The sequence below is a fragment of the Dama dama genome, chromosome 25 (genome assembly GCF_033118175.1).
Source record: "Dama dama isolate Ldn47 chromosome 25, ASM3311817v1, whole genome shotgun sequence".
NCBI classification, from domain to species: domain Eukaryota; kingdom Metazoa; phylum Chordata; class Mammalia; order Artiodactyla; family Cervidae; genus Dama; species Dama dama.
Window position 1 is genome coordinate 6,060,514 of NC_083705.1, and position 142,385 is coordinate 6,202,898.

The window sequence follows — 142,385 nt, forward strand, 5'->3', positions numbered from 1 at the left end:
TTCAAAGGATGTGAGGCCTATGTTCGCGATGAGGTGGAGAACTCGGTCTTTTTCTGTGGTCTCCACAGGGGATTCAGACATCCCTTCTTCTTGGGAGATGCAAGACGAGCCTGCATTCAATTCACTGCAGGTATATCTGGCCTGACTTCGAGTCAGAGCATCTCGGTGTCCATTACACTTGAGGCCATAAACTCAGGGTCCCTCTCACATACCTGTAGTTGAGAGAAGCCTCCTCTTGAGGTGTTTGTGGAAAGTTGGTATTCCTCTTGAGTTCAAGCCAGGGACTAAGCTTTCATCTCGAGTTGATTTGGGGTCCACGGAGCCCTTTCCTGTTGGTCCAGTGACCTCAGGATCCCTCTAGACTTGAGACAGTGATCTTGGGTTTTCACTGGAGTGCCATCAAGGAAATCAAGGCTCCTTTCACGTTTGATGTGGAACACGGAATTGCTCTGCATGCAGTGCAGGGGAATCGGGCCTCAACTCGCGGCGAGGGGGAAATCTCATGGTTTTTCTCGAGTTGCGGCCGGAACCTGGGGTATATTCTCGAGTTACGACGGCGAGGGCCCTTCCAGACACGTGTTTGTTCAGCGACGTCAGGACTCCTGCCTAGGTGCGAGGGACACCTCGGGATTCTCCTCGAGTCTTGGCATGGCAATTGGGACGCGTCTCCACGTGAGGCGGGAGACCCAGGGTCCCTTTCCACGTGCCACAGGGATCCTGGGACTCCTATCCATTTTCAAGAGGAGTCAGGCATCGTCTCCTTTGGAAGCATTGATCTCCCCTTACCTCTCGAGTTTTCAAAGGATGTGAGGCCTCCGGTCTCGATGAGGCGGTGAACGAGGTCTTTCTCTGTGGTCTCCACAGGGGATTCAGACATCCCTTCTTCTTGGGAGATGCAAGACGAGCCAGCATTCAATTCACTGCAGGGATATCCGGCCTTACTTCGAGTCAGAGCATCTCGGTGTCCATTCCACTTGAGGCCACAAACTCAGGGGCCCTCTCACATACCTGTAGCTGAGAGAAGCCTCCTCTTGAGGTGCTTGTGGAAAGTTGGTATTCCTCTTGAGTCGAAGCCAGGGACTAAGCTCTCATCTCGAGTTGATTTGGGGTCCACGGAGCCCTTTCCTGTTGCTCCAGTGACCTCAGGATCCCTCTAGACTTGAGACAGAGATCTTGGGTTTTCTCTAGTGCCATCAAGGAAATCAAGGCTCCTTTCACGTTTGATGTGGAACACGGAATTGCTCTGCACGCATTGCAGGGGAATCGAGCCTCATCTCGCGGCGAGGGAGAAATCTCATGGTTTTTCTCGAGTTGCGGCCGGAACCTGGGGTATATTCTCGAGTTACGATGGGGAGGGCCCTTCCAAACACGTGTTTGTTCAGCGACGTCAGGACTCCTGCCTAGGTGCGAGAGACACCTCAGCATTCTCCTCGAGTCTTGGCATGGCAATTGGGATGCGTCTCCACGTGAGGCGGGAGACCCAGGGTCCCTTTCCACGTACCACAGGGATCCTGGGACTCCTATCCATTTTCAAGAGGAGTCAGGCATCGTCTCCTTTGGAAGCATTGATCTCCGCGGACCTCTCGAGTTTTCAAAGGATGTGAGGCCTCCGGTCTCGATGAGGCGGAGAACGAGGTCTTTCTCTTTGGTCTCCACAGGGGATTCAGACAACACTTCGTCTTGGGAGATGCAAGACGAGCCTGCATTCAATTCACTGCAGGGATATCCGGCCTTACTTCGAGTCAGAGCATCTCGATGTCCATTCCACTTGAGGCCACAAACTCAGGGTCCCTCTCACATAACTGTAGCTGAGAGAAGCCTCCTCTTGAGGTGCTTGTGGAAAGTTGGTATTCCTCTTGAGTCCAAGCCAGGGACTAAGCTCACATCTCGAGTTGATTTGGGGTCCCCGGAGCCCTTTCTTGTTGCTCCAATGACCTCAGGATCCCTCTAGACTTGAGACAGTGTTCTTGGGTTTTCTCTGGAGTGCCATCAAGGAAATCAAGGCTCCTTTCACGTTTGATGTGGAACACGGAATTGCTCTGCATGCAGTGCAGGGGAATCGGGCCTCAACTCGCGGCGAGGGGGAAGTCTCATGGTTTTTCTCGAGTTGCGGCCGGAACCTGGGGTATATTCTCGAGTTACGACGGGGAGGACCCTTCCAGACACGTGTTTGTTCAGCGACGTCAGGACACCTGCCTAGGTGCGATGGACACCTCGGGATTCTCCTCGAGTCTTGGCATGGCAATTGGGACGCGACTCCATGTCAGGCGGGAGACCCAGTGTCCCTTTCCACGTGCCACAGGGATACTGGGACTCCTATCCATTTTCAAGAGGAGTCGGGCATCGGCTCCTTTGGAAGCATTGATCTCTGCAGACCTCTCGAATTTGCAAAGGATGTGAGGCCTCTGGTCGCGATGAGGCGGAGGACTAAGTCTTTCTCTGTGGTCTCCACATGGGATTCAGACATCCCTTCGTCTTGGGAGATGCAAGACGAGCCTGCATTCAATTCACTGCAGGGATATCCGGCCTTACTTCGAGTCAGAGCACCTCGGTGTCCTTTCCACTTGAGGCCACAAACTCGGGGTCCCTCAAATATACCTGTAGCTGAGAGAAGCCTCCTCTTGAGGTGCTTGTGGAAAGTTGGTATTCCCATTGAGTCAAAGCCAGGGACTAAGCTCTCATCTCGAGTTGAATTGGGGTCCACGGAGCCCTTTCATGTTGCTCCAGTGACCTCAGGATCCCTCTAGACTTGAGACAGTGAACTTGGGTTTTCTCTGGAGTGCCATCAAGGAAATCAAGGCTCCTTTCACGTTTGATGTGGAAAACGGAATTGCTCTGCAGGCAGTGCAGGGGAATCGGGCCTCATCTCGCGGCGAGGGGGAAGTCTCAGGGTTTTTCTCGAGTTGCGGCCGGAACCTTGGGTATATTCTCGAGTTACGATGGAGAGGACCCTTCCAGACACGTGTGTGTTCAGCGACGTCAGGACTCATGCCTAGGTGCGAGGGACACCTCGGGATTCTCCTCGAGTCTTGGCATGGCAATTGGGACGCGTCTCCACGTGAGGCGGGAGACCCAGGGTCCCTTTCCACGTGCCACAGGGATCCTGGGACTCCTATCCATTTTCAAGAGGAGTCAGGCATCGTCTCCTTTGGAAGCATTGATCTCCCCTTACCTCTCGAGTTTTCAAAGGATGTGAGGCCTCCGGTCGCCATGAGGCGGAGAACTCGGTCTTTCTCTGTGGTCTCCACAGGGGATTCAGACATCCCTTCGTCTTGGGAGATGCAAGACGAGCCTGCATTCAATTCACTGCAGGGATATCCGGCCTTACTTTGAGTCAGAGCACCTCGGTGTCCTTTCCACTTGAGGCCACAAACTCAGGGGCCCTCTCACATACCTGTAGCTGAGAGAAGCCTCCTCTTGAGGTGCTTGTGAAAAGTTGGTATTCCTCTTGAGTCGAAGCCAGGGACTAAGCTCTCATCTCGAGTTGATTTGGGGTCCACGGAGCCCTTTCGTGTTGCTACAGTGACCTCTGGATCCCTCTAGACTAGAGACAGTGATCTTCGGTTTCTCTGTAATGCCATCAAGGAAATCAAGGCTCCTTTCACGTTTGATGTGGAACACGGAATTGCTCTGCACGCAGTGCAGGGGAATCGGGCCTCATTTCGCGGCGAGGGGGAAGTCTCATGGTTTTTCTCGAGTTGCGGCCGGAACCTGGGGTATATTCTCGAGTTACGATGGGGAGGGCCCTTCCAGACACGTGTTTGTTCAGCGACCTCAGGACTCCTGCCTAGGTGCGAGGGACACCTCGGGATTCTCCTGGAGTCTTGGCATGGCAATCGGGACGCGTCTCCACGTGAGGCGGGAGACCCAGGGTCCCTTTCCACGTGCCACACGGATCCTGGGACTCCTATCCATTTTCAAGAGGAGTCAGGCATCGTCTCCTTTGGAAGCATTGATCTCCGTGGACCTCTCGAATTTTCAAAGGATGTGAGGCCTCCGGTCGCGATGAGGCGGAGGACTAGGTCTTTCTCTGTGGTCTCCACAGGGGATTCAGACATCCCTTCGTCTTGGGAGATGCAAGACGAGCCTGCATTCAATTCACTGCAGGGATATCCGGCCTTACTTCGAGTCAGAGCATCTCGGTGTCCATTCCACTTGAGGCCACAAACTCAGGGTCCCTCTCACATACCTGTAGATGAGAGAAGCCTCCTCTTGAGGTGCTTGTGGAAAGTTGGTATTCCTCTTGAATCGAAGCCAGGGACTAAGCTCTCATCTCGAGTTGATTTGAGGTCCACGGAGCCTTTTCGTGTTGCTACAGTGACCTCAGGATCCCTCTAGACTTGAGACAGTGATCTTGGGTTTTCTCTGGAGTGCCATCAAGGAAATCAAGGCTCCTTTCAAGTTTGATGTGGAACACGGAATTGCTCTGCACGCATTGCAGGGGAATCGGGCCTCATCTCACGGCGAGGGGGAAGTCTCATGGTTTTTCTCGAGTTGTGGCAGGAACCTTGGGTATATTCTCGAGTTACAACGGGGAGGGCCCTTCCAGACACGTGTTTGTTCAGCGACGTCAGGTCTCCTGCCTAGGTGCGAGGGAAACCTCGTGATTCTCTTCGAGTCTTGGCATGGCAATTTGGACGCGTCTCCACGTGAGACGGGGGACCCAGCGTCCCTCTCCCCGTGCCACAGGGATCCTGGGACTCCTATCCATTTTCAAGAGGAATCAGGCATCGTCTCCTTTGGAAGCATTGATCTCCGAGGACCTCTCGAGTTTTCAAAGGATGTGAGGCCTCCGGTCGCGATGAGTGGGAGGACTAGGTCTTTCTCTGTGGTCTCCACAGGGGATTCCGACATCCCTTCATCTTGGGATATGCAAGACGAGCCTGCATTCAATTCATTGCAGGGATATCCGGCCTTACTTCGAGTCAGAGCACCTCGGTGTCCATTCCACTTGAGGCCACAAACTCAGGGGCCCTCTCACATACCTGTAGCTGAGAGAAGCCTCCTCTTGAGGTGCTTGTGGAAAGTTGGTATTCCTCTTGAGTCGAAGCCAGGGACTAAGCTCTCATCTCGAGTTGATTTGCGTTCCACGGAGCCCTTTCGTGTTGCTACAGTGACCTCAGGATCCCTCTAGACTTGAGACAGTGATCTTGGGTTTTCTCTGGAGTGCCATCAAGGAAATCAAGGCTCCTTTCATGTTTGATGTGGAACACGGAATTGCTCTGCACGCAGTGCAGGGGAATCGGGCCTCATCTCACGGCGAGGGGGAAGTCTCATGGTTTTTCTCGAGTTGCGACCGGAACCTGGTGTATATTCTCGAGTTACGACGGGGAAGGCCCTTCCAGACACGTGTTTGTTCAGCAACGTCAGGACTCCTCCTATGTGCGAGGGACACCTCGGGATTCTCCTCGAGTCTTGGCATGGCAATTGGGACGCGTCTCCACGTGAGGTGGGAGACCCAGAGTCCCAATTCACGTGCCATAGGGATGCTGGGACTCCTATCCATTTTCAAGAGGAATCAGACATCGTCTCCTTTGGAAGCATTGATCTCCGCGGACCTCTCGAGTTTTCAAAGGATGTGAGGAATCAGGTCGCAATGAGGCGGAGGACTAGGTCTTTCTCTGTGGTCTCCACAGGGGATTAAGACATCCCTTCGTCTTGGGAGATGCAAGAGGAGCCTGCATTCAAATCACTGGAGTCATATCCGGCCTTACTTCGAGTCAGAGCATCTCGGTGTCCATTCCACTTTAGGCCACAAACTCAGGGGCCCTCTCACATACCTTAGCTGAGAAAAGCCTCCTCTTGAGGTGCTTGTGGAAACTTGGTATTCCTCTTGAGTCGAAGCCAGGGACTAAGCTCTCATCTCGAGTTGATTTGGGGTCCACGGAGCCCTTTCGTGTTGCTCCAGTGACCTCAGGATCCCTCTAGACTTGAGACAGTGATCTTGGGTTTTCTCTGGAGTGCCATCAAGGAAATCAAGGCTCCTTTCACGTTTGATGTGGAACACGGAATGGCTCTGCACGCAGTGCAGGGGAATTGGGGCTCATCTCGCGTCGAGGGAGAAGTCTCATGTTTTTTTTCGAGTTGCGGTCGGAACCTGGGGTATATTCTCGAGTTACAACGGGGAGGGCCCTTCCAGACACGTGTTTGTTCAGAGACGTCAGGACTCCTGCCTAGGTGCGAGGGACAACTCGGGATTCTCCTCGAGTCTTGGCATGGCAATTGGGATGCGTCTCCATGTGAGGCGGGAGACCCAGCGTCCCTTTCCACGTGCCACAGGGATCCTGGGACTCCTATCCATTTTCAAGAGGAGTCAGGCATTGTCTCCTTTGGAAGCATTGTTCTCGCGGACCTCTCGAGTTTTCAAAGGATGTGAGGCCTCCGCTCTCGATGATGCGGAGAACTCGGTCTTTCTCTGTCGTCTCCACAGGGGATTCAGACATCCCTTCATCTCGGGAGATGCAAGACGAGCCTGCATTCAATTCACTGCAGGGATATCCGGCCTTACTTCGAGTCAGAGCATCTCGGTGTCCATTCCACTTGAGGCCACAAACTCAGGGTCCCTCTCACATACCTGTAGCTGAGAGAAGCCTCCTCTTGAGGTGCTTGTGGAAAGTTGGTATTCCTCTTGAGTCGAAGCCAGGGACTAAGCTCTCATCTCGAGTTGATTTGGGGTCAACGGAGCCCTTTCGTGTTGCTCCAGTGACCTCAGGATCCCTCTAGACTTGAGACAGTGAACTTGGGTTTTCTCTGGAGTGCCATCAAAGAAATCAAGACTCCTTTCACGTTTGATGTGGAACACGGAATTGCTCTGCACCCAGTGCAGGGGAATCGGGCCTCATCTCGCGGCGAGGGGGAAGTCTCATGGTTTTTCTTGAGTTGCGGCCGGAACCTGGGGTATATTCTCGAGTTACGACGGGGAGGGCCCTTCCAGACACGTGTTTGTTCAGCGACGTCAGGACTCCTGCCTAGGTGCGAGGGACACCTCGGGATTCTCCTGGAGTCTTGGCATGGCAATTTGGACGTGTCTCCAGGTGAGGCGGGAGACCCAGGGTCCCTTTCCACGTGCCACAGGGATCCTGGGACTCCTATCCATTTTCAAGAGGAGTCAGGCATCGTCTCCTTTGGAAGCATTGATCTCCGCATACCTCTCGAATTTTCAAAGAATGTGAGGTCTCCGGTCGCGATGAGGCGGAGGACTAGGTCTTTCTCTGTGGTCTCCACAGCGGATTCAGACATCCCTTCGTCTTGGGAGATGCAAGACGAGCCTGCATTCAATTCACTGCAGAGTTCTCCGGCCTTACTTCGAGTCAGAGCATCTCGGAGTCCATTCCATTTGAGGCCACAAACTCAGGGTCCCTCTCACATACCTGTAGTTGAGAGAAGCCTCCTCTTGAGGTGCTTGTGGAAAGTTGGTATTCCTCTTGATTCGAAGCCAGGGACTAAGCTCTCATCTCGAGTTGATTTGGGGTCCCTGGAGCCCTTTCGTGTTGCTCCAGTGACCTCAGGATCCCTCTAGACTTGAGACAGTGATCTTGGGTTTTCTCTGGAGTGCCATCAAGGAAATCAAGGCTCCTTTCACGTTTGATGTGGAACACGGAATTGCTCTGCACGCAGTGCAGGGGAATCGGGTCTCATATCGCGGCGAGGGGGAACTCTCATGGTTTTTCTCGAGTTGCGGCCAGAACCTGGGGTATATTTTCGTTTTACGACGGGGAGGGCCCTTCCGGACACGTGTTTGTTCAGCGAAGTAAGGACTCCTGCCTAGGTGCGAAGGACACCTCGGGATTCTCCTCGAGTCTTGGCATGGCAATTGGGACGCGTCTCCACGTGAGGCGGGAGACCCAGGTTTCCATTCCACGTGCCACAGGGATCGTGGGACTCCTATCCATTTTCAAGAAGAGTCAGGCATCGTCTCCTTTGGAAGCATTGATCTCCGCGGACCTCTCGAGTTTTCAAAGGATATGAGGCCTCCGGTCGTGATGAGGCGGAGGACTAGGTCTTTCTCTGTGGTCTCCACAGGGGATTCAGACATCCCTTCGTCTTGGGAGATGCAAGACGAGCCTGCATTCAATTCACTGCAGGGATATCCGGCCTTACTTCGAGTCAGAGCATCTCGGTGTCCATTCCACTTGAGGCCACAAAATCAGGGTCCCTCTCACATACATGTAGCTGAGAGAAGCCTCCTCTTGAGGTGCTTGTGGAAAGTTGGTATTCCTCTTGAGTCGAAGCCAGGGACTAAGCTCTCATCTCGAGTTGATTTGGGGTCCACGGAGCCCTTTCGTCTTGCTCCAGTGACCTCAGGATCCCTCTAGACTTGAGACAGTGATCTTGGGTTTTCTCTGGAGTGACATCAAGGAAATCAAGGCTCCTTTCAAGTTTGATGTGGAACACGGAATTGCTCTGCACGCAGTTCAGGGGAATCGGGCCTCATCTCGCGGCGAGGGGGAACTCTCATGGTTTTTCTCGAGTTCCGGCCGGAACTTGGGGTATATTCTCGAGTTAAGACGGGGAGGGCCCTTCCAGACACGTGTTTGTTCAGCGACGTCAGGACTCCTGCCTAGGTGCGAGGGACACCTCGGGATTCTCCTCGAGTCTTGGCATGGCAATTGGGATGCGTCTCCACGTGAGGCGGGAGACCCAGGGTCCCTTTCCACGAGCCACAGGGATCCTGGGACTCCTATCCATTTTCAAGAGGAGTCAGACATCGTCTCCTTCGGAAGTATTGATCTCCGCGGTCGTCTCGAGTTTTCAAAGGATATGAGACCTCCGGTTGCGTTGAGGTGGAGGTCTAGGTCTTTCTCTGTGGTCTCCACAGGGGATTCAGACAACCCTTCGTCTTGGGAGATGCAAGACGAGCCTGCATTCAATTCACTGCAGGGATATCCGGCCTTACTTCGAGTCAGAGCATCTCGCTGTCCTTTCCACTTAAGGCCACAAACTCGGGGTCCCTCTCACATTCCTGTAGCTGAGAGAAGCCTCCTCTTGAGCTGCTTGTGGAAAGTTGGTATTCCTCTTGAGTCTAAGGCAGGGACTAAGCTCTCATCTCGAGTTGATTTGGGGTACACGGAACACTTTCCTGTTTTACAGTGACCTCAGGATCCCTCTAGACTTGAGACAGTGATCTTGGGTTTTCTCTGGAGTGCCATCAAGGAAATCAAGCCTCCTTTCACGTTTGATGTGGAACACGGATTTGCTCTGCATGCAGTGCAGGGGAATCGGACCTCAACTCGCGGCGAGGGGGAAATCTCATGGTTTTTCTCGAGTTGCGGCCCGAACCTGGGGTATATTCTCGAGTTACGACGGGAAGGGCCCTTCCAGAAACGTGTTTGTTCAGCGACGTCAGGACTCCTGCCTAGGTGCGATGGACACCTCGGGATTCTCCTCGAGTCTTGGCATGGCAATTTGGACGCGTCTCCACGTGAGGCAGGAGACCCAGGGTCCCTTTCCACGTGCCACAGGGATCTTGGGACTCCTATCCATTTTCAAGAGGAATCAGGCATCGTCTCCTTTGGAAGCATTGATCTCCGCGGACCTCTCGAGTTTTCAAAGGATGTGAGGCCTCCGGTCGCGATGAGCCGGAGAACTCGGTCTTTCTCTGAAGTCTCCACAGGGGATTCAGACATCCCTTCGTCTTGGGAGATGCAAGACGAGCCTTCATTCAATTCACTGCAGGGTTCTCCGGCCTTACTTCGAGTCAGAGCATCTCGCTGTCCATTCCAATTTGGCCACAAACTCAGGGTCCCTCTCACATACCTGTAGCTGAGAGAAGCCTCCTCTTGAGGGGCCTGTGGAAAGTTCGTATTCCTCTTGGGTCGAAGCCAGGGACTAAGCTCTCTTCTCGAGTTGATTTGGGGTCCACGGAACCCTTTCGTGTTGCTCCAGTGACCTCAGGATCCCTCTAGACTTGAGACAGTGATCTTGGGTTTTCTCTGGAGTGTCATCAAGGAAATCAAGGCTCCTTTCATTTTTGATGTGGAATACGGAATTGCTCTGCACGCAGGGCAGGGGAATCCGGCCTCATATCGCGGCGAGGGGGAAGTCTCATGGTTTTTCTCGAGTTGTGGCCGGAACCTGGGGTATATTCTCGAGTTACGACGGGGAGGGCCCTTCCAGACACGTGTTTGTTCAGCGAGGTCAGGACTCCTGCCTAGGTGCGAGGGACACCTCGGGATTCTCCTCGAGTCTTGGCATGGCAATTGGGACGCGTCTCCACGTGAGGCGGGAGACCCAGGGTCCCTTTCCACGTGCCACAGGGATCCTGGGACTCCTATCCATTTTCTGGAGGTGTCAGGCATCGTCTCCTTTGGAAGCATTGATCTCCGCAGACTTCTCGAGTTTTCAAAGGATTTGAGGCCTCCGGACGCGATGAGGCGGAGGAGTACTTCTTTCTCTGTGGTCTCCACAGGGGATTCAGACATCCCTTCGTCTTGGGAGATGCAAGACGAGCCTGCATTCAATTCACTGCAGGGATATCCGGCCTTACTTCGAGTCAGAGCATCTCGGTGTCCATTCCATTTGAAGCCACAAACTCAGGGTCCCTCTCACATACCTGTAGCTGAGAGAAGCCTCCTCTTGAGGTGCTTGTGGAAAGTTTGTATTCCACTTGATTCGAAGCCAGGGACTAAGCTCTCATCACGAGTTGATTTGGGGTCCACGGAGCCTTTTGGTGTTGCTCCAGTGACCTCAGGATCCCTCTAGACTTGAGACAGTGATCTTGGGTTTTCTCTGGAGTGCCATCAAGGAAATCAAGTCTCCTTTCACGTTTAGTGTGGAACACGGAATTGTTCTGCACGCAGTGCAGGGGAATCGGGCCTCATCTCGCGGCGAAGGGGAAGTCTCATGGTGTTTCTCGAGTTGTGGCCGGAACCTGGGGTATATTCTCGAGTTACGACGGGGAGGGCCCTTCCAGACACGTGTTTGTTCAGCGACGTCAGGACTCCTGCCTAGGTGCGAGGGACACCTCGGGATACTCCTCGAGTCTTGGCATGGCAATTGGGACGCGTATCCAGGTGAGGGGGGAGACCCAGGCTCCCTTTCCACGTGCCACAGGGATCCTGGGACCCCTATCCATTTTCAAGAGGAGTCAGGCATCGTCTCCTTTGGAAGCATTGATCTCCTCAGACATCTCGAGTTTTCAAAGGATGTGAGGCCTCCGGTCGCGTTGAGGCGGAGGACTAGGACATTCTCTGTGATCTCCACAGGGGATTCAGACATCCCTTCGTCTTGGGAGATGCAAGACGAGCCTGCATTCAATTCACTGCAGGGATATCCAGCCTTACTTCGAGTCGAGCATCTCGGTGTCCCTTCCACTTAAGGCCACAAACTCAGGGTCCCTCTCACATACCTGTAGCTGAGAGAAGCCTCCTCTTGAGGTGCTTGTGGAAAGTTGGTATTCCTCTTGAGTCGAAGCCAGGGACTAAGCTCACATCTCTAGCTGATTTGGGGTCCACGGAGCCCTTTCTTGTTGCTCCAGTGACCTCAGGATCCCTCTAGACTTGAGACAGTGATCTTGGGTTTTCTCTGGAGTGCCATCAAGGAAATCAAGGCCCCTTTCATTTTTGATGTGGAATACGGAATTGCTCTGCACGCAGGGCAGGGGAATCGGGCCTCATATCGCGGCGAGGGGGAAGTCATGGTTTTTCTCGAGTTGTGGCCGGAACCTGGGGTATATTCTCGAGTTACGACGGGGAGGGCCCTTCCAGACACGTGTTTGTTCAGCGACGTCAGGACTCCTGCCTAGGTGCGAGGGACACCTCGGGATTCTCCTCGAGTCTTGGCATGGCAATTGGGACGTGTCTCCACGTGAGGCGGGAGACCCAGGGTCCCTTTCCACGTGCCACACGGATCCTGGGACTCCTATCCATTTTCTGGAGGTGTCAGGCATCGTCTCCTTTGGAAGCATTGATCTCCGCAGACCTCTCGAGTTTTCAAAGGATTTGAGGCCTCCGGACGCAATGAGGCGGAGGAGTACTTCTTTCTCTGTGGTCTCCACAGGGGATTCAGACATCCCTTCGTCTTGGGAGATGCAAGACGAGCCTGCATTCAATTCACTGCAGGGATATCCAGCCTTACTTCGAGTCGAGCATCTCGGTGTCCTTTCCACTTGAGGCCACAAACTCAGGGTCCCTCTCACATACCTGTAGCTGAGAGAAGCCTCCTCTTGAGGTGCTTGTGGAAACTTGGTATTCCTCTTGAATCGAAGCCAGGGAATAAGCTCTCATCTCGAGTTGATTTGGGGTCCCCGGAGCCCTTTCATGTTGCTCCAGTGACCTCAGGTTCCCTCTAGACTTGAGACAGTGATCTTGGGTTTTCCTTGGAGTGCCATCAAGGAAATTAAGGCTCCTTTCACGTTTGATGTGGAACACGGAATTGCTCTGCATGCAGTGCAGGGGAATCAGGCCTCATCTCGCGGCGAGGGGGAAATCTCATGGTTTTTCTCGAGTTGCGGCCTGAACATGGGGTATATTCTCGAGTTACGACGGGAAGGGCCTTCCAGACACGTGTTTGTTGAGCTACGTCAGGACTCCAGCCTAGGTGCGAGGGACACCTCGGGATTCTCCTCGAGTCTTGGCATGGCAATTTGGACGCGTCTCCACGTGAGGCGGGAGACCCAGGTTCCCTTTCCACGTGCCACAGGGATCCTGGGACTCCTATCCATTTTCAAGAGGAGTCAGGCATCGTCTCCTTTGGAAGCATTGATCTCCGCGGACCTCTCGAGTTTTCAAAGGATGTGAGGCCTCCAGTCGCGATGAGGCGGAGAACTCGGTCTTTCTCTGCGGTCTCCACAGGGGATTCAGACATCCCTTCGTCTTGGGAGATGCAAGACGAGCCTGCATTCAATTCACTGCAGGGATATCCGGCCTTACTTCGAATCAGAGCATCTCGGTGTCCATTCCACTTGAGGCCACAAACTCAGGGTCCGTCTCACATACCTGTAGCTGAGAGAAGCCTCCTCTTGAGGTGCTTGTGGAAAGTTGGTATTCCTCTTGATTCGAAGCCGGGGACTAAGCTCTCATCTCGAGTTGATTTGGGGTCCACGGAGCCCTTTCCTGTTGGTCCAGTGACCTCAGGATCCCTCTAGACTTGAGACAGTGATCTTGGGTTTTCTCTGGAGTGCCATCAAGGAAATCAAGGCTCCTTTCACGTTTGATGTGGAACACGGAATTGCTCTGCATGCAGTGCAGGGGAATCTGGCCTCATCTCGCGGCAAGGAGGATGTCTCATGGTTTTTCTAAGTAGCGGCCGGAACCTGGGGTATATTCTGAGTTACGACGCGGAGGGCCCTTCCAGACACGTGTTTGTTCAGCGACGTCAGGACTCATGCCTAGGTGCGAGGGACACCTCGGGATTCTCCGCGAGTCTTGGCATGGCAATTGGGACGCGTCTCCACGTGAGGCGGGAGACCTTGGGTCCCTTTCCACGTGCCACAGGGATCCTGGGGCTCCTATCCATTTTCAAGAAGAGTCAGGCATCTTCTCCTTTGGAAGCATTGATCTCCGCGGACCTCTCGAATTTTCAAAGGATGTGAGGCCTCCGGTCGCGATGAGGCGGAGAACTAGGTCTTTCTCTGTGGTCTCCACAGGGGATTCAGACAACCCTTCGTCTTGGGAGATGCAAGACGAGCCTGCATTCAATTCACTGCAGGCATATCCGGCCTTACTTCGAGTCAGAGCATCTCGCTGTCCATTCCACTTTGGCCAAAAACTCAGGGTCCCTCTCACATACCTGTAGCTGAGAGAAGCCTCCTCTTGAGTGGCCTGTGGAAAGTTCGTTTTCCTCTTGAGTGGAAGCCAGGGACTAAGCTCTCATCTCGTGTTGATTTGGGGTCCCCGGAGCCCTTTAATGTTGCTCCAGTGACCTCAGGATCCCTCTAGACTTGAGACAGTGATCTTGGGTTTTCTCTGGAGTTCCATCAAGGAAATCAAGTCTCCTATCATATTTGATGTGGAACACGGAATTCCTCTGCACGCAGTGCAGGGGAATCGGGCCTCATCTCGCGGCGAGGGGGAAGTCTCATGGTTTTTCTCGAGTTGCGGCCGGAACTTGGGGTATATTCTCGAGTTACGACGGGGAGGGCCCTTCCAGACACGTGTTTGTTCAGCGCCGTCAGGACTCCTGCCTAGGTGTGAGGGACAACTCGGGATTTTCCTCGAGTCGTGGAATGGCAATTGGGACGCGTCTCCACGTGAGGCGCGAGACCCAGGGTCCCTTTCCACGTGCCACAGGGATCCTGGGACTCCTATCCATTTTCAAGAGGAGTCAGGCATCGTCTCCTTTGGAAGCATTGATCTCCTCGGATCCCTCGAGTTTTCAAAGGATGTGAGGCCTCCGGTCGCGATGAGGAGGAGAACTAGGTCTTTCTCTGTGGTCTGCACAGGGTACTCAGACATCCTTTCGCCTTGGGAGATGCAAGACGAGCCTGCATTCAATTCACTGCAGGGACATTCGGCCTTACTTCGAGTCAGAGTATCTCGGTGTCCACTCCACTTGAGGCCACAAATTCGGGGTCCCTCTCACATACCTGTAGCCGAGAGAAGCCTCCCCTTGAGGTGCTTGTGGAAAGTTGGTATTCGTCTTGAGTCGAAGCCAGGGACTACGCTCTCATCTCAAGTTAATTTGGGGTCCATGGAGCACTTTCGTGTTGCTCCAGTGACCTCAGGATCCCTCTAGTCCTGAGACAGTGATCTTGGGTTTTCACTGGAGTGCGATCAAGGAAATCAAGGCTCCTTTCAAGTTTGATGTGGAACACGGAATTGCTCTGCACGCAGTGCAGGGGAATCGGGCCTCATCTCACGGCGAGGGGGAAATCTCATGGTTTTCTCGAGTTGCGGCCGGAACCTGGTGTATATTCTCGAGTTACGACGGGGAGGGCCATTCCAGACACGTGTTTGTTCAGCGACGTCAGGACTCCTGCCTAAGTGCGAGGGACATGTCTAGATTCCCCTCGAGTCTTGGCATGGCAATTGGGACGCATCTCCACGTGAGGCGGGAGACCCAGTGTCCCTTTCCACGTGCCACAGGGATCCTGGGACTCCTATCCATTTTCAAGAGGAGTCAGGCTTCGTCTCCTTTGGAAGCATTGATCTCCGCGGACCTCTCGAGTTTTCAAAGGATGTGAGGCCTCTGGTCGCGTTGAGTCGGAGAATTAGGTCTTTCTCTGTGGTCTCCACAGGGGATTCAGACATCCCTTCGTCTTGGGAGATGCCAGACGAGCCTGCATTCAATTCACTGCAGGGATATCCGGCCTTACTTCGAGTCAGAGCATCTCGGTGTCCATTCCACTTGAGGCGACAAAATCAGGGTCCCTCTCACATACCTGTAGCTGAGAGAAGCCTCCTCTTGAGGAGCTTGTGGAAAGTTGGTATTCCTCTTGAGTCGAAGCCAGGGACTAAGCTCTCATCTCAAGTTAATTTGGGGTCCATGGAGCCCTTTCGTGTTGCTCCATTGACCTCAGGATCCCTCTAGACTTGAGACAGTGATCTTGGGTATTCTCTGGAGTGCCATCAAGGAAATCAAGGCTCCTTTCACTTTTGATGTGGAACACGGAATTGCTCTGCACGCAGTGCAGGGGAATCGGGCCTCATCTCGCGGCGAGGGGGAAGTCTCATGGTTTGTCTCGAGATGCGGCCGGAACTTGGGGTATATTCTCGAGTTATGACGGGGAGGGCCCTTCCAGACACGTGTTTGTTCAGCGACGTCTGGACTCCTGCCTAGGTGCTAGGTACACCTCGGGATTCTCCTCGAGTCTTCGCGGCAATTGGGACGCGTCTCCACGTGAGGCGGGAGACCCAGGGTCCGTTTTCACGTGCCACAGGGATCCTGGGACTCTTATCTATTTTCAAGAGGAGTCAGGCATCGTCTACTTTGGAAGCATTGATCTCCGCGGACCTCTTGAGTTTTCAAAGGATGTGAGGCCTCCGGTCGCGATGAGGCGGAGAAGTAGTTCTTTCTCTGTGGTCTCCACAGGGGATTCAGACATCCCGTCGTCTTGGGAGATGCAAGACGAGCCTGCATTCAATTCACTGCAGGCATATCCGGCTTTACTTCGAGTCAGAGCATCTCGGTGTCCATTCTACTTGAGGCCACAAATTCCAGGTGCCTCTCACATACCTGTAGCTGAGAGAAGCCTCCTCTTGAGGTGCTTGTGGAAAGTTGGTATTCCTCTTGAGTCGAAGCCAGGGACTAAGCTCTCATCTCGAGTTGATGTGGGGACCACGGAGCCCTTTCGTATTGCTCCAGTGACCTCAGGATTCCTCTAGACTTGAGACAGTGATCTTGGGTTTTCTCTGGAGTGCCATCAAGGAAATCAAGGCTCCTTTCACTTTTGATGTGGAACACGGAATTGCTCTGCACGCAGTGCAGGGGAATCGGGCCTCATCTCGCGGCGAGGGTGAAGTCTCATTGTTTTTCTCGAGTTCCGTCCGGAACATGGGGTATATTCTCGACTTACAATGGGGAGGGCCCTTCCAGACACGTGTTTGTTCAGCGACGTCAGGACTCCTGCCTAGGTGGGAGGGACTCCCGGGATTCTCCTGGAGTCTCGGCATGCCAATTGGGACGCGTCTCCACGTGAGGCGGCAGACCCAGGGTCCCTTTCCACGTGCCACAGGGAACCTGCGTCTCCTATCCATTTTCAAGAGGAGTCAGGCATCGTTTCCTTTGGAGGCATTGATCTCCGCGGACCTCTCGAGTTTTCAAAGGATGTGAGGCCTCCGGTCGCGAAGAGGCGGAGAACTAGGTCTTTCTCTGTGGTCTCCACAGGGGATTCAGACATCCCTTCGTATTGGGAGATGCAAGACGAGCCTGCATTCAATTCACTGCAGGGATATCCAGCGTTACTTCGTGTCAGAGCATCTCGGTGTCCATTCCACTTGAGGCCACAAACTCAGGGTCCCTATCACATACCAGTAGCTGAGAGAAGCCTCCTCTTGAGGTACTTGTGGAAATTTGGTATTCCCCTTGAGTCGAAGCCAGGGACTAAGCTCTCATCTCAACTTGATTTGGGGTCCACGGAAACCTTTCATGTTGCTACAGTGACCTCTGGATCCCTCTAGACATGAGACAGTGATCTTGGGTCTCCTCTGGAGTGCCATCAAGGAAATCAAGGCTCCTTTCATGTTTGTTGTGGAACACGGAATTGCTCTGCACGCAGTGCAGGGGAATCGGGCCTCATCTCGCGGCGAGGGGGAAGTCTCATGGTTTTTCTTGAGTTGCGGCCGGAACCTGGGGTATATTCTCGAGTTACGACGGGGAGGGCCCTTCCAGACACGGGTTTATTCAGCGACGTCAGGACTCCTGCCTAGGTGCGAGGGACACCTCGGGATTCAGCTCGAGTCTAGGCAAGGAAATTGGGATGCCTCTCCACGTGAGGCGTGAGAACCAGTGTCCCTTTCCACGTGCCACAGGGATCCTGGGACTCCTATCCATTTTCAAGAGGAGTCAGGCATCGTCTCCTTTGGAAGCATTGATCTCCACGGACCTCTCGAGTTTTCAAAGGATGTGAGGCCTCTGGTCGCGATGAGGCGGAGAACTAAGTCTTTCTCTGTGGTCTCCACAGGGGATTCAGACATCCCTTCGTCTTGGGAGATGCAAGACGAGCCTGCATTCAATTCACTGCAGGGATATCCGGCCTTACTTCGAGTCAGAGCATCTCGGTGTCCATTCCACTTGAGGCCACAAAGTCAGGGTCCCTCTCACATACCTGTAGCTGAGAGAAGCCTCCTCTTGAGGTGCTTGTGGAAAGTTGGTATTCCTCTTGAGTCGAAGCCAGGGACTAAGCTCACATCTCGAGTTGATTTGGGGTCCCCGGAGCCCTTTCTTGTTGCTCCAATGACCTCAGGATCCCTCTAGACTTGAGACAGTGATCTTGGGTTTTCTCTGGAGTGCCATCAAGGAAATCAAGGCTCCTTTCACGTTTGATGTGGAACACGGAATTGCTCTGCATGCAGTGCAGGGGAATCGGGCCACATCTCGCGGCGAGGTGGAAGTCTCATTGTTTTTCTCGAGTTGCGGCCGGAACCTGGGGTATATTCTCGAGTTACGATGGGGAGGGCCCTTCCAGACACGGGTTTATTCAGCGACGTCCTGACTCCTGCCTAGGTGCGAGGGACACCTCGGGATTCTCCTCGAGTCTTGGCAAGGAAATTGGGATGCCTCTCCACGTGAGGCGGGAGACCCAGGGTCCCTTTCCACGTGCCACAGGGATCCTGGGACTCCTATCCATTTTCAAGAGGAGTCAGGCATCGTCTCCTTTGGAAGCATTGATCTCCACGGACCTCTCGAGTTTTCAAAGGATGTGAGGCCTCTGGTCGCGATGAGGCGGAGAACTAGGTCTTTCTCTGTGGTCTCCACAGGGGATTCAGATATCCCTTCGTTTTGGGAGATGCAAGACGAGCCTGCATTCAATTCACTGCAGGGATATGCGGCCTTACTTCGAGTCAGCGCATCTCGGTGTCCATTCCACTTGAGGCCACAAACTCAGGGTACCTCTCACATACCTGTAGCTGTGAGAAGCCTCCTCTTGAGGTGCTTGTGGAAAGTTGGTATTCCTCTTGAGTCGAAGCCAGGGACTAAGCTCACATCTCTAGCTGATTTGGGGTCCACGGAGCCCTTTCTTGTTGCTCCAGTGACCTCAGGATCCCTCTAGACTTGAGACAGTGATCTTGGGTTTTCTCTGGAGTGCCATCAAGGAAATCAAGGCTCCTTTCACGTTTGATGTGGAACACGGAATTGCTCTGCACGCATTGCAGGGGAATCGGGCCTCATCTCGCGGCGAGTGTGAAGTCTCATTGTTTTTCTCGAGTTGCGGCCGGAACCTGGGGTATATCCTCGAGTTACGACGGGGAGGGCCTTTCCAGACACGTGTTTGTTCAGCGACATCAGGACTCCTGCCTAGGTGCGAGGGACACCTCGGGATTATCCTCGAGTCTTGGCATGGCAATTGGGACGCGTCTCCACGTGAGGCGGGAGACCCAGGGTCCCTTTCCACGTGCCACAGTGATCCTGGGACTCCTATCCATTTTCAAGAGGAGTCAGGCATCGTCTCCTTTGGAAGCGTTGATTGCCGCGGACCTCTCGAGTTTTCAAAGGATGTGAGGCCTCCGGTCGCAATCAGGCGGAAAACTAGGTCTTTCTCTGTGGTCTGCACAGGGTACTCAGACATCCTTTCGCCTTGGGAGACGCAAGACGAGCCTGCATTCAATTCACTGCAGGGATATCCGGCCTTACTTCGAGTCAGAGCATCTCGGTGTCCATTCCACTTGAGGCCACAAACTCAGGGTCCCTCTCACATACCAGTAGCTGAGAGAAGCCTCCTCTTGAGGTGCTTGTCGAAAGTTGGTATTCCTCTTGAGTCCAAGCCAGGGACTAAGCTTTCATCTCTAGTTGATTTGGGGTCCACGGAGTCCTTTCGTGTTGCTCCAGTGACCTCAGGATCCCTCTAGACTTGAGACAGTGATCTTGGGTTTTGTCTGGAGTGCCATCAAGGAAATCAAGGCTCCTTTCACGTTTGATGTGGAACACCGAATTGCTCTGCACCCAGTGCAGGGGAATCGGGCCTCATCTCGCGGAGAAAGGGAAGTCTCATGGTTTTTCTCGAGTTGAGGCCGGAACCTGGGGTATATTCTCGAGTTACGACTGGGAGGGCCCTTCCAGACACGTGTTTGTTCAGCGACGTCAGGACTCCTGCCTAGGTGCGAGGGACAACTCGGGATTCTCCTCGAGTCTTGGCAAGGAAATTGGGATGCCTCTCAACGTGAGGTGGGAGACCCAGGGTCCCTTTCCACGTGCCAGAGGGATCCTGGGACTCCTATCCATTTTCAAGAGGAGTCAGGCATCGTCTCCTTTGGAAGCATTGATCTCCGCGAACCTCTCGAGGTTTCAAAGGATGTGAGGCCTCTGGTCGCGATGAGGCGGAGAACTAGTTCTTTCTCTGTGGTCTGCACAGGGTATTCATACATCCCTTCGCCTTGGGAGATGCAAGACGAGCCTGCATTCAATTCACTGCAGGGATATCCGGCCTTACTTCGAGTCAGAGCATCTCGGTGTCCATTCCACTTGAGGCCACAAACTCAGGGTCCCTCTCACATACCTGTAGCTGAGAGAAGCCTCCTCTTGAGGTGCTTGTGGAAAGTTGGTATTCCTCTTGAGTCGAAGCCAGTGACTAAGCTCACATCTCGAGTTGATTTGGGGTCCACGGAGCCCTTTCGTGTTGCTCCATTGACCTCAGGATCCCTCTAGACTTGAGACAGTGATCTTGGGTTTTCTCTGGAGTGCCATCAAGGAAATCAAGGCTCCTTTCACGCTTGATGTGGAACACGGAATTTCTCTGCATGCAGTGCAAGGGGAATCGGGCCTCATCTCGCGGAGAGGGGGAATTCTCATGGTTTTTCTCGAGGTGCGGCCGGAACCTGGGGTATATTCTCGAGTTACGACGGGGAGGGCCCTTCCAGACACGTGTTTGTTCAGCGCCGTCAGGACTCCTGCTAGGTGTGAGGGACACCTCGGGATTTTCCTCGAGTCGTGGAATGGCAATTGGGACGCGTCTCAACGTGAGGCGGGAGACCCAGGGTCCCTTTCCACGTGCCACAGGGATCCTGGGACTCCTATCCATTTTCAAGAGGAGTCAGGCATCGTCTCCTTTGGAAGCATTGATCTCCTCGGATCCCTCGAGTTTTCAAAGGATGTGAGGCCTCCGGTCGCGATGAGGAGGAGAACTAGGTCTTTCTCTGTGGTCTGCACAGGGTACTCAGACATCCTTTCGCCTTGGGAGATGCAAGACGAGCCTGCATTCAATTCACTGCAGGGACATTCGGCCTTACTTCGAGTCAGAGTATCTCGGTGTCCATTCCACTTGAGGCCACAAATTCGGGGTCCCTCTCACATACCTGTAGCCGAGAGAAGCCTCCCCTTGAGGTGCTTGTGGAAAGTTGGTATTCCTCTTGAGTCGAAGCCAGGGACTACGCTCTCATCTCAAGTTAATTTGGGGTCCATGGAGCACTTTCGTTTTGCTCCAGTGACCTCAGGATCCCTCTAGTCTTGAGACAGTCATCTTGGGTTTTCTCTGGAGTGCGATCAAGGAAATCAAGGCTCCTTTCAAGTTTGATGTGGAACACGGAATTGCTCTGCACGCAGTGCAGGGGAACCGAGCCTCATCTCGCGGCGAGGGGGAAATCTCATGGTTTTCTCGAGTTGCGGCCGGAACCTGGTGTATATTCTCGAGTTACGACGGGGAGGGCCATTCCAGACACGTGTTTGTTCAGCGACGTCAGGACTCCTGCCTAAGTGGGAGGGACTCCCGGGATTCTCCTCGAGTCTCGGCATGCCAATTGGGACGCGTCTCCACGTGAGGCGGCAGACCCAGGGTCCCTTTCCACGTGCCACAGGGAACCTGCGACTCCTATCCATTTTCAAGAGGAGTCAGGCATCGTCTCCTTTCGAAGCATTGATCTCCGCGGACCTCTCGAGTTTTCAAAGGATGTGAGGCCTCCGGTCGCGAAGAGGTGGAGAACTAGGTCTTTCTCTGTGGTCTCCACAGGGGATTCAGACATCCCTTGGTATTGGGAGATGCAAGACGAGCCTGCATTCAATTCACTGCAGGGATATCCAGCCTTACTTCGAGTCAGAGCATCTCGGTGTCCATTCCACTTGAGGCCACAAACTCAGGGTCCCTATCACATACCAGTAGCTGAGAGAAGCCTCCTCTTGAGGTACTTGTGGAAATTTGGTATTCCCCTTGAGTCGAAGCCAGGGACTAAGCTCTCAGCTCAACTTGATTTGGGGTCCACGGAAACCTTTCATGTTGCTACAGTGACCCCTGGATCCCTCTAGACATGAGACAGTGATCTTAGGTCTCCTCTGGAGTGCCATCAAGGAAATCAAGGTTCCTTTCATGTTTGTTGTGGAACACGGAATTGCTCTGCACGCAGTGCAGGGGAATCGGGCCTCATCTCGTGGCGAGGGGGAAGTCTCATGGTTTTTCTCGAGTTGCGGCCAGAACCTGGGGTATATTCTCGAGTTACGATGGGGAGGGCCCTTCCAGACACGTGTTTGTTCAGCAACGTCAGAACTCCTGCCTAGGTTCGATGGACACCTCGGTATTCTCCCGAAGCCTTGGCATGGCAATTGGGACGCGTCTCCACGTGAAGTGGGAGACTCACGGTCCCTTTCCACCTGCCACAGGGATCCTGGGACTCCTATCCATTTTCAAGAGGAGTCAGGCATCGTCTCCTTTGGAAGCATTGATCTCCGCGAACCTCTCGAATTTTCAAAGGATGTGAGGCCTCCGGTCGCGATGAGGCGGAGAACTAGTTCTTTCTCTGTGGTCTCCACAGGGGATTCAGACATCCCGTCGTCTTGGGAGATGCAAGACGAGCCTGCATTCAATTCACTGCAGGGATATCCGGCCTTACTTTGAGTCAGAGCATCTCGGTGTCCATTCCACCTGAGGCCACAAATTCAGGGTCTTTCTCACATACCTGTAGCTGAGAGAAGCCTCCTCTTGAGGTGCTTGTGGAAAGTTGGTATTCCTCTTGAGTCGAAGCCAGGGACTAAGCTCTCATCTCGCGATAATTTGGGGTCCACGGAGACATTTCGTGTTGCTCCAGTGACCTCAGGATCTCTCTAGCCTTGAGACAGTGATCTTGGGTTTTCTCTGGAGTGCCATCAAGGAAATCAAGGCTCCTTTCACGTTTGATGTGGAACACGGAATTGCTCTGCACACAGTGCAGGGGAATCGGGCCTCATCTCTCGGCTAGGGGGAAGTCTCTTGGTTTTTCTCGAGTTGCAGCCAGAACCTGGGGTATATTCTTGAGTAACGAAAGGGAGGGCCCTTCCAGACACGTGTTTGTTCAGCGACATCAGGACTCCTGCCTAGGGAGGGACTCCTCGGGATTCTCCTCGAGTCTTGGCATGGCAATTGGGACGCGTCTCCACGTGAGGCACGAGACCCAGGGTCCCTTTCCATGTGCCACAGGGATCCTGGGACTCCTATCCATTTTCGAGAGGAGTCAGGCATCGTCGCCTTTGGAAGCATTGATCTCCACGGAACTCTCGAGTTTTCAAAGGATGTGAGGCCTCCGGTCGCGATGAGGCGGAGGACTAGGACTTTCTCTGTGGTCTCCACAGGGGATTCAGACATCCCTTCGTCTTGGGAGATGCAAGACGAGCCTGCATTCATTCTCTGCAGGGATATCCGGCCTTACTTCGAGTCAGAGCATCTCGGTGTCCATTCCACTTGAGGCCACAAACTCAGGGTCCCTATCACATACCAGTAGCTGAGAGAAGCCTCCTCTTGAGGTACTTGTGGAAATTTGGTATTCCCCTTGAGTCGAAGCCAGGGACTAAGCTCTCATCTCAACTTGATTTGGGGTCCACGGAAACCTTTCATGTTGCTACAGTGACCTCTGGATCCCTCTAGACATGAGACAGTGATCTTGGGTCTCCTCTGGAGTGCCATCAAGGAAATCAAGGCTCCTTTCATGTTTGTTGTGGAACACGGAATTGCTCTGCACGCAGTGCAGGGGAATCGGGCCTCATCTCGCGGCGAGGGGGAAGTCTCATGGTTTTTCTTGAGTTGCGGCCGGAACCTGGGGTATATTCTCGAGTTACGACGGGGAGGGCCCTTCCAGACACGGGTTTATTCAGCGACGTCAGGACTCCTGCCTAGGTGCGAGGGACACCTCGGGATTCAGCTCGAGTCTAGGCAAGGAAATTGGGATGCCTCTCCACGTGAGGCGTGAGAACCAGTGTCCCTTTCCACGTGCCACAGGGATCCTGGGACTCCTATCCATTTTCAAGAGGAGTCAGGCATCGTCTCCTTTGGAAGCATTGATCTCCACGGACCTCTCGAGTTTTCAAAGGATGTGAGGCCTCTGGTCGCGATGAGGCGGAGAACTAAGTCTTTCTCTGTGGTCTCCACAGGGGATTCAGACATCCCTTCGTCTTGGGAGATGCAAGACGAGCCTGCATTCAATTCACTGCAGGGATATCCGGCCTTACTTCGAGTCAGAGCATCTCGGTGTCCATTCCACTTGAGGCCACAAACTCAGGGTCCCTCTCACATACCTGTAGCTGAGAGAAGCCTCCTCTTGAGGTGCTTGTGGAAAGTTGGTATTCCTCTTGAGTCGAAGCCAGGGACTAAGCTCACATCTCGAGTTGATTTGGGGTCCCCGGAGCCCTTTCTTGTTGCTCCAATGACCTCAGGATCCCTCTAGACTTGAGACAGTGATCTTGGGTTTTCTCTGGAGTGCCATCAAGGAAATCAAGGCTCCTTTCACGTTTGATGTGGAACACGGAATTGCTCTGCATGCAGTGCAGGGGAATCGGGCCACATCTCGCGGCGAGGTGGAAGTCTCATTGTTTTTCTCGAGTTGCGGCCGGAACCTGGGGTATATTCTCGAGTTACGATGGGGAGGGCCCTTCCAGACACGGGTTTATTCAGCGACGTCCTGACTCCTGCCTAGGTGCGAGGGACACCTCGGGATTCTCCTCGAGTCTTGGCAAGGAAATTGGGATGCCTCTCCACGTGAGGCGGGAGACCCAGGGTCCCTTTCCACGTGCCACAGGGATCCTGGGACTCCTATCCATTTTCAAGAGGAGTCAGGCATCGTCTCCTTTGGAAGCATTGATCTCCACGGACCTCTCGAGTTTTCAAAGGATGTGAGGCCTCTGGTCGCGATGAGGCGGAGAACTAGGTCTTTCTCTGTGGTCTCCACAGGGGATTCAGATATCCCTTCGTTTTGGGAGATGCAAGACGAGCCTGCATTCAATTCACTGCAGGGATATCCGGCCTTACTTCGAGTCAGCGCATCTCGGTGTCCATTCCACTTGAGGCCACAAACTCAGGGTACCTCTCACATACCTGTAGCTGTGAGAAGCCTCCTCTTGAGGTGCTTGTGGAAAGTTGGTATTCCTCTTGAGTCGAAGCCAGGGACTAAGCTCACATCTCTAGCTGATTTGGGGTCCACGGAGCCCTTTCTTGTTGCTCCAGTGACCTCAGGATCCCTCTAGACTTGAGACAGTGATCTTGGGTTTTCTCTGGAGTGCCATCAAGGAAATCAAGGCTCCTTTCACGTTTGATGTGGAACACGGAATTGCTCTGCACGCATTGCAGGGGAATCGGGCCTCATCTCGCGGCGAGGGTGAAGTCTCATTGTTTTTCTCGAGTTGCGGCCGGAACCTGGGGTATATTCTCGAGTTACGACGGGGAGGGCCTTTCCAGACACGTGTTTGTTCAGCGACATCAGGACTCCTGCCTAGGTGCGAGGGACACCTCGGGATTATCCTCGAGTCTTGGCATGGCAATTGGGACGCGTCTCCACGTGAGGCGGGAGACCCAGGGTCCCTTTCCACGTGCCACAGTGATCCTGGGACTCCTATCCATTTTCAAGAGGAGTCAGGCATCGTCTCCTTTGGAAGCGTTGATTGCCGCGGACCTCTCGAGTTTTCAAAGGATGTGAGGCCTCCGGTCGCAATCAGGCGGAAAACTAGGTCTTTCTCTGTGGTCTGCACAGGGTACTCAGACATCCTTTCGCCTTGGGAGACGCAAGACGAGCCTGCATTCAATTCACTGCAGGGATATCCGGCCTTACTTCGAGTCAGAGCATCTCGGTGTCCATTCCACTTGAGGCCACAAACTCAGGGTCCCTCTCACATACCAGTAGCTGAGAGAAGCCTCCTCTTGAGGTGCTTGTCGAAAGTTGGTATTCCTCTTGAGTCCAAGCCAGGGACTAAGCTTTCATCTCTAGTTGATTTGGGGTCCACGGAGTCCTTTCGTGTTGCTCCAGTGACCTCAGGATCCCTCTAGACTTGAGACAGTGATCTTGGGTTTTGTCTGGAGTGCCATCAAGGAAATCAAGGCTCCTTTCACGTTTGATGTGGAACACCGAATTGCTCTGCACCCAGTGCAGGGGAATCGGGCCTCATCTCGCGGAGAAATGGAAGTCTCATGGTTTTTCTCGAGTTGAGGCCGGAACCTGGGGTATATTCTCGAGTTACGACTGGGAGGGCCCTTCCAGACACGTGTTTGTTCAGCGACGTCAGGACTCCTGCCTAGGTGCGAGGGACAACTCGGGATTCTCCTCGAGTCTTGGCAAGGAAATTGGGATGCCTCTCAACGTGAGGTGGGAGACCCAGGGTCCCTTTCCACGTGCCAGAGGGATCCTGGGACTCCTATCCATTTTCAAGAGGAGTCAGGCATCGTCTCCTTTGGAAGCATTGATCTCCGCGAACCTCTCGAGGTTTCAAAGGATGTGAGGCCTCTGGTCGCGATGAGGCGGAGAACTAGTTCTTTCTCTGTGGTCTGCACAGGGTATTCATACATCCCTTCGCCTTGGGAGATGCAAGACGAGCCTGCATTCAATTCACTGCAGGGATATCCGGCCTTACTTCGAGTCAGAGCATCTCGGTGTCCATTCCACTTGAGGCCACAAACTCAGGGTCCCTCTCACATACCTGTAGCTGAGAGAAGCCTCCTCTTGAGGTGCTTGTGGAAAGTTGGTATTCCTCTTGAGTCGAAGCCAGTGACTAAGCTCACATCTCGAGTTGATTTGGGGTCCACGGAGCCCTTTCGTGTTGCTCCATTGACCTCAGGATCCCTCTAGACTTGAGACAGTGATCTTGGGTTTTCTCTGGAGTGCCATCAAGGAAATCAAGGCTCCTTTCACGCTTGATGTGGAACACGGAATTTCTCTGCATGCAGTGCAAGGGGAATCGGGCCTCATCTCGCGGAGAGGGGGAATTCTCATGGTTTTTCTCGAGGTGCGGCCGGAACCTGGGGTATATTCTCGAGTTACGACGGGGAGGGCCCTTCCAGACACGTGTTTGTTCAGCGCCGTCAGGACTCCTGCTAGGTGTGAGGGACACCTCGGGATTTTCCTCGAGTCGTGGAATGGCAATTGGGACGCGTCTCAACGTGAGGCGGGAGACCCAGGGTCCCTTTCCACGTGCCACAGGGATCCTGGGATTCCTATCCATTTTCAAGAGGAGTCAGGCATCGTCTCCTTTGGAAGCATTGATCTCCTCGGATCCCTCGAGTTTTCAAAGGATGTGAGGCCTCCGGTCGCGATGAGGAGGAGAACTAGGTCTTTCTCTGTGGTCTGCACAGGGTACTCAGACATCCTTTCGCCTTGGGAGATGCAAGACGAGCCTGCATTCAATTCACTGCAGGGACATTCGGCCTTACTTCGAGTCAGAGTATCTCGGTGTCCATTCCACTTGAGGCCACAAATTCGGGGTCCCTCTCACATACCTGTAGCCGAGAGAAGCCTCCCCTTGAGGTGCTTGTGGAAAGTTGGTATTCCTCTTGAGTCGAAGCCAGGGACTACGCTCTCATCTCAAGTTAATTTGGGGTCCATGGAGCACTTTCGTTTTGCTCCAGTGACCTCAGGATCCCTCTAGTCTTGAGACAGTCATCTTGGGTTTTCTCTGGAGTGCGATCAAGGAAATCAAGGCTCCTTTCAAGTTTGATGTGGAACACGGAATTGCTCTGCACGCAGTGCAGGGGAACCGAGCCTCATCTCGCGGCGAGGGGGAAATCTCATGGTTTTCTCGAGTTGCGGCCGGAACCTGGTGTATATTCTCGAGTTACGACGGGGAGGGCCATTCCAGACACGTGTTTGTTCAGCGACGTCAGGACTCCTGCCTAAGTGGGAGGGACTCCCGGGATTCTCCTCGAGTCTCGGCATGCCAATTGGGACGCGTCTCCACGTGAGGCGGCAGACCCAGGGTCCCTTTCCACGTGCCACAGGGAACCTGCGACTCCTATCCATTTTCAAGAGGAGTCAGGCATCGTCTCCTTTCGAAGCATTGATCTCCGCGGACCTCTCGAGTTTTCAAAGGATGTGAGGCCTCCGGTCGCGAAGAGGTGGAGAACTAGGTCTTTCTCTGTGGTCTCCACAGGGGATTCAGACATCCCTTGGTATTGGGAGATGCAAGACGAGCCTGCATTCAATTCACTGCAGGGATATCCAGCCTTACTTCGAGTCAGAGCATCTCGGTGTCCATTCCACTTGAGGCCACAAACTCAGGGTCCCTATCACATACCAGTAGCTGAGAGAAGCCTCCTCTTGAGGTACTTGTGGAAATTTGGTATTCCCCTTGAGTCGAAGCCAGGGACTAAGCTCTCAGCTCAACTTGATTTGGGGTCCACGGAAACCTTTCATGTTGCTACAGTGACCCCTGGATCCCTCTAGACATGAGACAGTGATCTTAGGTCTCCTCTGGAGTGCCATCAAGGAAATCAAGGTTCCTTTCATGTTTGTTGTGGAACACGGAATTGCTCTGCACGCAGTGCAGGGGAATCGGGCCTCATCTCGTGGCGAGGGGGAAGTCTCATGGTTTTTCTCGAGTTGCGGCCAGAACCTGGGGTATATTCTCGAGTTACGATGGGGAGGGCCCTTCCAGACACGTGTTTGTTCAGCAACGTCAGAACTCCTGCCTAGGTTCGATGGACACCTCGGTATTCTCCCGAAGCCTTGGCATGGCAATTGGGACGCGTCTCCACGTGAAGTGGGAGACTCACGGTCCCTTTCCACCTGCCACAGGGATCCTGGGACTCCTATCCATTTTCAAGAGGAGTCAGGCATCGTCTCCTTTGGAAGCATTGATCTCCGCGAACCTCTCGAATTTTCAAAGGATGTGAGGCCTCCGGTCGCGATGAGGCGGAGAACTAGTTCTTTCTCTGTGGTCTCCACAGGGGATTCAGACATCCCGTCGTCTTGGGAGATTCAAGACGAGCCTGCATTCAATTCACTGCAGGGATATCCGGCCTTACTTTGAGTCAGAGCATCTCGGTGTCCATTCCACCTGAGGCCACAAATTCAGGGTCTTTCTCACATACCTGTAGCTGAGAGAAGCCTCCTCTTGAGGTCCTTTTGGAAAGTTGGTATTCCTCTTGAGTCTAAGCCAGGGTCTAAGCTCTCATCTCGAGTTGATTTGGGGTCCACGAAGCCCTTTCCTATTGGTCCAGTGACTTCAGGATCCCTCTAGACTTGAGACAGTGATCTTGGGTTTTCTCTGGAGTGCCATCAAGGAAATCAAGGCTCCTTTCACGTTTGATGAGGAACACGGAATTGCTCTGCACGCAGTGCAGGGGAATCGGGCCTCAACTCGCGGCGAGGGGTAAATCTCATGGTTTTTCTCGAGTTGCGGCCGGAACCTGGGGTATATTCTCGAGTTACGACGGGGAGGGCCCTTCCAGACACGTGTTTGTTCAGCAACGGCAGGACTCCTGCCTAGGTGCGAGGGACACCTCGGGATTCTCCTCGAGTCTTGGCATGGCAATTTGGACGCGTCTCCACGTGAGGCGGGAGACCCAGGGTCCCTTTCCACGTGCGACAGGGATCCTGGGACTCCTATCCATTTTCGAGAGGAGTCAGGCATCGTCTCCTTTGGAAGCATTGATCTCAGCAGACCTCTGGAGTTTTCAAAGGATGTGAGGCCTCCGGTCGCGATGAGGCGGAGAATTAGGTCTTTCTCAGTTGTCTCCACAGGGGATTCAGACATCCCTTCGTATTGGGAGATGCAAGACGAGCCTGCATTCAATTCACTGCAGGGATATCCGGGCTTACTTCGATTCAGACCATCTCGGTGTCCATTCCACTTGAGGCCAGCAACTCAGGGTCCCTCTCACATACCTGTAGCTGAGAGAAGCCTCCTCTTGAGGTGCTTGTGGAAAGTTGGTATTCCTCTTGACTCGAAGCCAGGGACTAAGCTCTCATCTCGAGTTGATTTGGGGTGCACGGAGCCCTTTCGTTTTGCTCCAGTGACCTCAGGATCCCTCTAGACTTGAGACAGTGATCTTCGGTTTTCTCTGGAGTGCCATCAAGGAAATCAAGGCTCCTTTCACGATTGATGTGGAACACGGAATTGCTCTGCACGCAGTGCACGGATATCGGGTCTCATCTCGCGGCGAGGGGGAAGTCTCATGGTTTTTCTCGAGTTGCGGCCGGAACCTGGGGTATATTCTCGAGTTACGACGGGGAGGGCCCTTCCAGACACGTGTTTGTTCAGCGACGTCAGGACTCCTGCCTAGGTGCGAGGACACCTCGGGATTCTCCTCGAGTCTTGGCATGGCAATTGGGACGCGTCCCCACGGGAGCCGGGAGACCCAGTGTCCCATTCCACGTGCCACAGGGATCCTGGGACTCCTATCCATTTTCAAGAGGAGTCAGGCATCGTCTCCTTTGGAACCATTGATCTCCGCGGACCTTTTGAGTTTTCAAAGGATGTGAGGCCTCCGGTCGCGATGAGGCGGAGAACTAGGTGTTTCTCTGTGGTCTCCACAGGGGATTCAGACATCCCTTCGTCTTGGGAGATGCAAGACGAGCCTGCATTCAATTCACTGCAGGGATATCCGGGCTTACTTCGATTCAGACCATCTCGGTGTCCATTCCACTTGAGGCCAGCAACTCAGGGTCCCTCTCACATACCTGTAGCTGAGAGAAGCCTCCTCTTGAGGTGCTTGTGGAAAGTTGGTATTCCTCTTGAGACGAAGCCAGGGACTAAGCTCTCATCTCGAGTTGATTTGGGGTGCACGGAGCCCTTTCGTGTTGCTCCAGTGACCTGAGGATCCCTCTAGACTTGAGACAGTGATCTTGGGTTTTCTCTGGAGTGCCATCAAGGAAATCAAGGCTCCTTTCACGTTTGATGTGGAACACGGAATTGCTCTGCATGCAGTGCAGGGGAATCGGGCCTCATCTCGCGGCGAGGGGGAAGTCTCCTGGTTTTTCTCGAGTTGCGGCCGGAACCTGGGGTATATTCTCGAGTTACGACGGGGAGGGCCCTTCCAGACACGTGTTTGTTCAGCGACGTCAGGACTCCTGCCTAGGTGCGAGGGACACCTCGGGATTCTCCTCGAGTCTTGGCATGGCAATGGGGAAGCGTCTCCACGTGTGGCGGGAGACCCAGGGTCCCTTTCTACGTGCCACAGGGATCCTGGGACTCCTATCCATTTTCAAGAGGAGTCAGGCATCGTCTCCTTTGGAAGCATTGATCTCCGCGGACCTCTCGAATTTTCAAAGGATGTGAGGCCCCCGGTCGCTATGAGGCGGAGAATTAGGTCTTTCTCTGTGGTCTCCACAGGGGATTCAGACATCCCTTCGTCTTGGGAGATGCAAGACGAGCCTGCATTCAATTCACTGCAGGGATATCCGGCCTTACTTCGAGTCAGAGCATCTCGCTATCCATTCCACTTGACCACAAACTCAGGGTCCCTCAAATATACCTGTAGCTGAGAGAAGCCTCCTCTTGAGGTCCTTGTGGAAAGTTGGTATTCCTCTTGAGTCTAAGCCAGGGTCTAAGCTCTCATCTCGAGTTGATTTGGGGTCCACGAAGCCCTTTCCTGTTGGTCCAGTGACTTCAGGATCCCTCTAGACTTGAGACAGTGATCTTGGGTTTTCTCTGGAGTGCCATCAAGTAAATCAAGGCTCCTTTCACGTTTGATGAGGAACACGGAATTGCTCTGCACGCAGTGCAGGGGAATCGGGCCTCAACTCGCGGCGAGGTGTAAATCTCATGGTTTTTCTCGAGTTGCGGCCGGAACCTGGGGTATATTCTCGAGTTACGACGGGGAGGGCCCTTCCAGACACGTGTTTGTTCAGCAACGGCAGGACTCCTGCCTAGGTGCGAGGGACACCTCGGGATTCTCCTCGAGTCTTGGCATGGCAATTTGGACGCGTCTCCACGTGAGGCGGGAGACCCAGGGTCCCTTTCCACGTGCGACAGGGATCCTGGTACTCCTATCCATTTTCAAGAGGAGTCAGGCATCGTCTCCTTTGGAAGCATTGATCTCAGCAGACCTCTGGAGTTTTCAAAGGATGTGAGGCCTCCGGTCGCGATGAGGCGGAGAATTAGGTCTTTCTCAGTTGTCTCCACAGGGGATTCAGACATCCCTTCGTATTGGGAGATGCAAGACGAGCCTGCATTCAATTCACTGCAGGGATATCCGGGCTTACTTCGATTCAGACCATCTCGGTGTCCATTCCACTTGAGGCCAGCAACTCAGGGTCCCTCTCACATACCTGTAGCTGAGAGAAGCCTCCTCTTGAGGTGCTTGTGGAAAGTTGGTATTCCTCTTGACTCGAAGCCAGGGACTAAGCTCTCATCTCGAGTTGATTTGGGGTGCACGGAGCCCTTTCGTTTTGCTCCAGTGACCTCAGGATCCCTCTAGACTTGAGACAGTGATCTTCGGTTTTCTCTGGAGTGCCATCAAGGAAATCAAGGCTCCTTTCACGTTTGATGTGGAACACGGAATTGCTCTGCACGCAGTGCACGGATATCGGGTCTCATCTCGCGGCGAGGGGGAAGTCTCATGGTTTTTCTCGAGTTGCGGCCGGAACCTGGGGTATATTCTCGAGTTACGACGGGGAGGGCCCTTCCAGACACGTGTTTGTTCAGCGACGTCAGGACTCCTGCCTAGGTGCGAGGACACCTCGGGATTCTCCTCGAGTCTTGGCATGGCAATTGGGACGCGTCCCCACGGGAGCCGGGAGACCCAGTGTCCCATTCCACGTGCCACAGGGATCCTGGGACTCCTATCCATTTTCAAGAGGAGTCAGGCATCGTCTCCTTTGGAACCATTGATCTCCGCGGACCTTTTGAGTTTTCAAAGGATGTGAGGCCTCCGGTCGCGATGAGGCGGAGAACTAGGTCTTTCTCTGTGGTCTCCACAGGGGATTCAGACATCCCTTCGTATTGGGAGATGCAAGACGAGCCTGCATTCAATTCACTGCAGGGATATCCGGGCTTACTTCGATTCAGACCATCTCGGTGTCCATTCCACTTGAGGCCAGCAACTCAGGGTCCCTCTCACATACCAGTAGCTGAGAGAAGCCTCCTCTTGAGGTGCTTGTAGAAAGTTGGTATTCCTCTTGACTCGAAGCCAGGGACTAAGCTCTCATCTCGAGTTGATTTGGGGTGCACGGAGCCCTTTCGTTTTGCTCCAGTGACCTCAGGATCCCTCTAGACTTGAGACAGTGATCTTGGGTTTTCTCTGGAGTGCCATCAAGGAAATCAAGGCTCCTTTCACGTTTGATGTGGAACACAAAATTGCTCTGCACGCAGTGCACGGATATCGGGTCTCATCTCGCGGCGAGGGGGAAGTCTCATGGTTTTTATCGAGTTGCGGCCGGAACCTGGGGTATATTATCGAGTTACGACGGGGCGGGCCCTTCCAGACAAGTGTTTGTTCAGCGACGTCTGGACTCCTGCCTAGGTGTGAGGGACACCTCGGGATTCTCCTCGAGTCTTGGCATGGCAATTGGGACGCGTCTCCACGTGAGGCAGGAGATCCAGGGTCCCTTTCCACGTGCCACAGGGATCCTGGGACTCCTATCCATTTTCAGGAGGAGTCAGGCATCGTCTCCTTTGGAAGCATTGATCTCCGCGGGCCTCTCGCGTTTTCAAAGGATGTGAGGCCTCCGGTCGCGATGAGGCAGAGAACTAGGTCTTTCTCTGTGGTCTCAACAGGGGATTCAGACATCCCTTCGTCTTGGGAGATGCAAAACGAGCCTGCATTCAATTCACTGCAGGGATATACGGCCTTACTTCGAGTCAGAGCATCTCGGTGTCCATTCCACTTGAGGCCACAAACTCAGGGTCCCTCTCACATACCTGTAGCTGAGAGAATCCACCTCTTGACGTGCTTGTGGAAAGTTGGTATTCCTCTTGAGTCGAAGCCAGGGACTAAGCTCTCATCTCGAGTTGATTTGCGGTCCATGGAGCCCTTTCGTGTTGCTCCAGTGACCTCAGGATCCCTCTAGACTTGAGACAGTGATCTTGGGTTTTCTCTGGAGTGCCATCAAGGAAATCAAGGCTCCTTTCACGTTTGATGTGGAACTCGGAATTGCTCTGCACGCAGTGCAGGGGAATCTGGCCTCATATCGCGGCGAGGGGGAAGTCTCATTGTTTTTCTCGAGTTCCGGCCGGAACCTGGGGTATATTCTCGAGTTACGACGGGGAGGGCCCTTCCAGACACGTGTTTGTTCAGCGACGTCAGGACACCTGCCTAGGTGCGAGGGACACCTCGGGATTCTCCTCGAGTCTTGGCATGGAAATTGGGACGCGTCTCCACGTGAGGCGGGAGACCCAGGGTCCCTTTCCACGTGCCACAGTGATCCTGGGACTCCTATCCATTTTCAAGAGGAGTCAGGCATGGTCTCCTTTGGAAGCATTGATCTCCGCAGACCTCTCGAGTTTTCAAAGGATGTGAGGCCTCCGGTCGCGATGAGGCGGAGAACTAGGTCTTTCTCTGTGGTCTGCACAGGGTATTCAGACATCCCTTCGCCTTGGGAGACGCAAGACGAGCCTGCATTCAATTCACTGCAGGGACATCCGGCCTTACTTCGAGTCAGAGCATCTCGGTGTCCATTCCGCTTGAGGCCACAAACTCTGGGTCCCTCTCACATACCTGTAGCTGAGAGAAGCCTCCTCTTGAGGTGCTTGTGGAAAGTTGGTATTCCTCTTGAGTGGAAACCAGGGACTAAGCTCTAATCTCGAGTTGATTTGGGGTCCACGGAGCCCTTTCGTGTTGCTCCAGTGACCTCAGGATCCATCTAGACTTGAGATAGAGATCTTGGGTTTTCTCTGGAGTGCCATCAAGGAAATCAAGGCTCCTTTCACGTTTGATGTGGAACTCGGAATTGCTCTGCACGCAGTGCAGGGGAATTGGGCCTCATCTCGTTGCGAGGGGGAAGTCTCATGGTTTTTCTCGAGTTGCGGCCGGAACCTGGGGTATATTCTCGAGTTACGACGGGGAGGGCCCTTCCAGACACGTGTTTGTTCAGCGACGTCAGGACTCCTGCCTAGGTGTGAGGGACTCCTCAGGATTCTCCTTGAGTCTTGGCATGGCCATTGGGACACGTCTCCACATGAGGCGGGAGACCCAGGGTCCCTTTCCACGTGCCACAGGGATCCTGGGACTCCTATCCATTTTCAAGAGGAGTCAGGCATCGTCTCCTTTAGAAGCATTGATCTCTGCGGACCTCACGAGTTTTCAAAGGATGTGAGGCCTCCGGTCGCGATGAGGCCGAGAACTCCGTCTTTCTCTGTGATCTCCACAGGGGATTCAGACATCCCTTCGCTTGGGAGATGCAAGACGAGCCTGCATTCACTTCACTGCAGGGATATCCGGCCTTACTTCGAGTCAGAACATCTCGGTGTCCATTCCACTTGAGGCCACAAACTCAGGGTCCGTCTCACATACCTGTAGCTGAGACAAGCCTCCTCTTGAGGTGCTTGTGGAAAGTTGGTATTCCTCTTGAGTGGAAGCCTGGGACTGAGCTCTCATCTCGAGTTGATTTGGGGTCCACGGAGCCCTTTCGTGTTGCTCCAGTGACCTCAGGATCCGTCTAGACTTGAGACAGTGATCTTGGGTTTTCTCTGGAGTGCAATTAAGGAAATCAAGGCTCCGTTCACGTTTGATGCGGAACACGGAACTGCTCTGCACGCAGTGCAGGGGAATCGGGCCTCATCCCGCGGCGAGGGGGAAGACTCATGGTTTTTCTCAGGTTGTGGCCCGAACCTGTGGTATATTCTGGAGTTACGAAGGGGAGGGCCCTTCCAGACACGTGCTTGTTCAGCGACGTCAGGACTCCTGCCTAGGTGCGAGGGACACCTCTGGATTCTCCTCAAGTCTTGGCATGGCTGTTGGGACGCGTCTCCACGTGAGGCGCGAGTCCCAGGGTCCCTTTCCACGTGCCACAGGGATCCTGGGTCTCCTATGCATTTTCGAGAGGAGTCAGGAATCGTCTCCTTTGGAAGCATTGATCTCCGCGGACCTCTCGAATTTTCAAAGGATGTGAGACCTCCGGTCGCGATGAGGCTGAGAACTAAGGCTTTCTCTGTGGTCTCCACATTGGATTCAGAAATCCCTTCGCTTGGGAGATGCAAGACGAGCCTGCATTCAATTCACTGCAGGTATATCCGGCGTTCCTTCGAGTCAGAGCATCTCGGTGTCCATTCCACTTGAGGCCACAAACTCAGGGTCCCTCTCACATACCTTTAGCTGAGAGAAGCCTCCTCTTGAGGTGCTTGTGAAAAGTTGGTATTCCTCTTGAGTCGAAGCTAGGGACTAAGCTCTCATCTTGAGTTGATTTATCGTCCACGGAGCCCTTTTGTGTTGCTCCAGTGACCTCAGGATCCCTCAAGACTGGAGACAGTGATCTTGGGTTTCCTCTGGAGTGCCATCAAGGAAATCATGGCTCCTTTCATGTTTGATGTGGAACACGAAATTGGTCTGCAAGCAGTGCTGGGGAATCGGCCTTAATCTCGCCGGGCGAGGGGGAAGTCTCATGGTGTTTCTCGAGTTGCGGCCGAAACCTGGGGTATATTCTCGAGTTACGACGGGGAGGGCCCTTCCAGACCCGTGTTTGTTCAGCGACGTCAGGACTTCTGCCTACGTGCGAGGGACACCTCGGTATTATCCTCGAGTCTTGGCATGGCAATTGGGACGCGTCTCCTCGTGAGGCACGAGACCCAGTGTCCCTTTCCACGTCCCACAGGGATGCTGGGACTCCTATCCATTTTCAAGAGGAGTCAGGCATCGTCTCCTTTGTAAGCATTGATCTCGGCAGACCTCTCGAGATTTCAAAGGATTTGAGGCCTCCGGTCGCGATGAGGCGGAGAACTAGGTCTTTCTCTGTGGTCTCCACGGGAGATTCAGACATCCCTTCGTCTTGGGAGATGCAAGACGATTCTGCATTCAAATCACTGCAGGGATATCCGGTTTACTTCGAGTCAGAGCATCTTGGTGTCCATTCCACTTGAGGCCACAAACTCAGGGTCCCTCTCACATACCTGTTGCTTAGAGAATCCTCCACTTGAGGTGCTTCTGAATAGTTGGTATTCCTCTGGAGTCGAAGCCAGGGATTAAGCTCTCATCTTGAGTTGATTTGGGGTCCACGGAGCCCTTTCGTGTTGCTACAGTGACCTCAGGATCCCTCTAGACTTGAGACAGTGATCTTGGGTTTTCTCTGGAGTGCCATCAAGGAAATCAAGGCTCCTTTCACTTTTGATTTGTCACACGGAATTGCTCTGCACGCAATGCAGGGGAATCGGGCCTCATCTCGCAGAGAGGGGGAAGTCTCATGGTTGTTCTCGAGTTGCGGCTGGAACCCGGGGTATATTCTCGAGTTACAACGGGGAGGCCGCTTCCACACACGTGTTTGTTCAGCGACGTCAGGACTCTTGCCTAGGTGTGAGGGACACCTCGGGATTCTCCTCGAGGCTTGGCATGGCAATTGGGACGCGTCTCCACGTGAGGCGGGAGACCCAGGGTCCCTTTCCACGTGCCAAAGGGATCCTGGGAATCCTATCCATTTTCAAGAGGAGTCAGGCATCGTCTCCTTTGGAAGCATTGATCTCCGCAGTCCTCTCGAGTTTTCAAAGGATGCGTGGCCTCCGGTCACGATGAGGCGGAAAACTAGGTCTTTCTCTGTGGTCTCCACAGGGGATTCAGACATCCCTTCTTCTTGGGAGATGCAAGACGAGCCTGCATTCAATTCACTGCAGGGATATCCGGCCTTACTTCGAGTCAGAGCATCTCGGTGTCCATTCCACTTGAGGCCACAAACTCAGGGTCCCTCTCACATACATGTAGCTGAGAGAAGCCTCCTCTTGAGGTGCTTGTGGAAAGTTGGTATTTCTCTTGAGTCGAAGCCAGGGACTAAGCTCTCATCTCCAGTTGATTTGGGGTCCACGGAACACTTTCCTGTTGCTACAGTGACCTCATGATCCCTCTAGACTGGAGACAGTGATCTTGGGTTTTCTCTGGAGTGCCATCAAGGAAATCAAGGCTCCTTTCATGTTAGATGTGGAACAGCGAATTGCTCTGCACGCAGTGCAGGGGAATAGGGCCTCATCTCGCGGCGAGGGGGAAGTCTCATGGTTTTTCTCGAGTTGCGGCCCGAACCTGGGGTATATTATCGAGTTACGACTGGGCGGGCCCTTCCAGACAAGTGTTTGTTCAGCGACGTCTGGACTCCTGCCTATGTGTGAGGGACACCTCGGGATTCTCCTCGAGTCTTGGCATGGCAATTGGGACGCGTCTCCACGTGAGGCAGGAGACCCAGGGTCCCTTTCCACGTGCCACAGGGATCCTGGGACTCCTATCCATTTTCAAGAGGAGTCAGGCATCGTTTCCTTTGGAAGCATTGATCTCCGCAGACCTCTCGAGTTTTCAAAGGATGTGAGGCCTCCGGTCGCGATGAGGCAGAGAACTAGGTCTTTCTCTGTGGTCTCCACAGGGGATTCAGACATCCCTTCGTCTTGGGAGATGCAAGACGAGCCTGCATTCAATTCACTGCAGGGATATCCGGCCTTACTTTGAGTCAGAGCATCTCGGTGTCCATTCCACTTGAGGCCACAATCTCAGGGTCCCTCTCACACACCTGTAGCTGAGAGAAGCCTCCTCTTGAGGTGCTTATGGAAAGTTGGTATTCCTCTTGAGTCGAAGCCAGGGACTAAGCTCCCATCTCGAGTTGATTTGGGTTCCAAGTGGAAATTTCGTGTTGCTCCAGTGACTTCAGGATCCCTCTAGACTTGAGACAGTGATCTTGGGTTTTCTCTGGAGTGCCATCAAGGAAATCAAGGCTCCTTTCACGTTTGATGTGGAACACGGAATTGCTCTGCAGGCAGTGCAGGGGAAACGGGCCTCAACTCGCGGCGAGGGGGAAATCTCATGGTTTTTCTCGAGTTGCGGCCGGAACCTGGGGTATATTCTCGAGTTAAGATGGGGAGGGCCCTTCCAGACACGTGTTTGTTCAGCGACGTCAGGACTCCTGCCTAGGTGCGAGGGACACCTCGGGATTCTCCTCGAGTCTTGGCATGGCAATGGGGAAGCGTCTCCACGTGAGGCGGGAGACCCAGGGTCCCTTTCCACGTGCCACAGGGATCCTGGGACTCCTATCCATTTTCAAGAGGAGTCAGGCATCGTCTCCTTTGGAAGCATTGATCTCCGCGGACCTCTCGAATTTTCAAAGGATGTGAGGCCCCCGGTCGCTATGAGGCGGAGAATTAGGTCTTTCTCTGTGGTCTCCACAGGGGATTCAGACATCCCTTCGTCTTGGGAGATGCAAGACGAGCCTGCATTCAATTCACTGCAGGGATATCCGGCCTTACTTCGAGTCAGAGCATCTCGCTATCCATTCCACTTGAGGCCACAAACTCAGGGTCCCTCAAATATACCTGTAGCTGAGAGAAGCCTCCTCTTGAGGTCCTTGTGGAAAGTTGGTATTCCTCTTGCGTCTAAGCCAGGGTCTAAGCTCTCATCTCGAGTTGATTTGGGGTCCACGAAGCCCTTTCCTGTTGGTCCAGTGACTTCAGGATCCCTCTAGACTTGAGACAGTGATCTTGGGTTTTCTCTGGAGTGCCATCAAGGAAATCAAGGCTCCTTTCACGTTTGATGAGGAACACGGAATTGCTCTGCACGCAGTGCAGGGGAATCGGGCCTCAACTCGCGGCGAGGGGTAAATCTCATGGTTTTTCTCGAGTTGCGGCCGGAACCTGGGGTATATTCTCGAGTTACGACGGGGAGGGCCCTTCCAGACACGTGTTTGTTCAGCAACGGCAGGACTCCTGCCTAGGTGCGAGGGACACCTCGGGATTCTCCTCGAGTCTTGGCATGGCAATTTGGACGCGTCTCCACGTGAGGCGGGAGACCCAGGGTCCCTTTCCACGTGCGACAGGGATCCTGGGACTCCTATCCATTTTCAAGAGGAGTCAGGCATCGTCTCCTTTGGAAGCATTGATCTCAGCAGACCTCTGGAGTTTTCAAAGGATGTGAGGCCTCCGGTCGCGATGAGGCGGAGAATTAGGTCTTTCTCAGTTGTCTCCACAGGGGATTCAGACATCCCTTCGTATTGGGAGATGCAAGACGAGCCTGCATTCAATTCACTGCAGGGATATCCGGGCTTACTTCGATTCAGACCATCTCGGTGTCCATTCCACTTGAGGCCAGCAACTCAGGGTCCCTCTCACATACCTGTAGCTGAGAGAAGCCTCCTCTTGAGGGGCTTGTGGAAAATTCGTATTCCTCTTGAGTCGAAGCCAAGGACTAAGCACTCATCTCTCTAAGCACTCAGTGCAGGGGAATCGGGCCTCATCTTGCGGCCAGGGGGAAGTCTGATGGTTTTTCTCGAGTTGCGGCCGGATCCTGGGGTATATTCTCGAGTTAAGACGGGGAGATCCCTTCCAGACACGTGTTTGTTCAGCGATGTCAGGACTCCAGCCTAGGTGCGAGGGACACCTCGTGATTCTCCTCGAGTCTTGCCATGGCAATTCGGATGCCTCTCCACGTGAGGCGGGAGACCCAGGGTCCCTTTCCACGTGGCACAGTGATCCTGGGACTCCTTTCCATTTTCAAGAGGCATCGTCTCCTTTGGAAGCATTGATCTCCGGGGACCTCTCGAGTTTTCAAAGGATGTGAGGCCTCCGTTCGCGATGAGGTGGAGAACTAGGTCTTTCTCTTTGGTCTCCAAAGGGTATTCAGACATCCATTCGTCTTGGGAGATGCAAGTCGAGCCTGCATCCAATTCACTGCAGGGATATCCGGCCTTACTTCGAGTCAGAGCATCTCGGTGTCCATTCCACTTGAGGCCACAAACTCAGGGTTAGTCTCACATACCTGTAACTGAGAGAAGCCTCCTCTTGAGGTGCTTGTGGAAAGTTGGTATTCCTCTTGAGTCAAAGTCAGGGATTAAGCTCTCATCTCGAGTTGATTTGCGGTCCAAGGAGTCTTTTAGTGTTGCTCCAGTGACCTCAGGATCCCTCTAGACTTGAGAAAGTGATCTTGGGTTTTCTCCGGAGTTCCATCAAGGAAATCAAGGCTCCTTTCACGTTTGATGTGGAACACGGAATTGCTCTGCACGCAGTGCAGGGGAATCGGGCCTCATCTTGCGGCCAGGGGGAAGTCTGATGGTTTTTCTCGAGTTGCGGCCGGATCCTGGGGTATATTCTCGAGTTAAGACGGGGAGATCCCTTCCAGACACGTGTTTGTTCAGCGACGTCAGGACTCCAGCCTAGGTGCGAGGGACACCTCGGGATTCCCCTCGAGTCTTGGCATGGCAATTCGGATGCCTCTCAACGTGAGGCGGGAGACCCAGGGTCCCTTTCCACGTGCCACAGGGACCCTGGGACTCCTTTCCATTTTCAAGAGGAGTCAGGCATCGTCTCCTTTGGAACCATTGATCTCCACGGACCTCTCCAGTTTTCAAAGGATGTGAGGCCTCCGGTCGCGATCAGGCGGAGAAATAGATCTTTCTCTGTGGTCTCCACCGGGGATTCAGACATCCCTTCGTCTTGGGAGATGCAAGACGAGCCTTCATTCAATTCACTGCAGGGATATCCGGCCTTACTTCTAGTCAGAGCATCTCGGTGTCCATTCCACTTGAGGCCACAAACTCAGGGTCCCTCTCACATACCTGTAGCTGAGAGAATCCACCTCTTGACGTGCTTGTGGAAAGTTGGTATTCCTGTTGAGTCGAAGCCAGGGACTAAGCTCTCATCTCGAGTTGATTTGCGGTCCACGGAGCCCTTTCGTGTTGCTCCAGTGACCTCAGGATCTCTCTAGACTTGAGACAGTGATCTTGGGTTTTCTCTGGAGTGCCATCAAGGAAATCAAGGCTCCTTTCACGTTTGATCTGGAACTCGGAATTGCTCTGCACGCAGTGCAGGGGAATCTGGCCTCATGTCGCGGCGAGGGGGAAGTCTCATTGTTTTTCTCGAGTTCCGGCCGGAACCTGGGGTATATTCTCGAGTTACGACGGGGAGGGCCCTTCCAGACACGTGTTTGTTCAGCGACGTCAGGACTCCTGCCTAGGTGCGAGGGACACCTCGGGATTCTCCTCGAGTCTTGGCATGGCAATTGGGACGCGTCTCCACGTGAGGCGGGAGACCCAGTGTCCCTTTCCACGTGCCACAGGGATCCTGGGACTCCTATCCATTTTCAAGAGGAGTCAGGCATCGTCTCCTTTGGAAGCATTGATATCCGCGGACCTCTCTAATTTTCAAAGGATGTGAGGCCCCCGGTCGCTATGAGGCGGAGAATTAGGTCTTTCTCTGTGGTCTCCACAGGGGATTCAGACATCCCTTCGTCTTGGGAGATGCAAGACGAGCCTGCATTCAATTCACTGCAGGGATATCCGGCCTTACTTCGAGTCAGAGCATCTCGGTGTCCATTCCACTTGAGGCCACAAACTCAGGGTCCCTCAAATATACGTGTAGCTGAGAGAAACCTCCTCTTGAAGTCCTTGTGGAAAGTTGGTATTCTTCTTGAGTCTAAGCCAGGGTCTAAGCTCTCATCTCGAGTTGATTTGGGGTCCACAAAGCCCTTTCCTGTTGGTCCAGTGACTTCAGGATCCCTCTAGACTTGAGACAGTGATCTTGGGTTTTCTCTGGAGTGCCATCAAGGAAATCAAGGCTCCTTTCACGTTTGATGTGGAACACGGAATTGCTCTGCACGCAGTCCAGGGGAATCGGGCCTCAACTCGCGGCGAGGGGGAAGTCTCATGGTTTTTCTCCAGTTGCGGACGGAACCTGGGGTATATTCTCGAGTTACGACGGGGAGGGCCCTTCCAGACACGTGTTTCTTCAGCGACGTCAGGACTCCTGCCTAGGGGCGAGGGAAAACTCGGGATTCTCCTCGAGTCTTGGCATGGCAATTGGGACGCGTCTCCACGTGAGGCCGGAGACCCAGGGTCCCTTTCTACGTGCCACAGGGATCCTGGGACTCCTATCCATTTTCAAGAGGAGTCAGGCATCGTCTCCTTTGGAAGCATTGATCTCTGGAGACCTCTCTAGTTTTCAAAGGATGTGAGGCCTCCGGTCGCTATGAGGCGGAGAATTAGGTCTTTCTCTGTGGTCTCCACAGGGGATTCAGACATCCCTTCGTCTTGGGAGATGCAAGACGAGCCTGCATTCAATTCACTGCAGGGATATCCGGCCTTACTTCGAGTCAGAGCATCTCGGTGTCCATTCCACTTGAGGCCATAAACTCAGGGTCCCTCTCACATACCTGTAGCTGAGAGAAGCCTCCTCTTGAGGTGCTTGTGGAAAGTTGGTATTCCTCTTGAGTCGAAGCCAGGGACTAAGCTCTCATCTAGAGTTGATTTGGGGTCCACGGAGCTCTTTCGTGTTGCTCCAGTGACCTCAGGATCGCTCTAGACTTGAGACAGTGATCTTGGGTTTTCTCTGGAGTGTCATCAAGGAAATCAAGGCTCCTTTCACGTTTGATGTGGAACACGGAATTGCTCTGCAGGCAGTGCAGGGGAATCGGGCCTCATCTCGCGGCGAGGGGGAAGTCTCATGGTTTTTCTCGAGTTGCGGCCGGAACCTCGGGTATATTCTCGAGTTACGACGAGGAGGGCCCTTCCAGACACGTGTTTGTTCAGCGATGTCAGGACTCCGGCCTAGGTGCGAGGGACACCTCGGGATTCTCCTCGAGTCTTGGCATGGCAATGGGGACTTGTCTCCATGGGAGCCGGGAGACCCAGGCTCCCTTTCAACGTGCCACACGGATCGTGGGACTCCTATCCATTTTCAAGAAGAGTCAGGCATCGTCTCCTTTGGAAGCATTGATCTCCGCAGACCTCTCGAGTTTTCAAAGGATGTGAGGCCTCCGGTCGCGTTGAGGCGGAGGACTAGGTCTTTCTCTGTGGTCTCCACAGGGGATTCAGACAACCCTTCGTCTTGGGAGATGCAAGACGAGCCTGCATTCAATTCACTGCAGGGATATCCGGCCTTATTTCGAGTCAGAGCATCTCGGTGTCCATTCCACTTGAGGCCACAAACTCAGGGTCCCTCAAATATACCTGTAGCTGAGAGAAGCCTCCTCTTCAGGTCCTTGTGGAAAGTTGGTATTACTCTTGAGTCTAAGCCAGGGTCTAATCTCTCATCTCGAGTTGATTTGGGGTCCACGAAGCCCTTTCCTGGTGGTCCAGTGACCTCAGGATCCCTCTAGACTTGAGACAGTGATCTTGGGTTTTCTCTGGAGTGCCATCAAGGAAATCAAGGCTCCTTTCACGTTTGATGTGGAACACGGAATTGCTCTGCATTCAGTGCAGGGGAATCGGGCCTCAACTCGCGGCGAGGGGGAAATCTCATGGTTTTTCTCGAGTTGCGGCCGGAACCTGGGGTATATTCTCTAGTTACGACGGGGATTGCCCTTCCAGACACGTGTTTGTTCAGCGACGTCAGGACTCCTGCCTAGGTGCGAGAGACACCTCGGGATTCTCCTCGAGTCTTGGCATGGCAATTTGGACGCGTCTCCACGTGAGGCGCGAGACCCAGGGTCCCTTTCCACGTGCCACAGGGATCCTGGGACTCCTATCCATTTTCAAGAGGAGTCAGGCATCGTCTCCTTTGGAAGCATTGATCTCCGCGGACCTCTCGAGTTTTCAAAGGATGTGATGCCTCTGGTCGCGATGAGGCGGAGAAGTCGGTCTTTCTCTGAGGACTCCACAAGGGATTCAGACATCCCTTCGTCTTGGGAGATGCAAGACGAGCCTGCATTCAATTCACTGCAGGGATATCCGGCCTTACTTCGAGTCAGAGCATCTCGGTGTCCATTCCACCTGAGGCCACAAATTCAGGGTCCCTCTCACATACTTGTAGATGAGAGAAGCCTCCGCTTGAGGTGCTTGTGGAAAGTTGGTAGTCCTCTTGAGTAGAAGCCAGGTACTAAGCTCTCATCTCGAGTTGATTTGGGGTCCACGGAGCCCTTTCGTGTTGCTCCAGTGACCTTAGGATCCCTCTAGACTTGAGACAGTGATCTTGGGTTTTCTCTGGAGTGCCATCAAGGAAATCAAGGCTCCTTTCACGTTTGATGTGGAACACGGAATTGCTCTACACGCAGTGCAGGGGAATCGGGCCTCATCTCGCGGCGAGGGGGAAGTCTCATGGTTTTTCTCGAGTTGCGGCCGGAACCTGGGGTATATTCTCGAGTTACGACGGGGAGGGCCCTTCCAGACACGTGTTTGTTCAGCGACGTCGAACTCCTGCCTAGGTGCGAAGGTCACCTCGGGATTCTCCTCGAGTCTTGTCATGGCAATTGGGACGCGTCTCCACGGGAGCCGGGAGACCCAGGGTCCCTTTCAACGTGCCACAGGGATCGTGGGACTCCTATCCATTTTCAAGAAGAGTCAGGCATCGTCTCCTTTGGAAGCATTGATCTCCGCAGACCTCTCGAGTTTTCAAAGGATGTGAGGCCTCCGGTCTTGATGAGGCGGAGGACTAGGTCTTTCTCTCTGGTCTCCACAGGGGATTCAGACATCCCTTCGTCTTGGGAGATGCAAGACGAGCCTGCATTCAATTCACTGCCGGGATATCCAGCCTTACTTCGAGTCAGAGCATCTCGGTGTCCATTCCACTTGAGGCCACACACTCAGGGTCCCTCTCACATACCTGTAGCTGAGAGAAGCCTCCTCTTGAGGTGCTTATGGAAAATTGGTATTCCTCTTGACTCGAAGCCAGGGACTAAGCTCTCATCTCGAGTTGATTTGGGGTCCAAGGGGAAATTTCGTGTTGCTCCAGTGACCTCAGCATCCCTCTAGAGCTGAGACAGTGATCTTGGGTTTCCTCTGGAGTGCCTTCAAGGATATCAAGGCTCCTTTCACGTTTGATGTGGAACACGGAATTGCTCTGCACGCAGTCCAGGGGAATCGGGCCTCAACTCGCGGCGACGGGGAAATCTCATGGTTTTTCTCGAGTTGCGGACGGAACCTGGGGTATATTCTCGAGTTACGACGGGGAGGGCCCTTACAGACACGTGTTTGTTCAGCGACGTCAGGACTCTTGCCTAGGTGCGAGGGACACCTCGGGATTCTCCTCGAGTCTTGGCATGGCAATTGGGACGCGTCTCCACGTGAGGCCGGAGACCCAGGGTCCCTTTCCACGTGCCACAGGGATCCTGGGACTCCTATCCATTTTCAAGAGGAGTCAGGCATCGTCTCCTTTGGAAGCATTGATCTCCGCGGACCTCTCGAGTTTTCAAAGGATGTGAGGCCCCCGGTCGCTATGAGGCGGAGAATTAGGTCTTTCTCTGTGGTCTCCACAGGGGATTCAGACATCCCTTCGTCTTGGGAGATGCAAGACGAGCCTGCATTCAATTCACTGCAAGGATATCCGGCCTTATTTCGAGTCAGAGCATTTCGGTGTCCATTCCACTTGAGGCCACAAACTCAGGGTCCCTCAAATATACCTGTAGCTGAGAGAAGCCTCCTCTTCAGGTCCTTGTGGAAAGTTGGTATTCCTCTTGAGTCTAAGCCAGGGTCTAAGCTCTCATCTCGAGTTGATTTGGGGTCCACGAAGCCCTTTCCTGGTGGTCCAGTGACCTCAGGATCCCTCTAGACTTGAGACAGTGATCTTGGGTTTTCTCTGGAGTGCCATCAAGGAAATCAAGGCTCCTTTCACGTTTGATGTGGAACACGGAATTGCTCTGCATTCAGTGCAGAGGAATCGGGCCTCACCTCGCGGCGAGGGGGAAATCTCATGGTTTTTCTCGAGTTGCGGCCGGAACCTGGGGTATATTTTCGAGTTACGACGGGGAGGGCCCTTCCAGACACGTGTTTGTTCAGCGACGTCAGGACTCCTGCCTAGGTGCGAGGGACACCTCGGGATTCTCCTCGAGTCTTGGCATGGCAATTTGGACGCGTCTCCACGTGAGGCGGGAGACCCAGGGTCCCTTTCCACGTGCCACAGGGATCCTGGGACTCCTATCCATTTTCAAGAGGAGTCAGGCATCGTCTCCTTTGGAAGCATTGATCTCCGCAGACCTCTCGAGTTTTCAAAGGATGTGAGGCCTCCGGTCGCGATGAGGCGGAGAAGTCGGTCTTTCTCTGAGGTCTCCACAGGGGATTCAGACATCCCTTCGTCTTGGGAGATGCAAGACGAGCCTGCATTCAATTCACTGCAGGGATATCCGGACTTACTTCGAGTCAGAGCATCTCAGTGGCCATTCCACTTGAGGCCACAAACTCAGGGTCCCTCTCACACACCTGTAGCTGAGAGAATCCTCCTCTTGAGGTGCTTATGGAAAATTGGTATTTCTCTTGAGTCGAATCCAGGGACTAAGCTCTCATCTCGAGTTGATTTGGGGTCAAAGGGGAAATTTCGTGTTGCTCCAGTGACCTCAGGATCCCTCTAGACTTGAGAGAGTGATCTTGGGTTTTCTCTGGAGTGCCATCAAGGAAATCAAGGGTCCTTTCACGTTTGATGTGGAACACGGAATTGCTCTGCATGCAGTGCAGGGGAATCGGGCCTCAACTCGCGGCGAGAGGGAAATCTCATGGTTTTTCTCGAGTTGCGGCCGGAACCTGGGGTATATTTTCGAGTTACGACGGGCAGGGCCCTTCCAGACACGTGTTTGTTCAGCGACGTCAGTACTCCTACCTAGGTGCGAGGGACACCTCGGGATTCACCTCGAGTCTTGGAATGGCAATTGGGACGCGTCTCCACGTGAGCCGGGAGAGCCAGTGTCCCTTTCCACGTGCCACAGGGATCCTGGGACTCCTATCCATTTTCAAGAGGAGTCAGGCATCGTCTCCTTTGGAAGCATTGATCTCCACGGACCTCTCGAGTTTTCAAAGGATGTGAGGCCTCCGGTCGCGTTGAGGCAGAGGACTAGGTATTTCTCTGTGGTCTCCACAGGGGATTCAGACAACCTTCGTCTTGGGAGATGCAAGACGAGCCTGCATTCAATTCACTGCAGGGATATCCGGCCTTACTTCGAGTCAGAGCATCTCGGTGTCCATTCCACTTGAGGCCACAAACTCATGGTCCCTCTCACATACCTGTAGCTGAGAGAAGCCTCCTCTTGAGGTGCTTGTGGAAAGTGGGTATTCCTCTTGAGTAGAAGCCAGCGTCTAAGCTCTCATCTCGAGTTGATTTGGGGTCCACGGAGCCCTTTTGTGTCGCTCCAGTGACCTCAGGATCCCTCTAGACTTGAGACAGTGATCTTGGGTTTTCTCTGGAGTGCCATCAAGGAAATCAAGGCTCCTTTCACGTTTGATGTGGAACACGGAATTGCTCTGCACGCAGTGCAGGGGAATCAGACCTCATCTCGCGGCGAGGGGGAAGTCTCATGGTTTTTCTCGAGTTGCGGCCGGAACCTGGGGTATATTCTCGAGTTACGAGGGGGAGGGCCCTTCCAGACACGTGTTTGTTCAGTGACGTCAGGACTCCTGGCTAGGTGCAAGGGACACCTCGGGATTCTCCTCGAGTCTTGGCATGGCAATGGGGACGCGTCTCCACGTGAGGCGGGAGACCCAGGGTCCCTTTCCACGTGCCACAGTGATCCTGGGACTCCTATCCATTTTCAAGAGGAGTCAGGCATCGTCTCCTTTTGAAGCATTGATCTCCACGGACCTCTCGAGTTTTCAAAGGATGTGAGGCCCCCGGTCGCTATGAGGCGGAGAATTAGGTCTTTCTCTGTGGTCTCCACAGGGGATTCAGACATCCCTTCGTCTTGGGAGATGCAAGACGAGCCTGCATTCAATTCATGCAGGGATATCCGTCCTTACTTCGAGTCAGAGCATCTCGGTGTCCATTCCACTTGAGGCCACAAACTCAGGGTCCCACAAATATACCTGTAGCTGAGAGAATCCACCTCTTGAGGTCCTTGTGGAAAGTTGGTATTCCTCTTGAGTATAAGCCAGGGTCTAAGCTCTCATCTCGAGTTGATTTGGGGTCCACAAAGCCCTTTCCTGTTGGTCCAGTGACCTCAGGATCCCTCTAGACTTGAGACAGTGATCTTGGGTTTTCTCTGGAGTGCCATCAAGGAAATCAAGGCTCCTTTCACGTTTGATGTGGAACACGGAATTGCTCTGCATTCACTGCAGGGGAATCGGGCCTCAACTCGCGGCGAGGGGAAAATCTCATGGTTTTTCTCGAGTTGCGGCCGAAACCTGGGGTATATTCTCGAGTTACGACGGGGAGGGCCCTTCCAGACACGTGTTTGTTCAGCGACGTCGAACTCCTGCCTAGGTGCGAGGGTCACTTCGGGATTCTCCTCGAGTCTTGTCATGGCAATTGGGACGCGTCTCCACGGGAGACGGGAGACCCAGGGTCCCTTTCAACGTGCCACAGGGATCGTGGGACTCCTATCCATTTTCAAGAAGAGTCAGGCATCGTCTCCTTTGGAAGCATTGATCTCCGCAGACCTCTCGAGTTTTCAAAGTATGTGAGGCCTCCGGTCTTGATGAGGCGGAGGACTAGGTCTTTCTCTGAGGTCTCCACAGGGGATTCAGACATCCCTTCGTCTTGGGAGATGCAAGACGAGCCTGCATTCAATTCACTGCAGGGATATCCGGGCTTACTTTGAGTCAGAGCATCTCAGTGGCCATTCCACTTGAGGCCACAAACTCAGGGTCCCTCTCACACACCTGTAGCTGAGAGAATCCTCCTCTTGAGGTGCTTATGGAAAGTTGGTATTTCTCTTGGTTCGAATCCAGGGACTAAGCTCTCATCTCGAGTTGTATTGGGGTCAAAGGGGAAATTTCGTGTTGCTCCAGTGACCTCAGGATCCCTCTAGACTTGAGAGAGTGATCTTGGGTTTTCTCTAGAGTGCCATCAAGGAAATCAAGGCTCCTTTCACGTTTGATGTGGAACACGGAATTGCTCTGCATGCAGTGCAGGGGAATCGGGCCTCAACTCGCGGCGAGAGGGAAATCTCATGGTTTTTCTCGAGTTGCGGCCGGAACCTGGGGTATATTTTCGAGTTACAACGGGCAGGGCCCTTCCAGACACGTGTTTGTTCAGCGACGTCAGGACTCCTACCTAGGTGGGAGGGACACCTCGGGATTCACCTCGAGTCTTGGCATGGCAATTGGGACGCGTCTCCACGTGAGGCGGGAGAGCCAGTGTCCCTTTCCACGTGCCACAGGGATCCTGGGACTCCTATCCATTTTCAAGAGGAGTCAGGCATCGTCTCCTTTGGAAGCATTGATCTACGCGGACCTCTCTAGTTTTCAAAGGATGTGAGGCCTCCGGTCGCGTTGAGGCGGAGGACTAGGTCTTTCTCTGTGGTCTCCACAGGGGATTCAGACAACCCTTCGTCTTGGGAGATGCAAGACGAGCCTGCATTCAATTCACTGCAGGGATATCCGGCCTTACTTCGAGTCAGAGAATCTCGGTGTCCATTCCACTTGAGGCCACAAACTCAGGGTCCCTCTCACATACCTGTAGCTGAGAGAAGCCTCCTCTTGAGGTGCTTGTGGAAAGTGGGTATTCCTCTTGAGTAGAAGCCAGCGTCTAAGCTCTCATCTCGAGTTGATTTGGGGTCCACGGAGCCCTTTTGTGTTGCTCCAGTGACCTCAGGATCCCTCTAGACTTGAGACAGTGATCTTGGGTTTTCTCTGGAGTGCCATCAAGGAAATTAAGGCTCCTTTCACGTTTGATGTGGAACACGGAATTGCTCTGCACGCAGTGCATGGGAATCTGGCCTCATCTCGCGGCGAGGGGGAAGACTCATGGTTTTTCTCGAGTTGCGGCCCGAACCTATGGTATATTCTCGAGTTACGACGGGGAGGGCCCTTCCAGACACGTGTTTGTTCAGCGACGTCAGGACTCCTGCCTAGGTATGAGGGACTCCTCAGGATTCTCCTTGAGTCTTGGCATGGCAATTGGGACTCTCTCCACATGAGGCGGGAGACCCAGGGTCCCTTTCCACGTGCCAAAGGGATCCTGGGACTCCTATCCATTTTCAAGAGGAGTCAGGCATCGTCTCCTTTAGAAGCATTGATCTCTGCGGACCTCACGAGTTTTCAAAGGATGTGAGGCCTCCGGTCGCGATGAGGCGGAGAACTCGGTCTTTCTCTGTGATCTCCACAGGGGATTCAGACATCCCTTCGCTTGGGAGATGCAAGACGAGCCTGCATTCACTTCACTGCAGGGATATCCGGCCTTACTTCCAGTCAGAGCATCTCGGTGTCCATTCCACTTGAGGCCACAAACTCAGGGTCCGTCTCACATACCTGTAGCTGAGACATGCCTCCTCTTGAGGTGCTTGTGGAAAGTTGGTATTCCTCTTGAGTGGAAGCCCGGGACTGAGCTCTCATGTCGAGTTGATTTGGGGTCCACGGAGCCCTTTCGTGTTGCTCCAGTGACCTCAGGATCCCTCTAGACTTGAGACAGTGACTTTGGGTTTTCTCTGGAGTGCCATCAAGGAAATCAAGGCTCCTTTCACGTTTGATGTGGAACACGGAACTGCTCTGCACGCAGTGCAGGGGAATCGGGCCTCATCTCGCGGCGAGGGGGAAGTCTCATGGTTTTTCTCGAGTTGCGGCCGGAACCTGGGCTATATTCTCGAGTTACAACGGGGAGGGCCCTTCCAGACATTTGTTTGTTCAGCGACGTCAGGACTCCTGCCTAGGTGCGAGGGACACCTCGGGATTCTCCTCGAGTCTTGGCATGGATATTGGGACGCGTCTCCACGTGAGGCGCGAGTCCCAGGGTCCTTTTCCACGTGCCACAGGGATCCTGGGACTCCTATCCATTTTCGAGAGGAGTCAGGCATCGTCTCCTTTGGAAGCATTGATCTCCGCGGACCTCTCGAGTTTTCAAAGGATGTGAGACCTCCGGTCGCGATGAGGCGGAGAACTAAGGCTTTCTCTGTGGTCTCCACATTGGATTCAGACATCCCTTCGCTTGGGAGATGCAATTCAATTCAACGAGCCTGCATTCAATTCACTGCAGGGATATCCGGCCTTCCTTCGAGTCAGAGCATCTCGGTGTCCATTCCACTTGAGGCCACAAACTCAGGGTCCCTCTCACATAGCTTTAGCTGAGAGAAGCCTCCTCTTGAGGTGCTTATGAAAAGTTGGTATTCCTCTTGAGTCGAAGCCAGGGACTAAGCTCTCATCTCGAGTTGATTTATAGTCCACGGAGCCCTTTTGTGTTGCTCCAGTGAGCTCAGGATCCCTCTAGACTTGAGACAGTGATCTTGGGTTTTCTCTGCAGTGCCATCAAGGAAATAAAGGCTCCTTTCATGTTTGATGTGGAACACGGAATTGCTCTGCACGCAGTGCATGGGAATCTGGCCTCATCTCGCGGCGAGGGGGAAGACTCATGGTTTTTCTCGAGTTGCGGCCCGAACCTGTGGTATATTCTGGAGTTACGAAGGGGAGGGCCCTTCCAGACACGTGCTTGTTCAGCGACGTCAGGACTCCTGCCTAGGTGCGAGGGACACCTCGGGATTCTCCTCGAGTCTTGGCATGGCAATTGGGACGCCTCTCTATGTGAGGCGGGAGCCCCAGGTTCCCTTTCCACGTGCCACAGGAATCCTGGGACTCCTATCCATTCTCAAGAAAAGTCAGGCATCGTCTCCTTTGGAAGCATTTATCTCCGCGGACCTCTCGAGTTTTCAAAGGATGTGAGGCCTCCGGTCGCGATGAGGAGGAGAACTAGGTCTTTCTCTGTGGTCTCCACAGGGGATTCAGACATCCCTTCGTCTTGGGAGATGCAAGACGAGCCTGCATTCAATTCACTGCAGGGATATCCAGCCTTACTTCGAGTCAGAGCACCTCGGTGTCCATTCCACTTGAGGCCACAAACTCAGGGTCCCTCTCACATACCTGTAGCTGAGAGAAGCCTCCTCTTGAGGTGTTTCTGGAAAGTTGGTATTCCTCTTGAGTGGAAGCAGGGACTAAGCTCTCATCTCGAGTTGATTTGGGGTCCACGGAGCCCTTTCATGTTGCTACAGTGTCCTCAGGATCCCTCTAGACTTGAGACATTGATCTTGGGTTTTCTCTGGAGTGCCATCAAGGAAATCAAGGCTCCTTTCACGTTTGAGGAGGATCATGGAATTGCTCTGCACGCAGTGCAGGGGAATCGGGCATCATCTCTCGGCGAGGGAGAAGTCTCATGGTTTTTCTCGAGTTGCGGTTGGAACCTGGGGTATATTCTCGAGTTACGACGGGGAGGGCCCTTCCAAACACATGTTTGTTCAGCGACGTCAGGACTCCTGCCTAGGTGGGAGGGACACCTCGGGATTCTCCTCGAGTCTTGGCATGGCAATTGGGACGCGTCTCCACGTGAGGGGGGAGACCCAGGGTCCCTTTCCACGTGCCACAGGGATCCTGGGACTCCTATCCATTTTCAAGAGGAGTCAGGCATCGTCTCCTTTGGAAGCATTGATCTCCGCAGACCTCTCGAGTTTTCAAAGGATGTGAGGCCTCCGGTCGCGATGAGGAGGAGAAGTCGGTCTTTCTCTGAGGTCTCCACAGGGGATTCAGACATCCCTTCGTCTTGGGAGATGCAAGACGAGCCTGCATTCAATTCACTGCAGGGATATCCGGACTTACTTCGAGTCAGAGCATCTCAGTGGCCATTCCACTTGAGGCCACAAACTCAGGGTCCCTCTCACACACCTGTAGCTGAGAGAATCCTCCTCTTGAGGTGCTTATGGAAAGTTGGTATTTCTCTTGAGTCGAATCCAGGGACTAAGCTCTCATCTCGAGTTGATTTGGGGTCAAAGGGGAAATTTCGTGTTGCTCCAGTGACCTCAGGATCCCTCTAGACTTGAGAGAGTGATCTTGGGTTTTCTCTGGAGTGCCATCAAGGAAATCAAGGGTCCTTTCACGTTTGATGTGGAACACGGAATTGCTCTGCATGCAGTGCAGGGGAATCGGGCCTCAACTCGCGGCGAGAGGGAAATCTCATGGTTTTTCTCGAGTTGCGGCCGGAACCTGGGGTATATTTTCGAGTTACGACGGGCAGGGCCCTTCCAGACACGTGTTTGTTCAGCGACGTCAGGACTCCTACCTAGGTGGGAGGGACACCTCGGGATTCACCTCGAGTCTTGGAATGGCAATTGGGACGCGTCTCCACGTGAGCCGGGAGAGCCAGTGTCCCTTTCCACGTGCCACAGGGATCCTGGGACTCCTATCCATTTTCAAGAGGAGTCAGGCATCGTCTCCTTTGGAAGCATTGATCTCCACGGACCTCTCGAGTTTTCAAAGGATGTGAGGCCTCCGGTCGCGTTGAGGCGGAGGACTAGGTATTTCTCTGTGGTCTCCACATGGGATTCAGACAACCCTTCGTCTTGGGAGATGCAAGACGAGCCTGCATTCAATTCACTGCAGGGATATCCGGCCTTACTTCGAGTCAGAGCATCTCGGTGTCCATTCCACTTGAGGCCACAAACTCATGGTCCCTCTCACATACCTGTAGCTGAGAGAAGCCTCCTCTTGAGGTGCTTGTGGAAAGTGGGTATTCCTCTTGAGTAGAAGCCAGCGTCTAAGCTCTCATCTCGAGTTGATTTGGGGTCCCCGGAGCCCTTTTGTGTCGCTCCAGTGACCTCAGGATCCCTCTAGACTTGAGACAGTGATCTTGGGTTTTCTCTGGAGTGCCATCAAGGAAATCAAGGCTCCTTTCACGTTTGATGTGGAACACGGAATTGCTCTGCACGCATTGCAGGGGAATCAGACCTCATCTCGCGGCGAGGGGGAAGTCTCATGGTTTTTCTCGAGTTGCGGCCGGAACCTGGGGTATATTCTCGAGTTACGAGGGGGAGGGCCCTTCCAGACACGTGTTTGTTCAGTGACGTCAGGACTCCTGGCTAGGTGCAAGGGACACCTCGGGATTCTCCTCGAGTCTTGGCATGGCAATGGGGACGCGTCTCCACGTGAGGCGGGAGACCCAGGGTCCCTTTCCACGTGCCACAGTGATCCTGGGACTCCTATCCATTTTCAAGAGGAGTCAGGCATCGTCTCCTTTTGAAGCATTGATCTCCACGGACCTCTCGAGTTTTCAAAGGATGTGAGGCCCCCGGTTGCGATGAGGCGGAGAATTAGGTCTTTCTCTGTGGTCTCCACAGGGGATTCAGACATCCCTTCGTCTTGGGAGATGCAAGACGAGCCTGCATTCAATTCATGCAGGGATATCCGGCCTTACTTCGAGTCAGAGCATCTCGGTGTCCATTCCACTTGAGGCCACAAACTCAGGGTCCCACAAATATACCTGTAGCTGAGAGAATCCACCTCTTGAGGTCCTTGTGGAAAGTTGGTATTCCTCTGGAGTCGAAGCCAGGGATTAAGCTCTCATCTCGAGTTGATTTGGGGTCCAAGGAGCCCTTTCGTGTTGCTACAGTGACCTCAGGATCCCTCTAGACTTGAGACAGTGATCTTGGGTTTTCTCTGGAGTGCCATCAAGGAAATCAAGGCTCCTTTCACGTTTGATGAGGAACACGGAATTGCTTTGCATGCAGTGCAGGGGAATCGGGCCTCATCTCTCGGCGAGGGGGAAGTCTCATGGTTTTTCTCGAGCTGTGGCCGGAACCTGGGGTATATTCTCGAGGTACGACGGGGAGTGCCTTTCCAGACATGTGTTTGTTCAGCGACGTCAGGACTCCTGCCTAGGTGCGAGGGACACCTCGGGATTCTCCTCGAGTCTTGGCATGGCAATTGGGACGCGTCTCCACGTGAGACGGGAGACCCAGGGTCCCTTTCCACGTGCCACAGGGATCCTGGGACTCCTATCCATTTTCCGGGGGTGTCAGGCATCGTCTCCTTTGGAAGCATTGATCTCTGCAGACCTCTCGAGTTTTCAAAGAATGTGAGGCCTCCGGACGCGATGAGGCAGAGGACTAGGTCTTTCTCTGTGGTCTCCACAGGGGATTCAGACATCCCTTCGTCTTGGGAGATGCAAGACGAGCCTGCATTCAATTCACTGCAGGGATATCCGGCCTTACTTCGAGTCAGAGCATCTCGGTGTCCATTCCACTTGAGGCCACAAAATCAGCGTCCCTCTCACATACATGTAGCTGAGAGAAGCCTCTTCTTGAGGTGCTTGTGGAAAGTTGGTATTCCTCTTGAGTCGAAGCCAGGGACTAAGCTCTCATATCGAGTTGATTTGGGGTCCACGGAGCCCTTTCGTGGTGCTCCAGTGACCTCAGGATCCCTCTAGACTTGAGACAGTGATCTTGGGTTTCTCTGGAGTGCCATCAAGAAATCAAGGCTCCTTTCAAGTTTGATGTGGAACACGGAATTGTTCTGCACGCAGTGCAGGGGAATCGGGCCTCATCTCAGGGCGAGGGGGATGTCTCATGGTGTTTCTCGAGTTGCGGCCGGAACCTGGGGTATATTCTCGAGTTATGACTGGGAGGGCCCTTCCAGACACGTGTTTGTTCAGCGACGTCAGGACTTCTGACTAGGGGCGAGGGACACCTCGGGATTCTCCTCGAGTATTGGCATGGCAATTGGAACGCGTCTCCAAGTGAGGGGGGAGACCCAGGGTCCCTTTCTACGTGCCACAGTGATCCTGGGACTCCTATCCATTTTCAAGAGGAGTCAGGCTTCGTCTCCTTTGGAAGCATTGATCTCCACGGACCTCTCGAGTTTTCAAAGGATGTGAGGCCTCCGGTGGCGATGAGGCGGAGGACTAGGTCATTCTCTGTGGCCTCCACAGTGGATTCAGACATCCCTTCGTCTTGGGAGATGCAAGACGAGCCTGCATTCAATTCACTGCAGGGATATCCGGCCTTACTTCGAGTCAGAGCATCTCGCTGTCCATTCCACTTGAGGCCACAAACTCAGGGTCCCTCTCACATACCTGTAGCTGAGACAGTTCTCCTCTTGTGGTGCTTGTGGAAAGTTTGTGTTCCTCTTGAGTCGAATCCAGGGACTAAGCTCTCATCTCGAGTTGATTTGGGGTCCACGGAGCCCTTTCGTGTTGCTCCAGTGACCTCAGGATCCCTCTAGACTTGAGACAGTGATCTTGGGTTTTCTCTGGAGTGCCATCAAGGAAATCAAGGCTCCTTTCACGTTTGATGTGGAACACGGAATTGCTCTGCACAAAGTGCAGGGGAATCGGGCCTCATCCAGCGGCGAGGGGGAAGTCTCATGGTGTTTCTCGAGTTGCGGCCGGAACCTGGGGTATATTCTCGAGTTACGACGGGTAGGGCCTTTCCAGACACGTGTTTGTTCAGTGACGTCAGGACTCCTACCTAGGTGCTAGGGACACCTCGGGATTCTCCTCGAGTCTTCCATGGCAATTGGGACAAATCTCCACGTGAGGCGGGAGACCCAGGGTCCCTTTCCACGTGCCACAGGGATCCTGGGACTCCTATCCATTTTCAAGAGGAGTCAGGCATCGTCTCCTTTGGAAGCATTGATCTCCGCGGTCCTCTCTAGTTTTCAAAGGATGTGAGGCCTCCGGTCGCGTTGAGGCGGAGAACTAGGTCTTTCTCTGTGGTCTCCACAGGGGATTCAGACAACCCTTCGTCTTGGGAGATGAAAGACGAGCCTGCATTCAATTCACTGCAGGGATATCCGGCCTTACTTCGAGTCAGAGCATCTCGGTGTCCATTCCACTTGAGGCCACAAACTCAGGGTCCCTCTCACATACCTGTAGCTGAGAGAAGCCTCCTCTTGAGGTGCTTGCGGAAAGTTGGTATTCCTCTTGAGTCAAAGCCAGGGACTAAGCTCTCATCTCGAGTTGATTTGGGGTCCACGGAGCCCTTTCGTGTTGCTCCAGTGACCTCAGGATCCCTCTAGACTTGAGACAGTGATCTTGGGTTTTCTCTGGAGTGCCATCAAGGAAATCAAGGCTCCTTTCACGTTTGATGTGGAACACGGAATTGCTCTGCACGCAGTGCAGGGGAATCAGGCCTCATCCAGCGGCGAGGGGGAAGTCTCATGGTGTTTCTCGAGTTGCGGCCGGATCCTGGGGTATATTCTCGAGTTACGACGGGGAGGGCCCTTCCAGACACCTGTTTGTTCAGCGACGTCAGGACTCCTGCCTAGGGGCGAGGGACACCTCGGGATTCTCCTCGAGTCTTGGCATGGCAATTGGGACGCGTATCCACGTGAGGCGGGAGACCCAGGGTCCCTTTCCGCGTGCCACAGGGATCCTGGGACTCCTATCCTTTTTCAAGAGGAGTCAGGCATCCTCTCCTTTGGAAGCATTGATCTCCGCGGACCTTTCGAGTTTTCAAAGGATGTGAGGCCTCCGGTCGCGATGAGGCGGAGGACTAGGTCTTTCTCTGTGGTCTCCACAGGGGATTCAGACATCCCTTCGTCTTGGGAGATGCAAGACGAGCCTGCATTCAATTCACTGCAGGGATATCCGGCCTTACTTCGAGTCAGAGCATCTCGGTGTCCATTCCACTTGAGGCGACAAACTCAGGGTCCCTCTCACATACCATTAGGTTAGAGTAGCCTCCTCTTGAGGGGCTTCTGTAAAGTTGGTATTCCTCTTGAGTCGAAGCCAGGGACTAAGCTCTCATCTCGAGTTGATTTGGGGTCCACGGAGCCCTTTCGCGTTGCTCCAGTGACCTTAGGATCCCTCTAGACTTGAGACAGTGATCTTGGGTTTTCTCTGGAGTGCCATCAAGGAAATCAAGGCTCCTTTCACGTTTGATGTCGGACACGGAATTGCTCTGCAAGCAGTGCAGGGGAATCGGGCCTCATCTCGCGGCGAGGGGGAAGTTTCATGGTTTTTCTCGAGTTGCGGCCGGAAGCTGGGGTATATTCTCGAGTTACGACGGGGAGGGCGTTCCAGACACGTGTTTGTTCAGCGACGTCAGCACTCCTTCCTAGGTGCGAGGGACACCTCGGGATTCTCCTCGAGTCTTGGCATGGAAATTGGGACGCGTCTCCACGTGAGGCGGGAGACCCAGGGTCCATTTCCACGTGCCACAGGGATCCTGGGACTCCTATCCATTTTCAAGAGGAGTCAGGCATCGGCTCCTTTGGTAGCATTGATCCCTGCGGACCTCTCGAGTTTCCAAAGGATGTGAGGCCTCCTGTCGCGTTGAGGCGGAGGACTTGGTCTTTCTCTGTGGTCTCCACAGGTGATTCAGACATCCCTTCGTCTTGGGAGAGGCAAGACGAGCCTGCATTCAATTCACTGCAGGGATATCCGGCCTTACTTCGAGTCAGAGAATCTCGGTGTCCATTCCACTTGAGGCCACAAACTCAGGGGCCCTCTCACATACCTGTAGCTGAGAGAGTTCTCCTCTTGTGGTGCTTGTGGAAAGTTTGTGTTCCTCTTGAGTCGAATCCAGGGCCTAAGCTCTCATCTCGAGTTGATTTGGGGTCCACGGAGCCCTTTCGTGTTGCTCCAGTGACCTCAGGATCCCTCTAGACTTGAGACAGTGATCTTGGGTTTTCTCTGGAGTGCCATCAAGGAAATCAAGGCTCCTTTCACGTTTGATGTGGAACACGGAATTGTTCTGCACGCAGTGCAGGGGAATCGGGCCTCATCCAGCGGCGAGGGGGAAGTCTCATGGTTTTTATCGAGTTGCGGCCGGAACCTGCGGTATATTCTCGAGTTACGACCGGGAGGGCCCTTCCAGACACGTGTTTGTTCAGTGACGTCAGGACTCCTGCCTAGGTGCGAGGGACACCTCGGGATTCTCCTCGAGTCTTGGCATGGCAATTGGGACGCGTCTCCACGTAAGTCGGGAGACCCAGGGTCCCTTTCCACGTGCCACACGGATCCTGGGACTCCTATCCATTTTCAAGAGGAGTCAGGCATCGTCTCCTTTGGAAGCATTGATCTCCGCGGACCGCTCGAGTTTTCAAAGGATGTGAGGCCTCCGGTCGCGTTGAGGCGGAGAACTAGGTCTTTCTCTGTGCTCTCCACAGGGGATTCAGACATCCCTTCGTCTTGGGAGATGCAAGACGAGCCTGCATTCAATTCACTGCAGGGATATCTGGCCTTACTTCGAGTCAGAGCATCTCGGTGTCCATTCCACTTGAGGCCACAAAGTCAGGGTCCCTCTCACATACCATTAGCTGAGAGTAGCCTCCTCTTGAGGTGCTTGTGGAAAGTTGGTATTCCTCTCGATTTGAAGGCAGGGAATAAGCTCTCATCTCGAGTTGATTTGGGGTCCACGGAGCCCTTTCGTGTTGCTCCAGTGACCTCAGGATCCCTCTAGACTTGAGACAGTGATCTTGGGTTTTCTCTGGAGTGTCATCAAGGAAATCACGGCTCCTTTCATTTTTGATGTGGAAACGGAATTGCTCTGCACGCAGGGCAGGGGAATCGGGCCTCATCTCGCGTCGATGGGGAAGTCTCATGGTTTTTCTCGAGTTGCGGCCGGAACCTGGGGTATATTCTCGAGTTACGACGGGGAGGGCCCTTCCAGACACTTGTTTGTTCAGCGACGTCAGGACTCCGGCCTAGGTGCGAGGGACACCTCAGGATTCTCCTCGAGTCTTGGCATGGTAATTGGGGCGCGTCTCCACGTGAGGCGGTAGACCCAGTGTCCCTTTCCACGTGCCACAGTGATCCTGGGACTCCTATCCATTTTCAAGAGGAGTCAGGCATCGTCTCCTTTGGAAGCATTGATCTCCGCGGACCTCTCGAGTTTTCAAAGGATGTGAGGCCTCCGGTCGCGATGAGGCAGAGGACTAGGTCTTTCTCTGTGGTCTCCACAGGGGATTCAGACATCCCTTCGTCTTGGGAGATGAAAGACGAGCCTGCATTCAATTCACTGCAGGGATATCCGGCCTTACTTCGAGTCAGAGCATCTCGGTGTCCATTCCACTTGAGGCCACAAACTCAGGGTCCCTCTCACATACCTGTAGCTGAGAGAAGCCTCCTCTTGAGGTGCTTGCGGAAAGTTGGTATTCCTCTTGAGTCAAAGCCAGGGACTAAGCTCTCATCTCGAGTTGATTTGGGGTCCACGGAGCCCTTTCGTGTTGCTCCAGTGACCTCAGGATCCCTCTAGACTTGAGACAGTGATCTTGGGTTTTCTCTGGAGTGCCATCAAGGAAATCAAGGCTCCTTTCACGTTTGATGAGGAACACGGAATTGCTCTGCACGCAGTGCAGGGGAATCAGGCCTCATCCAGCGGCGAGGGGGAAGTCTCATGGTGTTTCTCGAGTTGCGGCCGGATCCTGGGGTATATTCTCGAGTTACGACGGGGAGGGCCCTTCCAGACACCTGTTTGTTCAGCGACGTCAGGACTCCTGCCTAGGGGCGAGGGACACCTCGGGATTCTCCTCGAGTCTTGGCATGGCAATTGGGACGCGTATCCACGTGAGGCGGGAGACCCAGGGTCCCTTTCCACGTGCCACAGGGATCCTGGGACTCCTATCCTTTTTCAAGAGGAGTCAGGCATCCTCTCCTTTGGAAGCATTGATCTCCGCGGACCTTTCGAGTTTTCAAAGGATGTGAGGCCTCCGGTCGCGATGAGGCGGAGGACTAGGTCTTTCTCTGTGGTCTCCACAGGGGATTCAGACATCCCTTCGTCTTGGGAGATGCAAGACGAGCCTGCATTCAATTCACTGCAGGGATATCCGGCCTTACTTCGAGTCAGAGCATCTCGGTGTCCATTCCACTTGAGGCGACAAACTCAGGGTCCCTCTCACATACCATTAGGTGAGAGTAGCCTCCTCTTGAGGGGCTTCTGTAAAGTTTGTATTCCTCTTGAGTCGAAGCCAGGGACTAAGCTCTCATCTCGAGTTGATTTGGGGTCCACGGAGCCCTTTCGCGTTGCTCCAGTGACCTTAGGATCCCTCTAGACTTGAGACAGTGATCTTGGGTTTTCTCTGGAGTGCCATCAAGGAAATCAAGGCTCCTTTCACGTTTGATGTCGGACACGGAATTGCTCTGCAAGCAGTGCAGGGGAATCGGGCCTCATCTCGCGGCGAGGGGGAAGTTTCATGGTTTTTCTCGAGTTGTGGCCGGAAGCTGGGGTATATTCTCGAGTTACGACGGGGAGGGCGTTCCAGACACGTGTTTGTTCAGCGACGTCAGCACTGCTTCCTAGGTGCGAGGGACACCTCGGGATTCTCCTGGAGTCTTGGCATGGAAATTGGGACGCGTCTCCACGTGAGGCGGGAGACCCAGGGTCCATTTCCACGTGCCACAGGGATCCTGGGACTCCTATCCATTTTCAAGAGGAGTCAGGCATCGGCTCCTTTGGTAGCATTGATCTCTGCGGACCTCTCGAGTTTCCAAAGGATGTGAGGCCTCCTGTCGCGTTGAGGCAGAGGACTTGGTCTTTCTCTGTGGTCTCCACAGGTGATTCAGACATCCCTTCGTCTTGGGAGAGGCAAGACGAGCCTGCATTCAATTCACTGCAGGGATATCCGGCCTTACTTCGAGTCAGAGAATCTCGGTGTCCATTCCACTTGAGGCCACAAACTCAGGGGCCCTCTCACATACCTGTAGCTGAGAGAGTTCTCCTCTTGTGGTGCTTGTGGAAAGTTTGTGTTCCTCTTGAGTCGAATCCAGGGACTAAGCTCTCATCTCGAGTTGATTTGGGGTCCACGGAGCTCTTTCGTGTTGCTCCAGTGACCTCAGGATCCCTCTAGACTTGAGACAGTGATCTTGGGTTTTCTCTGGAGTGCCATCAAGGAAATCAAGGCTCCTTTCACGTTTGATGTGGAACACGGAATTGTTCTGCACGCAGTGCAGGGGAATCGGGCCTCATCCAGCGGCGAGGGGGAAGTCTCATGGTTTTTATCGAGTTGCGGCCGGAACCTGCGGTATATTCTCGAGTTACGACCGGGAGGGCCCTTCCAGACACGTGTTTGTTCAGTGACGTCAGGACTCCTGCCTAGGTGCGAGGGACACCTCGGGATTCTCCTCGAGTCTTGGCATGGCAATTGGGACGCGTCTCCACGTAAGTCGGGAGACCCAGGGTCCCTTTCCACGTGCCACACGGATCCTGGGACTCCTATCCATTTTCAAGAGGAGTCAGGCATCGTCTCCTTTGGAAGCATTGATCTCCGCGGACCGCTCGAGTTTTCAAAGGATGTGAGGCCTCCGGTCGCGTTGAGGCGGAGAACTAGGTCTTTCTCTGTGCTCTCCACAGGGGATTCAGACATCCCTTCGTCTTGGGAGATGCAAGACGAGCCTGCATTCAATTCACTGCAGGGATATCTGGCCTTACTTCGAGTCAGAGCATCTCGGTGTCCATTCCACTTGAGGCCACAAAGTCAGGGTCCCTCTCACATACCATTAGCTGAGAGTAGCCCCCTCTTGAGGTGCTTGTGGAAAGTTGGTATTCCTCTCGATTTGAAGGCAGGGAATAAGCTCTCATCTCGAGTTGATTTGGGGTCCACGGAGCCCTTTCGTGTTGCTCCAGTGACCTCAGGATCCCTCTAGACTTGAGACAGTGATCTTGGGTTTTCTCTGGAGTGTCATCAAGGAAATCACGGCTCCTTTCATTTTTGATGTGGAAACGGAATTGCTCTGCACGCAGGGCAGGGGAATCGGGCCTCATCTCGCGTCGATGGGGAAGTCTCATGGTTTTTCTCGAGTTGCGGCCGGAACCTGGGGTATATTCTCGAGTTACGACGGGGAGGGCCCTTCCAGACACTTGTTTGTTCAGCGACGTCAGGACTCCGGCCTAGGTGCGAGGGACACCTCAGGATTCTCCTCGAGTCTTGGCATGGTAATTGGGGCGCGTCTCCACGTGAGGCGGTAGACCCAGTGTCCCTTTCCACGTGCCACAGTGATCCTGGGACTCCTATCCATTTTCAAGAGGAGTCAGGCATCGTCTCCTTTGGAAGCATTGATCTCCGGGGACCTCTCGAGTTTTCAAAGGATGTGAGGCCTCCGGTCGCGATGAGGCAGAGGACTAGGTCTTTCTCTGTGGTCTCCACAGGGGATTCAGACATCCCTTCGTCTTGGGAGATGCAAGACGAGCCTGCATTCAATTCGCTGCAGGGATATCTGGCCTTACTTCGAGTCAGAGAATCTCGGTGTCCATTCCACTTGAGGCCACAAACTCAGGGTCCCTCTCACATACCTGTAGCTGAGAGAAGCCTCCTCTTGAGGTGCTTGTGGAAAGTTTGTATTCCTCTTGAGTCAAAGCCAGGGACTAAGCTCTCATCTCAGGTTGATTTGGGGTCCACGGAGCCCTTTCGTGTTGCTCCAGTGACCTCAGGATCCCTCTAGACTTGAGACAGTGATCTTGGGTTTTCTCTGGAGTGCCATCAAGGAAATCAAGGCTCCTTTCACGTTTGATGTGGAACACGGAATTGCTCTGCACAAAGTGCAGGGGAATCGGGCCTCATCCAGCGGCGAGGGGGAAGTCTCATGGTGTTTCTCGAGTTGCGGCCGGAACCTGGGGTATATTCTCGAGTTACGACGGGTAGGGCCTTTCCAGACACGTGTTTGTTCAGTGACGTCAGGACTCCTACCTAGGTGCTAGGGACACCTCGGGATTCTCCTCGAGTCTTCCATGGCAATTGGGACAAATCTCCACGTGAGGCGGGAGACCCAGGGTCCCTTTCCACGTGCCACAGGGATCCTGGGACTCTTATCCATTTTCAAGAGGAGTCAGGCATCGTCTCCTTTGGAAGCATTGATCTCCGCGGTCCTCTCTAGTTTTCAAAGGATGTGAGGCCTCCGGTCGCGTTGAGGCGGAGAACTAGGTCTTTCTCTGTGGTCTCCACAGGGGATTCAGACAACCCTTCGTCTTGGGAGATGAAAGACGAGCCTGCATTCAATTCACTGCAGGGATATCCGGCCTTACTTCGAGTCAGAGCATCTCGGTGTCCATTCCACTTGAGGCCACAAACTCAGGGTCCCTCTCACATACCTGTAGCTGAGAGAAGCCTCCTCTTGAGGTGCTTGCGGAAAGTTGGTATTCCTCTTGAGTCAAAGCCAGGGACTAAGCTCTCATCTCGAGTTGATTTGGGGTCCACGGAGCCCTTTCGTGTTGCTCCACTGACCTCAGGATCCCTCTAGACTTGAGACAGTGATCTTGGGTTTTCTCTGGAGTGCCATCAAGGAAATCAAGGCTCCTTTCACGTTTGATGTGGAACACGGAATTGCTCTGCACGCAGTGCAGGGGAATCAGGCCTCATCCAGCGGCGAGGGGGAAGTCTCATGGTGTTTCTCGAGTTGCGGCCGGATCCTGGGGTATATTCTCGAGTTACGACGGGGAGGGCCCTTCCAGACACCTGTTTGTTCAGCGACGTCAGGACTCCTGCCTAGGTGCGAGGGACACCTCGGGATTCTCCTCGAGTCTTGGCATGGCAATTGGGACGCGTATCCACGTGAGGCGGGAGACCCAGGGTCCCTTTCCACGTGCCACAGGGATCCTGGGACTCCTATCCTTTTTCAAGAGGAGTCAGGCATCCTCTCCTTTGGAAGCATTGATCTCCGCGGACCTTTCGAGTTTTCAAAGGATGTGAGGCCTCCGGTCGCGATGAGGCGGAGGACTAGGTCTTTCTCTGTGGTCTCCACAGGGGATTCAGACATCCCTTCGTCTTGGGAGATGCAAGACGAGCCTGCATTCAATTCACTGCAGGGATATCCGGCCTTACTTCGAGTCAGAGCATCTCGGTGTCCATTCCACTTGAGGCGACAAACTCAGGGTCCCTCTCACATACCATTAGGTGAGAGTAGCCTCCTCTTGAGGGGCTTCTGTAAAGTTGGTATTCCTCTTGAGTCGAAGCCAGGGACTAAGCTCTCATCTCGAGTTGATTTGGGGTCCACGGAGCCCTTTCGCGTTGCTCCAGTGACCTTAGGATCCCTCTAGACTTGAGACAGTGATCTTGGGTTTTCTCTGGAGTGCCATCAAGGAAATCAAGGCTCCTTTCACGTTTGATGTCGGACACGGAATTGCTCTGCAAGCAGTGCAGGGGAATCGGGCCTCATCTCGCGGCGAGGGGGAAGTTTCATGGTTTTTCTCGAGTTGCGGCCGGAAGCTGGGGTATATTCTCGAGTTACGACGGGGAGGGCGTTCCAGACACGTGTTTGTTCAGCGACGTCAGCACTCCTTCCTAGGTGCGAGGGACACCTCGGGATTCTCCTCGAGTCTTGGCATGGAAATTGGGACGCGTCTCCACGTGAGGCGGGAGACCCAGGGTCCATTTCCACGTGCCACAGGGATCCTGGGACTCCTATCCATTTTCAAGAGGAGTCAGGCATCGGCTCCTTTGGTAGCATTGATCTCTGCGGACCTCTCGAGTTTCCAAAGGATGTGAGGCCTCCTGTCGCGTTGAGGCGGAGGACTTGGTCTTTCTCTGTGGTCTCCACAGGTGATTCAGACATCCCTTCGTCTTGGGAGAGGCAAGACGAGCCTGCATTCAATTCACTGCAGGGATATCCGGCCTTACTTCGAGTCAGAGAATCTCGGTGTGCATTCCACTTGAGGCCACAAACTCAGGGGCCCTCTCACATACATGTAGCTGAGAGAGTTCTCCTCTTGTGGTGCTTGTGGAAAGTTTGTGTTCCTCTTGAGTCGAATCCAGGGACTAAGCTCTCATCTCGAGTTGATTTGGGGTCCATGGAGCCCTTTCGTGTTGCTCCAGTGACCTCAGGATCCCTCTAGACTTGAGACAGTGATCTTGGGTTTTCTCTGGAGTGCCATCAAGGAAATCAAGGCTCCTTTCACGTTTGATGTGGAACACGGAATTGTTCTGCACGCAGTGCAGGGGAATCGGGCCTCATCCAGCGGCGAGGGGGAAGTCTCATGGTTTTTCTCGAGTTGTAGCCAGAACGTGGGTTATATTCTCGAGTTACGACGGGGAGGGCTCTTCCAGACACGTGTTTTGTTCAGCGACGTCAGGACTCCTGCCTAGGTGCGAGGGACACCTCGGGATTCTCCTGGAGTCTTGGCATGGCAATTGGGACGCGTCTCCACGTGAGGCGGGAGACCCAGGGTCCCTTTCCACGTGCCACAGGGATCCTGGGACTCCTATCCATTTTCAAGAAGAGTCAGGCATCTTCTCCTTTGGAAGCATTGATCTCCGCGGACCTCTCGAGTTTTCAAAGGATGTGAGGCCTCCGGTCGTGATGAGGCGGAGAACTAGGTCTTTCTCTGTTGTCTCCACAGGGGATTCAGACATCCCTTCGTCTTGGGAGATGCAAGGCGAGCTTGCATTCAATTCACTGCAGCGATATCCGGCCTTAATTCGAGTCAGAGCATCTCGGTGTCCATTCCACTTGAGGCCACAAACTCAGGGTATCTCTCACATACACATAGCTGAGAGAAGCCGCCTCTTGAGGTGCTTGTGGAAACTTGGTATTATTCCTCTTGAGTCGAAGCCAGGGACTAAGCTCTCATCTCGAGTTGATTTGGGGTCCACGGAGCCCTTTCGTGTTGCTCCAGTGACCTCAGGATCCCTCTAGACTTGAGACAGTGATCTTGGGTTTTCTCTGGAGTGGCATCAAGGAAATCAAGGCTCCTTTCAAGTTTGATGTGGAATACGGAATTGCTCTGCACTCAATGCAGGGGAATCGGGCCTCATCTCGCGGCGAGGGGGAAGTCTCATTGTTTTTCTCGAGTTGCGCCGGAACCTGGGGTATATTCTCGAGTTACGACGGGGAGGGTCCTTCCAGACACGTGTTTGTTCAGCGACGTCAGGACTCCTGCCTAGGTGGGAGGGACACCTCGGGATTCTCCTCGAGTCTTGGCATGGCAATTGGGACGCGTCTCCACGTGAGGCGGGAGACCCAGGGTCCCTTTCCACGTGCCACAGGGATCCTGGGAATCCTATCCATTTTCAAGAGGAGTCAGGCATCGTCTCCTTTGGAAGCATTGATCTCCGCGGACCCCTTGAGTTTTCAAAGGATGTGAGGTCTGCCGTCGCGTTGAGGCAGAGGACTAGGTCTTTCTCTGCGGTCTCCACAGGGAATTCAGACAACCCTTCGTCTTGGGAGATGCAAGACGAGCCTGCATTCAATTCACTGCAGGGATATCCGGCCTTACTTCGAGTCAGAGCATCTCGGTGTCTATTCAACTTGAGGCCGCAAACTCAGGGTCCCTCTCACATACCTGTAGCTGAGAGAAGCCTCCACTTGAGGTGCTTTTGGAAAGTTGGTTTTCCTCTTAAGTCGAAGCCAGGGACTAAGCTCTCATCTCGAGTTGATTTGGGTTCCACGGAGCCCTTTCGTGTTGCTCCAGTGGCCTCAGGATCCCTCTAGACTTGAGACAGTGACTTTGGGTTTTCTCTGGAGTGCCATCATGGAAATCAAGGCTCCTTTCACGTTTGATGTGGAACACGGAATTGCTCTGCACGCAGTGCAGGGGAATCGGGCCTGATCTCGCGGCGAGGGGGAAGTCTCATGGTTTTTCTCGAGTTGCGGCCGGAACCTGGGGTATATTCTCGAGTTATGACAGGGAAGGCCCTTCCAGACACGTGTTTGTTCAGCGACGTCAGGACTCCTGCCTAGGTGCGAGGGACACCTCGGGATTCTCCTCGAGTCTTGGCATGGCAATTGGGACGCGTCTCCACGTGAAGTGGAAGACCGAGGGTCCCTTTCCACGTGCCACAGGGATCCTGGGAATCCTATCCATTTTCAAGAGGAGTCAGGCATCGTCTCCTTTGGAAGCATTGATCTCCGCGGACCTCTCGAGTTTTCAAAGGATGTGCGGCCTCCGGTCGCGATGAGGCGGAGGACTAGATCTTTCTCTGTGGTCTGCACAGGGAACTCAGACATCCCTTCGTCTTGGGAGATGCAAGACGAGCCTGCATTCAATTCACTGCAGGGATATCCAGGCTTACTTCGAGTCAGAGCATCTCGGTGTCCATTCCACTTGAGGCCACAAACTCAGGGTCCCTCTCACATACCTGTAGCTGAGAGAAGCCTCCTCTTGAGGTGCTTGTGGAAAGTTGGTATTCCTCTTGAGTCGAATCCAAGGACTAAGCTCTCATCTCGAGTTGATTTGGGGTCCACGGAACCCTTTCGTGTTGCTCCAGGGACCTCAGGATCCCTCTAGACTTGAGACAGTGATCTTGGGTTTTCTCTGGAGTGCCATTAAGGAAATCAAGGCTCCTTTCACTTTTCATGTGGAACACGGAATTGCTCTGCACGCAGTGCAGGGGAATCGGGCCTCATATCGCGGCGAGGGGGAAGTCTCATGGTTTTTCTCGAGTTCCAGCCGGAACCTGAGGTATATTCTCGAGTTACGACGGGGAGGGCCCTTCCAGACACGTGTTTGTTCAGCGACGTCAGGACTCCAGCCTAGGTGCGAGGGACAACTCGGGATTCTCCTCGAGTCTTGGCATGGCAATTGGGACGCGTCTCCACATGAGGCGGTAGACCCAGGGTCCCTTTCCACGTGCCACAGTGATCCTGGGACTCCTATCCATTTTCAAGAGGAGTCAGGCATCGTCTCCTTTGGAAGCATTGATCTCCGCGGACCTCTCGAGTTTTCAAAGGATGTGAGGCCTCAGGTCGCAATGAGGCGGAGGACTAGGTCTTTCTCTGTGGTCTCCACAGGGGATTCAGACATCCCTTCGTCTTGGCAGATGCAAGACGAGCCTGCATTCAAATCACTGCAGTCATATCGGCCTTACTTCGAGTAAGAGCATCTCGGTGTCCATTCCACTTTAGGCCACAAACTCAGGGGCCCTCTCACATACCTGTAGCTGAGAAAAGCCTCCTCTTGAGTTGCTTGTGGAAACTTGGTATTCCTCTTGAGTCGAAGCCAGGGACTAAGCTCTCATCTCGAGTTGATTTGGGGTCCACGGAGCCCTTTCGTCTTGCTCCAGTGACCTCAGGATCCCTCTAGACTTGAGACAGTGATCTTGGGTTTTCTCTGGAGTGCCATCAAGGAAATCAAGGCTCCTTTCACGTTTGATGTGGAACACGGAATGGCTCTGCCCGCAATGCAGGGGAATTGGGGCTCATCTCGCGTCGAGGGGGAAGTCTCATGTTTTTTTTCGAGTTGCGGTCGGAACCTGGGGTATATTCTCGAGTTACGATGGGGAGGGCCCTTCCAGACACGTGTTTGTTCAGAGACGTCAGGACTCCTGACTAGGTGCGAGGGACACCTCGGGATTCTCCTCGAGTCTTGGCATGGCAATTGGGATGCGTCTCCATGTGAGGCGGGAGACCCAGTGTCCCTTTCCACGTGCCACAGGGATCCTGAGACTCCTATCCATTTTTAAGAGGAGTCAGGCATTGTCTCCTTTGGAAGCATTGTTCTCGCGGACCTCTCGAGTTTTCAAAGGATGTGAGGCCTCCGCTCTCGATGATGCGGAGAACTCGGTCTTTCTCTGTCGTCTCCACAGGGGATTCAGACATCCCTTCGTCTCGGGAGATGCAAGACGAGCCTGCATTCAATTCACTGCAGGGATATGCGGCCTTACTTCGAGTCAGAGCATCTCGGTGTCCATTCCACTTGAGGCCACAAACTCAGGGTCCCTCTCACATACCTGTAGCTGAGAGAAGCCTCCTCTTGAGGTGCTTGTGGAAAGTTGGTATTCCTCTTGAGTCGAAGCCAGGAACTAAGCTCTCATCTCGAGTTGATTTGGGGTCAACGGAGCGCTTTCGTGTTGCTCCAGTGACCTCAGGATCCCTCTAGACTTGAGACAGTGAACTTGGGTTTTCTCTGGAGTGCCATCAAAGAAATCAAGACTCCTTTCACGTTTGATGTGGAACACGGAATTGCTCTGCACCCAGTGCAGGGGAATCCGGCCTCATCTCGCGGCGAGGGGGAAGTCTCATGGTTTTTCTCGAGTTGCGGCCGGAACCTGGGGTATATTCTCGAGTTACGACGGGGAGGGCCCTTCCAGACACGTGTTTGTTCAGCGACGTCAGGACCCCTGCCTAGGTGCGAGGGACAACTCGGGATTCTCCTCGAGTCTTGGAATGGCAATTGGGACGCGTATCCACGTGAGGCGGGAGACCCAGGGTCCCTTTCCACGTGCCACAGCGATCCTGGGACTCCTATCCATTTTCAAGAGGAGTCAGGTATCGACTCCTTCGGAAGTATTGATATCCGAGGACCTCTCGAGTTTTCAAAGGAGATGAGGCCTCCGGTTGCTTTGAGGTGGAGGAATAGGTCTTTCTCTGAGGTCTCCACAGGGGATTCAGACATCCCTTCGTCTTGGGAGATGCAAGACGAGCCTGCATTCAATTCACTGCAGGGATATCCGGCCTTACTTCGAGTCAGAGCATCTCGGTGTCCATTCCACTTGAGGCCACAAACTCAGGGTCCCTCTCACATACCTGTAGCTGAGAGAAGCCTCCTCTTGAGGTGCTTATGGAAAGTTGGTATTCCTCTTGAGTCGAAGCCAGGGACTAAGCTCTCATCTCGAGTTGATTTGGGGTCCACGGAGCCCTTTCGTGTTGCTACAGTGACCTCAGGATCCCTCTAGACTTGAGACAGTGATCTTGGGTTTTCTCTGGAGTGTCATCAAGGAAATCAAGGCTCCTTTCACGTTTGATGTGGAACACGGAATTGCTCTGCACGCAGTGCAGGGGAATCGGGCCTCATCTCGCGGCGAGGGGGAAGTCTCATGGGTTTTCTCGAGTTGCGGCCCGAACCTGGGGTATATTCTCGAGTTACGACGGGGAGGGCCCTTCCAGACACGTGTTTGTTCAGCGACATCAGGACTCCTGCCTTGGTGCGAGGGACACCTTGGGAGTCTTGGCATGGGAATTTGGACGCGTCTCCACGTGAGGCGGGAGACCCAGGGTCCCTTTCCACGTGCCACAGGGATCCTGGGACTCCTATCCATTTTCAAGAGGAGTCAGGCATCGTCTCCTTTGGAAGCATTGATCTCCGCATACCTCTCGAATTTTCAAAGAATGTGAGGTCTCCGGTCGCGATGAGGCGGAGGACTAGGTCTTTCTCTGTGGTCTCCACAGCGGATTCAGACATCCCTTCGTCTTGGGAGATGCAAGACGAGCCTGCATTCAATTCACTGCAGGGTTCTCCAGCCTTACTTCGAGTCAGAGCATCTCGGAGTCCATTCCATTTGAGGCCACAAACTCAGGGTCCCTCTCACATACCTGTAGTTGAGAGAAGCCTTCTCTTGAGGTGCTTGTGGAAAGTTGGTATTCCTCTTGATTCGAAGCCAGGGACTAAGCTCTCATCTCGAGTTGATTTGGGGTCCCCGGAGCCCTTTCGTGTTGCTCCAGTGACCTCAGGATCCCTCTAGACTTGAGACAGTGATCTTGGGTTTTCTCTGGAGTGCCATCAAGGAAATCAAGGCTCCTTTCACGTTTGATGTGGAACACGGAATTGCTCTGCACGCAGTGCAGGGGAATCGGGTCTCATCTCGCGGTGAGGGGGAAGTCTCATGGTTTTTCTCGAGTTGCGGCCAGAACCTGGGGTATATTTTCGTTTTACGAAGGGGAGGGCCCTTCCAGACACGTGTTTGTTCAGCGACGTCAGGACTCCTGCCTAGGTGCGAGGGACACCTCGGGATTCTCCTCGAGTCTTGGCATGGCAATTGGGACGCGTCTCCACGTGAGGCGGGAGACCCAGGGTCCCTTTTCACGTGCCACAGGGATCGTGGGACTCCTATCCATTTTCAAGAAGAGTCAGGCATCGTCTCCTTTGGAAGCATTGATCTCCGCGGACCTCTCGAGTTTTCAAAGGATATGAGGCCTCCGGTCGTGATGAGGCGGAGGACTAGGTCTTTCTCTGTGGTCTCCACAGGGGATTCAGACATCCCTTCGTCTTGGGAGATGCAAGACGAGCCTGCATTCAATTCACTGCAGGGATATCCGGCCTTACTTCGAGTCAGAGCATCTCGGTGTCCATTCCACTTGAGGCCACAAAATCAGGGTCCCTCTCACATACATGTAGCTGAGAGACGCCTCCTCTTGAGGTGCTTGTGGAAAGTTGGTATTCCTCTTGAGTCGAAGCCAGGGACTAAGCTCTCATCTCGAGTTGATTTGGGGTCCACGGAGCCCTTTCGTCTTGCTCCAGTGACCTCAGGATCCCTCTAGACTTGAGACAGTGATCTTGGGTTTTCTCTGGAGTGCCATCAAGGAAATCAAGGCTCCTTTCAAGTTTGATTTTGAAACACAGAATTGCTCTGCACGCAGTTCAGGGGAATCGGGCCTCATCTCGCGGCAAGGGGGATGTCTCATGGTTTTTCTCGACTTGGGGCCGGAACCTGGGGTATATTCTCGAGTTACGACGGGGAGGGCCCTTTCAGACACGTGTTTGTTCAGCGACGTCAGGACTCCTGCCTAGGTGCGAGGGACACCTCGGGATTCTCCTCGAGTCTTGGCATGGCAATTGGGATGCGTCTCCACGTGAGGCGGGAGACGCAGGTTCCCTTTCCCCGTGCCACAAGGATCCTCGGACTCCTATCCATTTTCAAGAAGAGTCAGGCATCGTCTCCTTTGGAAGCATTTATCTCCGCGGACCTCTCGAGTTTTCAAAGGATGTGAGGCCTCCGGTCTCGATGAGGCGGTGAACTAGTTCTTTCTCTGTGGTCTCCACAGGGGATTCAGACATCCCTTCGTCTTGGGAGATGCAAGACGAGCCTGCATTCAGTTCACTGCAGGGATATCCGGCCTTACTTCGAGTCAGAGCATCTCGGTGTCCATTCCACTTAAGGCCACAAACTCGGGGTCCCTCTCAAATACCTGTAGCTGAGAGAAGCCTCCTCTTGAGGTCCTTGTGTAAAGTTGGTATTCCTCTTGAGTCTAAGCCAGGGACTAAGCTCTCATCTCGAGTTGATTTGGGGTCCACGGAGCCCTTTCCTGTTGGTCCAGTGACCTCAGGATCCCTCTAGACTAGAGACAGTGATCTTGGGTTTTCTCTGGAGTGCCATCATGGAAATCAAGGCTCCTTTCACGTTTGATGTGGAACACGGAATTGCTCTGCATGCAGTGCAGGGGAATCAGGCCTCATCTCGCGGCGAGGGGGAAATCTCATGGTTTTTCTCGAGTTGCGGCCTGAACCTGGGGTATATTCTCGAGTTACGACGGGAAGGGCCTTCCAGACACGTGTTTGTTGAGCGACGTCAGGACTGCTGCCTAGGTGCGAGGGACACCTCGGGATTCTCCTCGAGTCTTGGCATGGCAATTTGGACGCGTCTCCACGTGAGGCGGGAGACCCAGGTTCCCTTTCCACGTGCCACAGGGATCCTGGGACTCCTATCCATTTTCAAGAGGAGTCAGGCATCGTCTCCTTTGGAAGCATTGATCTCCGCGGACCTCTCGAGTTTTCAAAGTATGTGAGGCCTCCGGTCGCGATGAGGCGGAGAACTCGGTCTTTCTCTGCGGTCTCCACAGGGGATTCAGACATCCCTTCGTCTTGGGAGATGCAAGACGAGCCTGCATTCAATTCACTGCAGGGATATTCGGCCTTACTTCGAATCAGAGCATCTCGGTGTTCATTCCACTTGAGGCCACAAACACAGGGTCCGTCTCATATACCTGTAGCTGAGAGAAGCCTCCTCTTGACGTGCTTGTGGAAAGTTGGTATTCCTCTTGATTCAAAGCCGGGGACTAAGCTCTCATCTCGAGTTGATTTGGGGTCCACGGAGCCCTTTCCTGTTGGTCCAGTGACCTCAGGATCCCTCTAGACTTGAGACAGTGATCTTGGGTTTTCTCTGGAGTGCCATCAAGGAAATCAAGGCTCCTTTCACGTTTGATGTGGAACACGGAATTGCTCTGCATGCAGTGCAGGGGAATCTGGCCTCATCTCGCGGCAAGGAGGATGTCTCATGGTTTTTCTAAGTAGCGGCCGGAACCTGGGGTATATTCTGAGTTACGACGCGGAGGGCCCTTCCAGACACGTGTTTGTTCAGCGACGTCAGGACTCATGCCTAGGTGCGAGGGACACCTCGGGATTCTCCACGAGTCTTGGCATGGCAATTGGGACGCGTCTCCACGTGAGGCGGGAGACCTTGGGTCCCTTTCCACGTGCCACAGGGATCCTGGGACTCCTATCCATTTTCAAGAAGAGTCAGGCATCTCCTCCTTTGGAAGCATTGATCTCCGCGGACCTCTCGAATTTTCAAAGGATGTGAGGCCTCCGGTCGCGATGAGGCGGAGAACTAGGTCTTTCTCTGTGGTCTCCACAGGGGATTCAGACAACCCTTCGTCTTGGGAGATGCAAGACGAGCCTGCATTCAATTCACTGCAGGCATATCCGGCCTTACTTCGAGTCAGAGCATCTCGCTGTCCATTCCACTTTGGCCAAAAACTCAGGGTCCCTCTCACATACCTGTAGCTGAGAGAAGCCTCCTCTTGAGTGGCCTGTGGAAAGTTCGTATTCCTCTTGAGTCGAAGCCAGGGACTAAGCTCTCATCTCGTGTTGATTTGGGGTCCCCGGAGCCCTTTATGTTGCTCCAGTGACCTCAGGATCCCTCTAGACTTGAGACAGTGATCTTGGGTTTTCTCTGGAGTGCCATCAAGGAAATCAAGGCTCCTATCATATTTGATGTGGAACACGGAATTGCTCTGCACGCAGTGCAGGGGAATCGGGCCTCATCTCGCGGCGAGGGGGAAGTCTCATGGTTTTTCTCGAGTTGCGGCCGGAACTTGGGGTATATTCTCGAGTTACGACGGGGAGGGCCCTTCCAGACACTTGTTTGTTCAGCGACGTCAGGACTCCTGCCTAGGTGCGAGGGACACCTCGGGATTCTCCTCGAGTCTTGGCATGGAAATTGGGACGCGCCTCCATGTGAGGCGGGAGACCCAGGGTCGCTTTCCACGTGCCACAGGGTTCCTGGGACTCCTATCCATTTTCAAGAGGAGTCAGGCATCGTCTCCTTTGGAAGCATTGATCTCCGCCCACCTCTCGAGTTTTCAAAGGATGTGAGGCCTCCGGTCACGAGAAGGCGGAGAACTAGGTTTTTCTCTGTGGTCTCCACGGGGGATTCAGACATCCCTTCGTCTTGGGAGATGCAAGACGAGTCTGCATTCAAATCACTGCAGGGATATCCGGTTTACTTCGAGTCAGAGCATCTTGGTGTCCATTCCACTTGAGGCCACAAACTCAGGGTCCCTCTCACATACCTGTTGCTTAGAGAATCCTCCTCTTGAGGTGCTTGTGAAAAGTTGGTATTCCTCTGGAGTCGAAGCCAGGGATTAAGCTCTCATTTCGAGTTGATTTGGGGTCCACGGAGCCCTTTCGTGTTGCTCCAGTGACCTCAGGATCCCTCTAGACTTGAGACAGTGATCTTGGGTTTTCTCTGGAGTGCCATCAAGGAAATCAAGGCTCCTTTCACGTTTGATGAGGAACACGGAATTGCTTTGCCTGCAGTGCAGGGGAATCGGGCCTCATCTCGCGGCGAGGGGGAAGTCTCATGGTTTTTCTCGAGTTGTGGCCGGAACCTGGGGTATATTCTCGAGGTACGACGGGGAGGGCCCTTCCAGACATGTGTTTGTTCAGCGACGGCAGGACTCCTGCCTAGGTGCGAGGGACACCTCGGGATTCTCCTCGAGTCTTGCCATGGCAATTGGGACGCGTCTCCACGTGAGGCGGGAGACCCAGGGTCCCTTTCCACGTGCCACAGGGATCCTGGGACTCCTATCCATTTTCAAGAGGAGTCAGGCATCGTCTCCTTTTGAAGCATTGATCTCCGCGGACCTCTCGAGTTTTCAAAGGATGTGAGGCCTCCAGTCGCGATGAGTCGGAGAACCAGGTCATTCTCTCTGGTCTCCACAGGGGATTCATAAATCTCTTCGTCTTGGGAGATGCAAGACGAGCCTGCATTCAATTCACTGTTGGGATATCCGGCCTTACTTCGAGTCAGAGCATCAAGGTGTCCATTCCACTTGAGGCCACAAAATCAGGGTAACTCTCATATACTTGTAGCTGAGAGAAGCCTCCTCTTGAGGTGCTTGTGGAAAGTTGGTATTCCTCTTGAGTCGAAGCCAGGGACTAAGCTCTCATCTCGAGTTGATTTGGGGTCCACGGAGCCCTTTCCTGTTGGTCCAGTGACCTCAGGATCCCTCTAGACTTGAGACAGTGATCTTGGGTTTTCTCTGGAGTGCCATCAAGGAAATCAAGGCTCCTTTCACGTTTCATGTGGAACACGGAATTGCTCTGCATGCAGTGCAGGGGAATCAGGCCTCATCTCGCGGCGAGGGGGAAATCTCATGGTTTTTCTCGAGTTGCGGCCTGAACCTGGGGTATATTCTCGAGTTACGACGGGAAGGGCCTTCCAGACACGTGTTTGTTGAGCGACCTCAGGACTGCTGCCTAGGTGCGAGGGACACCTCGGGATTCTCCTCGAGTCTTGGCATGGCAATTTGGACGCGTCTCCACGTGAGGCGGGAGACCCAGGTTCCCTTTCCACGTGCCACAGGGATCCTGGGACTCCTATCCATTTTCAAGAGGAGTCAGGCATCGTCTCCTTTGGAAGCATTGATCTCCGCGGACCTCTCGAGTTTTCAAAGGATGTGAGGCCTCCGGTCGCGATGAGGCGGAGAACTCGGTCTTTCTCTGCGGTCTCCACAGGGGATTCAGACATCCCTTCGTCTTGGGAGATGCAAGACGAGCCTGCTTTCAATTCACTGCAGGGATATCCGGCCTTACTTCGAATCAGAGCATCTCGGTGTCCATTCCACTTGAGGCCACAAACTCAGGGTCCGTCTCACATACCTGTAGCTGAGAGAAGCCTCCTCTTGAGGTGCTTGTGGAAAGTTGGTATTCCTCTTGATTCGAAGCCGGGGACTAAGCTCTCATCTCGAGTTGATTTGGGGTCCACGGAGCCCTTTCCTGTTGGTCCAGTGACCTCAGGATCCCTCTAGACTTGAGACAGTGATCTTGGGTTTTCTCTGGAGTGCCATCAAGGAAATCAAGGCTCCTTTCACGTTTGATGTGGAACACGGAATTGCTCTGCATGCAGTGCAGGGGAATCTGGCCTCATCTCGCGGCAAGGAGGATGTCTCATGGTTTTTCTAAGTAGCGGCCGGAACCTGGGGTATATTCTGAGTTACGACGCGGAGGGCCCTTCCAGACACGTGTTTGTTCAGCGACGTCAGGACTCATGCCTAGGTGCGAGGGACACCTCGGGATTCTCCGCGAGTCTTGGCATGGCAATTGGGACGCGTCTCCACGTGAGGCGGGAGACCTTGGGTCCCTTTCCACGTGCCACAGGGATCCTGGGACTCCTATCCATTTTCAAGAAGAGTCAGGCATCTTCTCCTTTGGAAGCATTGATCTCCGCGGACCTCTCGAATTTTCAAAGGATGTGAGGCCTCCGGTCGCGATGAGGCGGAGAACTAGGTCTTTCTCTGTGGTCTCCACAGGGGATTCAGACAACCCTTCGTCTTGGGAGATGCAAGACGAGCCTGCATTCAATTCACTGCAGGCATATCCGGCCTTAGTTCGAGTCAGAGCATCTCGCTGTCCATTCCACTTTGGCCAAAAACTCAGGGTCCCTCTCACATACCTGTAGCTGAGAGAAGCCTCCTCTTGAGTGGCCTGTGGAAAGTTCGTATTCCTCTTGAGTCGAAACCAGGGACTAAGCTCTCATCTCGTGTTGATTTGGGGTCCCCGGAGCCCTTTAATGTTGCTCCAGTGACCTCAGGATCCCTCTAGACTTGAGACAGTGATCTTGGGTTTTCTCTGGAGTGCTATCAAGGAAATCAAGGCTCCTATCATATTTGATGTGGAACACGGAATTGCTCTGCACGCAGTGCAGGGGAATCGGGCCTCATCTCGCGGCGAGGGGGAAGTCTCATGGTTTTTCTCGAGTTGCGGCCGGAACTTGGGGTATATTCTCGAGTTACGACGGGGAGGGCCCTTCCAGACACGTGTTTGTTCAGCGACGTCAGGACTCCTGCCTAGGTGCGAGGGACACCTCGGGATTCTCCTCGAGTCTTGGCATGGCAATTGGGACGCGCCTCCATGTGAGGCGGAAGACCCAGGGTCGCTTTCCACGTGCCACAGGGTTCCTGGGACTCCTATCCATTTTCAAGAGGAGTCAGGCATCGTCTCCTTTGGAAGCATTGATCTCTGCAGACCTCTCGAGTTTTCAAAGGATGTGAGGCCTCCGGTCACGAGAAGGCGGAGAACTAGGTTTTTCTCTGTGGTCTCCACGGGGGATTCAGACATCCCTTCGTCTTGGGAGATGCAAGACGAGTCTGCATTCAAATCACTGCAGGGATATCCGGTTTACTTCGAGTCAGAGCATCTTGGTGTCCATTCCACTTTAGGCCACAAAATCAGGGTAACTCTCATATACTTGTAGCTGAGAGAAGCCTCCTCTTGAGGTGCTTGTGGAAAGTTGGTATTCCTCTTGAGTCGAAGCCAGGGACTAAGCTCTCATCTCGAGTTGATTTGGGGTCCACGGAGCCCTTTCCTGTTGGTCCAGTGACCTCAGGATCCCCCTAGACTTGAGACAGTGATCTTGGCTTTTCTCTGGGGTGCCATCAAGGAAATCAAGGCTCCTTTCACGTTTCATGTGGAACACGGAATTGCTCTGCACGGAGTGCAGGGGAATCGGGCCTCATCTCGCGGCGAGGGGGAAGTCTCATGGTTTTTCTCGAGGTGCGGCCGGATCCTGGGGTATATTCTCGAGTTACGACGGGGAGGGCCCTTCCACAAACGAGTTTGTTCAGCGACGACAGGACTCCTGCCTAAGTGCGAGGAACATCTCGGGATTCTCCTCGAGTCTTGGCATGGCAATTGGGACGCGTCTCCACGTGAGGCGGGAGACCCAGGGTCCCTTTCCACGTGCCACAGGGATCCTGGGACTCCTATCCATTTTCAAGAGGAGTCAGGCATCGTCTCCTTTGGAAGCATTGATCTCTGAAGATCTCTCGAGTTTTCAAAGGATGTGAGGCCTGTGGTCTCGATGAGGCGGTGAACTAGTTCTTTCTCTGTGGTCTCCACTGGGGATTCACACATCCCTTCGTCTTGGGAGATGCAAGACGAGCCTGCATTCAGTTCACTGCAGGGATATCCGGCCTTACTTCGAGTCAGAGCATCTCGGTGTCCATTCCACTTAAGGCCACAAACTCGGGGTCCCTCTCAAATACCTGTAGCTGAGAGAAGCCTCCTCTTGAGGTGCTTGTGGAAAGTTGGTATTCCTCTTGAGTCTAAGCCAGGGACTAAGCTCTCATCTCGAGTTGATTTGGGGTCCACGGAGCCCTTTCCTGTTGGTCCAGTGACCTCAGGATCCCTCTAGACTTGAGACAGTGATCTTGGGTTTTCTCTGGAGTGCCATCAAGGAAATCAAGGCTCCTTTCACGTTTGATGTGGAACACGGAATTGCTCTGCATGCAGTGCAGGGGAATCAGGCCTCATCTCGCGGCGAGGGGGAAATCTCATGGTTTTTCTCGAGTTGCGGCCTGAACCTGGGGTATATTCTCGAGTTACGACGGGAAGGGCCTTCCAGACACGTGTTTGTTGAGCGACCTCAGGACTGCTGCCTAGGTGCGAGGGACACCTCGGGATTCTCCTCGAGTCGTGGCATGGCAATTTGGACGCGTCTCCACGTGAGGCGGGAGACCCAGGTTCCCTTTCCACGTGCCACAGGGATCCTGGGACTCCTATCCATTTTCAAGAGGAGTCAGGCATCGTCTCCTTTGGAAGCATTGATCTCCGCGGACCTCTCGAGTTTTCAAAGGATGTGAGGCCTCCGGTCGCGATGAGGCGGAGAACTCGGTCTTTCTCTGCGGTCTCCACAGGGGATTCAGACATCCCTTCGTCTTGGGAGATGCAAGACGAGCCTGCATTCAATTCACTGCAGGGATATCCGGCCTTACTTCGAATCAGAGCATCTCGGTGTCCATTCCACTTGAGGCCACAAACTCAGGGTCCGTCTCACATACCTGTAGCTGAGAGAAGCCTCCTCTTGAGGTGCTTGTGGAAAGTTGGTATTCCTCTTGATTCGAAGCCGGGGACTAAGCTCTCATCTCGAGTTGATTTGGGGTCCACGGAGCCCTTTCCTGTTGGTCCAGTGACCTCAGGATCCCTCTAGACTTGAGACAGTGATCTTGGGTTTTCTCTGGAGTGCCATCAAGGAAATCAAGGCTCCTTTCACGTTTGATGTGGAACACGGAATTGCTCTGCATGCAGTGCAGGGGAATCTGGCCTCATCTCGCGGCAAGGAGGATGTCTCATGGTTTTTCTAAGTAGCGGCCGGAACCTGGGGTATATTCTGAGTTACGACGCGGAGGGCCCTTCCAGACACGTGTTTGTTCAGCGACGTCAGGACTCATGCCTAGGTGCGAGGGACACCTCGGGATTCTCCGCGAGTCTTGGCATGGCAATTGGGACGCGTCTCCACGTGAGGCGGGAGACCTTGGGTCCCTTTCCACGTGCCACAGGGATCCTGGGACTCCTATCCATTTTCAAGAAGAGTCAGGCATCTTCTCCTTTGGAAGCATTGATCTCCGCGGACCTCTCGAATTTTCAAAGGATGTGAGGCCTCCGGTCGCGATGAGGCGGAGAACTAGGTCTTTCTCTGTGGTCTCCACAGGGGATTCAGACAACCCTTCGTCTTGGGAGATGCAAGACGAGCCTGCATTCAATTCACTGCAGGCATATCCGGCCTTACTTCGAGTCAGAGCATCTCGCTGTCCATTCCACTTTGGCCAAAAACTCAGGGTCCCTCTCACATACCTGTAGCTGAGAGAAGCCTCCTCTTGAGTGGCCTGTGGAAAGTTCGTATTCCTCTTGAGTCGAAGCCAGGGACTAAGCTCTCATCTCGTGTTGATTTGGGGTCCCCGGAGCCCTTTAATGTTGCTCCAGTGACCTCAGGATCCCTCTAGACTTGAGACAGTGATCTTGGGTTTTCTCTGGAGTGCCATCAAGGAAATCAAGGCTCCTATCATATTTGATGTGGAACACGGAATTGCTCTGCATGCAGTGCAGGGGAATCGGGCCTCATCTCGCGGCGAGGGGGAAGTCTCATGGTTTTTCTCGAGTTGCGGCCAGAACTTGGGGTATATTCTCGAGTTACGACGGGGAGGGCCCTTCCAGACACGTGTTTGTTCAGCGACGTCAGGACTCCTGTCTAGGTGCGAGGGACACCTCGGGATTCTCCTCGAGTCTTGGCATGGCAATTGGGACGCGCCTCCATGTGAGGCGGGAGACCCAGGGTCGCTTTCCACGTGCCACAGGGTTCCTGGGACTCCTATCCATTTTCAAGAGGAGTCAGGCATCGTCTCCTTTGGAAGCATTGATCTACGCCCACCTCTCGAGTTTTCAAAGGATGTGAGGCCTCCGGTCTCGAGAAGGCGGAGAACTAGGTTTTTCTCTGTGGTCTCCACGGGGGATTCAGACATCCCTTCGTCTTGGGAGATGCAAGACGAGTCTGCATTCAAATCACTGCAGGGATATCCGGCCTTACTTCGAGTCAGAGCATCTCGGTGTCCATTCCACTTGAGGCCACAAAATCAGGGTCCCTCTCACATACATGTAGCTGAGAGAAGCCTCCTCTTGAGGTGCTTGTGGAAAGTTGGTATTCCTCTTGATTCGAATGCAGGGACTAAGCTCTCATCTCGAGTTGATTTGGGGTCCACGGAGCCCTTTCGTCTTGCTCCAGTGACCTCAGGATCCCTCTAGACTTCAGACAGTGATCTTGGGTTTTCTCTGGAGTGCCATCAAGGAAATCAAGGCTCCTTTCAAGTTTGATGTGGAACACGGAATTGCTCTGCACGCAGTTCAGGGGAATCGGGCCTCATCTCGCGGCAAGGGGGATGTCTCATGGTTTTTCTCGACTTGGGGCCGGAACCTGGGGTATATTCTCGAGTTACGACGGGGAGGGCCCTTCCAGACACGGGTTTGTTCAGCGACGTCAGGACTCCTGCCTAGGTGCGAGGGACACCTCGGGATTCTCCTCGAGTCTTGGCATGGCAATTGGGATGCGTCTCCACATGAGGCGGGAGAACCAGGGTCCCTTTCCCCGTGCCACAAGGATCCTCGGACTCCTATCCATTTTCAAGAAGAGTCAGGCATCGTCTCCTTTGGAAGCATTTATCTCCGCGGACCTCTCGAGTTTTCAAAGGATGTGAGGCCTCCGGTCTCGATGAGGCGGTGAACTAGTTCTTTCTCTGTGGTCTCCACTGGGGATTCAGACATCCCTTCGTCTTGGGAGATGCAAGACGAGCCTGCATTCAGTTCACTGCAGGGATATCCGGCCTTACTTCGAGTCAGAGCATCTCGGTGTCCATTCCACTTAAAGCCACAAACTCGGGGTCCCTCTCAAATACCTGTAGCTGAGAGAAGCCTCCTCTTGAGGTCCTTGTGTAAAGTTGGTATTCCTCTTGAGTCTAAGCCAGGGACTAAGCTCTCATCTCGAGTTGATTTGGGGTCCACAAAGCCCTTTCCTGTTGGTCCAGTGACCTCAGGATCCCTCTAGACTTGAGACAGTGATCTTGGGTTTTCTCTGGAGTGCCATCATGGAAATCAAGGCTCCTTTCACGTTTGATGTGGAACACGGAATTGCTCTGCATGCAGTGCAGGGGAATCGGGCCTCATCTCGCGGCGAGGGGGAAGTCTCATGGTTTTTCTCAAGTTGTGGCCGGAACCTGGGGTATATTCTCGAGGTACGACGGGGAGGGCCCTTCCAGACATGTGTTTGTTCAGCGACGGCAGGACTCCTGCCTAGGTGCGAGGGACACCTCGGGATTCTCCTCGAGTCTTGCCATGGCAATTGGGACGCGTCTCCACGTGAGGCGGGAGACCCAGGGTCCCTTTCCACGTGCCACAGGGATCCTGGGACTCCTATCCATTTTCAAGAGGAGTCAGGCATCGTCTCCTTTGGAAGCATTGATCTCCGCGGGCCTCTCGCGTTTTCAAAGGATGTGAGGCCTCCGGTCGCGATGAAGCAGAGAACTAGGTCTTTCTCTGTGGTCTCCACAGGGGATTCAGACATCCCTTCTTCTTGGGAGATGCAAGACGAGCCTGCATTCAATTCACTGCAGGGATATCAGGCCTTACTTCGAGTCAGAGCATCTCGGTGTCCATTCCACTTGAGGCCACAAACTCAGGGTCCCTCTCACATACATGTAGCTGAGAAAAGCCTCCTCTTGAGGTGCTTGTGGAAAGTTGGTATTCCTCTTGAGTCGAAGCCAGGGACTAAGCTCTCATCTCCAGTTGATTTGGGGTCCACGGAACACTTTCCTGTTGCTACAGTGACCTCAGGATCCCTCTAGACTGGAGACAGTGATCTTGGGTTTTCTCTGGAGTGCCATCAAGGAAATCAAGGCTCCTTTCATGTTAGATGTGGAACAGCGAATTGCTCTTCACGCAGTGCAGGGGAATAGGGCCTCATCTCGCGGCCAGGGGGAAGTCTCATGGTTGTTCTCGAGTTGCGGCCGGAACCTGGGGTATATTCTCGAGTTACGACGGGGCGGGCCCTTCCAGACAAGTGTTTGTTCAGCGACGTCTGGACTCCTGCCTAGGTGTGAGGGACACCTCGGGATTCTCCTCGAGTCTTGGCATGGCAATTGGGACGCGTCTCCACGTGAGGCAGGAGACCCAGTGTCCCTTTCCACGTGCCACAGGGATCCTGGGACTCCTATCCATTTTCAAGAGGAGTCAGGCATCGTCTCCTTTGGAAGCATTGATCTCCGTGGGCCTCTCGCGTTTTCAAAGGATGTGAGGCCTCCGGTCGCGAAGAAGCAGAGAACTAGGTCTTTCTCTGTGGTCTCCACAGGGGATTCAGACATCCCTTCTTCTTGGGAGATGCAAGACGAGGCTGCATTCAATTCACTGCAGGGATATCCGGCCTTACTTCGAGTCAGAGCATCTCGGTGTCCATTCCACTTGAGGCCACAAACTCAGGGTCCCTCTCACATACATGTAGCTGAGAGAAGCCTCCTCTTGAGGTGCTTGTGGAAAGTTGGTATTCCTCTTGAGTCGAAGCCAGGGACTAAGCTCTCATCTCGAGTTGATTTGGGGTCCACGGAGCCCTTTCGTGTTGCTCCAGTGACCTCAGTATCCCTCTAGACTTGAGACAGTGATCTTGGGTTTTCTCTGGACTGCCATCAAGGAAATCAAGGCTCCTTTCACGTTTCATGTGGAACACGGAATTGCTCTGCACGGAGTGCAGGTGAATCGGGCCTCATCTCGCGGCGAGGGGGAAGTCTCATGGTTTTTCTCGAGGTGCGGCCGGATCCTGGGGTATATTCTCGAGTTACGAGGGGAGGGCCTTTCCAGACACGTGTTTGTTCAGCGATATCAGGACTCCTGCCTAGGTGCGAGGGACACCTCGGGATTCTCCTCGAGTCTTGGCATGGCAATTGGGACGCGTCTCCACGTGAGGCGGGAGACCCAGGGTCCCTTTCCACGTGCCACAGGGATCCTGGGACTCCTATCCATTTTCAAGAGGAGTCAGGCATCGTCTCCTTTGGAAGCGTTGATTGCCACGGACCTCTCGAGTTTTCAAAGGATGTGAGGCCTCCGGTCGCAATCAGGCGGAAAACTAGGTCTTTCTCTGTGGTTTGCACAGGGTACTCAGACATCCTTTCGCCTTGGGAGACGCAAGACGAGCCTGCATTCAATTCACTGCAGGGATGTACGGCCTTACTTCGAGTCAGAACATCTCGGTGTCCATTCCACTTGAGGCCACAAACTCAGGGTCCCTCTCACATACCAGTAGCTGAGAGAAGCCTCCTCTTGAGGTGCTTGTCGAAAGTTGGTATTCCTCTTGAGTCCAAGCCAGGGACTAAGCTTTCATCTCGAGTTGATTTGGGGTCCACGGAGTCCTTTCGTGTCGCTCCAGTGACCTCAGGATCCCTCTAGACTTGAGACAGTGATCTTGGGTTTTGTCTGGAGTGCCATCAAGGAAATCAAGGCTCCTTTCACGTTTGATGTGGAACACCGAATTGCTCTGCACCCAGTGCAGGGGAATCGGGCCTCATCGCGCGGAGAAAGGGAAGTCTCATGGTTTTTCACGAGTTGCGGCCGGAACATGGGGTATATTCTCGACTTACAATGGGGAGGGCCCTTCCAGACACGTGTTTGTTCAGCGACGTCAGGACTCCTGCCTAAGTGGGAGGGACTCCAGGGATTCTCCTCGAGTCTCCGCATGCCAATTGGGACGCGTCTCCACGTGAGGCGGCAGACCCAGGGTCCCTTTCCACGTGCCACAGGGAACCTGCGACTCCTATCCATTTTCAAGAGGAGTCAGGCATCGTCTCCTTTCGAAGCATTGATCTCCGCGGACCTCTCGAGTTTTCAAAGGATGTGAGGCCTCCGGTCGCGAAGAGGCGGAGAACTAGGTCTTTCTCTGTGGTCTCCACAGGGGATTCAGACATCCCTTGGTATTGGGAGATGCAAGACGAGCCTGCATTCAATTCACTGCAGGGATATCCAGCCTTACTTCGAGTCAGAGCATCTCGGTGTCCATTCCACTTGAGGCCACAAACTCAGGGTCCCTATCACATACCAGTAGCTGAGAGAAGCCTCCTCTTGAGGTACTTGTGGAAATTTGGTATTCCCCTTGAGTCGAAGCCAGGGACTAAGCTCTCATCTCAACTTGATTTGGGGTCCACGGAAACCTTTCATGTTGCTACAGTGACCTCTGGATCCCTCTAGACATGAGACAGTGATCTTAGGTCTGCTCTGGAGTGCCATCACGGAAATCAAGGTTCCTTTCATGTTTGTTGTGGAACACGGAATTGCTCTGCACGCAGTGTAGGGGAATCGGGCCTCATCTCGTGGCGAGGGGGAAGTCTCATGGTTTTTCTCGAGTTGCGGCCAGAACCTGGGGTATATTCTCGAGTTACGATGGGGAGGGCCCTTCCAGACACGTGTTTGTTCAGCAACGTCAGAACTCCTGCCTAGGTTCGATGGACACCTCGGTATTCTCCCGAAGTCTTGGCATGGCAATTGGGACGCGTCTCCACGTGAAGCGGGAGACTCACGGTCCCTTTCCACCTGCCACAGGGATCATGGGACTCCTATCCATTTTCAAGAGGAGTCAGGCATCGTCTCCTTTGGAAGCATTGATCTCCGCGAACCTCTCGAATTTTCAAAGGATGTGAGGCCTCCGGTCGCGATGAGGCGGAGAACTAGTTCTTTCTCTGTGGTCTCCACAGGGGATTCAGACATCCCGTCGTCTTGGGAGATGCAAGACGAGCCTGCATTCAATTCACTGCAGGGATATCCGGCCTTACTTCGAGTCAGAGCATCTCGGTGTCCATTGCACCTGAGGCCACAAATTCAGGGTCTTTCTCACATACCTGTAGCTGAGAGAAGCATCCTCTTGAGGTGGTTGTGGAAAGTTGGTATTCCTCTTGAGTCGAAGCCAGGGACTAAGCTCTCATCTCGATTTGATTTGGGGTCCACGGAGCCCTTTCTTTTTGCTCCAGTGTCCTCAGGATCCCTCTAGACTTGGGACAGTGATCTTGGGTTTTCTCTGGAGTGCAATCAAGGAAATCAAGTCTCCATTCTCGTTTCATGTGGAACATGGAATTGCTCTGCACGCAGTGTAGGGGAATCGGGCCTCATCTCGCAGAGAGGCGGAAGTCTCACGGTTTTTCTCGAGTCTCGGCCGGAACCTGGGGTATATTCTCGAGTTACGACGGGGAGTGCCCTTCCAGACACGTGTTTGTTCAGCGACGTCAGGCCTCCTGCCTAGGTGCGAGGGACACCTCGGGATTCTCCTCGAGTCTTGGCATGGCAATTGGGTCGTGTCTCCACGTGAGGCGGGAGACCCAGTGTCCCGTTCCACGTGCCACAGGGATCCTGGGACTCCTATCCATTTTCAAGAGGAGTCAGGCATCCTCTTCTTTGGAAGCATTGATCTCCGCGGACCTCTCGAGTTTTCAAAGGATGTGAGGCCTCCGTCGCGATGAGGCGGAGAACTAGGTCTTTCTCTGTGGTCTCCACAATGGATTCAGACATCCCCTCGTCTTGGGAGATGCAAGACGAGCCTGCATTCAATTCACTGCAGGGATATCCGGCCTTACTTCGAGTCAGAGCATCTCGGTGTCCATTGACCTTGAGGCCACAAACTCAGGGTCCCTCTCACATACCTGTAGCTGAGAGAAGCTTCCTCTTGAGGTGCTTGTGGAAAGTTGGTATTCCTCTTGAGTGGAAGCCAGGGACTAAGCTCTCATCTCGAGTTGATTGTGGTCCACGGAGCCCTTTCGTGTTGCTCCTGTGACCTCAGGATCCCTCTAGACTTGAGACAGTGATCTTGGGTTTTCTCTGGACTGCCATCAAGAAAATCAAGGCTCCTTTCAGGTTTGATGTGGAACACGGAATTGCTCTGCACGGAGTGCAGGGGAATCGGGCCTCATCTTTCGGCGAGGGGAAGTATCATGGTTTTTCTCGAGGTGCGGCCGGATCCTGGGGTATATTCTCGAGTTACGACGGGGAGGGCCCTTCCACACACGAGTTTGTTCAGCGACGTCAGGACTCCTGCCTAGGTGCGAGGGACACCACGGGATTCTCCTCGAGTCTTGGCATGTCAATTGGGATGCCTCTCCACATGAGGCGGGAGACCCAGGGTCCCCTTCCACGTGCCACAGGGATCCTGGGACTCCTATCCATTTTCAAGAGGAGTCAGGCATCATCTCCTTTGGAAGCATTGATCTCCGCGGACCTCTCGAGTTTTCAAAGGATGTGAGGCCTCCGGTCGCGATGAGGCGGAGAACCAGGTCTTTCTCTGTGGTCTCCACAGGAGATTCAGACATCCCTTCGTCTTGGGAGATGCAAGACGAGAATGCATTTAATTCACTGGAGGGATATCCGGCCTTACTTCGAGTCAGAGCATCTCGGTGTCCATTCCACTTGAGGCCACAAACTCAGGGTTCCTCTCACATACCTGTAGCTGAGAGAAGCCTCCTCTTGAGGTGCTTGTGGAAAGTTGGTATTCCCCTTGAGTCCAAGCCAGGGACTAAGCTCTCATCTCGAGTTGATTGGGGGTCCACGGAGCCCTTTCCTGTTGCTCCAGGGACCTCAGGATCCCTCTAGACTTGAGACAGTGATCTTGGGTATTCTCTGGAGTGCCATCAAGGAAATCAAGGCTCCTTTCATGTTTGATGTGGAACACGGAATTGCTCTGCACGCAGTGCAGGGGAATCTGGTCTCATCTCGCGGCGAGGGGGAAGACTCATGGTTTTTCTCGAGTTGCGGCCCGAACCTGTGGTATATTCTGGAGTTACGACGGGGAGGGCCCTTCCAGACACGTGCTTGTTCAGCGACGTCAGGACTCCTGCCTAGGTGCGAGGGACACCTCGGGATTCTCCTCGAGTCTTGGCATGGCAATTGGGACGCCTCTCTATGTGAGGCGGGAGCCCCAGGTTCCCTTTCCAGGTGCCACAGGAATCCTGGGACTCCTATCCATTCTCAAGAGGAGTCAGGCATCGTCTCCTTTGGAAGCATTGATCTCCGTGGACCTCTAGAGTTTTCAAAGGATGTGAGGCCTCCGGTCGCGATGAGGCGGAGAACTAGGTCTTTCTCTGTGGTCTCCACAGGGGATTCAGACATCCCTTCGTCTTGGGAGATGCAAGACGAGCCTGCATTCAATTCACTGCAGGGATATCCGGCCTTACTTCGAGTCAGAGCATCAAGGTGTCCATTCCACTTGAGGCCACAAAATCAGGGTAACTCTCATATACTTGTACCTGAGAGAAGCCTCCTCTTGAGGTGCTTGTGGAAAGTTGGTATTCCTCTTGAGTCGAAGCCAGGGACTAAGCTCTCATCTCGAGTTGATCTGGGGTCCCCGGAGCCCTTTCCTGTAGCTACAGTGACCTCAGGGTCCCTCTAGACTTGAGACAGTGATCTTGGGTTTTCTCTGGAGTGCCATCAAGGAAATCAAGGCTCCTTTCACGTTTGATGTGGAAAACGGAATTGCTCTGCACGCAGTGCAGGGGAATCGGGCCTCATCTCGCGACGAGGGGGAAGTCTCATGGTTTTTCTCGAGTTGCGGCCGGAACCTGGGGTATATTCTCGAGTTACGACGGGGAGGGCCCTTCCAGACACGTGTTTGTTCAGCGACATAAGGACTCCTGCCTAGGTGGGAGGGACACCTCGGGATTCTCCTCGAGTCTTGGCATGGCAATTGGGACGCGTCTCCACGTGAGGCGGGAGACCCAGGGTCCCTTTTGACATGCCACAGGGATCCTGGGACTCCTATCCACTTTCAGGAGGAGTCAGGCATCGTCTCCTTGGGAAGCATTGATCTCCTCGGACCTCTAGAGTTTTCAAAGGATGTGAGGCCTCCGTTCGCGTTGAGGCGGACGACTAGGTCTTTCTCTGTGGTCTCCACAGGGGATTCAGACATCCCTTCGTCTTGGGAGATGCAAGAAGAGCCTGCATTCAATTCACTGCAGGGATATCCGGCCTTATTTCGAGTCAGAGCATCTCGGTGTCCCTCCCACTTGAGGCCACAATCTCAGGGTCCCTCTCACATACCTGTAGCTGAGAGAAGCCTCCTCTTGAGGTGCTCTTGGAAATTTGGTATTCCTCTTGAGTCGAAGCCAGGGACTAAGCTCTCATCTCGAGTTGATTTGGGGTCCACGGGGCCCTTTCGTATTGCTCCAGTGACTTCAGGATCCCTCTAGACTTGAAACAGTGTTCTTGGGTTTTCTCTGGAGTGCCATCAAGGAAATCAAGGCTCCTTTCACGTTTGATGTGGAACACGGTATTGCTCTGCACGCAGTGCAGGGGAATCGGGCCTCATCTCGCGGCGAGGGGGAAGTCTCATTGTTTTTCTCGAGTTGCGGCCGGAACCTGGGGTATATTCTCGAGTTACGACGGGGAGGGCCCTTCCAGACACGTGTTTGTTCAGCGACGTCAGGACTCCTGCCTAGGTGCGAGGGACACCTCGGGATTCTCCTCGAGTCTTGGCATGGCAATTGGGACGCGTCTCCACGTGAGGCGGTTGACCCAGTGTCCCTTTCCACGAGCCACAGTGATCCTGGGACTCCTATGCATTTTCAAGAGGAGTCAGGCATCGTCTCCTTTGGAAGCATTGATCTCTGCAGACCTCTCGAGTTTTCAAAGGATGTGAGGCCTCCGGTCACGATGAGGCGGAGGATTAGGTCTTTCTCTGTGGTCTCCAGAGGGGATTCAGACATCCCTTCGTCTTGGGAGATGCAAGACGAGCCTTCATTCAATTCACTGCAGGGATATCCGGCCTTACTTCGTGTCAGAGCATCTCGGTGACCATTCCACTTGAGGCCACAAACTCAGGGTCCCTCTCACATAACTGTAGCTGAGAGAAGCTTCCTCTTGAGGTGCTTGTGGAAAGTTGGTATTCCTCTTGAGTCGAAGCCAGGAACTAAGCTCTCATCTCGAGTTGATTTGGGGTCCACGGAGCCCTTTTGTGTAGCTCCAGTGACCTCAGGATCCCTCTAGACTTGAGACAGTGATCTTGGGTTTTCTCTGGAGTGCCAGCAAGGAAATCAAGGCTCCCTTCACGTTTGATGTGGAACACGGAATTGCTCTGCACGCAGTGCAGGGGAATCGGGCCTCATCTCGTGGCAAGGGGGATGTCTCATGGTTTTTCAAGTTGCGGCCGGAACCTGGGGTATATTCTCGAGTTACGACGGGGAGGGCCCTTCCAGACACGTGTTTGTTCAGCGACGTCAAGACTCCTGCCTAGGTGCGAGGGACACCTCGGGATTCTCCTCGAGTCTTGGCATGGCAATTGGGACGCGTCTCCATGTGAGGCGGGAGACTCAGGGTCCCTTTCCACGTGCCACAGGTATCCTGGGTCTCCTATCCATTTTCAAGAAGAGTCAGGCATCGTCTCCTTTGGAAGCATTGATCTCCGCGGACTTCTCGAGTTTTCAAAGGATGTGAGGCCTCCGGTCGCGTTCAGGCGGAGGACTAGGTCTTTCTCTGTGGTCTCCACAGGGGATTCAGACAACCCTTCGTCTTGGGAGATGCAAGACGAGCCTGCATCCAATTCACTGCAGGGATATCCGGCCTTACTTCGAGTCAGAGCATCTCGGTGTCCATTCCACTTGAGGCCACAAACTCGGGGTCCCTCAAATATACCTGAAGCTGAGAGAAGCCTCCTCTTGAGGTGCTTGTGGAAAGTTGGGATTCCTCTTGATTCGAATCCAGGGACTAAGCTCTCATCACGAGTTGATTTGGGGTCCATGGAGCCTTTTGGTGTTGCTCCAGTGACCTCAGGATCCCTCTAGACTTGAGACAGTGATCTTGGGTGATCTCTGGAGTGCCATCAAGGAAATCAAGTCTCCTTTCACGTTTAGTGTGGAACACGGAATTGTTCTGCACGCAGTGCAAGGGAATCGGACCTCATCTCGCGGCGAAGGGGAAGTCTCATGGTGTTTCTCGAGTTGTGGCCGGAACCTGGGGTATATTCTCGAGTTACGACGGGGAGGGCCCTTCCAGACACGTGTTTGTTCAGCGACGTCAGGACTCCTGCCTAGGTGCGAGGGACACCTCGGGATACTCCTCGAGTCTTGGCATGGCAATTGGGACGCGTATCCACGTGAGGGGGGAGACCCAGGCTCCCTATCCACGTGCCACAGGGATCCTGGGACTCCTATCCATTTTCAAGAGAAGTCAGGCATCGTCCCCTTTGGAAGCATTGATCTCCTCAGACATCTCGAGTTTTCAAAGGATGTGAGGCCTCCGGTCGCGTTGAGGCGGAGGACTAGGACATTCTCTGTGATCTCCACAGGGGATTCAGACATCCCTTCGTCTTGGGAGATGCAAGACGAGCCTGCATTCAATTCACTGCAGGGATATCCAGCCTTACTTCGAGTCGAGCATCTCGGTGTCCATTCCACTTAAGGCCACAAACTCGGGGTCCCTCTCACATACCTGTAGCTGAGAGAAGCCTCCTCTTGAGGTGCTTGTGGAAAGTTGGTATTCCTCTTGAGTCGAAGCCAGGGACTAAGCTCACATCTCTAGCTGATTTGGGGTCCACGGAGCCCTTTCTTGTTGCTCCAGTGACCTCAGGATCCCTCTAGACTTGAGACAGTGATCTTGGGTTTTCTCTGGAGTGCCATCAAGGAAATCAAGGCTCCTTTCATTTTTGATGTGGAATACGGAATTGCTCTGCACGCAGGGCAGGGGAATCGGGCCTCATATCGCGGCGAGGGGGAAGTCTCATGGTTTTTCTCGAGTTGTGGCCGGAACATGGGTATATTCTCGAGTTACGACGGGGAGGGCCCTTCCAGACACGTGTTTGTTCAGCGAGGTCAGGACTCCTGCCTAGGTGCGAGGGACACCTCGGGATTCTCCTCGAGTCTTGGCATGGCAATTGGGACGCGTCTCCACGTGAGGCGGGAGACCCAGTGTCCCTTTCCACGTGCCACAGGGATCCTGGGAATCCTGTCCATTTTCTGGAGGTGTCAGGCATCGTCTCCTTTGGAAGCATTGATCTCCGCAGACCTCTCGAGTTTTCAAAGGATGTGAGGCCTCCGGTCTCGTTGAGGCGGAGGACTAGGACATTCTCTGTGATCTCCACAGGGGATTCAGACATCCCTTCGTCTTGGGAGATGCAAGACGAGCCTGCATTCAATTCACTGCAGGGATATCCAGCCTTACTTCGAGTCGAGCATCTCGGTGTCCTTTCCACTTGAGGCCACAAAATCAGGGTCCCTCTCACATACCTGTAGCTGAGAGAAGCCTCCTCTTGAGGTGCTTGTGGAAACTTGGTATTCCTCTTGAATCGAAGCCAGGGAATAAGCTCTCATCTCGAGTTGATTTGGGGTCCCCGGAGCCCTTTCATGTTGCTCCAGTGACCTCAGGATCCCTCTAGACTTGAGACAGTGATCTTGGGTTTTCCCTGGAGTGCCATCAAGGAAATCAAGGCTCCTATCATGTTTGATGTGGAACACGGAATTGCTCTGCACGCAGTGCAGGGGAATCGGGCCTCACCTCGCGGCGAGGGGGATGTCTCATGGTTTTTCTCGAGTTGCGGCCAGAACTTGGGATATATTCTCGAGTTACGGACGGGGAGGGCCCTTCCAGACACGTGTTTGTTCAGCGACGTCAGGACTCCTGCCTAGGTGCGAGGGACACCTCGGGATTCTCCTCGAGTCTTGGCATGGCAATTGGGATGCGTCTCCACGTGAGGCGGGAGACCCAGGGTCCCTTTCCACGTGCCACAGGGATCCTGGGACTCCTATCCATTTTCAAGAGGAGTCAGACATCGTCTCCTTCGGAAGTATTGATCTCCGCGGTCCTCTCGAGTTTTCAAAGGATATGAGGCCTCCGGATGCGTTGAGGTGGAGGACTAGGTCTTTCTCTGTGGTCTCCACAGGGGATTCAGACAACCCTTCGTCTTGGGAGATGCAAGACGAGCCTGCATTCAATTCACTGCAGGGATATCCGGCCTTACTTCGAGTCAGAGCATCACGGTGTCCATTCCACTTGAGGCCACAAACTCGGGGTCCGTCTCAAATACCTGTAGCTGAGAGAAGCCTCCTCTTGAGGTGCTTGTGGAAAGTTGGTATTCTTCTTGAGTCTACGCCAGGGACTAAGCTCTCATCTCGAGTTGATTTGGGGTCCACGGAGCCCTTTCCTGTTGGTCCAGTGACCTCAGGATCCCTCTAGACTTGAGACAGTGATCTTGGGTTTTCTCTGGAGTGCCATCAAGGAAATCAAGGCTCCTTTCACGTTTGATGTGGAACACGGAATTGCTCTGCATGCAATGCAGGGGAATCAGGCCTCATCTCGCGGCGAGGGGGAAGTCTCATGGTTTTTCTCGAGTTGCGGCCGGAACCTGGGGTATATTCTCGAGTTACGACGGGGAGGGCCCTTCCAGACACGTGTTTGTTCAGCGACGTCAGGACTCCTGCCTAGGTGCGAGGGACAACTCGGGATTCTCCTCGAGTCTTGGCATGGCAATTGGGACGCGTATCCACGTGAGGCGGGAGACCCAGGGTCCCTTTCCACGTGCCACAGCGATCCTGGGACTCCTATCCATTTTCAAGAGGAGTCAGGTATCGACTCCTTCGGAAGTATTGATATCCGAGGACCTCTCGAGTTTTCAAAGGATATGAGGCCTCCGGTTGCTTTGAGGTGGAGGAATAGGTCTTTCTCTGAGGTCTCCACAGGGGATTCAGACATCCCTTCGTCTTGGGAGATGCAAGACGAGCCTGCATTCAATTCACTGCAGGGATATCCGGCCTTACTTCGAGTCAGAGCATCTCGGTGTCCATTCCACTTGAGGCCACAAACTCAGGGTCCCTCTCACATACCTGTAGCTGAGAGAAGCCTCCTCTTGAGGTGCTTGTGGAAAGTTGGTATTCCTCTTGAGTCGAAGCCAGGGACTAAGCTCTCATCTCGAGTTGATTTGGGGTCCACGGAGCCCTTTCGTGTTGCTACAGTGACCTCAGGATCCCTCTAGACTTGAGACAGTGATCTTGGGTTTTCTCTGGAGTGTCATCAAGGAAATCAAGGCTCCTTTCACGTTTGATGTGGAACACGGAATTGCTCTGCACGCAGTGCAGGGGAATCGGGCCTCATCTCGCGGCGAGGGGGAAGTCTCATGGTTTTTCTCGAGTTGCGGCCCGAACCTGGGGTATATTCTCGAGTTACGACGGAGAGGGCCCTTCCAGACACGTGTTTGTTCAGCGACATCAGGACTCCTGCCTTGGTGCAAGGGACACCTCGGGATTCTCCTGGAGTCTTGGCATGGCAATTTGGACGCGTCTCTACGTGAGGCGGGAGACCCAGGGTCCCTTTCCACGTGCCACAGGGATCCTGGGACTCCTATCCATTTTCAAGAGGAGTCAGGCATCGTCTCCTTTGGAAGCATTGATCTCCGCATACCTCTCGAATTTTCAAAGAATGTGAGGTCTCCGGTCGCAATGAGGCGGAGGACTAGGTCTTTCTCTGTGGTCTCCACAGCGGATTCAGACATCCCTTCGTCTTGGGAGATGCAAGACGAGCCTGCATTCAATTCACTGCAGGGTTCTCCGGCCTTACTTCGAGTCAGAGCATCTCGGAGTCCATTCCATTTGAGGCCACAAAATCAGGGTCCCTCTCACATACCTGTAGTTGAGAGAAGCCTTCTCTTGAGGTGCTTGTGGAAAGTTGGTATTCCTCTTGATTCGAAGCCAGTGACTAAGCTCTCATCTCGAGTTGATTTGGGGTCCACGGAGCCCTTTCGTCTTGCTCCAGTGACCTCAGGATCCCTCTAGACTTGAGACAGTGATCTTGGGTTTTCTCTGGAGTGCCATCATGGAAATCAAGGCTCCTTTCACGTTTGATGTGGAACACGGAATTGCTCTGCATGCAGTGCAGGGGAATCAGGCCTCATCTCGCGGCGAGGGGGAAATCTCATGGTTTTTCTCGAGTTGCGGCCTGAACCTGGGGTATATTCTCGAGTTACGACGGGAAGGGCCTTCCAGACACGTGTTTGTTGAGCGACGTCAGGACTGCTGCCTAGGTGCGAGGGACACCTCGGGATTCTCCTCGAGTCTTGGCATGGCAATTTGGACGCGTCTCCACGTGAGGCGGGAGACCCAGGTTCCCTTTCCACGTGCCACAGGGATCCTGGGACTCCTATCCATTTTCAAGAGGAGTCAGGCATCGTCTCCTTTGGAAGCATTGATCTCCGCGGACCTCTCGAGTTTTCAAAGGATGTGAGGCCTCCGGTCGCGATGAGGCGGAGAACTCGGTCTTTCTCTGCGGTCTCCACAGGGGATTCAGACATCCCTTCGTCTTGGGAGATGCAAGACGAGCCTGCATTCAATTCACTGCAGGGATATCCGGCCTTACTTCGAATCAGAGCATCTCGGTGTCCATTCCACTTGAGGCCACAAACACAGGGTCCGTCTCACATACCTGTAGCTGAGAGAAGCCTCCTCTTGAGGTGCTTGTGGAAAGTTGGTATTCCTCTTGATTCGAAGCCGGGGACTAAGCTCTCATCTCGAGTTGATTTGGGGTCCACGGAGCCCTTTCCTGTTGGTCCAGTGACCTCAGGATCCCTCTAGACTTGAGACAGTGATCTTGGGTTTTCTCTGGAGTGCCATCAAGGAAATCAAGGCTCCTTTCACGTTTGATGTGGAACACGGAATTGCTCTGCACGCAGTGCAGGGGAATCGGCCTCATCTCCCGGCGAGGGGGAAGTCTCATGGTTTTTCTCGAGTTGCGGCCGGAACCTGGGGTATATTCTCGAGTTACGACGGGGAGGGCCCTTCCAGACACGTGTTTGTTCAGCGACGTCAGGACTCCTGCCTAGGTGCGAGGGACACCTCGGGATTCTCCTCGAGTCTTGGCATGGAAATTGGGACGCGCCTCCATGTGAGGCGGGAGACCCAGGGTCGCTTTCCACGTGCCACAGGGTTCCTGGGACTCCTATCCATTTTCAAGAGGAGTCAGGCATCGTCTCCTTTGGAAGCATTGATCTCCGCCCACCTATCGAGTTTTCAAAGGATGTGAGGCCTCCGGTCGCGAGAAGGCGGAGAACTAGGTTTTTCTCTGTGGTCTCCACGGGGGATTCAGACATCCCTTCGTCTTGGGAGATGCAAGACGAGTCTGCATTCAAATCACTGCAGGGATATCCGGCCTTACTTCGAGTCAGAGCATCTCGGTGTCCATTCCACTTGAGGCCACAAAATCAGGGTCCCTCTCACATACATGTAGCTGAGAGAAGCCTCCTCTTGAGGTGCTTGTGGAAAGTTGGTATTCCTCTTGAGTCGAAGCCAGGAACTAAGCTCTCATCTCGGGTTGATTTGGGGTCCACGGAGCCCTTTCGTCTTGCTCCAGCCTCAGGATCCCTCTAGACTTCAGACAGTGATCTTGGGTTTTCTCTGGAGTGCCATCAAGGAAATCAAGGCTCCTTTGAAGTTTGATGTGGAACACGGAATTGCTCTGCACGCAGGTCAGGGGAATCGGGCCTCATCTCGCGGCAAGGGGGATGTCTCATGGTTTTTCTCGAGTTGCGGCCGGAACATGGGGTATATTCTCGAGTTACGACGGGGAGGGCCCTTTCAGACACGTGTTTGTTCAGCGACGTCAGGACTCCTGCCTAGGTGCGAGGGACACCTCGGGATTCTCCTCGAGTCTTGGCATGGCAATTGGCATGCGTCTCCACGTGAGGCGGGAGACCCAGGGTCCCTTTCCCCGTGCCACAAGGATCCTCGGACTCCTTTCCATTTTCAAGAAGAGTCAGGCATCGTTTCCTTTGGAAGCATTTATCTCCGCGGACCTCTCGAGTTTTCAAAGGATGTGAGGCCTCCGGTCTCGATGAGGCGGTGAACTAGTTCTTTCTCTGTGGTCTCCACTGGGGATTCAGACATCCCTTCGTCTTGGGAGATGCAAGACGAGCCTGCATTCAGTTCACTGCAGGGATATCCGGCCTTACTTCGAGTCACAGCATCTCGGTGTCCATTCCACTTGAGGCCACAAACTCGGGGTCCCTCTCAAATACCTGTAGCTGAGAGAAGCCTCCTCTTGAGGTGCTTGTGGAAAGTTGGTATTCCTCTTGAGTCTAAGCCAGGGACTAAGCTCTCATCTCGAGTTGATTTGGGGTCCACGGAGCCCTTTCCTGTTGGTCCAGTGACCTCAGGATCCCTCTAGACTTGAGACAGTGATCTTGGGTTTTCTCTGGAGTGCCATCAAGGAAATCAAGGCTCCTTTCACGTTTGATGTGGAACACGGAATTGCTCTGCATGCAGTGCAGGGGAATCAGGCCTCATCTCGTGGCGAGGGGGAAATCTCATGGTTTTTCTCGAGTTGCGGCCTGAACCTGGGGTATATTCTCGAGTTACGACGGGAAGGGCCTTCCAGACACGTGTTTGTTGAGCGATGTCAGGACTGCTGCCTAGGTGCGAGGGACACCTCGGGATTCTCCTCGAGTCTTGGCATGGCAATTTGGACGCGTCTCCACGTGAGGCGGGAGACCCAGGTTCCCTTTCCACGTGCCACAGGGATCCTGGGACTCCTATCCATTTTCAAGAGGAGTCAGGCATCGTCTCCTTTGGAAGCATTGATCTCCGCGGACCTCTCGAGTTTTCAAAGGATGTGAGGCCTCCGGTCGCGATGAGGCGGAGAACTCGGTCTTTCTCTGCGGTCTCCACAGGGGATTCAGACATCCCTTCGTCTTGGGAGATGCAAGACGAGCCTGCATTCAATTCACTGCAGGGATATCCGGCCTTACTTCGAATCAGAGCATCTCGGTGTCCATTCCACTTGAGGCCACAAACTCAGGGTCCGTCTCACATACCTGTAGCTGAGAGAAGCCTCCTCTTGAGGTGCTTGTGGAAAGTTGGTATTCCTCTTGATTCGAAGCCGGGGACTAAGCTCTCATCTCGAGTTGATTTGGGGTCCACGGAGCCCTTTCCTGTTGGTCCAGTGACCTCAGGATCCCTCTAGACTTGAGACAGTGATCTTGGGTTTTCTCTGGAGTGCCATCAAGGAAATCAAGGCTCCTTTCACGTTTGATGTGGAACACGGAATTGCTCTGCATGCAGTGCAGGGGAATCTGGCCTCATCTCGCGGCAAGGAGGATGTCTCATGGTTTTTCTAAGTAGCGGCCGGAACCTGGGGTATATTCTGAGTTACGACGCGGAGGGCCCTTCCAGACACGTGTTTGTTCAGCGACGTCAGGACTCATGCCTAGGTGCGAGGGACACCTCGGGATTCTCCGCGAGTCTTGGCATGGCAATTGGGACGCGTCTCCACGTGAGGAGGGAGACCTTGGGTCCCTTTCCACGTGCCACAGGGATCCTGGGACTCCTATCCATTTTCAAGAAGAGTCAGGCATCTTCTCCTTTGGAAGCATTGATCTCCGCGGACCTCTCGAATTTTCAAAGGATGTGAGGCCTCCGGTCGCGATGAGGCGGAGAACTAGGTCTTTCTCTGTGGTCTCCACAGGGGATTCAGACAACCCTTCGTCTTGGGAGATGCAAGACGAGCCTGCATTCAATTCACTGCAGGCATATCCGGCCTTACTTCGAGTCAGAGCATCTCGCTGTCCATTCCACTTTGGCCAAAAACTCAGGGTCCCTCTCACATACCTGTAGCTGAGAGAAGCCTCCTCTTGAGTGGCCTGTGGAAAGTTCGTATTCCTCTTGAGTCGAAGCCAGGGACTAAGCTCTCATCTCGTGTTGATTTGGGGTCCCCGGAGCCCTTTAATGTTGCTCCAGTGACCTCAGGATCCCTCTAGACTTGAGACAGTGATCTTGGGTTTTCTCTGGAGTGCCATCAAGGAAATCAAGGCTCCTATCATATTTGATGTGGAACACGGAATTGCTCTGCACGCAGTGCAGGGGAATCGGGCCTCATCTCGCGGCGAGGGGGAAGTCTCATGGTTTTTCTCGAGTTGCGGCCGGAACTTGGGGTATATTCTCGAGTTACGACGGGGAGGGCCCTTCCAGACACGTGTTTGTTCAGCGACGTCAGGACTCCTGCCTAGGTGCGAGGGACACCTCGGGATTCTCCTCGAGTCTTGGCATGGCAATTGGGACGCGCCTCCATGTGAGGCGGGAGACCCAGGGTCGCTTTCCACGTGCCACAGGGTTCCTGGGACTCCTATCCATTTTCAAGAGGAGTCAGGCATCGTCTCCTTTGGAAGCATTGATCTACGCCCACCTCTCGAGTTTTCAAAGGATGTGAGGCCTCCGGTCGCGAGAAGGCGGAGAACTAGGTTTTTCTCTGTGGTCTCCACGGGGGATTCAGACATCCCTTCGTCTTGGGAGATGCAAGACGAGTCTGCATTCAAATCACTGCAGGGATATCCGGCCTTACTTCGAGTCAGAGCATCTCGGTGTCCATTCCACTTGAGGCCACAAAATCAGGGTCCCTCTCACATACATGTAGCTGAGAGAAGCCTCCTCTTGAGGTGCTTGTGGAAAGTTGGTATTCCTCTTGAGTCGAAGCCAGGGACTAAGCTCTCATCTCGAGTTGATTTGGGGTCCACGGAGCCCTTTCGTCTTGCTCCAGTGACCTCAGGATCCCTCTAGACTTCAGACAGTGATCTTGGGTTTTCTCTGGAGTGCCATCAAGGAAATCAAGGCTCCTTTCACGTTTGATGTGGAACACGGAATTGCTCTGCATGCAGTGCAGGGGAATCAGGCCTCATCTCGCGGCGAGGGGGAAATCTCATGGTTTTTCTCGAGTTGCGGCCTGAACCTGGGGTATATTCTCGAGTTACGACGGGAAGGGCCTTCCAGACACGTGTTTGTTGAGCGACGTCAGGACTGCTGCCTAGGTGCGAGGGACACCTCGGGATTCTCCTCGAGTCTTGGCATGGCAATTTGGACGCGTCTCCACGTGAGGCGGGAGACCCAGGTTCCCTTTCCACGTGCCACAGGGATCCTGGGACTCCTATCCATTTTCAAGAGGAGTCAGGCATCGTCTCCTTTGGAAGCATTGATCTCCGCGGACCTCTCGAGTTTTCAAAGGATGTGAGGCCTCCGGTCGCGATGAGGCGGAGAACTCGGTCTTTCTCTGCGGTCTCCACAGGGGATTCAGACATCCCTTCGTCTTGGGAGATGCAAGACGAGCCTGCATTCAATTCACTGCAGGGATATCCGGCCTTACTTCGAATCAGAGCATCTCGGTGTCCATTCCACTTGAGGCCACAAACACAGGGTCCGTCTCACATACCTGTAGCTGAGAGAAGCCTCCTCTTGAGGTGCTTGTGGAAAGTTGGTATTCCTCTTGATTCGAAGCCGGGGACTAAGCTCTCATCTCGAGTTGATTTGGGGTCCACGGAGCCCTTTCCTGTTGGTCCAGTGACCTCAGGATCCCTCTAGACTTGAGACAGTGATCTTGGGTTTTCTCTGGAGTGCCATCAAGGAAATCAAGGCTCCTTTCACGTTTGATGTGGAACACGGAATTGCTCTGCACGCAGTGCAGGGGAATCGGCCTCATCTCCCGGCGAGGGGGAAGTCTCATGGTTTTTCTCGAGTTGCGGCCGGAACCTGGGGTATATTCTCGAGTTACGACGGGGAGGGCCCTTCCAGACACGTGTTTGTTCAGCGACGTCAGGACTCCTGCCTAGGTGCGAGGGACACCTCGGGATTCTCCTCGAGTCTTGGCATGGAAATTGGGACGCGCCTCCATGTGAGGCGGGAGACCCAGGGTCGCTTTCCACGTGCCACAGGGTTCCTGGGACTCCTATCCATTTTCAAGAGGAGTCAGGCATCGTCTCCTTTGGAAGCATTGATCTCCGCCCACCTATCGAGTTTTCAAAGGATGTGAGGCCTCCGGTCGCGAGAAGGCGGAGAACTAGGTTTTTCTCTGTGGTCTCCACGGGGGATTCAGACATCCCTTCGTCTTGGGAGATGCAAGACGAGTCTGCATTCAAATCACTGCAGGGATATCCGGCCTTACTTCGAGTCAGAGCATCTCGGTGTCCATTCCACTTGAGGCCACAAAATCAGGGTCCCTCTCACATACATGTAGCTGAGAGAAGCCTCCTCTTGAGGTGCTTGTGGAAAGTTGGTATTCCTCTTGAGTCGAAGCCAGGAACTAAGCTCTCATCTCGGGTTGATTTGGGGTCCACGGAGCCCTTTCGTCTTGCTCCAGCCTCAGGATCCCTCTAGACTTCAGACAGTGATCTTGGGTTTTCTCTGGAGTGCCATCAAGGAAATCAAGGCTCCTTTGAAGTTTGATGTGGAACACGGAATTGCTCTGCACGCAGGTCAGGGGAATCGGGCCTCATCTCGCGGCAAGGGGGATGTCTCATGGTTTTTCTCGAGTTGCGGCCGGAACATGGGGTATATTCTCGAGTTACGACGGGGAGGGCCCTTTCAGACACGTGTTTGTTCAGCGACGTCAGGACTCCTGCCTAGGTGCGAGGGACACCTCGGGATTCTCCTCGAGTCTTGGCATGGCAATTGGCATGCGTCTCCACGTGAGGCGGGAGACCCAGGGTCCCTTTCCCCGTGCCACAAGGATCCTCGGACTCCTTTCCATTTTCAAGAAGAGTCAGGCATCGTTTCCTTTGGAAGCATTTATCTCCGCGGACCTCTCGAGTTTTCAAAGGATGTGAGGCCTCCGGTCTCGATGAGGCGGTGAACTAGTTCTTTCTCTGTGGTCTCCACTGGGGATTCAGACATCCCTTCGTCTTGGGAGATGCAAGACGAGCCTGCATTCAGTTCACTGCAGGGATATCCGGCCTTACTTCGAGTCAGAGCATCTCGGTGTCCATTCCACTTGAGGCCACAAACTCGGGGTCCCTCTCAAATACCTGTAGCTGAGAGAAGCCTCCTCTTGAGGTGCTTGTGGAAAGTTGGTATTCCTCTTGAGTCTAAGCCAGGGACTAAGCTCTCATCTCGAGTTGATTTGGGGTCCACGGAGCCCTTTCCTGTTGGTCCAGTGACCTCAGGATCCCTCTAGACTTGAGACAGTGATCTTGGGTTTTCTCTGGAGTGCCATCAAGGAAATCAAGGCTCCTTTCACGTTTGATGTGGAACACGGAATTGCTCTGCATGCAGTGCAGGGGAATCAGGCCTCATCTCGTGGCGAGGGGGAAATCTCATGGTTTTTCTCGAGTTGCGGCCTGAACCTGGGGTATATTCTCGAGTTACGACGGGAAGGGCCTTCCAGACACGTGTTTGTTGAGCGACGTCAGGACTGCTGCCTAGGTGCGAGGGACACCTCGGGATTCTCCTCGAGTCTTGGCATGGCAATTTGGACGCGTCTCCACGTGAGGCGGGAGACCCAGGTTCCCTTTCCACGTGCCACAGGGATCCTGGGACTCCTATCCATTTTCAAGAGGAGTCAGGCATCGTCTCCTTTGGAAGCATTGATCTCCGCGGACCTCTCGAGTTTTCAAAGGATGTGAGGCCTCCGGTCGCGATGAGGCGGAGAACTCGGTCTTTCTCTGCGGTCTCCACAGGGGATTCAGACATCCCTTCGTCTTGGGAGATGCAAGACGAGCCTGCATTCAATTCACTGCAGGGATATCCGGCCTTACTTCGAATCAGAGCATCTCGGTGTCCATTCCACTTGAGGCCACAAACTCAGGGTCCGTCTCACATACCTGTAGCTGAGAGAAGCCTCCTCTTGAGGTGCTTGTGGAAAGTTGGTATTCCTCTTGATTCGAAGCCGGGGACTAAGCTCTCATCTCGAGTTGATTTGGGGTCCACGGAGCCCTTTCCTGTTGGTCCAGTGACCTCAGGATCCCTCTAGACTTGAGACAGTGATCTTGGGTTTTCTCTGGAGTGCCATCAAGGAAATCAAGGCTCCTTTCACGTTTGATGTGGAACACGGAATTGCTCTGCATGCAGTGCAGGGGAATCTGGCCTCATCTCGCGGCAAGGAGGATGTCTCATGGTTTTTCTAAGTAGCGGCCGGAACCTGGGGTATATTCTGAGTTACGACGCGGAGGGCCCTTCCAGACACGTGTTTGCTCAGCGACGTCAGGACTCATGCCTAGGTGCGAGGGACACCTCGGGATTCTCCGCGAGTCTTGGCATGGCAATTGGGACGCGTCTCCACGTGAGGAGGGAGACCTTGGGTCCCTTTCCACGTGCCACAGGGATCCTGGGACTCCTATCCATTTTCAAGAAGAGTCAGGCATCTTCTCCTTTGGAAGCATTGATCTCCGCGGACCTCTCGAATTTTCAAAGGATGTGAGGCCTCCGGTCGCGATGAGGCGGAGAACTAGGTCTTTCTCTGTGGTCTCCACAGGGGATTCAGACAACCCTTCGTCTTGGGAGATGCAAGACGAGCCTGCATTCAATTCACTGCAGGCATATCCGGCCTTACTTCGAGTCAGAGCATCTCGCTGTCCATTCCACTTTGGCCAAAAACTCAGGGTCCCTCTCACATACCTGTAGCTGAGAGAAGCCTCCTCTTGAGTGGCCTGTGGAAAGTTCGTATTCCTCTTGAGTCGAAGCCAGGGACTAAGCTCTCATCTCGTGTTGATTTGGGGTCCCCGGAGCCCTTTAATGTTGCTCCAGTGACCTCAGGATCCCTCTAGACTTGAGACAGTGATCTTGGGTTTTCTCTGGAGTGCCATCAAGGAAATCAAGGCTCCTATCATATTTGATGTGGAACACGGAATTGCTCTGCACGCAGTGCAGGGGAATCGGGCCTCATCTCGCGGCGAGGGGGAAGTCTCATGGTTTTTCTCGAGTTGCGGCCGGAACTTGGGGTATATTCTCGAGTTACGACGGGGAGGGCCCTTCCAGACACGTGTTTGTTCAGCGACGTCAGGACTCCTGCCTAGGTGCGAGGGACACCTCGGGATTCTCCTCGAGTCTTGGCATGGCAATTGGGACGCGCCTCCATGTGAGGCGGGAGACCCAGGGTCGCTTTCCACGTGCCACAGGGTTCCTGGGACTCCTATCCATTTTCAAGAGGAGTCAGGCATCGTCTCCTTTGGAAGCATTGATCTACGCCCACCTCTCGAGTTTTCAAAGGATGTGAGGCCTCCGGTCGCGAGAAGGCGGAGAACTAGGTTTTTCTCTGTGGTCTCCACGGGGGATTCAGACATCCCTTCGTCTTGGGAGATGCAAGACGAGTCTGCATTCAAATCACTGCAGGGATATCCGGCCTTACTTCGAGTCAGAGCATCTCGGTGTCCATTCCACTTGAGGCCACAAAATCAGGGTCCCTCTCACATACATGTAGCTGAGAGAAGCCTCCTCTTGAGGTGCTTGTGGAAAGTTGGTATTCCTCTTGAGTCGAAGCCAGGGACTAAGCTCTCATCTCGAGTTGATTTGGGGTCCACGGAGCCCTTTCGTCTTGCTCCAGTGACCTCAGGATCCCTCTAGACTTCAGACAGTGATCTTGGGTTTTCTCTGGAGTGCCATCAAGGAAATCAAGGCTCCTTTCACGTTTGATGTGGAACACGGAATTGCTCTGCATGCAGTGCAGGGGAATCAGGCCTCATCTCGCGGCGAGGGGGAAATCTCATGGTTTTTCTCGAGTTGCGGCCTGAACCTGGGGTATATTCTCGAGGTACGACGGGGAGGGCCCTTCCAGACATGTGTTTGTTCAGCGACGGCAGTACTCCTGCCTAGGTGCGAGGGACACCTCGGGATTCTCCTCGAGTCTTGCCATGGCAATTGGGACGCGTCTCCACGTGAGGCGGGAGACCCAGGGTCCCTTTCCACGTGCCACAGGGATCCTGAGACTCCTATCCATTTTCAAGAGGAGTCAGGCATCGTCTCCTTTTGAAGCATTGATCTCCGCGGACCTCTCGAGTTTTCAAAGGATGTGAGGCCTCCAGTCGCGATGAGTCGGAAAACCAGGTCATTCTCTCTGGTCTCCACAGGGGATTCATAAATCTCTTCGTCTTGGGAGATGCAAGACGAGCCTGCATTCAATTCACTGTTGGAATATCCGGCCTTACTTCGAGTCAGAGCATCAAGGTGTCCATTCCACTTGAGGCCACAAAATCAGGGTAACTCTCATATACTTGTAGCTGAGAGAAGCCTCCTCTTGAGGTGCTTGTGGAAAGTTGGTATTCCTCTTGAGTCGAAGCCAGGGACTAAGCTCTCATCTCGAGTTGATTTGGGGTCCACGGAGCCCTTTCCTGTTGGTCCAGTGACCTCAGGGTCCCCCTAGACTTGAGACAGTGATCTTGGCTTTTCTCTGGGGTGCCATCAAGGAAATCAAGGCTCCTTTCACGTTTGATTTGTCACACGGAATTGCTCTGCACGCAATGCAGGGGAATCGGGCCTCATCTCGCAGAGAGGGGGAAGTCTTATGGTTGTTCTCGAGTTGCGGCTGGAACCCGGGGTATATTCTCGAGTTACAACGGGGAGGCCCCTTCCACACACGTGTTTGTTCAGCGACGTCAGGACTCTTGCCTAGGAGTGAGGGACACCTCGGGATTCTCCTCGAGGCTTGGCATGGCAATTGGGACGCGTCTCCACGTGAGGCAGGAGACCCAGGGTCCCTTTCCACGTGCCACAGGGATCCTGGGACTCCTATCCATTTTCAAGAGGAGTCAGGCATCGTCTCCTTTGGAAGCATTGATCTCCGCGGGCCTCTCGCGTTTTCAAAGCATGTGAGGCCTCCGGTCGCGATGAAGCAGAGAACTAGGTCTTTCTCTGTGGTCTCCACAGGGGATTCAGACATCCCTTCTTCTTGGGAGATGCAAGACGAGCCTGCATTCAATTCACTGCAGGGATATCAGGCCTTACTTCGAGTCAGAGCATCTCGGTGTCCATTCCACTTGAGGCCACAAACTCAGGGTCCCTCTCACATACATGTAGCTGAGAGAAGCCTCCTCTTGAGGTGCTTGTGGAAAGTTGGTATTCCTCTTGAGTCGAAGCCAGGGACTAAGCTCTCATCTCCAGTTGATTTGGGGTCCACGGAACACTTTCCTGTTGCTACAGTGACCTCAGGATCCCTCTAGACTGGAGACAGTGATCTTGGGTTTTCTCTGGAGTGCCATCAAGGAAATCAAGGCTCCTTTCATGTTAGATGTGGAACAGCGAATTGCTCTTCACGCAGTGCAGGGGAATAGGGCCTCATCTCGCGGCCAGGGGGAAGTCTCATGGTTGTTCTCGAGTTGCGGCCGGAACCTGGGGTATATTCTCGAGTTACGACGGGGCGGGCCCTTCCAGACAAGTGTTTGTTCAGCGACGTCTGGACTCCTGCCTAGGTGTGAGGGACACCTCGGGATTCTCCTCGAGTCTTGGCATGGCAATTGGGACGCGTCTCCACGTGAGGCAGGAGACCCAGTGTCCCTTTCCACGTGCCACAGGGATCCTGGGACTCCTATCCATTTTCAAGAGGAGTCAGGCATCGTCTCCTTTGGAAGCATTGATCTCCGTGGGCCTCTCGCGTTTTCAAAGGATGTGAGGCCTCCGGTCGCGATGAAGCAGAGAACTAGGTCTTTCTCTGTGGTCTCCACAGGGGATTCAGACATCCCTTCGTCTTGGGAGATGCAAGACGAGCCTGCATTCAATTCACTGCAGGGATATCCGGCCTTACTTCGAGTCAGAGCATCTCGGTGTCCATTCCACTTGAGGCCACAAACTCAGGGTCCCTCTCACATACATGTAGCTGAGAGAAGCCTCCTCTTGAGGTGCTTGTGGAAAGTTGGTATTCCTCTTGAGTCGAAGCCAGGGACTAAGCTCTCATCTCGAGTTGATTTGGGGTCCACGGAACCCTTTCGTGTTGCTCCAGTGACCTCAGTATCCCTCTAGACTTGAGACAGTGATCTTGGGTTTTCTCTGGACTGCCATCAAGGAAATCAAGGCTCCTTTCACGTTTCATGTGGAACACGGAATTGCTCTGCACGGAGTGCAGGGGAATCGGGCCTCATCTCGCGGCGAGGGGGAAGTCTCATGGTTTTTCTCGAGGTGCGGCCGGATCCTGGGGTATATTCTCGAGTTACGACGGGGAGGGCCCTTCCACAAACGAGTTTGTTCAGCGACGACAGGACTCCTGCCTAAGTGCGAGGGACATCTCGGGATTCTCCTCAAGTCTTGGCATGGCAATTGGGACGCGTCTCCACGTGAGGCGGGAGACCCAGGGTCCCTTTCCACGTGCCACAGGGATCCTGGGACTCCTATCCATTTTCAAGAGGAGTCAGGCATCGTCTCCTTTGGAAGCATTGATCTCCGCGGACCTCTCGAGTTTTCAAAGGATGTGAGGCCTGTGGTCTCGATGAGGCGGTGAACTAGTTCTTTCTCTGTGGTCTCCACTGGGGATTCAGACATCCCTTCGTCTTGGGAGATGCAAGACGAGCCTGCATTCAGTTCACTGCAGGGATATCCGGCCTTACTTCGAGTCAGAGCATCTCGGTGTCCATTCCACTTAAGGCCACAAACTCGGGGTCCCTCTCAAATACCTGTAGCTGAGAGAAGCCTCCTCTTGAGGTGCTTGTGGAAAGTTGGTATTCCTCTTGAGTCTAAGCCAGGGACTAAGCTCTCATCTCGAGTTGATTTGGCGTCCACGGAGCCCTTTCCTGTTGGTCCAGTGACCTCAGGATCCCTCTAGACTTGAGACAGTGATCTTGGGTTTTCTCTGGAGTGCCATCAAGGAAATCAAGGCTACTTTCACGTTTGATGTGGAACACGGAATTGCTCTGCACGCAGTGCAGGGGAATCAGGCCTCATCTCGCGGCGAGGGGGAAATCTCATGGTTTTTCCGAGTTGCGGCCTGAACCTGGGGTATATTCTCGAGTTACGACGGGAAGGGCCTTCCAGACACGTGTTTGTTGAGCGACCTCAGGACTGCTGCCTAGGTGCGAGGGACACCTCGGGATTCTCCTCGAGTCTTGGCATGGCAATTTGGACGCGTCTCCACGTGAGGCGGGAGACCCAGGTTCCCTTTCCACGTGCCACAGGGATCCTGGGACTCCTATCCATTTTCAAGAGGAGTCAGGCATCGTCTCCTTTGGAAGCATTGATCTCCGCGGACCTCTCGAATTTTCAAAGGATGTGAGGCCTCCGGTCGCGATGAGGCGGAGAACTCGGTCTTTCTCTGCGGTCTCCACAGGGGATTCAGACATCCCTTCGTCTTGGGAGATGCAAGACGAGCCTGCATTCAATTCACTGCAGGGATATCCGGCCTTACTTCGAATCAGAGCATCTCGGTGTCCATTCCACTTGAGGCCACAAACTCAGGGTCCGTCTCACATACCTGTAGCTGAGAGAAGCCTCCTCTTGAGGTGCTTGTGGAAAGTTGGTATTCCTCTTGATTCGAAGCCGGGGACTAAGCTCTCATCTCGAGTTGATTTGGGGTCCACGGAGCCCTTTCCTGTTGGTCCAGTGACCTCAGGATCCCTCTAGACTTGAGACAGTGATCTTGGGTTTTCTCTGGAGTGCCATCAAGGAAATCAAGGCTCCTATCATATTTGATGTGGAACACGGAATTGCTCTGCACGCAGTGCAGGGGAATCGGGCCTCATCTCGCGGCGAGGGGGAAGTCTCATGGTTTTTCTCGAGTTGCGGCCGGAACTTGGGGTATATTCTCGAGTTACGACGGGGAGGGCCCTTCCAGACACGTGTTTGTTCAGCGACGTCAGGACTCCTGCCTAGGTGCGAGGGACACCTCGGGATTCTCCTCGAGTCTTGGCATGGCAATTGGGACGCGCCTCCATGTGAGGCGGAAGACCCAGGGTCGCTTTCCACGTGCCACAGGGTTCCTGGGACTCCTATCCATTTTCAAGAGGAGTCAGGCATCGTCTCCTTTGGAAGCATTGATCTCCGCCCACCTCTCGAGTTTTCAAAGGATGTGAGGCCTCCGGTCACGAGAAGGCGGAGAACTAGGTTTTTCTCTGTGGTCTCCACGGGGGATTCAGACATCCCTTCGTCTTGGGAGATGCAAGACGAGTCTGCATTCAAATCACTGCAGGGATATCCGGTTTACTTCGAGTCAGAGCATCTTGGTGTCCATTCCATTTGAGGCCACAAACTCAGGGTCCCTCTCACATACCTGTTGCTTAGAGAATCCTCCTCTTGAGGTGCTTGTGAAAAGTTGGTATTCCTCTGGAATCGAAGCCAGGGATTAAGCTCTCATCTCGAGTTGATTTGGGGTCCACGGAGCCCTTTCGTGTTGCTCCAGTGACCTCAGGATCCCTCTAGACTTGAGACAGTGATCTTGGGTTTTCTCTGGAGTGCCATCAAGGAAATCAAGGCTCCTTTCACGTTTGATGAGGAACACGGAATTGCTTTGCATGCAGTGCAGGGGAATCGGGCCTCATCTCGCGGCGAGGGGGAAGTCTCATGGTTTTTCTCGAGTTGTGGCCGGAACCTGGGGTATATTCTCGAGGTACGACGGGGAGGGCCCTTCCAGACATGTGTTTGTTCAGCGACGGCAGGACTCCTGCCTAGGTGCGAGGGACACCTCGGGATTCTCCTCGAGTCTTGCCATGGCAATTGGGACGCGTCTCCACGTGAGGCGGGAGACCCAGGGTCCCTTTCCACGTGCCACAGGGATCCTGGGACTCCTATCCATTTTCAAGAGGAGTCAGGCATCGTCTCCTTTGGAAGCATTGATCTCCGCGGACCTCTCGAGTTTTCAAAGGATGTGAGGCCTCCAGTCGCGATGAGTCGGAGAACCAGGTCATTCTCTCTGGTCTCCACAGGGGATTCATAAATCTCTTCGTCTTGGGAGATGCAAGACGAGCCTGCATTCAATTCACTGTTGGGATATCCGGCCTTACTTCGAGTCAGAGCATCAAGGTGTCCATTCCACTTGAGGCCACAAAATCAGGGTAACTCTCATATACTTGTAGCTGAGAGAAGCCTCCTCTTGAGGTGCTTGTGGAAAGTTGGTATTCCTCTTGAGTCGAAGCCAGGGACTAAGCTCTCATCTCGAGTTGATTTGGGGTCCACGGAGCCCTTTCCTGTAGCTACAGTGACCTCAGGGTCCCCCTAGACTTGAGACAGTGATCTTGGCTTTTCTCTGGGGTGCCATCAAGGAAATCAAGGCTCCTTTCACGTTTGATTTGTCACACGGAATTGCTCTGCACGCAATGCAGGGGAATCGGGCCTCATCTCGCAGAGAGGGGGAAGTCTCATGGTTGTTCTCGAGTTGCGGCTGGAACCCGGGGTATGTTCTCGAGTTACAACGGGGAGGCCCCTTCCACACACGTGTTTGTTCAGCGACGTCAGGACTCTTGCCTAGGAGTGAGGGACACCTCGGGATTCTCCTCCAGGCTTGGCATGGCAATTGGGACGCGTCTCCACGTGAGGCAGGAGACCCAGGGTCCCTTTCCACGTGCCACAGGGATCCTGGGACTCCTATCCATTTTCAAGAGGAGTCAGGCATCGTCTCCTTTGGAAGCATTGATCTCCGCGGGCCTCTCGCGTTTTCAAAGCATGTGAGGCCTCCGGTCGCGATGAAGCAGAGAACTAGGTCTTTCTCTGTGGTCTCCACAGGGGATTCAGACATCCCTTCTTCTTGGGAGATGCAAGACGAGCCTGCATTCAATTCACTGCAGGGATATCAGGCCTTACTTCGAGTCAGAGCATCTCGGTGTCCATTCCACTTGAGGCCACAAACTCAGGGTCCCTCTCACATACATGTAGCTGAGAGAAGCCTCCTCTTGAGGTGCTTGTGGAAAGTTGGTATTCCTCTTGAGTCGAAGCCAGGGACTAAGCTCTCATCTCCAGTTAATTTGGGGTCCACGGAGCCCTTTCCTGTTGCTACAGTGACCTCAGGATCCCTCTAGACTGGAGACAGTGATCTTGGGTTTTCTCTGGAGTGCCATCAAGGAAATCAAGGCTCCTTTCATGTTAGATGTGGAACAGCGAATTGCTCTTCACGCAGTGCCGGGGAATAGGGCCTCATCTCGCGGCCAGGGGGAAGTCTCATGGTTGTTCTCGAGTTGCGGCCGGAACCTGGGGTATATTCTCGAGTTACGACGGGGCGGGCCCTTCCAGACAAGTGTTTGTTCAGCGACGTCTGGACTCCTGCCTAGGTGTGAGGGATACCTCGGGATTCTCCTCGAGTCTTGGCATGGCAATTGGGACGCGTCTCCACGTGAGGCAGGAGACCCAGTGTCCCTTTCCACGTGCCACAGGGATCCTGGGACTCCTATCCATTTTCAAGAGGAGTCAGGCATCGTCTCCTTTGGAAGCATTGATCTCCGTGGGCCTCTCGCGTTTTCAAAGGATGTGAGGCCTCCGGTCGCGATGAAGCAGAGAACTAGGTCTTTCTCTGTGGTCTCCACAGGGGATTCAGACATCCCTTCGTCTTGGGAGATGCAAGACGAGCCTGCATTCAATTCACTGCAGGGATATCCGGCCTTACTTCGAGTCAGAGCATCTCGGTGTCCATTCCGCTTGAGTCCACAAACTAAGGGTCCCACTCACATACCTGTAGCTGAGAGAAGCCTCCTTTTTAGGTGCTTGTGGAAAGTTGGTATTCCTCTTGAGTGGAAGCCAGGAACTAAGCTCTCATCTCGAGTTGATTTGGGGTCCACGGAGCCCTTTCGTGTTGCTCCAGTGACCTCAGGATCCATCTAGACTTGAGACAGAGATCTTGGGTTTTCTCTGGAGTGCCATCAAGGAAATCAAGGCTCCTTTCACGTTTGATGTGGAACACGGAATTGCTCTGCACGCAGTGCAGGGGAATCGGGCCTCATCTCGCGGCGAGGGGGAAGTCTAATGGTTTTTCTCGAGTTGCGGCCGGAACATGGGGTATATTCTCGACTTACAATGGGGAGGGCCCTTCCAGACACGGGTTTGTTCAGCGACGTCAGGACTCCTGCCTAAGTGGGAGGGACTCCCGGGATTCTCCTCGAGTCTCCGCATGCCAATTGGGACGCGTCTCCACGTGAGGCGGCAGACCCAGGGTCCCTTTCCACGTGCCACAGGGAACCTGCGACTCCTATCCATTTTCAAGAGGAGTCAGGCATCGTTTCCTTTGGAAGCATTGATCTCCGCGGACCTCTCGAGTTTTCCAAGGATGTGAGGCCTCCGGTCGCGAAGAGGCGGAGAACTAGGTCTTTCTCTGTGGTCTCCACAGGGGATTCAGACATCCCTTGGTATTGGGAGATGCAAGACGAGCCTGCATTCAATTCACTGCAGGGAAATCCAGCCTTACTTCGAGTCAGAGCATCTCGGTGTCCATTCCACTTGAGGCCACAAACTCAGGGTCCCTATCACATACCAGTAGCTGAGAGAAGCCTCCTCTTGAGGTACTTGTGGAAATTTGGTATTCCCCTTGAGTCGAAGCCAGGGACTAAGCTCTCATCTCAACTTGATTTGGGGTCCACGGAAACCTTTCATGTTGCTACAGTGACCTCTGGATCCCTCTAGACATGAGACAGTGATCTTAGGTCTCCTCTGGAGTGCCATCAAGGAAATCAAGGTTCCTTTCATGTTTGTTGTGGAACACGGAATTGCTCTGCACGCAGTGTAGGGGAATCGGGCCTCATCTCGTGGCGAGGGGGAAGTCTCATGGTTTTTCTCGAGTTGCGGCCAGAACCTGGGGTATATTCTCGAGTTACGATGGGGAGGGCCCTTCCAGACACGTGTTTGTTCAGCAACGTCAGAACTCCTGCCTAGGTTCGATGGACACCTCGGTATTCTCCCGAAGTCTTGGCATGACAATTGGGACGCGTCTCCACGTGAAGCGGGAGACTCACGGTCCCTTTCCACCTGCCACAGGGATCATGGGACTCCTATCCATTTTCAAGAGGAGTCAGGCATCGTCTCCTTTGGAAGCATTGATCTCCGCGAACCTCTCGAATTTTCAAAGGATGTGAGGCCTCCGGTCGCGATGAGGCGGAGAACTAGTTCTTTCTCTGTGGTCTCCAAAGGGGATTCAGACATCCCGTCGTCTTGGGAGATGCAAGACGAGCCTGCATTCAATTCACTGCAGGGATATCCGGCCTTACTTCGAGTCAGAGCATCTCGGTGTCCATTCCACCTGAGGCCACAAATTCAGGGTCTTTCTCACATACCTGTAGCTGAGAGAAGCCTCCACTTGAGGTGCTTGTGGCAAATTGGTATTCCTCTTGACTCGAAGCCAGGGACTAAGCTCTCATCTCGAGTTGATTTGGGGTCCACGGAGCCCTTTCGTGTTGCTCCAGTGACCTCAGGATCCCTCTAGACTTGAGACAGTGATCTTGGGTTTCTCTGGAGTGCCATCATGGAAATCAAGGCTCCGTTCACGTTTGATGTAGAACACGGAATTGCTCTGCATGCATTGCAGGGGAATCGGGCCTCATCTCGCGGCGAGGGGGAAGTCTCATGGTTTTTCTCGAGTTGCGGCCGGATCCTGGGGTATATTCTCGAGTTACGACGGGGAGGGCCCTTCCAGACACGTGTTTGTTCAGCGATGTCAGGACTCCTGCCTAGGTGCGAGGGACACCTCGGGACTCTCCTCGAGTCTTGGCATGGCAATTGGCACGCGTCTGCACGTGAGGCGGGAGACCCAGGTTCCCTTTCCACGTGCCACAGGGATCCTGGGACTCCTATCCATTTTCAAGAGGAGTCAGGCATCGTCTCCTTTGGAAGCATTGATCTCTGCAGACCTCTCGAGTTTTCAAAGGATGTGAGGCCTCCGGTCGCGATGAGGCAGAGGACTAGGTCTTTCTCTGTGGTCTCCACAGGGGATTCAGACCTCCCTTCGTCTTGGGAGATGCAAGACGAGCCTGCATTCAATTCACTGCAGGGATATCCGGCCTTACTTCGAGTCAGCGCATCTCGGTGTCCATTCCACTTGAGGCCACAAACTCGGGGTCGCTCATAAATACCTGTAGCTGAGAGAAGCCTCCTCTTGAGGTGCTTGTGGAAAGTCGGTATTCCTCTTGATTCGAAGCCAGTGACTAAGCTCTCATCTCGAGTTGATTTGGGGTCCACGGAGCCCTTTCGTGTTACTACAGTGACCTCAGGATCCCTCTAGACTTGAGACAGTGATCTTGGGTTTTCTCTGGAGTGCTATCAAGGAAATCAAGACTCCTTTCACGTTTGATGTGGAACACGGAATTGCTCTGCACGCAGTGCAGGGGAATCGGGCCTCATCTCGCGGCGAGGGGGAAATCTCATGGTTTTTCTCGAGTTGCGGCCGGAACCTGGGGTATATTCTCGAGTTACGACGGGGAGGGCCCTTCCAGACACGTGTTTGTTCAGCGACGTCAGGACTCCTGCCTAGGTGCGAGGGACACCTCGGGATTCTCCTCGAATCTTGGCATGGCAATTGGGACGCGTCTCCACGTGAGGCGGGAGACCCAGGGTCCCTTTCCACGTGCCACAGGGATCCTGGGACTCCTATCCATTTTCAAGATGAGTCAGGCATCTTCTCCGTTTGAGCATTGATCTCCGCGGACCTCTCGAGTTTTCAAAGGATGTGAGGCCTCCGCTCGCGATGAGGCGGAGAACTCGGTCTTTCTCTGTCGTCTCCACAGGGGATTCAGACATCCCTTCCTCTTGGGAGATGCAAGACAAGCCTGCGCTCAATTGACTGCAGGGATATCCGGCCTTACTTCGAGTCAGAGCATCTCGGTGTCCATTCCACTTGAGGCCACAAACCAGGGGCCCTCTCACATACCTGTAGCTGAGAGAAGCCTCCACTTGAGGTGCTTGTGGAAAATTGGTATTCCTCTTGACTCGAAGCCAGGGACTAAGCTCTCATCTCGAGTTGATTTGGGGTCCACGGAGCCCTTTCGTGGTGCTCCAGTGACCTCAGGATCCCTCTAGACTTGAGACAGTGATCTTGGGTTTCTCTGGAGTGCCATCATGGAAATCAAGGCTCCGTTCACGTTTGATGTAGAACACGGAATTGCTCTGCATGCATTGCAGGGGAATCGGGCCTCATCTCGCGGCGAGGGGGTAGTCTCATGGTTTTTCTCGAGTTGCGGCCGGATCCTGGGGTATATTCTCGAGTTACGACGGGGAGGGCCCTTCCAGACACGTGTTTGTTCAGCGATGTCAGACTCCTGCCTAGGTGCGAGGGACACCTCGGGACTCTCCACGAGTCTTGGCATGGCAATTGGCACCCGTCTCCACGTGAGGCGGGAGACCCAGTGTCCCTTTCCACATGCCACAGGGATCCTGGGACTCCTATCCATTTTCAGGAGGAGTCAGGCATCGTCTCCTTTGGCAGCATTGATCTCTGCAGACCTCTCGAGTTTTCAAAGGATGTGAGTCTTCCGGACGCGATGAGGCGGAGGACTAGTTCTTTCTCTGTGGTCTCCACAGGGGATTCAGACATCCCTTCGTCTTGGGAGATGCAAGACGAGCCTGCATTTAACTCACTGCAGCGATATCCGGCCTTACTTCGAGTCAGAGCATCTCGGTGTCCATTCCACTTGAGACCACAAACTCAGGGTCCCTCTCACATACCTGTAGCTGAGAGAAGCCTCCTCTTGAGGTGCTTGTGGAAAGTTGGTATTCCTCTTGAGTCGAAGCCAGACACTAAGCTCTCATCTCGAGTTGATTTGGGGTCCACGGAGCCCTTTCGTGTTACTACAGTGACCTCAGGATCCCTCTAGACTTGAGACAGTGATCTTGGGTTTTCTCTGGAGTGCCATCAAGGAAATCAAGGCTCCTTTCACGTTTGATGTCGAACACGGAATTGCTCTGCACGCAGGGCAGGGGAATCGGGCCTCATCTCGCGGTGAGGGGGAAGTCTCATGGCTTTTCTCGAGTTGCGGCCGGAACCTGGGGTATATTCTCGAGTTACGTCGGCAGGGCCCTTCGAGACACGTGTTTGTTCAGCGATGTCAGGACTCCTGCCTAGGTGCGAGGGACACCTCGGTATTCTCCTCGAGTCTTGGCATGGCAATTGCGACGCGTCTCCTCGTGAGGCGGGAGACCCAGGGTCCCTTTCCCCGTGCCACAGGGATCCTGGGACTCCTATCCATTTTCAAGAGGAGTCAGGCATCGTCTCCTTTGGAAGCATTGATCTCCGCAAATCTCTCCAGTTTTCAACGGATGTGAGGCCTCCGGTCGCGATGAGGCGGAGAACTAGTTCTTTCTCTGTGGTCTGCACAGGGGATTCAGACATCCCTTCGTCTTGGGAGATGTAAGACGAGCCTGCATTCAATTCACTGCAGGGATATCTGGCGTTACTTCAAGTCAGAGCATCTCGGTGTCCATTCCACTTGAGGCCACAAACTCAGGGTCCCTCTCACATACCTGTAGCTGAGAGAAGCCTCCTCTTGAGGTGCTTGTTGAAAGTTGGTATTCCTCTTGAGTCGAAGCCAGGGACTAAGCTCTCATATCGAGTTGATTTGGGCTCCACGGAGCCCTTTCGTGTTGATACAGTGACCTCAGGATCCCTCTAGACTTGAGACAGTGATCTTGAGTTTTCTCTGGAGTGCCATCAAGGAAATCAAGGCTCCTTCACGTTTGATGTGGAACACGGAATTTCTCTGCACGTAGTGCAGGGGAATCGGGCCTCATCTCACGGCGAGGGGGAAGTCTCATGGTTTTTCTCGAGTTGTGGCCGGAACCTGGGGTATATTCTCGAGTTACGACGGGGGGTTCCCTTCCAGACACGTGTTTGTTCAGCGAGGTCAGACCCATGCCTAGGTTCGATGGACACCTCGGTATTCTCCCCGCGGCTTGGCATGGCAATTGGGATGCGTCTCCAGGTGAGGCGGGAGACCCAGTGTCCCTTTCCACGTGCCACAGGGTCCTGGGACTCCTATCCATTTTCAAGAGGAGTCAGGCATCGTTTCCTTTGGAAGCATTGATCTCCTCGGACCTCTCGAGTTTTCAAAGGATGTGAAGCCTCCAGTCGCGATGTGGCGAGAACTAGGTCTTTCTCTGTAGTCTCCACAGGGGATTCAGACATCCCTTTGTCTTGGGAGATGCAAGACGAGCCTGCATTCAATTCACTGCAGGGATATCTGGCCTTACTTCGAGTCAGAGCATCTCGGTGTCCATTCCACTTGAGGCCACAAACTCAGGGTCCCTCTCACATACCTGTAGCTGAGAGAAGCCTCCTCTTGACGTGCTTGTGGAAAGTTGGTATTCCCCTTGAGTCGAAGCCAGGGACTAAGCTCTCATCTCGAGTTGATTTGGGGTCCACAGAGCCCTTTCGTGTTGCTCCATTGACCTCAGGATCCCTCTATACTTGAGACAGTGATTTTGGGTTTTCTCTGGAGTGCCATCAAGGAAATCAAGGCTCCTTTCAGGTTTCATGTGGAACACGTAATTGCTCTGCACGCAGTGCAGGGGAATCGGGCCTCATGTTGCGGCGAGGGGAAGTCTCATGGTTTTTCTCGAGATGTGGCCGGAACCTGGGGTATATTCTCGAGTTACGACGGGGAGGGCCCTTCCAGACACGTGTTTGTTCAGCGACGTCAGGACTCGGGCCTAGGTGCGAGGGACACCTCCGTATTCTCCTCGAGTCTTGGCATGGCAATTGGGACGCGTCTCCACCTGAGGCGGGAGACCCAGGGTCCCTTTCCACATCCCACATGGATCCTGGGACTCCTATCCATTTTCAAGAGGAGTCAGGCATCGTCTCCTTTGGAAGCATTGATCTCCGTGGACCTCTCGAATTTTCAAAGGATGTGAGGCCTCAGTTCGCGATGAGGCGGAGAACTAGGTCTTTCTCTGTGGTCTCCACAGGGGATTCAGACATCCCTTCATCTTGGGAGATGCAAGACAAGCCTGCATTCAATTCACTGCAGGGATATCCGGCCTTACTTCGAGTCAGAGCATCTCGGTGTCCATTCCACTTGAGGCCACAAACTCAGGGTCCCTCTCACATACCTGTAGCTGAGAGAAGCCTCCTCTTGAGGTGCTTGTGGAAAGTTGGTATTTCTCTTGACTCGAAGCCAGGGACTAAGCTCTCATCTCGAGTTGATTTGGGGTCCACGGAGCCCTTTTGTGTTGCTCCAGTGACCTCAGGATCCCTCTAGACTTGAGACAGTGATCTTGGATTTTCTCTGGAGTGCCATCAAGGAAATCAAGTCTCCGTTCACGTTTGATGTGGAACACGGAATTGCTCTGCACGCAGTCCAGGATAATCGGGCCTCATGTCGCGGCGAGGGGGAAGTCTCATGGTTTTTCTCGAGTTGCGGCCGGAACCTGGGGTATATTCTAGAGTTACGACGGGGAGGGCCCTTCCAGACACGTGTTTGTTCAGCGACGTCAGGACTCCTGCCTAGGAGCGAGGGACACCTCGGGATTCTCCTCGAGTCTTGGCATGGCAATTGGGAGGTGTCTCCATGTGAGGCGGGAGACCCAGGGTCCCTTTCCACGTGCCGTAGGGATCCTGGGATTCCTATCCATTTTCAAGAGGAGTCAGGCATCGTCTCCTTTGGAAGCATTGATCTCCGCGGACCTCTCGAGTTTTCAAAGGATGTGAGGCCTCCGCTCGCAATGAGGCGAAGATCTCGGTCTTTCTCTGTGGTCTCCACAGGGGATTCAGACATCCCTTCGTCTTGGGAGATGCAAGACGAGCCTGCATTCAATTCACTGCAGGGATATCCGGCCTTACTTCGACTCAGAGCATCTCGGTGTCGATTCCACTTGAGGCCACAAACTCAGGGTCCCTCTCACATACCTGTAGCTGAGAGAAGCCTCCTCTTGAGGTGCTTGTGGAAAGTTGGTATTCCTCTTGAGTCGAAGCCAGGGACTAAGCTCTCATCTTGAGTTGATTTGGGGTTCACGGAGCCCGTTCGTGTTGCTCCAGTGACCTCAGGATCCCTCTAGACTTGAGACTGTGATCTTGGGTTTTCTCTGGAGGGCCATCAAGGAAATCAAGGCTCCTTTCATGTTTGATGTAGAACACGGAATTGCTCTGCACGCAGTGCAGGGGAATCGGGCCTCATCTCGCGGCGAGGGGGAAGTCTCATGGTTTTTCTCGAGTTGCGGCCGGAACCTGGGGTATTTTCTCGGGTTAAGACGGGGAGGGCACTTCCATACACGTGTTTGTTCAGCGACGTCAGGACTCCTGCCTAGGTGCGAGGGACACCTCGGGATTCTCCTCGAGTCTTGGCATGGCAATTGGGACGCGTCTCCACGTGAGGCGGGAGACCCAGGGTCCCTTTCCACGTGCCACAGGGATCCTGGGACTCCTATCCATTTTCAAGAGGAGTCAGGCATCGTCTCCTTTGGAAGCATTGATCTCCGCGGACCTCTCGAGTTTTCAAAGGATGTGAAGCCTCCGGTCGCGTTGAGGCGGAGGACTACGTCTTTCTCTGTGGTCTCCACAGGGGAATCAGACATCCCTTCGTCTTGGGAGATGCAAGACGAGCCTGCATTCAATTCACTGCAGGGATATCCGGCCTTACTTCGAGTCAGAGCATCTCGGTGTCCATTCCACTTGAGGCCACAAACTCAGGGTCCCTCTCACATACCTGTAGCTGAGAGAAGCCTCCTCTTGAGGTGCTTGTGAAAAGTTGGTATTCCTCTTGAGTCGAAGCCAGGGACTAAGCTCTCATCTTGAGTTGATTTGGGGTTCACGGAGCCCGTTCGTGTTGCTCCAGGGACCTCAGGATCCCACTACACTTGAGACAGTGATCTTGGGTTTTCTCTGGAGTGCCATCAAGGAAATCAAGGCTCCTTTCACGTTTGATGTGGAACACGGAATTGCTCTGCACGCAGTGCAGGGGAATCGGGCCTCATCTCGCGGCGAGGGGGAAGTCTCATGGTTTTTCTCGAGTTGAGGCCGGAACCTGGGGTATATTCTAGAGTTACGACGGGGAGGGCCCTTCGAGACACGTGTTTGTTCAGTGACGTCAGGACACCTGCCTAGGTGCGAGGGACACCTTGGGATTCTTCTCGAGTCTTGGCATGGCAATTGGGACACGTCTCCACATGAGGCGGGAGAACCGGGGTCCCTTTCCACGTGCCACAGGGATCCTGGGACTCCTATCCATTTTCAAGAGGAGTCAGGCATCGTCTCCTTTGGAAGCATTGATCTCCGCGGACCTCTCGAGTTTTCAAAGGATGTGAGGCCTCCGTTCGCGTTGAGGCGGAGGACTAGGTCTTTCTCTGTGGTCTCCACAGGGGATTCAGACAACCCTTCGTCTTGAGAGATGCAAGACGAGCCTGCATTCAATTCACTGCAGGGATATCCGGCCTTACTTCGAGTCAGAGCATCTCGGTGTCCATTCCACTTGAGGCCACAAACTCTGGGTCCCTCTCAATACCTGTAGCTGAGAGAAGCCTCATCTTGAGGTGCTTGTGGAAAGTTGGTGTTCCTCTTGAGTCGAAGCCAAGGACTAAGTTCTCATCTCGAGGTGACTTGGTGTCCACAGAGCCCTTTCGTGTTGCTCCAGTGACCTCAGGATCCCTCTAGACTTGAGCCAGTGATCTTGGGTTTTCTCTGGAGTGCCATCAAGGAAATCAAGGCTCCTTTCACGTTTGATGTGGAACACGGAATTGCTCTGCACGCAGTGCAGGGGAATCGGGCCTCATCTCGCGGCGAGGGGGAAGTCTCATGGTTGTTCTCGAGTTGCGGCCGAAACCTGTGGTATATTCTCGAATTACGACGGGGAGGGCCCTTCCAGACACGTGTTTGTTCAGCGACGTCAGGACTCCTGCCTAGGTGCGAGGGACACCTCGGGATTCTCCTCGAGTCTTGGCATGGCAATTGGGACGCGTCTCCACGTGAGGCGGGAGACCCAGGGTCCCTTTCCACGTGCCACAGGGATCCTGGGACTCCTATCCATTTTCAAGAGGAGTCAGGCATCGTCTCCTTGGGAAGCATTCATCTCCTCGGACCTCTCGAGTTTTCAAAGGATGTGAGGCCTCCGTTCGCGTTGAGGCGGAGGACTAGGTCTTTCTCTGTGGTCTCCACAGGGGATTCAGACATCCCTTTGTCTTGGGAGATGCAAGACGAGCCTGCATTCAATTCACTGCAGGGTTATCCAGCCTTACTTCGAGTCAGAGCATCTCGGTGTCCATTCCACTTGAGGCCACAAACTCAGGGTCCCTCTCACATACCTGTAGCTGAGAGAAGCCTCCTCTTGAGGTGCTTGTGAAAAGTTGGTATTCCTCTTGAGTCGAAGCCATGGACTAAGCTCGCATCTCGAGTTGATTTGGGTTCCACGGAGCCCTTTCGTGTTGCTCCAGTGACCTCAGGATCCCTCTAGACTTGAGACAGTGATCTTGGGTTTTCTCTGGAGTGCCATCAAGGAAATCAAGGCTCCTTTCACGTTTGATGTGGAACACGGAATTGCTCTGCACGCAGTGCAGGGGAATCGGGCCTCGTCTCACGGCGAGGGGGAAGTCTCATGGTTTTTCTCGATTTGCGGCCGGAACCTGGGGTATATTCTCAAGTTACGACGGGGAGGGCCCTTCCAGACACGTGTTTGTTCAGCGACGTCAGGACTCCTGCCTAGGTGCGAGGGACACCTCGGGATTCTCCTCGAGTCTTGGCATGGCAATTGGGAGGCGTCTCCACGTGAGGCGGGAGACCCAGGGTCCCTTCCCACGTGCCACAGGGATCCTGGGACTCCTATCCATTTTCAAGAGGAGTCAGGCTTCGTCTTCTTTGGAAGCATAGATCTCCGCGGACCTCTCGAGTTTTCAAGGATGTGAGGCCTCCGGTCGCGATGAGGCGGAGATCTAGGTCTTTCTCTGTGGTCTCCACAGGGGATTCAGACATCCCTTCTTCTTGGCAGATCCAAGACGAGACTGCATTCTATTCACTGCAGGGATATCCGGCCTTACTTCGAGTCAGAGCATCTCGGTGTCCATTCCACTTGAGGCCACATACTCGGGGTCCCTCTCACATACCTGTAGCTGAGAGAAGCCTCCTCTTGAGGTGCTTGTGGAAAGTTGGTATTCCTCTTGAGTCGAAGCCAGGGACTAAGCTCTCATTTCGAGTTGATTTGCGGTCCACGGAGCCCTTTCGTGTTTCTACAGTAACTTCAGGATCCCTCTAAACTTGAGACAGTGATCTTGGTTTTTCTCTGAAGCGCCATCAAGGAAATCAAGGCTCCTTTCACGTTTGATGTGGAACACGGAATTTCTCTGCACGCAGTGCAGGGGAATCGGGCCTCATCTCGCGGCGAGGCGGAAGTCTCATGGTTTTTCTCGAGTTGCGGCCGGAACCTGGGGTATATTCTCGAGTTAAGACGGGGAGGGCCCTTCCATACACGTGTTTGTTCAGCGACGTCAGGACTCCTGCCTAGGTGCGAGGGACACCTTGGGATTCTCCTCGAGTCTTGGCATGGCAATTGGGACGCTTCTACACGTGAGGCGGGAGACCTAGGGTCCCTTTCCACGTGCCACAGGGATCCTGGTACTCCTATCCATTTTCAAGAGGAGTCAGGCCTCGTCTCCTTTGGAAGCATTGACCTCCGCGGACCTCTCGAGTTTTCAAAGGATGTGAGGCCTCCGTTCGCATTGAGGCGGAGGCCTAGGTATTTCTCTGTGGTCTCCACAGGTGATTCAGACATCCCTTCGTCTTGGGAGATGCAAGACGAGCCTGCATTCATTTCACTGCAGGGATATCCGGCCTTACTTCGAGTCAGAGCAACTCGGTGTCCATTCCACTTGAGGCCACAAACTCAGGGTCCCTCTCACATACCTGTAGCTGAGAGAAGCCTCCTCTTGAGGTGCTTGTGGAAAGTTGGTATTCCTCTTGAGTCGAAGCCAGGGACTAAGCTCTCATCTCGAGTTGATTTGGGGTGCACGGAGCCCGTTCGTGTTGCTCCAGTGACTTCAGGATCCCTCTAGACTTGAGCCAGTGATCTTGGGTTTTCTCTGGAGTGCCATCAAGGAAATCAAGGCTCCTTTCACGTTTGATGTGGAACACGGAATTGCTCGGCACGCAGTGCAGGGGAATCGGGCCTCATCTCGCGGCGAGGGGGAAGTCTCATGGTTTTTCTCGAGTTGAGGCCGGAACCTGGGGTATAATCTCGAGTTACGATGGGGAGGGCCCTTCCAGACACGTTTTTGTTTAGCGACGTCAGGACCCCTGCCTAGGTGCGAGGGAAACATCCGGATTCTCCTCGAGTCTTGGCATGGCAATTGGGACACGTCTCCACGTGAGGCGGGAGACCCAGGGTCCCTTTCCACGTGCCACAGAGATCCTGGGACTCCTATCCATTTTCAAGAGGAGTCAGGCATCGTCTCCTTTGTAAGCATTGATCTCCGCGGACCTCTCGAGTTTTCAAAGGATGTGAGGCCTCCGGTCGCGTTGAGGCGGAGGACTAGGTCTTTCTCTGTGGTCTCCACAGGGGATTCAGACATCCCTTCGTCTTGGGAGATGCAAGACGAGCCTGCATTGAATTCACTGCAGGGATATCCGGCCTTACTTCAAGTCAGAGCATCTCGGTGTCCATTCCACTTGAGGCCACAAAATCAGGGTCCCTCTCACATACCTGTAGCTGAGAGAAGCCTCCTCTTGAGGTGCTTGTGAAAAGTTGGTATTCCTCTTGATTAGAAGCCAGGGACTAAGCTCTCATCTCGAGTTGATTTGGGGTCCACGGAGCCCTTTCGTGTTGCTCCAGTGACTTCAGGTTCCCTCTAGACTTGAGACAGTGAACCTGGGTTTTCTCTGGAATGCCATCAAGGAAATCAAGGCTTCTTTCACGTTTGATGTGGAACACGGAATTGCTCTGCACGCAGTGCAGGGGAATCGGGCCTCATCTCGCGGTGAGGGGGAAGTCTCATGGTTTTTCTCGAGTTGCGGCCGGAACCTGTGGCATATTCTCGAGTTACGATGGGGAGGGCCCTTCCAGACACGTGTTTGTTCAGCTACGTCAGGACTCCTGCCTAGGTGCGAGGGACAGCTCGGGAGTCTCCTCGAGTCTTGGGATGGCAATTGGGACGCCTCTCCATGTGAGGCGGGAGACTGAAGGTCCCTTTCCACGTGCCACAGGGATCCTGGGACTCCTATCCATTTTCAAGAGGAGTCAGGCATCGTCTCCTTTGGAAGCATTGATCTCCGCGGACCTCTCGAGTTTTCAAAGGATGTGAGGCCTCCGTTCGCGTTGAGGCGGAGGACCAAGTCTTTCTCTGTGGCCTCCACAGGGGACTCAGACATCCCTTCGTCTTGGGAGATGCAAGGCGAGCCTGCATTCAATTCACTGCAGGGATATCCGGCCTTACTTCGAGTCAGAGCATCTCGGTGTCCATTCCCCTTGAGGCCACAAACTCAGGGTCCCTCTCACATACCTGTTCCTGAGAGAAGCCTCCTCTTGAGGTCCTTGTGGAAAGTTGGTATTCCTCTTGAGTCGAATCCAGGGACTAAGCTCTCATCTCGAGTTGATTTGGGGTCCATGGAGCCCTTTCGTGTTGCTCCAGTGACCTCAGGATCCCTCTAGACTTGAGCCAGTGATCTTGGGTTTTCTCTGGAGTGCCATCAAGGAAATCAAGGCTCCTTTCACTTTTGATGTGGAACACGGAATTGCTCTACACGCAGTGCAGGGGAATAGGGCCTCATCTCGCTGCGAGGGGGAAGTCTCATGGTTTTTCTCGAGTTGCGGCCGGAACCTGGGGTATATTCTCGAGTTACGACGGGGAGGGCCCTTCCAGACACGTGTTTGTTCAGCGACGTCAGGACTCCTGCCTAGGTGCGAGGGACACCTCGGGATTCTCCTCGAGTCTTGGCATGGCAATTGGGACGCGTCTCCACGTGAGTCGGGAGACCCAGGGTCCCTTTCCACATGCCACAGGGATCCTGGGACTCCTATCCATTTTCAAGAGGAGTCAGGCATCGTCTCCTTTGGAAGCATTGATCTCCGCGGACCTCTCGAGTTTTCAAAGGATGTGAGGCCTCCGGTCGCGTTGAGGCGGAGGACTAGGTCTTTCTCTGTGGTCTCCACAGGGGATTCAGACATCCCTTCGTCTTGGGAGATGCAAGACGAGCCTGCATTCAATTCACTGCAGGGATATCCGGCCTTACTTCGAGTCAGAGCATCTCGGTGTCCATTCCACTTGAGGCCACAAACTCAGGGTCCCTCTCACATACCTGTAGCTGAGAGAAGCCTCCTCTTGAGGTGCTTGTGGAAAGTTGGTATTCCTCTTGAGTCGACGCCAGGGACTAAGCTCTCATCTCGAGTTGATTTGGGGTTCACGGAGCCCTTCGTGTTGCTCCAGTGACCTCAGGATCCCTCTAGACTTGAGACTGTGATCTTGGGTTTTCGCTGGAGTGCCATCAAGGAAATCAAGGCTCCTTTCATGTTTGATGTGGAACACGGAATTGCTCTGCACGCAGTGCAGGGGAATCGGGCCTCATCTCGCGGCGAGGGGGAAGTCTCATGGTTTTTCTCGAGTTGCGGCCGGAACCTGGGGTATTTTCTCTGGTTAAGACGGGGAGGGCCCTTCCATACACGTGTTTGTTCAGCGACGTCAGGACTCCTGCCTAGGTGCGAGGGACACCTCAGGATTCTCCTCGAGTCTTGGCATGGCAATTGGGACGCGTCTCCACGTGAGGCGGGAGACCCAGGTTCCCTTTCCACGTGCCACAGGGATCCTGGGACTCCTATCCATTTTCAAGAGGAGTCAGGCATCGTCTCCTTTGGAAGCATTGATCTCCGCGGACCTCTCGAGTTTTCAAAGGATGTGAGGCCTCCGGTCGCGTTGAGGCGGAGGACTACGTCTTTCTCTGGGGTCTCCACAGGGGAATCAGACATCCCTTCGTCTTGGGAGATGCAAGACGAGCCTGCATTCAATTCACTGCAGGGATATCCGGCCTTACTTCGAGTCAGAGCATCTCGGTGTCCATTCCACTTGAGGCCACAAACTCAGGGTCCCTCTCACATACCTGTAGCTGAGAGAAGCCTCCTCTTGAGGTGCTTGTGAAAAGTTGGTATTCCTCTTGAGTCGAAGCCAGGGACGAAGCTCTCATCTTGAGTTGATTTGGGGTTCACGGAGCCCGTTCGTGTTGCTCCAGTGACCTCAGGATCCCTCTAGACTTGAGACAGTGATCTTGGGTTTTCTCTGGAGTGCCATCAAGGAAATCAAGGCTCCTTTCACGTTTGATGTGGAACACGGAATTGCTCTGCACGCAGTACAGGGGAATCGGGCCTCATCTCGCGGCGAGGGGGAAGTCTCATGGTTTTTCTCGAGTTGCGGCCGGAACCTGGGGTATATTCTCGAGTTACGACGGGGAGGGCCCTTCCAGACACGTGTTTGTTCAGTGACGTCAGGACACCTGCCTAGGTGCGAGGGACACCTTGGGATTCTTCTCGAGTCTTGGCATGGCAATTGGGACACGTCTCCACATGAGGCGGGAGAACCGGGGTCCCTTTCCACGTGCCACAGGGATCCTGTGACTCCTATCCATTTTCAAGAGGAGTCAGGCATCGTCTCCTTTGGAAGCATTGATCTCCGCGGACCTCTCGAGTTTTCAAAGGTTGTGAGGCCTCCGTTCGCGTTGAGGCGGAGGACTAGGTCTTTCTCTGTGGTCTCCACAGGGGATTCAGACAACCCTTCGTCTTGAGAGATGCAAGACGAGTCTGCATTCAATTCACTGCAGGGATATCCGGCCTTACTTCGAGTCAGAGCATCTCGGTGTCCATTCCACTTGAGGCCACAAACTCTGGGTCCCTCTCACATACCTGTAGCTGAGAGAAGCCTCCTCTTGAGGTGCTTGTGGAAAGTTGGTGTTCCTCTTGAGTCGAAGCCAAGGACTAAGTTCTCATCTCGAGGTGACTTGGTGTCCACAGAGCCCTTTCGTGTTGCTCCAGTGACCTCAGGATCCCTCTAGACTTGAGCCAGTGATCTTGGGTTTTCTCTGGAGTGCCATCAAGGAAATCAAGGCTCCTTTCACGTTTGATGTGGAACACGGAATTGCTCTGCACGCAGTGCAGGGGAATCGGGCCTCATCTCGCGGCGAGGGGGAAGTCTCATGGTTGTTCTCGAGTTGCGGCCGAAACCTGTGGTATATTCTCGAATTACGACGGGGAGGGCCCTTCCAGACACGTGTTTGTTCAGCGACGTCAGGACTCCTGCCTAGGTGCGAGGGACACCTCGGGATTCTCCTCGAGTCTTGGCATGGCAATTGGGACGCGTCTCCACGTGAGGCGGGAGACCCAGGGTCCCTTTCCACGTGCCACAGGGATCCTGGGACTCCTATCCATTTTCAAGAGGAGTCAGGCATCGTCTCCTTGGGAAGCATTGATCTCCTCGGACCTCTCGAGTTTTCAAAGGATGTGAGGCCTCCGTTCGCGTTGAGGGGGAGGACTAGGTCTTTCTCTGTGGTCTCCACAGGGGATTCAGACATCCCTTTGTCTTGGGAGATGCAAGACGAGCCTGCATTCAATTCACTGCAGGGATATCCAGCCTTACTTCGAGTCAGAGCATCTCGGTGTCCATTCCACTTGAGGCCACAAACTCAGGGTCCCTCTCACATACCTGTAGCTGAGAGAAGCCTCCTCTTGAGGTGCTTGTGGAAAGTTGGTATTCCTCTTGAGTCGAAGCCATGGACTAAGCTCGCATCTCGAGTTGATTTGGGTTCCACGGAGCCCTTTCGTGTTGCTCCAGTGACCTCAGGATCCCTCTAGACTTGAGACAGTGATCTTGGGTTTTCTCTGGAGTGCCATCAAGGAAATCAAGGCTCCTTTCACGTTTGATGTGGAACACGGAATTGCTCTGCACGCAGTGCAGGGGAATCGGGCCTCGTCTCACGGCGAGGGGGAAGTCTCATGGTTTTTCTCGATTTTCGGCCGGAACCTGGGGTATATTCTCAAGTTACGACGGGGAGGGCCCTTCCAGACACGTGTTTGTTCAGCGACGTCAGGACTCCTGCCTAGGTGCGAGGGACACCTCGGGATTCTCCTCGAGTCTTGGCATGGCAATTGGGAGGCGTCTCCACGTGAGGCGGGGGACCCAGGGTCCCTTCCCACGTGCCACAGGGATCCTGGGACTCCTATCCATTTTAAAGAGGAGTCAGGCTTCGTCTCCTTTGGAAGCATAGATCTCTGCGGACCTCTCGAGTTTTCAAGGATGTGAGGCCTCCGGTCGCGATGAGGCAAAGATCTAGGTCTTTCTCTGTGGTCTCCACAGGGGATTCAGACATCCCTTCTTCTTGGCAGAGCAAGACGAGCCTGCATTCAATTCACTGCAGGGATATCCGGCCTTAGTTCGAGTCAGAGCATCTCGGTGTCCATTCCACTTGAGGCCACAAACTCAGGGTCCCTCTCACATACCTGTAGCTGAGAGAAGCCTCCTCTTGAGGTGCTTGTGGAAAGTTGGTATTCCTCTTGAGTCGAAGTCAGGGACTAAGCTCTCATCTCGAGTTGATTTGGCGTCCACGGAGCCCTTTCGTGTTGCTCCAGTGACCTCAGGATCCCTCTAGACTTGAGACAGTGATCTTGGGTTTTCTCTGGAGGGCCATCAAGGAAATCAAGGCTCCTTTCACGTTTGATGTGGAACACGGAATTGCTGTGCACGCAGTGCAGGGGAATCGGGCCTCATCTCGCGGCGAGGGGGAAGTCTCATGGTTTTTCTCGAGTTGCGGCCGGAACCTGGGGTATATTCTCGAGTTACGACGGGGAGGGCCCTTCCAGACACGTGTTTGTTCAGCGATGTCAGGACTCCTGCCTAGGTGCGAGGGACACCTCGGGATTCTCCTCGAGTCTTGGCATGGCAATTGGGACGCGTCTCCACGTGAGGCGGGAGACCCAGGGTCCCTTTCCACGTGAGAAAAGGATACTGGAACTCCTATCCATTTTCAAGAGGAGTCAGGCATCGTCTCCTTTGGAAGCATTGATCTCCGCGGACCTCTCGAGTTTTCAAAGGATGTGAGGCCTCCGGTCGCGTTGAGGCGGAGGACTACGTCTTTCTCTGTGGTCTCCACAGGGGAATCAGACATCCCTTCGTCTTGGGAGATGCAAGACGAGCCTGCATTCAATTCACTGCAGGGATATCCGGCCTTACTTCGAGTCAGAGCATCTCGGTGTCCATTCCACTTGAGGCCACAAACTCAGGGCCCTCTCACATACCTGTAGCTGAGAGAAGCCTCCTCTTGAGGTGCTTGTGAAAAGTTGGTATTCCTCTTGAGTCGAAGCCAGGGACTAAGCTCTCATCTTGAGTTGATTTGGGGTTCACGGAGCCCGTTCGTGTTGCTCCAGTGACCTCAGGATCCCTCTAGACTTGAGACAGTGATCTTGGGTTTTCTCTGGAGTGCCATCAAGGAAATCAAGGCTCCTTTCACGTTTGATGTGGAACACGGAATTGCTCTGCACGCAGTGCAGGGGAATCGGGCCTCATCTCGCGGCGAGGGGGAAGTCTCATGGTTTTTCTCGAGTTGCGGCCAGAACCTGGGGTATATTCTCGAGTTACGACGGGGAGGGCCCTTCCAGACACGTGTTTGTTCAGTGACGTCAGGACACCTGCCTAGGTGCGAGGGACACCTTGGAATTCTTCTCGAGTCTTGGCATGGCAATTGGGACACGTCTCCACATGAGGCGGGAGAACCGGGGTCCCTTTCCACGTGCCACAGGGATCCTGGGACTCCTATCCATTTTCAAGAGGAGTCAGGCATCGTCTCCTTTGGAAGCATTGATCTCCGCGGACCTCTCGATTTTTCAAAGGATGTGAGGCCTCCGTTCGCGTTGAGGCGGAGGACTAGGTCTTTCTCTGTGGTCTCCACAGGGGATTCAGACAACCCTTCGTCTTGAGAGATGCAAGACGAGCCTGCATTCAATTCACTGCAGGGATATCCGGCCTTACTTCGAGTCAGAGCATCTCGGTGTCCATTCCACTTGAGGCCACAAACTCAGGGTCCCTCTCACATACCTGTAGCTGAGAGAAGCCTCCTCTTGAGGTGCTTGTGGAAAGTTGGTGTTCCTCTTGAGTCGAAGCCAAGGACTAAGTTCTCATCTCGAGGTGACTTGGTGTCCACAGAGCCCTTTCGTGTTGCTCCAGTGACCTCAGGATCCCTCTAGACTTGAGCCAGTGATCTTGGGTTTTCTCTGGAGTGCCATCAAGGAAATCAAGGCTCCTTTCACGTTTGATGTGGAACACGGAATTGCTCTGCACGCAGGCAGGGGAATCGGGCCTCATCTCGTGGCGATTGGGAAGTCTCATGGTTTTTCTCGAGTTGCGGCCGGAACCTGGGGTATATTCTCGAGTTACGACGGGGAGGGCCCTTCCAGACACGTGTTTGTTCAGTGACGTCAGGACACCTGCCTAGGTGCGAGGGACACCTTGGGATTCTTCTCGAGTCTTGGCATGGCAATTGGGACACGTCTCCACATGAGGCGGGAGAACCGGGGTCCCTTTCCACGTGCCACAGGGATCCTGGGACTCCTATCCATTTTCAAGAGGAGTCAGGCATCGTCTCCTTTGGAAGCATTGATCTCCGCGGACCTCTCGAGTTTTCAAAGGATGTGAGGCCTCCGTTCGCGTTGAGGCGGAGGACTAGGTCTTTCTCTGTGGTCTCCACAGGGGATTCAGACAACCCTTCGTCTTGAGACATGCAAGACGAGCCTGCATTCAATTCACTGCAGGGATATCCGGCCTTACTTCGAGTCAGAGCATCTCGGTGTCCATTCCTCTTGAGGCCACAAACTCTGGGTCCCTCTCACATACCTGTAGCTGAGAGAAGCCTCCTCTTGAGGTGCTTGTGGAAAGTTGGTGTTCCTCTTGAGTCGAAGCCAAGGACTAAGTTCTCATCTCGAGGTGACTTGGTGTCCACAGAGCCCTTTCGTGTTGCTCCAGTGACCTCAGGATCCCTCTAGACTTGAGCCAGTGATCTTGGGTTTCTCTGGAGTGCCATCAAGGAAATCAAGGCTCCTTTCACGTTTGATGTGGAACACGGAATTGCTCTGCACGCAGTGCAGGGGAATCGGGCCTCATCTCGCGGCGAGGGGGAAGTCTCATGGTTGTTCTCGAGTTGCGGCCGAAACCTGTGGTATATTCTCGAATTACAACGGGGAGGGCCCTTCCAGACACGTGTTTGTTCAGCGACGTCAGGACTCCTGCCTAGGTGCGAGGGACACCTCGGGATTCTCCTCGAGTCTTGGCATGGCAATTGGAACGCGTATCCACGTGAGGCGGGAGACCCAGGGTCCCTTTCCACGTGCCACAGGGATCCTGGGACTCCTATCCATTTTCAAGAGGAGTCAGGCATCGTCTCCTTGGGAAGCATTGATCTCCTCGGACCTCTCGAGTTTTCAAAGGATGTGAGGCCTCCGTTCGCGTTGAGGGGGAGGACTAGGTCTTTCTCTGTGGTCTACACAGGAGATTCAGACATCCCTTTGTCTTGGGAGATGCAAGACGAGCCTGCATTCAATTCACTGCAGGGATATCCAGCCTTACTTCGAGTCAGAGCATCTCGGTGTCCATTCCACTTGAGGCCACAAACTCAGGGTCCCTCTCACATACCTGTAGCTGAGAGAAGCCTCCTCTTGAGGTGCTTGTGGAAAGTTGGTATTCCTCTTGAGTCGAAGCCATGGACTAAGCTCGCATCTCGAGTTGATTTGGGTTCCACGGAGCCCTTTCGTGTTGCTCCAGTGACCTCAGGATCCCTCTAGACTTGAGACAGTGATCTTGGGTTTTCTCTGGAGTGCCATCAAGGAAATCAAGGCTCCTTTCACGTTTGATGTGGAACACGGAATTGCTCTGCACGCAGTGCAGGGGAATCGGGCCTCGTCTCACGGCGAGGGGGAAGTCTCATGGTTTTTCTCGATTTGCGGCCGGAACCGGGGGTATATTCTCAAGTTACGACGGGGAGGGCCCTTCCAGACACGTGTTTGTTCAGCGACGTCAGGACTCCTGCCTAGGTGCGAGGGACACCTCGGGATTCTCCTCGAGTCTTGGCATGGCAATTGGGAGGCGTCTCCACGTGAGGCGGGAGACCCAGGGTCCCTTCCCACGTGCCACAGGGATCCTGGGACTCCTATCCATTTTAAAGAGGAGTCAGGCTTCGTCTCCTTTGGAAGCATAGATCTCCGCGGACCTCTCGACTTTTCAAGGATGTGAGGCCTCCGGTTGCGATGAGGCGGAGATCTAGGTCTTTCTCTGTGGTCTCCACAGGGGATTCAGACATCCCTTCTTCTTGGCAGATGCAAGACGAGCCTGCATTCTATTCACTGCAGGGATATCCGGCCTTACTTCGATTCAGAGCATCTTGGTGTCCATTCCACTTGAGGCCACAAACTCGGGGTCCCTCTCACATACCTGTAGCTGATAGAAGCCTCCTCTTGAGGTGCTTGTGGAAAGTTGGTATTCCTCTTGAGTCGAAGCCAGGGACTAAGCTCTCATCTCGAGTTGATTTGGGGTCCACGGAGCACTTTCGTCTTGCTCCAGTGACCTCAGGATCCCTCTATACTTGAGACAGTGATCTTGGGTTTTCTCTGGAGTGCCAACAAGGAAATCAAGGTTCCTTTCACGTTTGATGTGGAACACGGAATTGCTCTGCACGCAGTGCAGGGGAATCGGGCCTCATCTCGTGGCGAGGGGGATGTCTCATGGTTTTTCTCGAGTTGCGGCCGGAACCTGGGGTATATTCTCGAGTTCCGACGGTGAGGGCCCTTCCAGACACGTGTTTGTTCAGCGAAGTCAGGACTCCTGCCTAGGTGCGCGGGACTCCTCGGGATTCTCCTCGAGTCTTGGCATGGCAATTGGGACGCGTCTCCACGGGAGGCGGGAGACTCAGGGTTCCTTTCCACGTGCCACAGGGATCCTGGGACTACTATCCATTTGCAAGAGGAGTCAGGCATCGTCTCCTTTGGAAGCATTGATCTCCGCGGACCTCTCGAGTTTTCAAAGGATGTGAGGACTCCGGTCGCGATGAGGCGGAGAACTAGGTCTTTCTCTCTGGTCTCCACAGGGTATTCAGACATCCCTTCGTCTTGGAGATGCAAGACGAACCTGCATTCAATTCACTGCAGGGATATCCGGCCGTACTTCGAGTCAGAGCATCTCGGTGTCCATTCCACTTGAGGCCACAAACTCAGGGTCCCTCTCACATACCTGTAGCTGAGAGAAGCCTCCTCTTGAGGTGCTTGTGAAAAGTTGGTATTCCTCTTGAGTCGAAGCCAGGGACTAAGCTCTCATCTCGAGTTGATTTGGGGTCGACGGAGCCCTTTCGTGTTGCTACAGTGACCTCAGGATCCCTCTAGACTTGAGACAGTGATCTTGGGTTTTCTCCGGAGTGCCATCAAGGAAATCAAGGCTCCTTTCACGTTTGATGTGGAACACGGAATTGCTCTGCACGCAGGGCAGGGGAATCGGGCCTCATCTCGCGGCGAGGGGGTAGTCTCATGGTTTTTATCGAGTTGCGGCCGGAACCTGGGATATATTCTCGAGTTACGACGGGGAGGGCCCTTCCAGACACGTGTTTGTTTAGCGACTTCAGGACTCTTGCCTAGGTGCGAGGGACACCTCGGGATTCTCCTCGATTCTTGACATGGCAATTGGGACGCGTCTCCACGTGAGGCGGGAGACCCAGGATCCCTTTCCACGTGCCACAGGGATCCTGGGAGTCCTATGCATTTTCAAGAGGAGTCAGGCTTCGTCTCCTTTGGAAGCATTGATCTCTGCGGACCTCTCGAGTTTTCAAAGGATATGAGGCCTCCGGTCGCGATGAGGCGGAGAACCAGGTCTTTGTGGTCTCCACAGGGGATTCAGACATCCCTTCGTCTTGGGAGATACAAGACAAGCCTGCATTCAATTCACTGCAGGGATATCCGGCCTTACTTCGAGTCAGAGCATCTCGGTGTCCATTCCACTTGAGGCCACAAACTCAGCGTCCCACTCACATACCTGTATCTGGGAGAAGCCTCCTCTTGAGGTGCTTGTGGAAAGTTGGTATTCCCCTTGAGTCGAAGCCAGGGACTAAGCTCTCATCTCGAGTTGATTTGGGGTCCACGGAGCACTTTCATGTTGCTCCAGTGACCTCAGGATCCCTCTAGACTTGAGACAGTGATCTTGGGTTTTCTCTGGAGTGCCATCAAGGAAATCAAGGCTCCTTTCACGTTTGATGTGGAACACGGAATTGCTCTGCACGCAGTGCAGGGGAATCGCGCTTCATCTCGCGGCGAGGCGGAAGTCTCATGGTTTTTCCCGAGTTGTGGCTGGAACCGGGGGTATATTCTCAAGTTACAACGGGGAGGGCCCTTCCAGACACGTGTTTGTTCAGCGACGTCAGGACTCCTGCCTAGGTGCGAGGGACACCTCGGAATCCTCCTCGAGTCTTGGCATGGCTATTGGGACGCGTCTCCACGTGAGGCGCGAGTCCCAGTGTCCCTTTCCACGTGCCACAGGGATCCTGGGAGTCCTATGCATTTTCAAGAGTAGTCAGGTATCGTCTCCTTTGGAAGCATTGATCTCCGCAGACCTCTCGAGTTTTCAAAGGATGTTAGGCCTCCAGTAGCGATGAGGCAGAGAACTCGGTCTTTCTCTGTGGACTCCACAGGGGATTCAGACATCCCTTCGTCTTGGGAGATGCAAGACGAGCCTGCATTCAATTCACTGCAGGGATATCCGGCCTTAGTTCGAGTCAGAGCATCTCGGTGTCCATTCCACTTGATGCCACAAACTCAGGGTCCGTCTCACATACCTGTAGCTGAGAGAAGCCTCCTCTTGAGGTGCTTGTGGAAAGTTGGTATTCCCCTTGAGTCGAAGCCAGGGACTAAGATCTCATCTCGAGTTGATTTATGGTCCACGGAGCCCTTTCGTGTTGCTACAGTGACCTCAGGATCCCTCTAGACTTGAGACAGTGATCTTGGGTTTTCTCGGAATGCCATCAAGGAAATCAAGGCTCCTTTTACGTTTGATGTGGAACACAGAATTGCTCTGCACGCGATGCAGGGGAATCTGGCCTCATCTCGCGGCGAGGGGGAAGTCTCATGGTTTTTCTCGAGTTGCGGCCGGAACCTGGGGTATATTCTCGAGTTACGACAGGAAGGACCGTTCCAGACACGTGTTTGTTCAGCGACGTCAGGACTCCTGCCTAGGTGCGAGGGACACCTCGGGATTTTCCTCAGGTCTTGGCATGGCAATTGGGACGCCTCTCCATGTGAGGCGGTAGACCCAGAGTCCCTTTCCACGTGCCACAGGGATCCTGGGACTCCTTTCCATTCTCAAGAGGAGTCAGGCATCGTCTCCTTTGGAAGCATTGATCTCCCCAGACCTCTCGAATTTTCAAGGGATGTGAGGCCTCCGGTCGCGATGAGGCGGAGAACTAGGTCTTTCTCTGTGGTCTCCACATTGGATTCAGACATCCCTTCGCTTGGGAGATGCAAGACGAGCCTGCATTCAATTCACTGCAGGGATATCCGGCCTTACTTCGAGTCAGAGCATCTAGGTGTCCATTCCACTTGAGGCCACAAACTCAGGGTCCCTCTCACATACCTGTAGCTGAGAGAAGCCTCCTCTTGAGGTGCTTGTGGAAAGTTGGTATTCCTCTTGAGTCGAAGTCAGGGACTAAGCTCTCATCTCGAGTTGATTTGGCGTCCACGGAGCCCTTTCGTGTTGCTCCAGTGACCTCAGGATCCCTCTAGACTTGAGACAGTGATCTTGGGTTTTCTCTGGAGGGCCATCAAGGAAATCAAGGCTCCTTTCACGTTTGATGTGGAACACGGAATTGCTGTGCACGCAGTGCAGGGGAATCGGGCCTCATCTCGCGGCGAGGGGGAAGTCTCATGGTTTTTCTCGAGTTGCGGCCGGAACCTGGGGTATATTCTCGAGTTACGACGGGGAGGGCCCTTCCAGACACGTGTTTGTTCAGCGATGTCAGGACTCCTGCCTAGGTGCGAGGGACACCTCGGGATTCTCCTCGAGTCTTGGCATGGCAATTGGGACGCGTCTCCACGTGAGGCGGGAGACCCAGGGTCCCTTTCCACGTGAGAAAAGGATACTGGAACTCCTATCCATTTTCAAGAGGAGTCAGGCATCGTCTCCTTTGGAAGCATTGATCTCCATGAACCTCTGGAGTTTTCAAAGGATGTGAGGACTCCGGTCGCGATGAGGCGAAGAACTAGGTCTTTCTCTGTGGTCTCCACAGGGGATTCAGACATCCCTTCGTCTTGGGAGATGCAAGAGGAGCCTGCATTCAATTCACTGCAGGGATATCCGGCCTTACTTCGAGTCAGAGCATCTCGGTGTCCATTCCACTTGAGGCCACAAACTCTGGGTCCCTCTCACATACCTGTAGCTGAGAGAAGCCTCCTCTTGAGGTGCTTTTGGAAAGTAGGTATTCCTCTTGAGTCGAAGCCAGGGACTAAGCTCTCATCTCGAGTTGATTTGGGGTGCACGGAGCCCTTTCATGTTGCTCCAGTGACCTCAGGATCCCTCTAGACTTGAGACAGTGATCTTGGGTTTTCTCTGGAGTGCCATCAAGGAAATCAGGGCTCCTTTCACGTTTGATGTGGAACACTGAATTGCTCTGCACGCAGTGCAGTGGAATCGGGCCTCATCTCGCGGCGAGGGGGAATTCTCATGGTTATTCTCGAGTAGCGGCCGGAACCTGGGGTATATTCTCGAGTTACGACGGGGAGGGCCCCTCCAGACACAAGTTTGTTGAGCGACGTCAGGAATCCTGCCTAGGTGCGAGGGACACCTAGGGATTCTCCTCAAGTCTTGGCATGGCAATTGGGACGGGTCTCCACGTGAGGCGGGAGACCCAGTGTCCCTTTCCACGTGCCACAGGGATCCTGGGACTCCTATCCATCTTCAAGAGGAGTCAGGCATCGTCTCCTTTTGAAGCATTGATCTCCGCGGACCTCTCCAGTTTTCAAAGGATGTGAGGCCTCCGGTCGCGATGAGGGGGAGATCTAGGTCTTTCTCTGTGGACTCCACAGGGGATTCACACATCCCTTCGTCTTGGGAGATGCAAGACGAGCCTGCATTCAATTCACTGGAGGGAATCCGGCCTTACTTCGAGTCAGAGCATCCTGGTGTCCATTCCACTTGAGGCCACAAACTCAGGGTCCCTCTCACATACCTGTAGCTGAGAGAAGCCTCCTCTTGAGATGCTTGTGGAAAGTTGGTATTCCTCTTGAGTCGAAGTCAGGGACTAAGCTCTCATCTCGAGTTGATTTGGGGTCCACGGAGAACTTTCTTCTTGCTACAGTGACCTCAGGATCCCTCTAGACTTGAGACAGTGATCTTGGGTTTTCTCTGGAGTGCCATCAAGGAAATCAAGGCTCCTTTCACGTTTGATGTGGAACACGGAAGTGCTCTGCTCGCAGTGCAGGGGTATTGGGCCTCATCTCGCGGCGAGGCGGAAGTCTCAGGGTTTTTCCCGAGTTGTGGCTGGAACCGGGGGTATATTCTCAAGTTACAACGGGGAGGGCCCTTCCAGACACGTGTTTGTTCAGCGACATCAGGACTCCTCCCTAGGTGCGAGGGACACCTCATAATCCTCCTGGAGTCTTGGCATGGTTATTGGGACGCGTCTCCACCTGAGGCGCGAGTCCCAGTGTCCCTTTTCACGTGCCACAGGGATCCTGGGACTCCTATGCATTTTCGAGAGGAGTCAGGTATCGTCTCCTTTGGAAGCATTGATCTCCGCAGACCTCTCGAGTTTTCCAAGGATGTTAGGCCTCCGGTCGCGATGAGGCGGAGAACTAGGTCTTTCTCTATGGACTCCACAGGGGATTCACACATCCCTTCGTCTTGGGAGATGCAAGACGAGCCTGCATTCAATTCACTGCAGGGATATCCGGCCTTACTTCGAGTCAGAGCATCTCAGTGTCCATTCCACTTGATGCCACAAACTCAGGGTCCGTCTCACATACCGGTAGCTGAGAGAAGCCTCCTCTTGAGGTGCTTGTGGAAAGTTGGTATTCCCCTTGAGTCGAAGCCAGGGACTAAGCTCTCATCTCGAGTTGATTTATGGTCCACGGAGCCCTTTCGTGTTGCTACAGTGACCTCAGGATCCCTCTAGACTTGAGACACTGATCTTGGGTTTTCTCTGGAGTGCCATCAAGGACATCAAGGCTCCTTTTATGTTTGATGTGGAACACGGAATTGTTCTGCACGCGATGCAGGGGAATCGGGCCTCATCTCGCGGCGAGGGGGAAGTCTCATGGTTTTTCTCGAGTTGCGGCTGGAACCTGGGGTATATTCTCGAGTTACGACAGGAAGGGCCGTTCCAAACACGTGTTTGTTCAGTGACGTCAGGACTCCTGCCTAGGTGCGAGGTACACCTCGGGTTTCTCCTCAGGTCTTAGCATGGCAATTGGGACGCCTCTCCATGTGAGGCGGGAGACCCAGAGTCCCTTCCACGTGCCACAGCGATCCTGGGACTCCTATCCATTCTCACGAGGAGTCAGGCATCGTCTCCTTTGGAAGCATTGATCTCCGTGGACCTCTCGAATTTTCAAAGGATGTGAGGCCTCCGGTCGAGTTGAGGCGGAGGACTAGGTCTTTCTCTGTGGGCTACACAGGGGATTCAGACAACCCTTCGTCTTGGGAGATGCAAGACGAGCCTGCATTCAATTCACTGCAGGGATATCCGGCCTTACTTCGAGTCAGAGCATCTCGGTGTCCATTCCACTTGAGGCCACAAACTCAGGGTCCCTCTGACATACCTGTAGCTGAGAGAAGCCTCCTCTTGAGGTGCTTGTGGAAAGTTGGTATTCCTCTTGAGTCGAAGCCAGCGACTAACCTCTCATCTCGAGTTGATTTGGGGTCCACGGAGCCCTTTCGTGTTGCTACAGTGACCTCAGGATCCCTCTAGACTTGAGACAGTGATCTTGGGTTTTCTCTGGAGTGCCATTAAGGAAATCAAGGCTCCTTTCACGTTTGATGTGGAACACGGAATTGGTCTGCACTCAGTGCAGGGGAATCGGGCCTCATCTCGCGGGGAGGGGGAAGTCTCATGGTTTTTCTCGAGTTGCGGCCGGAACCTGGGGTATATTCTCGAGTTACGACGGGGAGGGCCCTTCCAGACACGGGTTTGTTCAGCGACGTCAGGACTCCTGCCTAGGTGCGAGGGACACCTCGGGATTCTCCTCGAGTCTTGGCATGGCAATTTGGACGCGTCTCCACGTGAGGCGGGAGAACAAGGGTCCCTTTCCACGTGCCACAGGGATCCTGGGACTCCTATCCATTTTCAAGAGGAGTCAGGCATCGTCTCCTTTGGAAGCATTGATCTCCGCGGACCTCTCGAATTTTCAAAGGATGTGAGGCCACCGGTCGCGATGAGGCGGAAAATTAGGTCTTTCTCTGTGGTCTCCACAGGGAACTCAGACATCCCTTCGTCTTGGGAGATGCAAGACGAGCCTGCATTCAATTCACTGCAGGGATATCCGGCCTTACTTCGAGTCAGAGCATCACGGTGTCCATTCCACTTGAGGCCACAAACTCAGGGTCCCTCTCACATACCTGTAGCTGAGAGAAGCCTCCTCTTGAGGTGCTTGTGGAAAGTTGGTATTCCTCTTGAGTGGAAGCCAGGGACTAAGCTCTCATCTCGAGTTGATTTGGGGTCCACGGAGCCCTTTCGTGTTGCTCCAGTGACCTCAGGATCCCTCTAGACTTGAGACAGTGATCTTGGGTTTTCTCTGGAGGGCCATCAAGGAAATCAAGGCTCCTTTCACGTTTGATGTGGAACACGGAATTGCTCTGCACGCAGTGCAGGGGAATCGGGCCTCATCTCGCGGCGAGGGGGAAGTCTCATGGTTTTTCTCGAGTTGCAGCCGGAACCTGGGGTATATTCTCGAGTTACGACGGGGAGGGCCCTTCCAGACACGTGTTTGTTCAGCGATGTCAGGACTCCTGCCTAGGTGCGAGGGACACCTCGGGATTCTCCTCGAGTCTTGGCATGGCAATTGGGACGCGTCTCCACGTGAGGCGGGAGACCCAGGGTCCCTTTCCACGTGAGAAAAGGATACTGGAACTCCTATCCATTTTCAAGAGGAGTCAGGCATCGTCTCCTTTGGAAGCATTGATCTCCGCGGACCTCTCGAGTTTTCAAAGGATGTGAGGCCTCCGGTCGCGTTGAGGCGGAGGACTACGTCTTTCTCTGTGGTCTCCACAGGGGAATCAGACATCCCTTCGTCTTGGGAGATGCAAGACGAGCCTGCATTCAATTCACTGCAGGGATATCCGGCCTTACTTCGAGTCAGAGCATCTCGGTGTCCATTCCACTTGAGGCCACAAACTCAGGGTCCCTCTCACATACCTGTAGCTGAGAGAATCCTCCTCTTGAGGTGCTTGTGAAAAGTTGGTATTCCTCTTGAGTCGAAGCCAGGGACTAAGCTCTCATCTTGAGTTGATTTGGGGTTCACGGAGCCCGTTCGTGTTGCTCCAGTGACCTCAGGATCCCTCTAGACTTGAGACAGTGATCTTGGGTTTTCTCTGGCGTGCCATCAAGGAAATCAAGGCTCCTTTCACGTTTGATGTGGAACACGGAATTGCTCTGCACGCAGTGCAGGGGAATCGGGCCTCATCTCGCGGCGAGGGGGAAGTCTCATGGTTTTTCTCGAGTTGCGGCCGGAACCTGGGGTATATTCTCGAGTTACGACGGGGAGGGCCCTTCGAGACACGTGTTTGTTCAGTGACGTCAGGACACCTGCCTAGGTGCGAGGGACACCTTGGAATTCTTCTCGAGTCTTGGCATGGCAATTGGGACACGTCTCGACATGAGGCGGGAGAACCGGGGTCCCTTTCCACGTGCCACAGGGATCCTGGGACTCCTATCCATTTTCAAGAGGAGTCAGGCATCGTCTCCTTTGGAAGCATTGATCTCCGCGGACCTCTCGAGTTTTCAAAGGATGTGAGGCCTCCGTTCGCGTTGAGGCGGAGGACTAGGTCTTTCTCTGTGGTCTCCACAGGGGATTCAGACAACCCTTCGTCTTGAGAGATGCAAGACGAGCCTGCATTCAATTCACTGCAGGGATATCCGGCCTTACTTCGAGTCAGAGCATCTCGGTGTCCATTCCACTTGAGGCCACAAACTCTGGGTCCCTCTCACATACCTGTAGCTGAGAGAAGCCTCCTCTTGAGGTGCTTGTGGAAAGTTGGTGTTCCTCTTGAGTCGAAGCCATGGACTAAGTTCTCATCTCGAGGTGACTTGGTGTCCACAGAGCCCTTTCGTGTTGCTCCAGTGACCTCAGGATCCCTCTAGACTTGAGACAGTGATCTTGGGTTTTCTCTGGAGTGCCATCAAGCAAATCAAGGCTCCTTTCACGTTTGATGTGGAACACGGAATTGCTCTGCACGCAGGCAGGGGAATCGGGCCTCATCTCGTGGCGAGTGGGAAGTCTCATGGTTTTTCTCGAGTTGCGGCCGGAACCTGGGGTATATTCTCGAGTTACGACGGGGAGGGCCCTTCCAGACACGTGTTTGTTCAGTGACGTCAGGACACCTGCCTAGGTGCGAGGGACACCTTGGGATTCTTCTCGAGTCTTGGCATGGCAATTGGGACACGTCTCCACATGAGGCGGGAGAACCGGGGTCCCTTTCCACGTGCCACAGGGATCCTGGGACTCCTATCCATTTTCAAGAGGAGTCAGGCATCGTCTCCTTTGGAAGCATTGATCTCCGCGGACCTCTCGAGTTTTCAAAGGATGTGAGGCCTCCGTTCGCGTTGAGGCGGAGGACTAGGTCTTTCTCTGTGGTCTCCACAGGGGATTCAGACAACCCTTCGTCTTGAGAGATGCAAGACGAGCCTGCATTCAATTCACTGCAGGGATATCCGGCCTTACTTCGAGTCAGAGCATCTCGGTGTCCATTCCACTTGA